The following is a 121,896-nucleotide window of genomic DNA, read 5'->3' as shown; positions in this document are numbered from 1 at the left end:
TGTCGCTTGGAACTTCCGGATCTCTGTCTCTCACCACTCCCATCCCTAAACCCCCAGGAGGGTCCCAGGACACAGCACGAATGCGTTGAGTGGACGGTTATCAGTCCTCACAACATGTAGGTGAGGGCGAAGAAGTGGAGATAGGGAGGACTGTCGTTTCTCCCCCTTTCAGGAGAAGGCAAATGAGGCACAGAGAAATAGAGGGACTTGCCCAAGGTCATCAAAGACAGAAAGAGCCAGAGACTAGGGACACAGGGCCTCCCAAGCCCAGCCGACACCGTCTCGGGGCCAGGGCCATCTCTGAGGGACTCCACTGGGATTTGAGACATCCCATAGGAAGCAGAAGTGTTCCCCCAGGTCCGGGGTGTTTGACCCCAGCCCCTGAGTGCCAGCCAGAGCACTTTGGCCAAGGCCAAGGGTCCACCACCAGCTGTACTAATATATCTTCATCATCCAGTGAATTTTTTGCATAGGGAGGCCGTGGCCAAATCGCCTCTTTGTGACAGGGCATACACACAGCCAAAAGGAAGAAGGTGGCATACCCAGGGACGTCCTGGCTCTGAGGAACACGGGGGCAACTCGAGCGGAAAGCTAGCTCCGCCCTAGTTCCACAGGGGACCGTGGGACCCGGGACATGGCTGGAACTAAGTGCATGTGCCCTGGGACTGGGGAGCCCTCCTTCAAGACAGAATTTCCCCTTTCACTGACCCAAACTCTGCCTTCCTCGCCCTGGCTGAGCCCCTCGGGTGCCCAGCGAAGCCGCCGTCTCCCCCTTTTCCTGCCCTCCCCTTCCCCAGACGCTCCCCTTCCACACTCCGTGCACTGTAAACATGAGAAAAACAAAAGCAAAGGAAAAAACAAAACCAAAACCAAAACAAGAACCACCCCCCTCCCGCCTCCCAACCCGGGTGAAAAAAAAAAAAAAAAATCATCCTTTTTCACCAGAAACAGGATTTGGCTTTTTTTTTTTTTTTTTCACCTTTGATTCCTTTTTCCTTTTTTCTCATAAAGATGGGAAGATTTGGGCTGTCGTTGGTTGGTTCAGTCAGGCACCAAAACAAGGAACTCAATGAGAAATATTTGGTGCGAATTCGTAATAGCGACATGTCCACCACAAGATGACTAGAGCACCACACACAACATTTTTCTTAAGCTAACATGCTCCGGCTGCCATCCACAGAAATAGCTAGAGACCCCTACATGGTTTCTACGTGGTCGAGAGGTATATACACAATCCTTCAAAGGACAGGATTGAGGGGCCTGTCTATCAGCTAGGACCTTCCAGTTCGCGTCCAGATTCTCAGCAGCGTGGGCCCCCCCTTCCCACCCCTGCTCCGGGCACGGCCAGCTCCCTCCCGCGCAGCGAGGTGGATGGGGGCAGTCACCGCTCTGGATGGGGGGGGGGGGTCGCCCCCCCACCCCTCCTTTCCCTCAGACACTGATACCGCCAACTCCTCTTTCCACAAAATGTGCTTGCAGGCTTTTCCTCTACATCAAATGGCTCAGAAGGCAAAGTTTGGCTGCAAGGGCTATGGCCGTGGGGGGGACCTGGTGAAGGAAAATGGGGTGTCCACTGGCTAATTCCTCCCTCAGCTGTCGGCTCCCAGTTGTGTCTCAATGTCCACTCGGCAGATGGGACATTTCTTGCTCATGGCGAGCCACTGGTCCACACACAGTTGGTGGAAGAGGTGCATACAGGGGAGGCGCCTGGAAGAGAAGGGAGGGTCAGAGGACCGGTGGAAAGAGAGGGGCCCGGGGCGGGGCCAGAGGCGGAGCAACACCGGCTCTCACTGGACTGGGGACCACACCAACACCACGGGGGATGGGCCAAAGAGGGTGTGGGGAGCCCTGTTCCAGAGCGAGGCTGTGGCTGGGATGGGAAGTCATGACAAGGCCCTCCTCCACGAAGCCCTTTCAGACCAGCTGAAAACAAAGCCATGACTTTGTCTTAGACCCATCCAGGCCAAATATCACCCTGCTCTCTCACACTCTGTGTCCACCAGTCCACACCATAGACATCGCACATCTCCGGTGTTCCACGCCCACCTGCCGGGAGCAACCACGCGGCACACTGTGGCACGCCCAGCACACACATGCACAAGTGAGCAAGCACCACGCCCCTGACATACAGCAGGTGACTGATCGCAAATGCCTGTGCGGGAAGGGAGGGGGAACAGAAGAGTCTGGCCTCCTACCTCACATCTTCTCCATCTTCCAGCATAGACAGGCAAATTGTGCATTTCTCATCTGTGTCTGACTCCTCCCCCTCTTCCTTCTTGCCCTTGCCATCCTGGGGTCTTCGCTGTGAGAAGAGGAGGGGCGTTAGTTACCTGGAGCAGACGTACCTGGTGCCTACTGTCTTTCATCCATAGCCTCCCCTCCCTTACATGTAAGTCAGTGTCTCTCTTAAGTTCTTAAGGAAGCCCAGGCTGGTGTGCCGTCGCTAGACCCTTCTCCTGGCCTCCTCTCCAACTCTTCCTCCTTGCCTCAGGATACAGGGGTGGTATGCTGGCCGAGGGCACATAGGGTTTGGACAGGAAGCGGGTGCCTAATGAATCGATCCTTCGCAAAACAATGGTTTGTGCATGAACGGTTTGCTCTATTCCCTTCATACTCTCCATCCTCCTTACATCCTTTCCAACATAGATCCCTGCCTCCAGGCTTTTCCCTCACATTCTGGTCCAGCAAGCTCCACCCATCCATCCACCCATTTAAACCTCCATCCATCCATCTATCCATCCATCGATCCATCCATCCTGTTTCCCTCCCTCCCTTCCTTCCTCCCTCCCTCCCTCCCTCCCTCCCTCCCTTCCTTCCTCCCTCCCTCCCTTCCTTCCTCTCTTCCACTCAACTAACGTCTACTCATTTATTCATCTATTACTAGATGAAGGCAAAACTCCTCAACCTGGCATTAACTCCTGTAATTTTATATTGTTGGATCTCTTCCTATCCAGAAAGTTCCTTTAGCATAGGCAACAGCTCCAGACACAAGTCTGGACATCAAACATTCTGTTTATACTTACTGACTTTAGTTGTCCTGTTTTAAATTCTATGCTAATTACTTGAAAATAGTTAACTAGTTTATAGAAGTTCCAAGCTCTTAGATGCTGTGGACCATGGTCCACCCTTCTTTAGGTACTGTTCCACACTTGGCCAAGTAGAAGGCACATCACTGGTGCTTAAAAACATATTCTGGAGGGGCGCCTGGGTGGCGCAGTCGGTTAAGCGTCCGACTTCAGCCAGGTCACGATCTCACGGTCCGTGAGTTCGAGCCCCGCGTCGGGCTCTGGGCTGATGGCTCGGAGCCTGGAGCCTGTTTCCGATTCTGTGTCTCCCTCTCTCTCTGCCCCACCCCCTTTCATGCTCTGTCTCTCTCTGTCCCAAAAATAAATAAATGTTGAAAAAAAATTTAAAAAAAAAAATAAAAAATAAAAAAATAAAAAAATAAAAACATATTCTGGAGAGCAAGGAATCTAATCAGTGAATGAAACCAGCCATGTTTCTTGTCCTCATCTCCATGCTGTGCAGTGAAACAGTCTGATAATATCCATGGGAAGAAAACTAGCCCTTCTGGCCCCTTTTCCAAAGAGAAGCAGGGGTAAAGGCCATTCTTGCCAAGAGAAAAATCTGAAGAGTCACAAGATAAGAACCATGCACAGAATGACTGTAAGCTTCATGCCAGGCTTGGGGGCCAGGTTTCCCCACTCTGGTCCCTGGTCCAAAGCCCTGGAGATCCCTAGTGTGATATGGCGTCCAGAGTACCGTAGCCTCCCTGGAACACTGAAGAAACTCTAAGCTTCTGCTCTCAGCCTCCCTGTGCCCTGCACACGCTAACTGCAAACCATGCGATGGCCACTGCATAAGTGTGCCCTTATCTAGAATCCAGAAAATCAAAATTACGCCCTTAGTCACATATAACCACCGTGGCTTTTGAGTCTGAACGGAGTCATGATAGTCGGCCTGCCTAACAGCCCAGCAGTGTTTCTGGTGGGGAGTGGCCTTCTTTTAGCTGGTCCTTTGAGAAAAGGGATATTCCATAAATGACACTAATAAGAGTCACTATTTGCCTATTTTCTATTGTTTCTCCCGACCATTATTCATGATTTCCTTTTTATAGCTAATGGTTTAAACCTAATTGTCTTACCTTGTTTTACCATGTCTAATCTATATTTAATGATTGTCTCTTTTCGAATCTTTTCCTATTTTCTCTTTTGTGTTTGTAATCTTTTAGGTCTTCTGGGTTTTTTCTTCTCTTCTCATCCATGTAACTTTTATTTTAACAGTAACTTTTCTCAGCATTTATTTCTTTCATATTTATTTTACTCCTTCTGTCTGTCCCTCTTTGTCCGCATGCACAATACCTTTTCATGTCAGTGTTATTGGTTTTAATTCTGTATGTTGCTTCCGTATCTTTTTTAAAAAGTGTTTATTTTATTTTTGAGAGAGAGTGTGCAAGTGGGGGGGGGGGCAGAAAGAGAGAGAGAGAGAGAGAGAGAGAGAGAGAGAGAGAGAATCTCAAGCAGGCTTTGCACTGTCAGTGGACAGCCTGAGTGGGGCTCAAACTCAGCAACCATGAGATCATGATCTGAGTCTAAATCAGGAGTCAGACCCTTAAACAATGAGCCACCCAGGCACCCCCTATTGCTTTCATATCTTTGCCTAATTCTTATTTTTTACATTTTTCTACATGAATAGATTTATTTTATATATTCTATTCTTATATCACCATTGTAAAATATTTTTCATTTTGTTTTGTATTACTTGACTCTCAGTTAAAATTTTTTTAAATGTATTTATTGATTTCTTTTGAGAGAGACAGCCATCAGCGCAGAGCCTGATGTGGGGCTCGAACCCACGAACCATGAGATCGTGACCTGAGCCAAGATACAGTTGGATGCTTAACCAACTGAGCCACCCAGGCACCCCTCTCAGTTCACATTTTCAAAGTTTTTTTCACAATTTATTTAGGTGGGTCCTAAAGTTTATCATTTCATATTTTTAATTCTTCTGGTTTCTTTTTTATAATATTCTATTCCCCTAATTGTCCCTTTAGTCTCATCATTTTTACCTCAATTCTTTATATCATTGGCTTGGTCCACATTCCCTTCTCATTCTCAATGTATGTTCTGTTCCTGTCTCCTCACGGCCTGTTGCCACGAGGGCAGGTGAGAGTGTGGCCCTGGCAGGAGTGAGGACACCCTAATCGGTGATGCGGAAGCTGCTCTGGGCTCCTGAACACATCACTCATTCCTTCCATGTTCTCCTCCAGTAGCCTAAAGCTCTCCCTGCACAGAATGATCGTTTTCCACTTGGAGATGACACCTTTAGTTACTGAAACACTGTCATTTCCTCTACGAACACACTACCCATACAGGACACATCGAGGTTAATAAATGTTGATTGAAATCACTTACGGGTGAATCCAATGCCTCTATCTTGGTCTGCAGAGACCAAGATTCATAGTCTGTGACACTGACTACATGGACACCTGGGCAAGCCTATAACAAGTGAGCCTTGTATCAAGGTGAGAGTGGTTCACCATTCCCGGTCACTCACCAGATACCAGGCACTGTACTAAGCTGTTCTATGCATTGTCCCATTGAATCCCTGGAGCACCCCTTATGGTCGCTACTAACACATCATTCCCATTTTACATTATAAAGGTCAGAGAAGGGGCCAGAAAAGCCAAGTAAGTTGTCCAGAGTACCTAGCTATCAGCAGTGGTTATGAACTGAATGTCTGTGCCTCCCATCCCCAAATTCACATATTGACGCCCTACCCTCCAGTGTGATGGTACCAGGAGATGGGGGCTCTGGGAACTAATTAGGTTTAGATGAGGCCATGAAGACAGAGCCCCTGGGATGGTATTAGTGTCCCTATAAAAAGAGGAAAAGACACCAGAGCTTCCTCTCTCTGCCATGTAAGGTTACAGCAGAAGGCGGCCGTCTGCAAGGCAGGAAGAGAGCCATCACCAAGAACTAAATCTGCCAGCACCTTGATCTTGGACTTCCCAGCCTCCAGAACTGCGAGAAATAAATGGCTGCCATTTAAGCCCTCCAGCTGGTAGTATTTTGTTATAGCAGCCCAAAGACAGTGGTAACACTGAAATTAAAAGCTGGCCCTGTCCGACTTCAACGCCGGGTGATCACAACCACTGCACCCTAGCACCTCATGAGGAAGTGAGGATGGGCTCTGGCCTGACCACCATGAGCATTTTCCCACTCCAAGTTTCTCAGCACAGCCAAGCTTTTAATTCTTAAATTTTAAAAAACTATTTAATACTTGTTTCCATAGAATTTATTTTGTAGGGCGGTTTTAGTTTACATTAAAACTGAGCAGAAAACACAGTGCATTCCCAAATCCCTCCCCCTCTCAACACCACACACACACACACACACACACACGCACACACACACACACACACACATTTTCCCTATTATTAACATTTTGCATTAATGTGGTATCTCTGTTACAACTGAAGGACCAATAGTGATACACAGTTATTAACTGAAGAACATTCGTTTACATTAGGGTTCATTCTTTGTGTTGTAGAATTCTATGGGTTTTGACAAATGCACAATGTCATGTGTCCACCATTACACTATGTATGATACTTTCACTAAAAATACCCAGTCACCCACGTGCTCATTTATTTTCCCTCCCCAAAGCCGTTGGCAACAGGGATCTTTTAACTGTTTAGTTTCACCTTTTCCAGAATGCTATATAGTTGGAATCATATAGTATGCCACCTTTTCGGGCTGGCTTCTTTCACTTAGTAATACGCATTTAAGGTGCCCACATGTCTTTCCATGGCTTAATAGCTCATTTTTAAAAATCATGGAATAATATTCCATTGTATGGATGTACCACAGTTTGTTTGTTTATTCATTCACTTATTGCAGGACATCTCGGTTGCTTCCAAAATTTTTTATTTATTTGAATGTTAAAATGTTTTAAAAACCAGGGGCGCCTGGGTGGCTCAGTCGGCTAAGCGCCCGACTTCAGCTCAGGTCATGATCTCGCAGCCAGTGAGTTCGGGCCCCGCGTCGGGCTCTGTGCTGACAGCTCAGAGCCTGGAGCCTGTTTCAGATTCTGTGTCTCCCTCTCTCTCTGACCCACCCCGTTCATGCTCTGTCTCTCTCTGTCTCAAAAATAAATAAACGTTAAAAATTTAAAAAAAAAATGTTTTAAAAACCAAATCCCTGGGTTCTAATCCTACTCCACATTCCTGAGCAATAACTCTGGAGAATCTACCTCTACAGGCTTAGGGTAGAGCCTGTAAACGTGTGGCTTTAAAAGCTCCCCAACTGATCCTGCTGGTCAGTGAGGATTGGAAACCCCTGCTCTGAAGGTTTACTTGCCTATTTGTCCACACAAGGGATTGGACTTGGAATTCTTTTCTAAGGCAAATCTCAGCCTTCACTGCAGGTGCTCCCTTGGCTCACCTCATTCAGATACAAACATTCACATACCTGTACCCCTACCTAATATACCTACTCACAAGTCCATGTGTACCACACACCCAGCCCTCCTCTTTTATGATGAGAGGCACCCCCATCTCCTCTCCTGGTCACACCTGACAGAGACAAGGGAGAAGACCCTGGGAAAGCATCACAGCTTCAGAGCATCTAACCACAGCACCTCAACTATGCAGGCTGACCTGCTTGCAGACGCACCTTCTTGTATTTGTGGGGGAAGGTGAACCTCTCGATGGTGTTCTGTACGGCTCCCCGAGTCACATTTCCCAACCTGTCCTCAAGCTGCAGCAGCTCCTGCAAAGAGAAAAATGTGGATATGTGCACTCTGCATGTACAAGCTTATACACACACACACACACACACACACACACACACACACACATAGAGGATAAGGAGGAAGGGCACTGAAAGATGTTAACAGGAACCATTCACATAGCCATCAGGAAGAACTTGCCTGGTACTGAAAGACCCCACATCTCTACTCACTCTCTCTTTTTCTCTCTCTTACTCTTAACCCTGAAGCTCCCTACAACCTCCCATGCCCTCCCCACCAGCAGGGGAAAGAGGGAGGGGACAATGAACAATAATGGTGTCTCCACCAACCCAGCTGGAGCCAGACAGAGGGGCAGGCATACCTCGTAGCTCTCCCGCACTGCAGAGGTGTGTCTGCTGGGGTTCAGTCCCTGGAGAGCAAGGAAGTGAAGCTGAGGGTAAGGGTAGTTTCGGATTTCATGGACCACCTGTTGGGGAGGAAATGCTCAGATGGGATTCCCGGCTGCATGAGCCCGGCATCCAACTCCTCACCACCCTCATAACCACCAATCTGCACACCCTCAAGTTTCTTCAGGCAGAAGTTCTATCTTTCCTGCTCCTCTGTCCTCCTCTCCTCATCAAGAACAAAGCCTGTACTAGACCAGCCCCAGAAAAAAAAAAACAAAATCAATGAAGTAAATATAAATTAGGGGCACCTGGGGGCGCCTCGGTGGCTCAGTCGGCTAAGCGTCTGACTTCAGCTCAGGTCATGATGTCGCACCGTGTGAGTTTGACCCCCGTGTCGGGTTCTGTGCTGGCAGCTCAGAGGTTGGAGCCTGCTTCGGATTCTGTGTCTCCCTCTCTCTGCCCCTCCCCTGCTCACACTCTGTCTCTCTCTTTCTCTCTCTCAAGAAATAAATAAACATTACAAAAATTTAAACTAGGGGCAGCTGGGTAGCTCAGTTGGTTAAGCATCTGATTCCTGATTTTGGCTCAGGTCATAATCTCGCAGTTTGTGGGTTCGAGCCGTGCATCAGGCTCTGCACGGACAGCAAGGAGCCTGCCTGGGATTCTCTCTATCCCTGTCTCCCTGTCCCTCCCCCGCTCACACACACGCATGCTCTCTCTCTCAAAAATAGATGGATAAACATCTAAAAATATATATAAATTAGTAAATATATATACCATATACTAATATAATTAGAAAAATAACTGAGCTGATTGGGCATGTATTTCGTGACAGGCACTGTCTAAGCACTTCACATGATTAAGTTAATGATCTCATCTGCTCTAGAATGTGGGTGCAATTACACATTTTCCTGATAGGACAAATAGGAAAATCCCCACTTTCCTGATGGTGCAAATGAGACACAAATAGATAAAGTAGGTGCCCAAGTTATGCAACCAAGTGGCAGAACCACAATTTCAAACCCAGGCAGTTGGGTGGCCATGGGCCACTTCCTTCCTCTCTACTCTGCACTGCCTTAGACGGGCAAGAGCTGGGGCCAGGGTCCTTACTGGGAAATGCAGTGAGAGCACAAAATTTAAACACAAAAGACTCAGTAATCAAGGTAAGTAATATCTTCACGCACTATCTTTTAAATGGAAATCAATGCGGAAGTCCACAGTGAACAAAATATCAAAAGCTTACATAAAGACAGAATCTGACCCTGTGCTGGCAGGGCTCTGCCTCCCTCACCTCGCTCTGGCATCAGCTTTGTGTCAGAGGGGCCAGATCTCCATCACAGCTCTTCGCTGCATGAACCCTGTTAGCTAACCCCCCTATACCTCAGTTTGCCAATCTGTGAAATAGGGACAATGCCCTTTTGGGTAAGGTTATGGCTAATTCACGCAAAGTGCTTAGAACAGGGCCTGCCATGCAGTAAGTGCTCGATAAACGTCAGCTTTTTTCCCCAGGAGATGGTGCTTCATGACACGAACCATCACGCCTCAGAGCTGACGAGGGCTCCAGGCCTCTTATTTGACAAATACGGAGACTGAGGAACTGAGTGGCTAATGACACAGGCAAGGGCTGGAAGGGTGGAACTGTGAAGCAGCTGGGAGGAGATAAGATTTTGCCATCTGTCTTTTGCCGCTTTGATGGAATATCCAACTTCGCTCCACTTAGCTCGCAACGCCAGGGACCGACCGAAGGCCCCCAAACCCAACCTGCCCCCTTCTGCCACCCTGATGCCTGCGGTGACAAAGACCAGCCCCCTGCAGAAAGCAGAACTGGATCAGCAGGCAGGGCCCAAGGGCCACCTGTGGGGTCTCCTCTGTCCCTCACAACAGCCCTGTGAGAAGGACGAGGCAGGCTTCCTCCTCCCATCCCACAGATAAGCAAAATCAAAGCCCAGGGAGGCACTGACTCCAAGAAATTAATTAAGTGAGGCCAGGGACCACCAGGACTGTTCCGTTCTCGGCCTCTTCCCCACAGACCACAGCCTGCCACGCACCCCCTTGGCTCCTCGAGCGCCCCACTCAGTCCTGCCGCAGTACCGACTTTGGCCGGGCAGGTGGGAACAGGAGTGGGGAGGGGAGGGCAGCGTGACAGCAGGACCCACGGGAGCCTCTGGCCTTGGCCCACCCTCGGCACCCGGCCGTCGGCACCCGCCGGCAGCGAGGGGGGGTCTGTTCCCAGCAGGGCCCTTCCACTCACCATCTGCGTGGAGGAGGAGTTTCTGGGAAAGTGGTGCATTCGAGGAGTCGCTAGGTAATGCTGATAGTGCTGAGGGATGGGCCGCACCTGGAACTGGGCAGGGCTCAAGCCGGCGTCCACGCTGAGATCCCTGCAGGGACGAGGCCACAGGGCGGTGTGACTCAGCCGTCTGAAGGGGGTCTGGAGGACGGACCTCAGACCTCAAGCCCAGGGACAAGAGTCAGAGTCACAAACCACCAAGGCTGCAAGGGGCTTGGCATCACCAGCCCCATCGCCTCTCTTTAAAAACGGAGACTCAGAGGAGGCAAGGGGTCTGCCAGGCCTGAAGGGGCAGGGATGGTCTATGCCTCACAAAGCTTCTTCAAATTAGTGCACCAAGACTCCCTCCCAAGATAAAGCCCGGCCCTGGCAGAAATGCTGAAAGAAGAATCCAAATAGAGCTGCTCAGGGAGGGATATGCAGCAAAGGGAAGACAAGGGAGGCAGAGACAGAGGTGGGAGCAGAGGCCGTGTTTGGAGAAAACCACAGAAGAGGGACGGACCTCTAGAGCGGTGAGGTTGGAAAATCTATCCTGGACCCCTGCCCCCCACTCCTGCAAGTACAGGAAAACTCATTTCCCTTAAAAATTAGCCAGTCAATGGGGTGCCTGGGTGGCTCAGTCAGTTAAGCGTCTGACTTCAGCTCAAGTCATGATCTCACAGTTTGTGAGTTCAAGCCCCGCGTCAGGCTCTGTGCTGACAACTCAGAGCTTGGAGCCTGCTTGGGATTCTGTGTCTCCCTCTCTCTCTCTGACCCTCCCAGCTTGTGCTCTTTCTCTCTCTCTCTCTCAGAAATAATAAGTGAACACACTTTTTAAAAAAAATTAAAAAAAAATTTAACCAGTCAATGTGACTGAAAAGGAACCAGGTCCTTGGGAAATGGCTAATTTCAGGTCTGGGGCAGAAAACGCACAAAATGTTTTGAAACGTCTTGTCATAACTGCGAGTAAGGAAGCTACCCCAGGTCAGAGGTGAAAAGGATTCAGGAACCATCCTGAAGAGGTTCCCCCTGGCCAGTCTGGACACCTGGCAAGTCAGTGAGCATAATTACGATGGATGGAAACCCATCGCATAGGTTATGTGACGCTAAGGAAAACAGGGCCCTTTGAAGCATGTCAGGGAACCCAGACTTCATTTTGAAAACTAGTAAAGAAAGGGAAAGAACACAACGTTTACCCTGCCTTTCCTCTATTAGCTGTACTTGAGGGTAACCAAATGGCTGAAGAAGGGAAATTTCTCATCATAAAAGCTTCCTAGGTAATAAATGAGGAAGCAAGGATTGAATTGTCGCCTTTTTGCAGCCCCTAAAGGAATAGAGGCTCCTGGCGAAGATCATTTGATGTTACCATCACAGAAGGAAAGGCAACCAGCTCTCTGCTGGAAGAACACACCCCCTGTGAAGGATTTTTGCCAAGAAATAGTAAGAGCTGAACCGGAATCTGCTCAAACCTTGATCTAAGCACCAGAGCACAGGGAACATAGAGAAACTGAGGGAGGTCTTAAGGGATACACCAGAGTACAAGTGCAACTAGCTGAATCCAGAAAAGGAGAAACTCCACAGAAGCAGCCAAATTCTTCAACAAATATGTCAAAAGAAACAAAACAAACAAGCAAACAAACAACCAATATGAGAGGCATTTGGCATTAAAGGGATTTCTGTTTCTAGCCATGATATACATATATATTACGATGTACATGTAGTGCTGTATTTCCTGAATATATTAGCCCAAATCCCTGGGATAACTTTTCATGAGTCTATCATTTGGGAAATGAGCTAAATTCTTGGATCCAGTTGGAAGCAAACTTAGAAACCCACTAATCCAGCCCCCGGGCTCCCCAGGTCCTTCTGAGGCCTGAAGAGTGGCCGTGCCTGACCCACGGTCCTAGGCGAGGCAGTTTGGGCCACCTGGGTTCTAAGCCTTGCCCGGGCCCATTCCATTGACCTGCCTCGGGGAAGGTGTTCCATGGCGCACCCTCATGTGGCCGAAGCTCTGGCTGTATTTACTTAGCAGCCTCGGGGGGGGGGGGGGGCACCAAATTCAAAGCAGCAAAGAGATATTCAGGGAATTCTACCAAGAGCAATGTCCAAAGGAACTTAGAACAGAGTCGACCCAATTGCAAGAATGCTAACTGGGGGACCAATGGCACCTTGACCCTCAGTGAGTGGGATAACCTGCCCAGGTTGGCCCTGGGTGGTCTCTGGGATACCCCTCTTATCATCTCACCAGAAAATTCCTTCCTAAACCCAGGATCCCTGAAAAGGGGACACTCATTGGGTGCAAAAGAAGCCTGGATTGGGACTTACCCTAGGACACATCAGCCCCTGGAAAAGCAGTGTCTCCCACCTTTCTGCTGTTGCCCCAGACTGTGAGAACCTGGCTGAGGGTTGAACAGGGTCACAGAAATACCTTACAGCCCTAGAGCCACAGGGTTAACCCAGAACGGTGTTCTGGAGATTTCCTGTGGGCATTGTCTCAATGCACAGTTTATGTCAGCTCTGTCTAAATATCAAGCTAAACTTGGAGTGCCTGGGTAGTTCAGTTGGTTGAGCGTCCGACTCTTGATTTTGGCTCAGGTCATGATCCCAGGGTCATGAGACTGAGTCCCATGTTGGGCTCACTGGGCGTGGAGCCTGTTTGGGATTCTCGCTCTCCCTCTGTCCTTCTCCCCTTCTCACACACGTTCTCTCTCTCTGTCTCTCAAAAAAATGTACATATATGTATATACATATATACATATACATATATATATACATATATATACATATATATATACATATATATATACACATACACACATATATATACATATAGCTAATATAGCTAATATATATATCGCTAATATAACTAATATATACATATAGCTAAACTTTATTTTCCACTATCAATGGCCTTGAAGCATGCCGTGGTCCGGTTGCTACACAGACCCTTACGTTCTTCCCTGGGGGAGCATCCGTGCTGGACCATCTCACAGGGGAACCTGGAGGCTTGGCAGAGGCACAGCTGCCTACAGGGGAAGGACAGCAGGAGGCTCTTGTTCGCTGCCCCGCCTCACAGGTCCCAGGTGCCCCTGGGGGGCTCCGCCTGGGCAGGGCTAGGGCTGGGGGTAGGTAGTCAGAACAGGGCATCAGAGTTGGAACTCTGAAACCGGGACTGAGTCAGAGAAGGAGCACCATGAGGACAGAGACATTGGAGCTCAAGTTCAGGGTCGCGTTATCAGGCATGGACCCAAAAGGGGGCATATCTGGGATTGATCCCCCAAGGCCTGCTGCTCCCACACACTCTGGGGCCAAGGTGCCCAGCTAAGAGAAGCTGCCTAGGTAGGGTTCACATATCCGAAAGTAAGGGTGACAGGCCAGGCAGAGAAAGCCCAGGGTGGACCCAGGTGTGCCTCGGGGCAGGGGCCTCCCCTCTTCCCCCGCTAAGGCCTCTCAGGGCCTCAGTCTTTATGTTTCTTAGGCAGACAGAGGTCAGGAGGGCAGCATGATTGAGCTGCAGGAGGACAGAAGGTCTGGCTACAGCAAGCAGCCTGGCAGGGCTCACACCCACACTGCACCTGACACCTCTCCAGGCCACCACTCTCCACTCACCCGTGTCACCTACCCGGTCCCAACCTGCTGCACTGGCCCCGACATGTTTGTTCAAATCACTCGGTGTGTGCTGAATTGAATTCAATCGGATGGGCTTGAGTGCCGAGGGACAGAATTCAATCCAAACTGCAATTAAATCTTCCTGATTTGAATCTGCTAATTAGAAAAAGCCTGGGCTGAAGTTGGCCGCCATGCAGCCTGTCTTTTAAGGAAGTGTTCAATTTAACAGTGTCCCCAAGAACCAGCAGAGGGCTGAGAGACATCGGAATGCGCCAGAACAACAATTTCCTGCCCCTGGAAGCGCCCTGCACATGTAACCAACCAGAACTTTCCAGTTTTTGCATCATTCATTCCTGGATGTCCAGTTCGCCCAATGACTGAAGAATGACACAGTGGATGTCTTTTTTTTTTTTTTTAAATAGTCCATCCCTGGGGCCCCCCGGGTGGCTCAGTCGGTTAAGCGTCCAACTCCGGCTCAGGTCGTGATCTCGCGGTTTGTGAATTCGAGCCCCGCGTCGGGCTCTGTGCTGACAGCTCGGAGCCTGGAGCCTGCTTCCGATTCTGTGTCTCCCTCTCTCTCTGCCCCTCCCCTGCTCATGCTCTGTTTCTCTATCTCTCAATAATAAATAAACATTAAAAAAAATTAAAAAAAAATAGTCCATCCCTTTCCATAGAAGTTTCTTGTTTGCTTTTGCATTCTTTCAAGAAACATTTTTGACCTCAAAGTTGCAAAACCAGCACAAAGAATTCCTGGATACCCTTCACCCAGATTCCCCATGTGTTGATGTTTTACTGTTTACTGCATTCTTATTTCTCTTTCTCTCTCTCTCTCTCTCTCCATGTATACATATATACATCTACACACACACTTCTCCAGGGTTTGTTTTTTTTTTTCTGAACTATTTAAAAATAAATTACAATCATGATGCCCTTTAAGCCTAAGTGCTTCAGTAAACTACACGTCTTTTTCATGTGTTTGGGTGTTTGGATCTGACTCTAGATTAGGTCAGCCAACTCTTGAGCTAGAACCAGAGAGTCAGGTAGGGCAGAGGACCCAAAGCCAAGCAACGCTGCAAAGACATCTGTCTCAAGTGCAAGAGATAGTGGAAGGCCTCGTAGGGACCTGGTGCCTAAAAGGCATCAGGCAAAGCTCTTAATCTCTCTCCCCAGCTTCTCTCCCCAGCCCTTACCTCCAACCCTGCTGGCTCTGCCTCTATGAGCTTGTGTTTGGTCTTGCTGACTGGCCCTGGCTCTTCTCTGTGGATCCCTCAAGGCCCACCCCCTCCAGGAAGCCTTCCCTGACTAGCTAGCTCTTGAGACTCTCCTTTCTGCCCGCCTCCCCAAAACCACTGGTTTCCAGCCCTCACTGACGTTGGGAAATGTTTTGTAACTCTGTCCCCTCCTCTCTTGCAGGACCGTGAGCACAGAGCCCCAAGCCGGGTGCATGATGATATCCAGCCACATAATGAGCTAATTGCTGAAACCAGGCCCACTGGGGGCCATTTGGCCTTGAGGGTGACTGGGGGCACAGGCAAAGGCAAGAGCTTGAGGACTAGGCCTCCTGCCCCATTCAAAGTGAAGGAAACAGGGTCTCCACGGACCAGCAAGACCTTCCTCCGACCCTCCTCCCTCCCTCGCTCAGGGGCCCCAAAGACTCACCAGTCAGTACCCTCAGCCAGATACCTGGGCTGAGGCGTCTGGAGTTGGTGGCCGAAGTCGAAGCTGGGGTGGAGGCGGTGGGGGTGGACAGACACACGCTCCTGACTCCGCCTGCACAGGAAGGGAAGGAGGGCCCGCGGTGTCACGGCTGCCCACGGCCAGCCCAGCTCCCAGGACCACCGAGCAGCCGTCGTCTGCCTGAGCCTGCAGCCTACAGAGCAGTGGGCTCTGCCTCCCTTCCCAAACTCCGAGGACATTCCCCAGCCTGGCAGCAGCCTGACCATTCCTGCTGCCCCGGCTCTGTCCACTTTTCTGAGGCCTCTCCCCGGGTGTGCCTGCAGCAGGCCACCCGTCCCACCCAAACTCTCTCGCCTCCTCTGTTCCTTCTACTTCTTCCTTCTGAATTTGGTAGGCTGTCCCCAGGACACACAGATACGCCTCCTGCAGGCTTCCGCACCCCTGTGCACCCCTCTCCTCCACCCTTCTCTACACTCTTCCCAGCTTTCTTGTGCCGGTCAAAGCCGCCGCCTGCAGGAAGGCCTCCCTGAACACTCCAAGCATCGTGACCTCTTGTCCCTCCGGCCTGCTACAACATTCATCTCTGCCCCTGCACCTGCACCCCTACAGTCATGGATGAGACTCCACTCAGAGCCTTAGAGACCATCAGGTCCAGCAGTCTTCAAAGTGTATTCCAAGCACCCCCTGGGGATTCCTGAGGCTCCGTCATGGGGTTTGTGAGGTCAAAACTATTTTCATAATAATACTGGGACATTATTTGCTTTTTTACTCTCATTCTCTCATAAGTGAATGGTGAGGTTTTCTAGAAACCAAATGTGATTCTGCAACAGACTGAATATGCAGAAGCAGACATGAGAACACAGCTGTCTTCTATTAAGCCAGGCATTAAAGAGATTTGCAAATATGTAAAAAAAAAAAAAAAAGCCCCTCTTCTCACTACATTTATATATAGCTCGTTCCCCAAAAAAGATATTATTAGTGTTAGCATGAGTTTGTTATTGTATTTTGAAGTGAATTAATAAATACTTTTAAAATTTCTTAGTTTTAACTTCCATCGTGGTAAGTATTAATAGTCATAACCCACACAAACAGAAGCTTGTGTAATACTTAATAATTGTGAAGGGTCCTGGGACCCCTGGATGGCTCAGTGGGTCAAGCGACCAACTTGGGCCCGGGTCACGATGTCACACGACTCATGAGTTTGAGCCCCGCGTCGGGCTCTGTGCTGACAGCTCAGAGCCTGGAGCCTGCTTCAGATTCTGTGTCTCCCTCTCTGACCCTCCCCTGCTCATGCCCTGTCTCTGTCTCCGTCTCTCTCAAAAATAAACATTCTTTTTTTTTTAAAGAGTGTAAAGGGTCCTAAGGCAAAAATATTTGGGAAGCACCAGTGTAATCTCTTTCTCTTGAGAGAGGTGAAGTGACTTCCCCAGGGTCCCACAGCCCTTCAGACCTATCTGATTAGTATTATCTAATTTTACTCTCCATTTGTTTCGGAGCTAGTCACCTCAACCAGACCTCGGGCCCCAGGGCGGAAGCAGCCACGTCCTTTGGTGTCCCTTGGAGAACCGAGGTGTTAGAATCAGGTGACCATGGAGCTCAAGGAGACATAAGGAACCCCATCTCCCCCACCGTGAGCATTAGAAACCACCAGTCCCTCAGTCCCCGTCCCTGCACCCGGGTGGTATGAGGACACACACTAGCTACTGACGGAACCCGTGTGGGGTCCAGGTGGTGTTCCCTGCCTGACACCAACGCCTCTAACGAGCAAAAGCCGTCCCCCCCCCCCCAAAGACGGGGAAGCCCACTCAGGACCGCCTGTCCAGCCCGCGGGGGGAAGCCAGGCATCCGGCGCTAGGCCCAGCCCCCGGCCGCCCCCGCACCCCCTCCCCCCTTCCCCCCTCCCCCCTCCTCCCCCCCCTCCGCTCCCCGCTGCAGCGCCCACCCCACCTCGGGTGCGAGACGAGCCTGCGGTGCTGGGCTTCCAGGAGCTGCTGCTGCAGGAGGTATTGCTGGTGCAGGGCCTGAGGTAGGAAGGAGGGACCTGTGACGTCCTGGAACTGCAGGGTGGGCAGCGGAGTCAGCGACTGGTGCAGGGTGCCGCTGTGCTGGTGGGCCGGGGCCATGTGGGCGCTGAGGCCCGGCTGCGACTGCACGGGGTGCGCCAGGGGGAAGTCGGGGGCCAGCTGCTGCGGCTGCGGGGGGCCCAGGTGGAAGTGGCGGCAGGAGGTAGCGTGAGGATGCTGAGACCTTTGAAAGGGGGCACCTGGAGAGGAAGGACAGAGAAGACTCGGTGAGGACCCGCCCTGCGCCCCTCCCCCACCGAGGGGCCGCCCCGGCAGCTGGTGAAACGCCCGCATTTCGCCGGAACGCACGCACGCGGCCGTCTGTAATGCCGCCAGGTAGAGGCTCTGTGCCGTGTGTGTTGGAGGAGAGAGGAGCGTTTCGTTTACTGACCCGATTCGCAAGCGTCCTTTTAAAAATCAACACACTTGTTGGAGGAGGTGTCAGGCCCCTCGCGGCAGTTTGGCCTTCTTGAATTCGACGCCTGCCGTGCACCCTCACTGACCCTCCTGCCCGTGTTCATAGATGCCACCTAGAACACAGGGAGTCCAGCCTAAGGACCCAACCCCGGGGGGAGCCCTAATTTCCAGAGATGAAACAACCAGATATTGTTTTCCATGCAGTTTCGGGAAAAAGACTAATCCACGAAAAGTCATTGTTTTGTTCCATAAAAGTTAAGTAACTTGTTACAGTGTTACAATGTATTTAAAAGCAACCGTCTCCAAGAACGAGCTGGGCTCAGGGTACGCTTAATCTAGTCTCCACGACTTTTCTAAATAACATTGACCTTGATGACAGGAAAGCCTTACAGATTCTCCATGAGGAAAGAGCCAGCTCTCAGCTTGGAGGCCCTTTATGAAGACAAGGGAGAGAACTTGGCACTTCACAAACGTTCACCGGGGCTTCCTGCTAAACGTGGCAGGTTCAGCACACGTCTGCTCCTTCCTTAACCCCACTGAAATGAGAGCAAAGTTGTAAAGAGAAGATAAACAGCTAGGGACAGAGAGAACAGTAGAAATGACACGAGCCGACAGCAGATGTCAACAGATTTTGGAAGATGGAAAGCAAATGGAGGAATTTGCACAGCTGAGAAACCGGAAATAAGTGCCCGTCCGAGGGGGCGGGCAACAGGAAGTGGACAGATTTTGCCGCCCCTCTGGGTCAGGAATTGGAGGTGGTGGCTACTTTGGAAGGCTGGGGAGAGGGACACCGATGACAAGGCTGTATGAGGACCAGTTCTGCCTGGGGCTTCTCCCCTTTCCCACGGAGGCACTGACGACCCCCTCCCTCATCCTGGCATTTTGCAGGGAAACTGGGCCAGAATGCAGCAGCGTGCTCAAACGGGGGCGCTTAAGTGAAAGTCTATGCACGAAACTTTGGAAGCCCCTGCCCCCTTCTGCCACTTGGCTCTGAAAGCACAGTCACCCAGCAGCGCACTGGAAACTGGTCCCAGAAAGACATCTGCAGATACTTCTGGTTGGGAGGGCCCAGTAAAATGGCTGGGTCCCCCACTAGCCGCTCTGTAATGAAACCTGTACATTTAAAAGTCCATACAGGCACACACAATCGCTCCCACTTTCTGGATAGCTTTAACTGACCCAGTCTTCACCATGAACAGATAGCCCAAGGGTAATCAGTCTCTGAGGAAGATTATTGAGTGAAGAGAGACAATGTATCAAATTTTTAAAAGAACAAAACAAAGGAACCCAAAGGAACAGAGGCCATGCAAAGGAAAAACCCTATAATTGACATCCTCCGAGAAATAAAATGTTGGATCTATGAAACAAGAAGTTCTTTTAAAAGGAGCTAAGAGAAAACCAGAGCTCTTGGACATTAAAAACAGAAGGGTCAGAAGACCAAGCTGGGGAAATTTCCCAGGAAGCAGAACGAGAAAACCGAGAGACAGGAAATAGGAGAAAACAGATGTAAACATAGACAGATGGGTCGGAAGGTTACATACGTGACTCGTGAGAGAGAAAAGACAGAGAAAACAAGGGGGAGGAGAATATGAAAAACATTGTAAAAGATAGTTTCGGTTTGAGTTTCTAGATAGAAAAGGTCCTCTGAGTGCCCAGCAAAATGGATAGGAGAACCCACACTGAGGCATCTGACTGTAAAATATCCAAATTGTAGGAGCCAAGATGATTCTAACACTTTCCAGAGAGAAAGCAAACAGGGGCCACACAAGGGGTCAGGAAGCAAAATAGCATGAGATTTTTCAAAAGCAACATTGTTAGCATAAAAACAGTAGAGCAATTGCCTTCAGGATACTGAGGGGGAAAAAGATTTCAATCTAGAGCTCTATGCCCAGCCCAACTGTTGATTGATCAAGCATGAGAATAGAATATAGACATTTTCGAACATGCTGGGTCTCAAAAACATCAACCTTCTCCGCACGTTTCTCAGAGACGGACTGACACAAACCAAGAAAGAGGAGCAGACACTAGGGGGTGCGGCCTGAAAGAGATGGGGTTTCCCAAGCCGTGCAGTGGCTCCAGCACTGCACAGGAAAGCAGCTGGAAGGGAGGCGCTCTGAGAGGGTGTCGTGGGGGTGGAGATGGAAACGACAGGACTACCAAGAGATTTAGCCACATAAAAACAGTATTTGAAGGGGGTGCCTGAGTGACTCAGTCGGTTAAACATTAGGCTCTTGACGCTGGCTCAGGTCATGATCTCCCGGTTTGTGAGTTGGAGCCCCACGACGAACTCTGTGCTGACAGCTCAGAGGCTGCTTGGAATTCTCTCTCTCTCCCTCTCTCTCTCTTCTCCTACCCCACTCACACATGTACGCTTTCTCTCTCTCAAAATAAATAAATAATTTAAAAAATTTTATAGTATTTGACAGAATTTTGCAGTTTGACAGAATTTGGTAAGAATTTGTGCAAATGTCATAAAAAGCAAGGCAACCACAAAAAATAATGCTAAGCTACAAAAAGAGGCAGTTATTACCTCCCAGGAAAGAAAAAGTTATGCAAGAAAGTGTAATTACTATGTACTACTTGGTTCAGCAGTAAAAAATATTTATATTATATATTATATTATATTATATTATATTATATTATATTAATTATATGTATAATAAAGCAAACATTAATAAGCTATATTAGAACAGAAAAAGACATTTCTCTCTTAATAAGAAACTATAAGGGTGCCTGGGTGGCTCAGTCGGTTAGATCTCGGTTCAGGTCATGATCTCATGGTTCGTGAGACAGAGCCCCGCGTCACCAGCTCTGTGCTGACAGCACAGAGCCTGCTTGGGATTCTCTCTCTCCCTGTCTCTCTGCCCCTCCCCTGCTCACGCTCTCTCTCTCTCTCTCTCAAAGATAAATAAACATTTTTAAATTAATTAAATAAAAAGAAAATGTGTAATGTCAAAATTGAAAAATCAACAAATAACATTATAAGAATTTATTTGGAAATTTACTTAGTAATTTATGTGTTTCAGGAAGTGAACAGCTAAAGACCAGTGGCATGAGTTGGGCTTTGGGCTGTAGGAGAGGGGAAGAGGCGGATACATTGCTACATGTATCTTACATACTGGTGCCTTTTGACTCTGTAAATGATGGGCATGCCGTTGATAGACGTTTTTAATCTTTTAAAAATAACTCTTTGCAAATCCAAATGAAAACCAAAAGAGTTTCTGACTGCCCTCAAATGAGCCAGGAAAGAATTATCTAGAAGGTTTATTTCTACAAACATTCTGGATAAGTAGGACTTCTCTGCCTGTTGAATTCTGGCTTTGCTGAGTCCAGGGGCGGTGGCCTGAGCAAGTAGGTCCTGGATTCCCCCTTCTCCCTCACTCACGCCTGACCATCAAAAGAGAAGAAAAAGGCCAAGGTGACAGAGGACAGGGGCAAGAAGAAGGAAGGAGGGCTGTTGAGAGATCACGGAAAGAAGTGAAAGGCGGCGTGACTGCCGGGAAAGGGAATTGCGTAAAAAATACAGACTCTAATCCAGCCCTGTCCAAAAGAATTATGACGTGACCCACGTGTGTAACTTAAAATTTTCTGGTAGCCACCCTTAAAAGAAGTAAAAAGACATGGGTGAAATTAATTTTAATAATATATCTAGGGGCACCTGTGTGGATCGGTCGGTTCAGCTTCCCGACTCTCGATTTCGGTTCAGGTAGTGATCTTGCGGTTGGCGAGATAGAGCCCCGCGTCGGGCTCTGTGCTGACAGCGTGGAGCCTGCTTGGGATTCTGTGTCTCTCTCTTTTGCTGCCCCTCCCCCCTCTCCAAATAGATAAATAAACATTAAAAATTAAAATAAATAAATAATATATGCTACATAAGCCAATATATCCAAAGTGTTATTATTTCAACAGGTACTCCAGGAAAAAAATGAGATATAGTACATTGCTTTTTTAAAAAAATTTTTTTAATGTTTATTATTGAGAGACTGAGAGACAGAGAGACAGAGCATGAGTGGGGGAGAGGCAGAGAGAGGGGGAGACACAGAATCAGAAGCAGGCTCCAGGCTCCGAGCTGTCAGCACAGAGCCCAAGGCGGGGCTCGAACCCATCAACTGCGAGATCATGACCCGAGCCAAAGTCGGACGCTCAACCGACTGAGCCACCCAAGCGCCCCTAGTACGTTGTTTTTTTTTATTGTGCACTAAGTCTTCAGAACCAAGTGTGCATTTTGCACTTATAAAGCATCTGAGTTCCGACTAGCCCCCTCCCAAGCTGCCCCTTGGGGTTAGTGCCTCCCCTATTGGACAGTGAGCTGTGAAGGAAGAAAGCCAACTCCATGCACGGAGCAATGCATTTGAGCCAAGTTTCCTAACTGGTCTGCCTTCAAATGGGGAGCTCCCCATTGCTTACAGGTGAGATGCACACCCCTTTGCCAGAAAGTAAGCCCCATCCTCCTGATCCCTGCTAACTCCACTAAGCTCCCCCCCCCCCCAGCCGTCTGCACTGGTCAACTCAAAATTCAGACATGCCACACATATGCCCACTGAGGGGCCTTGGCTCACACCTCACCGGCCGCCTTCCTCATCTTTAAAGGTCGCCTCTCAGCTCTTCCCAAAACGTCTCCCCTGCCCACCAGCCTCCCCTGGGTTCGTGGAGAACGCCCCGTCTCTATCACTCATTTGGCACCTGGCAGGGGCTACCTTGAGCTGTTTCTTCACACTCGCCACCCCCAGCTGGCTGAGCTTCGTGTCTTACTGTTTCTGGATCCCCACGCACGTCTCTGGGAGCTGCATTCAGTGGAGACCTACTGGCTGATTGTTGGAGGGTCTGAGGCAGAAACAGTAGCTCAGGAAACTGGTGCACTGAGACTGGTTGGTGGCAAGCTGGTTTCAAATTGAGAGGGAGAGAGAATGGCAAGAAGGGCCTGGGTGAGCTTCCGGGTTTTAACGCGGCAGCTGGGCGGGGACAGGTCAGGCAGGGCTGGCCAGAGGCCTGCCGCCAGGGTGCCCACCCTGCCAGGGGAGCCTTCAGGGTTCCTTCTTCTTAGAAAGAGGGCCGAGCGACTGTCCTAGCCTAGAGAGGCTTTGCTCCCTGCGGCCTGGACCCTCACACTGATGCACTGGGAAGTGAGGACAGGTGCCTTCCCTCCGGGAGGGGCGGCAAGAGAAAGGTGAACCAAAGTGTCTATTTGTCCCATATTTGAGGCAGTTTTTACCTGCAAAAACCCTTTGACTCCCGCTCTGGGACTTTGGGTCCCTCTCCCCATCGCCTCCATGCCCGGGAGATCTTAGTCTCAACACCCCTGCTCAGGAGGGAATTGAAACCAGGAGACAGCCATTCAGGGACCCCCGGCTCTCCTCAACCCTATGTCATGTGGGGTCTGTGAAAGGAGCACGTAATAGCGATTCTGTCTGGCCTCTAAGACCAGAGGAGTGAAGTTCTCAGGGTAGAATATCTGGGCCCATGACAAGCCAATGATCAATGACGTCTGAACAGCACTTACATCCCCAAATGGCCCCATCAATAGACAACCCACAATTTTTCCCATTAGAGCCACTCCCTTGGGTTACAACATAATCTCCAGATGTCCCTGATTACACTATCCATTTATCATACTTCCTCGGGGCTGATACGCCATCAATTGCAAGATCCGCCATGAGCTAAATGACATTTTTAGGGAGTGAAGAGAACGAAGGAGCTCCCCGAAACAAAGCACCCCACTAAAGAAACACATCAAGCATAAGACACAAATTAGTTTGGGAAATGGAAGAGAAGCATGTGCATCTCTGAATTCAGAAAATCAGTGTTCATAGCAACCCTCCACCCCACCCCTCCGAGAGCTGGCAGGGAGCCATACCTTCAAGCGGGGGCCTGGCACATGCACAAGGTAGGGCAGGGCTGGGGAGGGAGGCCCCGGGCTGGCCCTGCACATCTGGGGCAGGGGAAGCACATGGTGTGGGGGTCTCCTGATGCCCACCTGACACACGGGACACAACAGGTACTCCACACAAGCCCGGGGATTAGTGACTGATTTGTGCCTCGTGGGCAGGGAGCCTGAACAGGCTGGCAGCTGGGGAGTGGGTGGACCAGGGGACAGAAGAAACCATACAACCCCACAGCGGAGGGAAAGGTAAGGAGAAGCCGAGGACTGTGGGGCTAAGGATGGTGGGTGAGGTGAGTGGAGACAACGGTGACAGAGGTCCCGAGTCTCTGAAAGGCTCATGGACACTCATCTGATAAATAACAGAGCAGAGACTTGAACCGAGGTCTTTCCTGAAAGCAAATCCTCAATGGGAAGGAGGGCCCAGAGCCCAGGGAACTAGGAGGCTTGATAAATAAAGCAGAGGTAGCAGCGAGGGGACCTACCAAGGAGGAAGGTGGTATAGAAGTGGGGCCAGGACACCCAGAGGACACACTGGGCCTGTCTGCGGTTTCTGGCCTGGGGACAGAATCAAGGGGGTTGGGGGAACCTCAGGGCTGGGCCTAGGTGGGAGCACAGAGGAACCAGGCCCACATGTCAGAACGCCAGGGATGGTGACTGAGACAGCAGAGCCCTGAGGCCTGACGGAGGCTTCTTCAGCGCAGGCAGCCCCCTGAGATGTTGGAAGATTCTAGCTGTATTCGAACCTGATCAACATGGTCACCCAGAGGCAAAGGGGCTTTAATCCCCAAGACTCCAGGGCCCAGGGGCACCGCCTTCAAGCCTTCAAAGAGGCAAGGGGGAAGAACAGACGTGCAGTAGGACAACTGACATCTCCTCAGTCTGGGCTGCTGCCCGCAGCCTGGTGATAGTCCCCTTGTGCTCGTGGGTGCACAGAGTCTACCAGCTGGCCGAGTCTCGCCTGCTCCCCCAGGGGATCCGGGACCCTGGGAGAGGAGGGTGGGAACCAAACCCTCCAGGTCCCCAGGGAAGCCAGCCTGGCGTGTCCCATCCTCCCCAGGCCTGTTCCCAGGGTGTCAGGTTCCTGCTGTCCCTCAGCTCACTGACCCAGCGTCACCCTCCCTCAAAGCTGGGGGCAGAACCGGCAGGGGGAGGGGCACTAGGCAGGCCCATGGCAGAGTCAGGAGGGAAGGGGCACCACGGAGACTCCTTGCCCTGGGGCCGAGGATGGCTGGGGAGAAAGGGGACAGGAGCAGCTGGAAACCTTCTCCCTGCTGAGCCTTTCCCTAGAAGCTAGGGCTGGAGGCAGCATTTACTCCTTTCTGAGAAGCTGGCTCTCAAGCAGCAGAGAAAACCAGTCCTTTGAAAAGCAGATTGCTGGGGTGTCTGGGTGGCTTTGTCCTCGATCAAGCAGCTGATTTCAGCTCAGGTGGTGGTCTCGTGGTCCATGGGTTCGAGCCCCGCATCGGGCTCTGTGCTGACAGCTCAGAGCCTGGAGCCTGCTGCAGATTCTGTGTCTCCCTCTCTCGCTGCCCCTCCCTCTCTCACTGCCCCTCCCTCCCTCACTCACACTCTGTTTCTGTCTCTCAAAAAATGAATAAACGTTAAAAGAAAATCAAGTAAAAAAAGAGAAGAAAAGAAAAGCAGATTGCCGTCCACAAGAGGCCAGTGAGGAAGGCCTCTGCTACCAAAGAGGCTTTCAAAGCCAGGCAGAGTGATCCAGTGGAAGCCTCTGTCCTAGAGGCCAGGGTGCCTCCCCTTAGCAGTCAGACCTGGCCAGGACGTTGGGCTTCTCCAGGCCTTAGTTTCCTAGACTTGTGACCCACGATGATGACACCTGATCCTACACACCTGCTAAAAGGTCTGGGCTGCCTGGGGCCATGAACATTCTCCTGCCAGGCCTCTCATTTCGCTCACTGGGAAGCCAAGTAGAAAGCCCTGGAAGATGTTTGTGAACTGACATCTGTGCTCCCCCAGGGGCCCACAGCTGGAAGCCCAGACCCGGCTCTGCTGCCCTGGCCCCTGTTGCGATCTGTGTGATGTCCAGCATCTCAAGTGGGCTAAAAGCAGTGAGGAGCAGAGCAGACCAGCACTGACCTTTGAAACCCACCTTCCGAATGGCTACGACATTATCCTAAAGCCTACCCCTGAGCATTCTATTCCCTGCCCAAATTCCCCTCCTGCCCCCACCCCTCACTGCCCTGTGTGACCTTCCCTCTCACCTCTCCCAGGCCCCCAGGGGCCTTGCCTGCCTCCAGCCCTTGGCCGCCATTCTCTGCCCCCGCACTACTGCCCTGTCTAACCAGACTGTCATATGTCCTGTGAAGCCCGGACTCTAGGGCAGATGCCAGTCCCCCTCGGAGCACTCCAGCGCCTTCCCGGCCACATGAGGTGCCCTCTCCGCTTCACTTGTGGCCTTTGCCTCATACACTGGCATTTCATTTGTGGGCAAATTTTATCTCCAAAAATAAGCTGTGAAGTGAGTGGTTTCGAAGCAAATACGATGCAGTAGATGTCTTTTGTTCTCAAGAGGGGCTTAGCAGGGCGCCTGGGTGGCTCAATTGGTTGAGTGGCCGAATCTTGATTTTGGCTCAGGTCATGGGATCAGCATGGAGCCTGCTTAAGATTCTCTCTCTCTCTCTCTCTCTCTCTCTCTCTCTCTCTCCCTCAGTCCCTCCCCTGTTTGTGCGCCTGCTCTCTCTCTCTCTCTCAAAATAAAATAAATAAACATTAAAAATAAAGGGGGGAGGGGATTGGAATCTTCCAAGAGGGACGGAGAGGGAAATGAGAGAATGGAGGAGAGAGGGTAAGAAAAATCTAGGAGGAGGAGAGGGAAGAAAAAAGGAAAAGAAAGACCTTCATTACCTCAGAAAGTTAAAGATTACGTTATTAGCTAGTAAGGAAATAGGGTTCTTCATTGAATATTCAAGCTAAATGATCCTCAGTGAGTGGACAGGTGAAAACCCCAAAGGGGGAAATGCGGGGTGGCCTGTCCAAGGGCTCTCGGGTAGTGACGGCCGAGCTGGGGGCTAAGGCTCTGGGCCTTGAGAGTGTGCTCTCCCTCAGCTCTGCTATTTCAGTCCCCCTGCCAGCCCTCAGGCCCCCGCATGTCCCCCCATGACCACACATGGTACCCCCAGAGAGGAACCCACCTGTCCCGGTGGGCCGCTGGATGAGAATGACGCACACGACCCTGCTGGAACCACCTCCGCTATCTCACCCTCATCTGTCTCCCCAGCTGCCCCCAGGAGAACCTGCCTACAGAGGTAACCATGAAATGACAAGGGACCAGCTGTTCCTGCCTACAGAGGTAACCATGAAATGACAAGGGACCAGCTACCACTGTCCCTGAAGAGTGGTGTCCCGCCGATGAAAAGCCATGCTGATTGAGGTTGCTTAGGCACAGTCCAATCCACTTTGGCCAGGGGCCCCAGGACCCCCCCGCCTCCCGCCCCGGCCTAAGAAAATGCCAAGGGCTTATTCAATGTTGCCAGCCCATCGGATGCTTCTGTAACAGGGCAAATCTACGGAGCCCTGACAAATCCTCTGCAGAAGGCTTTCAGCCCTATACTTCACGGGGTTTAGCTAATAAAAAGGATGGTGGAAACCCCTGGGTCTGAGCACCAACACCGGAAGCCTTACAAGAACATGCACGTAGGTAAACCAGGACGAGAGCAGGATGGTCAGGGGACTTGGGTTGTGTGGTACAAGGACTAGCTGAAGAATCTGAGTGTGAACCAGGAAGCGGAGACTCTGGGGCAGATAATAGCTGCAGGCAAAGAGATTAAGCTCTTTCTGGTAGATTTGGGTCAACATAAGGAGGATGTCTTTTAGAATGTCACTATGTCCCCCAAAGCTCCTCATCATGGGGGATGCCCACGCAGAGGCCTACTACCTGCCCAGCAGAGGTGTGTGGATTCTGGAGATGGCCTGGAGCACCTCCAGGACCCCTTCTAGGCCCACCAGGACATGATGCACACTCACTGCAACACCTCCCAGTGCTTGATCGTAGTGATGCCGAACCGTTGTGGGAAGGCACAGAAAGGCTGGCCTGGGTGATAGGGAAGGGTGTATGGAGCACAGCAGCGAGGAGAGACCAAGCCTGGGTACTCGGGGCCCGAGCTTGGAGGCCGGAGCCCAGGGAACAGGGAGTCGAGGACGTGAGCCACAAGTCAGACTCCCTGTACTACTCCACCTGGCCCTCCAGGGGCTTCCTCTTCCCTCTGCTGATATCAGAAGAATCCCATCTCCTGCGGCTGCTGAGCCTCCTGATGGCCCACACTGACTTCTCACCTCTGAGATCCAGGTGACAAGAAATGCATCCTTTGCGATCCATTCAGATGCAGAACACTTGGGGGTGGGGGGGACACGGGGAAGAAGAAGGGAGGGCTAAGTTGTGGGGAATCTTGAATCCCAAGACCAGGAGTCTGGGATATACTTCCTGAGCTGAGTACTTGATGACAGACCAGATAAAATCAGAGATAAAGAACGGGAACGGAACGTGAGCCATCTGCCCAGAGCCCACCTTCTTGGCTGCTCTTCCCGCCTCCTTACCTCCTCCAGGTAAATCGGCTTAACCCCTTTTGCTCCAGTCCGATCAACCCCCAGAGGCCTTATCCCCTGGCTCAGCCCCTTGGGCTGCCAGAGGTCTCCTTTCCTCCCACTCCGTGGTTGTGGTTTGGTTCCCTTACCAACAGAGCCAGGAAAGGAAGTGATATGCCCAGAGGGGTCCTTTGGAGCCCAGAGCAGCTTTCTGAATGGTTCCCCAGGGCCAATCTTTGATCTCTAATGAAAAGCTCAGCTTCTTCCAAGGAACTGAATTCTGGCTCTGAAACCACTGATGGGAGGGAAATTTCCATCCTAAGGAAGCCTACTTGCCCTTGGACAGGAAGCAATTAAACTGCATGCTTCCAACAAGCAGCAAAGGGCAAGCGTTTAGCTCTAGTTGCCGACTGGGCCAGGAGTAGGAGACTGGAGCCTAGGAGGGAGTGGCCAGCTAGCAGTAGGCTGCTACTGCAGAAGAAAATGCCTACGGGGATAAGGTAATCTTCCAGGCGTCCTCTAGCCCCGAAGATACCTCTTCTCCATCCAATGCCAAAGATGGCTGTAAAAATATTCCCAGTGGGCACCCGGGTGGCTCAGTCGGTTAAGTGTCCGACTTCAGCTCAGGTCATGATTTCGTGGTTCGTGGGTTCGAGCCCCGGGTCGGGTTCTGGGCTGACAGCTCAGAGCCTGGAGCCTCTTTCAGATCCTGCCTCTCTCTCTCTCTCTCTCTCTCTCTCTCTCTCTCTCTCTCCCCTTCCCTGCTCGCGCTCTCTGTCTCACAAACATGAATAAATGTGAAAAAACCAGACAAACATTCCCAGTGCACTCATAAAAAGGGCTTTTGGTGGAGGGCGTCTATGGTCAGGAGACCTCGCTACCTGAGGGAGGAACCTGGGTCTATCTCATTTACCTATGTTCCTGGTGCCTGGCACAGATCCTAATACCCAGGAAGAACTTGCTGAATGAAAGAATGAATGAGTGAGTGAATGAAAATGAACAGTTGAATATGTAGGAAGGGGCATCTTGCTAAAAGCCTTGGTAGTGTGCAAACCAGCTGCCCCCAGTGCGTCAGCACCCGCGGGCTTGCATGGCAGCAAAGGGGCTGACGGAGTTCAAGTGTGGGGCAGGAGGACTAACCCGGTGAGCACCACAGAAAGACTGAGGATTCTTTCCGTGAATCCCAGGGCCCAGATGCAAGTACCAGGACTGGGGTGGCCCAGCATGTGAGGCGGTCACCATGAATCACAAGCAAATACCTCAGAAGAAGAAGCCGTTTCAGACCCAGAACAGGAGCCCTCCACCTGCCGCTCCTGGCCGCGGGAGGAGGGGTCCACACTGTTGGTGGCATTGGTTAGCTTCCATAAACCGCGCGCAGCGAATCCCAGGTCATGAGTTCAGATACTCTCCTCATGGCCTTAATGCTCCAGTACATTTTTTAAAAACAGGGGTGCCTGAGTGGCTCAGTCGGTTAAGCGTCCGACTTCAGCTCAGGTCACGATCTCACGGTCCGTGAGTTTGAGCCCTGCGTCGGGCTCTGTGCTGAAGGCTCAGAGCCTGGAGCCTGCTTCCAATTCTGTGTCTCCCTCTCTCTCTGCCCCTCCCCCATTCATGCTCTGTCTCTCTCTGTCTCAAAAATAAATAAACGTTAAAAAATAAATAAATAAATAAATAAATAAATAAATAAATAAATAACAGAAACCAAACCCCAACAACTTTCGAGAAGTGCCAGGATGCTCCCGGGACCTGGTCACATTAGCACCGCCTGGTGCCCATCAGGCAGACCAAGTTCAGCCAGCTGCTTCCATGGACTTTTCCTACCCAGGTGTGCAGGACATACGTGCCTCTGGCACAGAGGCCCGGCCCTATGAACACCCGGGCCAGGGCCGCAGGGAGCACCGTGCCTCTGCCTCCCGTTTCCCACCGGGACGACTCCATCTGCTCTGACCACACGTTCTCCTGCGCGCTCCTCCTGAGAAGAGTGTAGAAGAGCTTAGACGGAGGCCTCTCTCCGAAGCGGCTACGTTTGGGCGGGATCACGCTGCAAAGCGCTAATGGTGGGGTTTCAGGGGGAAGCCTGCGGGTCCGCCCGCTGGGGGAGTCCTTGGCCTCCCTGCGCCCCTGAAAGCAAACCACATGCGTGGGTGGGCATCCGTTTGCTTTCAGAGGGAGCCAGGGGCACTGAAATTAGATCCCCGTCCATTACTGCTCATGAGGACCTCGGGCCGGCTCCCTGGGCTGTGAGGTGTGAGAGGGACAGAGACAGAGAGAGAGACAGAGACAGGAGGGAGGGAGGGAAGACCTTGGTTGAAATGCTTGAGGGAGCACAAAGGGGGGCAAGAGAGAGGGAAGGCTGGGAGAACAGAAAGGAGATGAGAAGACAGAAGGGGCAGAAGGAAGAGGGAGAGGACTTGGGAAGAGCAGAGCTACGGGGGTCTCACAACCCGCAGATCCCAGCTGCTTGATGGGCGACCAAGGCCCATCTCAAGTCACCTCCAGTGACTCTGTCAGTCCCTTGGCTGCCACTGGCTTGGCCTGTGACAGCACCTGCCTCCCCAGGCAGGCCGGGGCCAGCCGTGCCACCGGGCACCCAGCTCACCACGTGGTATCCTGCATACTCATTTCAGGCCAGTGTCCCTCCGACCGGGTCACCCCAGCAGGCCTAAGAGCCCAGCGGCCCCCGGACTCCGCCCGCTCGGAGGAGGGCCCCACACAAGCCCTCAGGAGACCGGCTGAGCCACCTCACTTCCCAGCTCTGGGCTGCAGCCTTCTGTCTGCAAAATGAGCGAGTAGTGCCTCTGGCCACCTGGCAGGGTGGACACCATGAGACATTACCGCGGAAGGTGCCTCACGGAGGACAAACACCGCTCACCCCTCTCGGGGAGGGGACGGGCCGGCCGCAGGGAACACCCACTCCTCCCAGGTCCCCTCTCTCCCCACCAAGCCCCAAGCATGGTCTACGATGAGATGTCAGGCAGGGGAGCGCGGCCAGGGCACCCCGCACCGGGGCTCCCTGCCCGCAGAGCCACCACGGCTGGCCTCCCCTCCTGGGGTGAACGCGGGGACAAGGAAGAGATTCATAGCCCAGCAACGGCACCGGAGCCAAAAATTCCCAGGAGAGAGGCACTGCCTTGGGTTAAGCATTGCTCTCTCACACTCCTGCTTTTAAGATGCAAATGTCCCCAAGAGGGCGACACTTTAAGTCCTTAAGGCGGAAGGCCATGCGGGGCTTTCTGTCGTCCACAGAGAATGGAAAGCCGGGGAGGTACAGAATGAGCTGCAGGGCTCAGGGAGAAAGACTACCTTCATGGCCTTTGCAGCTCTCTGCCTGGCCGCCCTGAGGATGAGAACAGCCAGACAGTACTTCTTCGCTGGGTCTGAAACTATCTGGCCACAGACTTGTATCTGATTCCAAACCCGACTTACTCATTCACCAAATATTTACTGCGTGCCTATTACGGGCGAGGCACAGTTCTAGATGCTAGGGATGCACCCATAAGCAAAACAGTCAACAACCCTTGCCCTCATGGGACTGTGGTCTCGTTCTGTATGACAGCAGTGTGGTCACCACATGTGACTGTCAGCATGTGAAACGTGGCTAGTCTGAATTGGTATAAGCTGCCAGTGTGAAATGTGCACCAGACCTCCAAGACTTAGTAAAAACCAAAAGCTAACTTTCAAATGAAGTATACATTGAAATGAGTAATGTTGGATATATTGGATTAAATAATATATATTGTTAAAACAAATCTCACCTCTTTCATTTTACTTTTTTAATGTGGCTGCTAGAAAAAAATTAAGTGATATATGTGTCCTACATTATATTTCTATTGGGCAATGTTGGTCTAGACCCTAAGGGGCTATGTAAGAAAATATATCATTCATTGATGATGTTGCCAAGAGCTGTAGAGAAAACTGAAGCAGGGAAGGAGGAGGGGTGGGGAGAATGTGCCAATTTTAGATAGGATGGCCAGGAGGGCCTTCAGTGAGAGGGTGAGGTTTTTGTAAAGAGCTGAAGGAGGCCAAGGATTGGTGGTGAAGATATCCAGGAGAAGAGCTTTCCACGCAGACGGGTCTGCATTGCAAAGGCCCTGTGGTGAGAGAAGCCTGGCATGGTGAGGACCATCTGGAGGCCAGTGTGGGTGGGGCAGAGTGAGGTAGGGGACAGTGGCAGGAGTTTAGGTGAGATGGATATTGGGAGTTCAGGGAACACATTGTGCAGGCCCCCATTGGACATTATAGGATGTTGGCTTTCACCCCAAGTGAGATTAGGAGCCAAAGGGGTGTCTGAGCAGAAAGTAATATGAGTTGGCTTGCTCCGGCTGCCATGTTGAGAATAGGCTATACGGACAAAAGGGAAGAAGCAGGTACCAAGAAAGAGGTGACAGTTTCTTGGACACTGGAGGGAATGGGGCAGAGGGAGGAAGGGAAAATATATGTCAAGGGTGGAGGTAACCAGATTTGCTAATAGATTGGATGTGGAATGTGAGACAGAGTGCAAGGCTGACTCCAGAGCCTCTGTGAGCAACGAAAGTTGTGTGGTTGACTGTTCAAAACAGTGGCCCCAATTCCTCCGCTCTGGATAGACACGATTTTTGCAAGGCGATTTGTACCCGCCCCATCAAGAGGCAGAATCCATTTCTCCACCCCTTGAATACGGGGTTGGCCATGTGACCGACTTTGGCCACTAGAATGTAGAGAAAGTGACATCATGCCAGTTCTTAGCCTGGGTTTTAAGAGACCTTGCCTGTTCGCACTTTCTTGGACTCCTGCTTCTCCCTTATAAACAAGCTTAGGCTGTCCCACTGGAGAGTGAGAGACCTGCAAAGCTGGGAAAAACTCTCCTGGTGGAGGTCCTCCTGCCCTAGTCGGTCCCAGCTCGCTGTGGATGTATGACTGAGCCCAGATAAGACCAAAGGTCCTGGCTGAGCTCAACCCAAATTATCAACTCACTGACTTGTGAGCTGAATAAATGGTTGTTGTTTTATTTTTTTATTTTTTATTTTATTTGAGAGAGAGAGAGAGAGATAACATGAGTGGGGGAGAGGGGGAGAAGGAGAGAGAAAATCTTAAGCAGGTTCCATGCTCAGCATGGAGCCCAATGTGGGGCTCAATCCCACAACCCTGGGATCATGACCTGAACCGAAATCGAGAGTCAGCCACTCAACTGACTGAGCCACCCAGGTGCCCAGTGGTTGTTGTTTTAAAGCCAAGCTTTAGAGTGGTTGTGATATAGGAAAAGCTAGCTGGTATAATTGATTTATTGATGCGGGGACCCAGTTTTGAGTTATGCTCTGTTTTGAATATGAGTCTGGATGTTTAGAGAGCAAAAGCCTCTCCTTCCCTCATCTCTTCCAGAGCACCTCAGAGGGGGCTAGATGGAATCTAGGTGCACACTGAACACTTACTGGATGGGCGGATAGATGGATGGATGCATGCATGCGTGCATGCATGGATGACTTATTATTTGGTCCCTAAGCACCAGCCAGGTCCCTGAATCACCCTTCCCCTGACAAAGCCAAAAGGGCTTTCAATGCCTCTTCTCTCTACCCCGAGGGTCTGCAGTTGAACCTTGATTTCATAGCGCTTTCACCGGCAATAGCAGTGGAGAACTGAAACCTGCAGAGCCGTGAGCTTCCTTGAGAATGTGAAGCACTGATTTTTAGCCTGCTTTTTGACCTCCCACACCCAGCCTTTTCCCAGATGTGCTGGCAAAGAGACAAATCAATTGTTTTGTGTTTTTCCTGCTCTCCACCCCCATGACATGCTAATTAGCAGGGAAAATGCCAACAGCAAAGTCAAAAGGCTGAGGACAGTTCCCAACCCTGGGTAGACAGCTGGTGCAGCACTGGGCGTCCTGACTCTTCCATCCAAGGCTGGTGCCCATTTCCAGGGCCTTAGACACTGTTTTCTGCCTCTCTGCTTGTCTTTCCTCCACCCCAGGTGCTCTGAATCCCTCAGGAACTCCGCTTCGGTACCTCTGTGATGCTGACAGTAATCTCAGTGCACCATGTCACCTCCCACAAAGCCTTTCCCAAATTCAGCCCCACAACCATCCAGCACAGTGCATTGTAGACATTACTTCCATTTTAGAGATGAAGAAACTGAGGCTCAAAGGGTTAGAAAGACTTACCAACATCCTTTGACCCAGGGCTGGAAACGTAGAGCCTAGTTTTCTCATTCCAAGCCTGTCTTTCTTTCATTATCTGCACCATCAAAATATGGGGCCAAGAACACTGAGGCGGGGGGCTCCATAAGCAATTCACTGCTAAGGTTACCATCTCAGGTCTCACGTGGGCATTTAGCTGATGTCAGTTAAACTCTGGCCAGTCTTCCAGGCCCAGGGAAGGGGACACTCTGAAGAGACGCAGGCTCTCCCAGGCCCTGAAACTGTCCCTGCCCCCATCTCCTGGGCTGTAGCTGTCACCTGAAGCTCAGGGTGTCCATGAGCCAAGAATAAAGACCCATCTTACCAGGTTCTTCCGAGGTGCTTAAACCAAGTCCTGATGCCACACATACTCTCATGAAGCCCTGGTGCAGGCTCCCCATCTCTAGTGCTCCCCATCTGCAATTCTGTGCACGTTCCCCATCTGTAGTGCTCCCCATATGCATATGGGTGCTCCCCATCTGCAATTCTGTGCACGTTCCCCATCTGTAGTGCTCCCCACCTGCAATTCTGTGCATGTTCCCCATCTTTAGTGCTCCCCATCTGCAATTCTGTGCATGTTCCCCATCTGCAGTGCTCCCCATCTGCAATGCTATGACGGCACAGAGTAAAGATGTTTACCGGGTACAAAGTGAGCCCCGAAGAACCTAATATGGCCTCTCACATGACCCTTCCCAGTTACCATTGCACCCTTCCCTCTCCACTAAGGCAAGAGAAGCCAAGAGGAGCAAGAGATTCCACATGCTGCATTTGCCCTTCTGGAGTCTGAGGGGTGTCGGGGGGAGGGGCAGCGTGCGCACAAGTGTGTGTGTGCATGTGCACGCGTGCGTGCACACATGGGGGCAGCTGTGCCCTTGCATCCATCGCCTGCTCCGTGGCCTGCTGGAATTAGGCCTACTTGTTGGCAGTGGCTTCGCATAGTCCTGCTTTGTCAGGTCAATCACGCCGCTGGACAGGAGAAGGGGGAGTAGACTGTCCCTCTAGGAAGCAGTAGGGTACATCTGCCCTGGGACTCAGGAGAGTCGCACTGAAGTCCAGTCTCACTCGCTCACTCTCAGTGTGGCCTTAGGCAAGTAGCCTGGCCTCTCTGAATTCCAGCTTCCCAACCTACAAAACGGCACAAGGATATTGCCGTCTGTTCATCCAGGATGGTCACGGGTTCAGAGGAGACGTGCTGGGGTCAAGGGCTTTGAAAAGTATACAACGGCTCACAGCAGGGAGGCCTGGGTAGGAAGGGCGTTACAACAGACGTTTACAGGAGCCTGAGGGTCCCGCAGTAACTTCAAGTCAAGTCTGCCACTAGGTTATAGTGTACACGCAGCAGATGATTTCTGGAAGATGACACGAGCTCTGATGGCAGTGGTTCCCATGAGGAGAGAGCACGGGTGGCTGATGGCAGGGGAGGGGAGGGGATGTGGTTTTCTCGGTCTATATACACCCTCTCTACCATGTGGCTTTGTGCCCTACACTGTGTGGTTTTTAAAATACACAAAGTAGCTTTTAAAAATAATAAATGTTAAGCATGGCAAAATGGGCAAGTCGGTTGGTCTTCAGCACTGTTCTACCCCCCTTTCTATTCACTTTCTCACCCCAGGCTCCCAGGGTGCCCCACACTGTCTCCCCCATATCCCCCAGTTTCAGCTTTCCCCCTCTCCCCAATTTAAAGATAAGCAAACTGAGGCACTAAGAAAGTCAACAACGGCCCATCACATTACCCCAGAGTGAACACAAGGTGTATTGGGGTTCAGTTCCACAGCCAGGGGGGCCCTCCGACCCCACGTAGCACCTCCAACTCAGAACTGCTCTAGAAAGTCAATGGAAGCTCCTACAGTGGTGTGAGTTCAGACCCCATGGGACAGGCTGCAACAGACATACTTTGGGGTGGAGAGGGTCCTCCCAGGGCCCCTTGGATGTCACCACATGGTCTGCTTCTAGAGAAGGCTGGGCTTGAGTGAGGCTGCTTTATCGAAGGTGCTGCTTTGGTTGTGAACTTGAGAATCAGTGCCCTTGGAAAGGGTCGAGGCAACCCATCTTATTCTAATTCCACTCTAGACAGAAGAGGTCCTGACAGGATTCCCGGCTTGCAGTGTTTGAACCAAACAATTTTGAAAACTGAGTTCAAGACCTGACACCCAAAGCCACAAGCCTTTACAGAGTGCCACAGAGCATGGCCACACTTCCCACCCACCGCCCCCCCACTCCTCCCCCTCAGCAAAGGCAGGAAGGTATCTGGAACACCTCCACCTTCTCAGAGAGCTGTGCTGTTTGAAGCTGAAGCCTCACTAATTCCTGAACATCAGGAATTCTGGCAAGGTTGAGAGCAGTGGGTTGAGGATCCTTGTCAGGGAGAGACGAAGGATCTTCCAGTGACCTTGGCCAGGGGGGCTCCCCTTTGGGCCTCTGTGTCCTCACCTGTAACAGGGCACAGTGATACTTGGCCCACAGGTGTGATATCTAGAGCATGGAAGGCATTCACCCCATGATGGCTGGTAACGGCAACTCCATATCCGCCACAGCTCCTGCCTAAGGTGGCCTTGTCCTTCTCCGAGAGTGAGGGGTCATCAGGACCACCAGCAAGGCCCTTCCTGTCTTCCCTGCATCCCCTGCAAGGGGAGCATTTCACTGCCAGCCCATGGCTGAAGCTGCTGGGGGCTGGGGGGCGGGGGGGCGGGAAGTGGGCAAGTGGAAAGAACCAGACAAACGAGGGTGCCTCCGCGGTGGTGCCACTCAGAGAGGCTGGCCTCCCTGGAGCCCTCTCCCCACCCAGGGCTGCACGCAGTATGCGGCTCAGCTCCCAGAGGGACGCTGGACAGGTGGATGCCTGCTCTCTGCTCTGACTCCCGCTGTCTTCAAAGCCCGACAGGCAGCTGTGAGCCGCTACCAAGAGTCAAAGACAGTGGCAGATGGCAGACAGGCAGGGACATGTTTGCCTGCTGGCCTAGTGGTGAGCCTCTGGGGCTGCCAGGCAACCAAGAGACCAGGGCTGCTGGGCTGCCTCCGGCCAGCTGGGCAGCTGGCCCAATAACCGAGATGCGTCCCTTCTACCCCACGGCCCGTGGAGTCCACACTTCCCCAATCCAGGACATGTGGTGGTCATGGCCAGATTCACAGGCGGCTGCCCAGTCGATGTGATTTTGAAGGACGAGGGTGGGGAGACTTAAACTTTGGTTAAACTTGGGGTGGGGGAAGTTGTTCTTTGATTCCCAAGGCTCCGAGATGAGCCATTCTCTCCCGCTGAGCTTGAGATCTGCACTCGGGGAAGAGAGGGCGTTTAAAAATAGCACGGCTGACTTGAATACCTCTGCTCCCTGCCTGCTGCAAGTCAGATCCAATTACTCTGCTGACAAGAGGCTTTTAGCCCAGGGAGCTTGGCATCTTTGATGCCACTCCAGGGGGCCAGATGCCATGGTTCCCTCCGGTCCCTCCTCCTCCAAGTGGGCCTCCAAGAGTCCAGGAGAAAGGGACCAAGGGGATGTGAAGATCACAAACGCACGTGGCTCAGCCCCAGGCCATAACTTAGGCACGTCCGGCTACTTGGCTGTATCTGGTTTCCCCGAACGACACCCCTTGTAATTAAAGTGTATGTCACATGCGATATTCTTATTAGTTTCAGGTGCACAACGTACACATTATGAAATGATGGCCACGTTAAGGGTACTTGCCATCTGTCACCATACAAAGTCATTGAAATATCGTTACCTGCATTCCCTGTGCTGTACTTTTCATCCCTGTGACTTACTGACTTTTTCACGGTAAGTTTATACCTCTTCAACCCCTTGGTGTATTTCACCCAACGCCTCAGGCCCCTCCGCCCCTCTGCCACCACCAGTTGTTCTCTGTGTTTATAAGTCTGCTTCTTTTTCATTTTGCTGTTTGCCTTTTCAGATTCCACCTCTTTCTCTGTCTGACTTATTTCACTTAGCATAATACCCTCAAAGTCTGGGGTGCTTGAGTGGCTCAGTTGGTTAAGCTGCACACTCTTGATTGCAGCTCAGGTCATGACCTCGGTTTGTGAGATGGAGCCCCACATAGGGCTCCATGCTGACAGTGCACGGAGCCTGGTTGTGATTCTCTCTCTGCTCCACCCTCATTCACGCTTACCCTCTCCCGAAATAAATAAACTTAAAAAAAAAATCTAAAAAAAAAAAAATCCCAAGGTCTATCCGTGTTGTCACATACCGTCAAGATTTCATTCTTTTTTTTTAAATTTTTTTGTTTACATTTATTTATTTTTGGGAGACAGAGAGAGACAGCGCATGAGTGGGGGAGGGGCAGAGAGAGAAGGAGACACAGGATCTGAAGCAGGCTCCAGGCTCCGAGTCGTCAGCACAGAGCCCGACACGGGGCTCGAACCCACAAACCGCGAGATCATGACCCGAGCCGAAGTCGAACGCTCAACCGACTGAGCCACCCAGGCGCCCCAGGATTTCATTCTTGAACACACCCCGTCTTGTTCACACTGGGTGAACAGCCCAAATATAGGACCCATGCCTGAATTTCCACCAGTATAGGTTCAGCCCTTCAGAATGTGAAGACCTTTTCAAGACTCCCCCACTAAGATCCAAGTGAGCCTCTCTGGGGTGGGTGGCTTATCACAGTCGAGGACACATATAGAGTGTCAACTCCATGAGGCAGGACCTCCATTGTCCGGCTCACTGCTGGTACTCAGTAGGTACTTCACAAATGTATGTTGAAATGGTCAGTAATAAACTCCCTCTCAACTGCAAGTGTGAGAAACGATCTACTGATCCAGAAGCAGGGCTCCTATTAATGATAGTCATATGGCATTACGTCACCAACAAAGGCCAAGTGCAGAGGCCCCTAGGAAATCTTGTCTCTTTTCCTTCTCCAGCCAACGCCACTATAGTTTCATCTTTCGGCAAACTGGCCCCACCTGAAGCAGCTTGCCAGTGACCCTGTTAACCAGCAAATGCTAGACCTGAAACTGTCGCCTGCAAGCCTCTCTCCACCTGCCCGTGGAGCCGTCCTCTCCTATGTACTCTGCTTCTCTCCCTTGAAATCACTGGATGCCCAGGAAATGGAAACTAAGAGAGCTGTCACTGAGAGAGAAGGGGGGATCTGTAGGGCACGACTTGCCCATCTTGTCTATGACACTTGTCACCTTCTATCCTGTGCTCTGTCACAAGAGGTCTTGTCTGAGCAGTTTCCCCTGGGGGGAGGCAGGGATTTGGTCATCTGCCACCCATGCACAGCCAGCATCTGGCTTACAGTGGTGCCCAGGAGATGTCTGATTAAAGAATACGTGTGTGTGTGTGTGTGTGTGTGTGTGTGAGAGAGAGAGAGAGAGAGAGAGAGAGAGAGAGAGAAGGGCCCTGTAAACATTACACAAGCACATGTTGCAGGATCCAGGGACTCCTTGCTGACCACTTTCATCAGCCTGGACAACTGAGGAAATGATGCATAAAAGTAGGCTCACCGTGTGCTATGCCCATGACAAGAGTGGAAGGGACAAGAGGCATTTCCTTTCCTTGGTCATTTTACACTTCCTTTGTGACGGATTTCCATTTGTGTGTCAGAGAGGCCCTCCCCCTTAGCTAAGCCCTTGGAGGGTTATTGGTGACAGCTTTGAGTGTTTCTGGGCATGGCTCCAGGTCACCACCAAGATCTAGGCCCCACCAGCATCTTCCTGGGGTGAAATTACCATAAGTATCAGAGCTTCGTTAAGCTAAGGACGAGGATCCTTCACCGAAGGCCTGGACAGTGAGTTTGCCCCTCAGTCTCACAGCCTGAGGGACTCTGACCTTCCCAGTGACACACACAGCTGGCTATTCTCCTTTTTCTCCTCCTCCACCCTGACCGTGGGAGGCAAGGCATGTGTTCACAGATGTTGGAATGATGTCAGTTGCCGGCATATCACTGGTAAGACACTGAACACCAGAGACTCTCTCATCCTCGCTATCTCTCTCTCTCTCCTTTCTGAAATTGGGGTGGGAAGCATCCCAGGAACGGAGCCTGATAAGAAGCCCAGCCCAGCTAAACATTCGGTACCTTAAGAAATGGGAGCAGCAGCACAGCAAGACTCTAATGTCACGTAGCCTTAGAGGTGGCAGGTGGCAGGTAGATTGGAGGGCTCGTCAAGGAATCCCACCCACCGCCCCACCACGTGAGTAAGGTAGCAGGGCCCACGACTTGGCAGTAGGATTATAACCGGTGCAGCCACTGTGGAGAGACATCTGGAAATGGACATGAGAATCACAAACGCACAACCCCTGGCAATGGCCGCTCCGCTCGGCACCCTACAGCTCAGCGCGTACAAGTCCAGAGAGATACATGCACAAAATGTGCACGGTAGCTTGTGAGACTGTGAACAACCGGGTGTCCGTGGATAGGGAACGTGTATTCAGAGAACACGGTGCTGTCATGAGGAAGAATGACCATGATCTCCAGGACGCCTTGAAGCGAAGAAAGCAAGGAGTCTGAAAGACCTCCGGATCCTTCGTCTCGTAAATGGGGAGGTTAAGACCAGGAGAGGACAATGAGTGGCAGAAAGCCACCACCCTGCCACCACCCGTGGCCCCTTAGCCTCCCCACCCAGTACTTAACAACACAGAGTCAGACAATTCTTTCCTTATCGAAATCAAACCTCAGTGTCACTGCTTTAGTGCCTTTCCTCCTGCACTGTCCTTAGCTACAGTAAGGAAGTGTGTGTCACCCCCCTTCACTTGCACATAGACGTGCCCCAAACCTCAAAGCCTCCTTCCATCCCCTTCCTTCACTGCTCAGAAGATCACACCAGTCAAACAGGATTTGCTTGTTCTAGATTATGGTGGCTTCCACACTGTCTTGTTGTGGTCGGGGTATCTCAGATCACGGTACCTCTTTTCTCCCCCTTAAGTGGAAAACAAATTTGCGGACCATCCTTTGTTTAGGGGCAGTAAGGATATCGATGTTCTTTTTTCTCGATCTTGAAGGTTTGTAGTGATAATGATGGCCGGCATGTATATTGCACCCAGTGTGTGCCAGGCACGGTTAGATGCTGCTAACATATTAACTCGTGTCATCCTCAGGATTCCACGGTGTGGCTGCCGCTATTATTCCCACTTGCCCAGTGAGAAAACCAAGGCACAGTGGGGGCAAGTAACTAGCCCAAGGGCAAACACGAGGGAGGACATGGCCCTGCGGGCAGATAGGCAGTGTCTAGGGAACTGCGACTTGAAACAGAAACCACCAATTGCAAAGAGGCCCGTGTGATGATTCATAAAACAGAAAAACGGCACAGCGCAGACTAGCTAAGCTCAAATGCTTTGACACCAGCTCATCCACACCCATCTGTTCCAAGAGAAGCCCACAGACAAACTGATCTGACGGCAAATCCGAGCAGGCTTGCGTGTTCTAAAGATGTGACTTCTGACTGTTCAGCAACCCACTAGTTTACCGACTCTGATCAAGACCGTGCTGGGATTCTTTCCAGCCCCCAAACTCTGGGTGCACCCCTTCTTTTTTTTTGATATAATTTACTGTCAGATTGGTTTCCATACCACACGCAGCGCTCATTCCAACGAGTAGGGTGCGCCCCTTCTTTAGCGCCCTGTTTGGAGGTGCCCCGCCGTTGCCCAGGATGCGTGCCCTCACTTGCTGCCGCAGGCTAATACCCCTGACTGGGTTGGGATACAGGTGTGTTCCCGCTGGTCTCGGCCGGTGGGTTTTGACGCGATAGACGTGGAATTTGAATCTCGGAAATCAGGTTCTCCGTGCTGAGTGTTTCACCTCTAGAGACCCTCTCCTGCCTCCAGGCTGTCATTATAGATGCCGTGGGCCAAGCTGATGCCAGTCGGATCAGCCCGAGACCAGCTCTGGCTGAGCAGAGAGGAGGTAGGACTTGGCAGATTTCCCTCCTGGCCTCTTTACTATATCTTGAGGCAGACCTGAGATTCCTCCCGCTCACCTTTCCCTGAATCAGCAGCCTCCATCACAGCACCTCATTCGGCTACCTTCATGGTTCCCTGCTCAGCCCAGGACAGGTGCCACCCATCACGCCTGACTCCAGCTCACCGCTCCCACCCACTGAGCCACTTCCGGGCCTCCATACATATTGGAGCTTTCCTGTCTCCAAATATCCCCCCAGGGTATCCCCCCCCAAACTGAAATGCAGCCCCCTTCTCCGACGTCCATCTTCCAAGACTTCAGTGTTCAGCCACCATCCCACCTCCCCCGGGAAGCCTTCTCTGACTCCCTCACCGGATCTTTGCCCCCCTGGATTGCTGAAGGCGCGATCAATCTCTGTGTTTCTCAAAAGACAAGGTCCCCCGAAGCAGCATCACATTTGTGATGACATAATGCCTGTGATATCACCCAACTTTTACCTGAGTGGATCTTGTCACCTTACCTAGAATATATGCTCCTTCCAAGCAGGAGTTCCCTGACATGCCTCAAGACATCGAGCCCAGGCCCAGCAAGTGCTTCCCTGCCCTTAATTTTTAAAATCCAGCTATGCATAGCAGCTGTGATTCATTTTTTTCCCCACGCAAGCCACTGCTGGAGCCATGGGTCTGGAAACAGCCTCTGCATTCGAGGAGATTAACCTTCAACTTCAAAACAAAAACAAACAACAACAACAACATCAACAAAATCAACAAACTAACCAAGACCTCATCTGCCTAAGGAGAAAATCTACGAGGCAATACACAGACAGGTTAACATGGTCTTGTTGGGTGATAGAGTCAGGAATGATATTTTCCAAATTTCTTGTTACATGATTTTATAACAGGAGAAGAAGTAAAGGCACAGGCTGATAATAAAGATAGCACGCACCAAAGAGAGAAAGCCCACGGGAGCAAGCCAGACAGAGCTAATTCCCAGGCCAGGCCAGCCCGAGTGGCCACACTCGGGTGGGGTGTCAAGAGACTGGCTCAGAGGGGACACCTGCTTCCTCCAAAGGCCTGGGGGGTCTGAAGCAGAGGCCCAGGCCAGAGGTGGTGTGCCGCCCTGTGGGGTGAAGGCCACACACGCCCTGGGAAGGGAGGCGGTAGCCCCCGTTCACTGAGCCCAGTATTTCAAATAGATCTCAAACGCTGGGGAATTCAAGGCAGATCAAAGGATGCCCAACTCTATGCGGTAGGATGCAATTTATATATAGTCCTCATTTCCCCCAAGAGCTGGGAGAGGCAGGGGCAAAAGTCAGGTTTGAGAAGGTTTTAGATAACTCTTAAATAAGAGCTCCATAAATAACCATTTTTAAAGGGAAACTAGGCTGTTCAGGGACAGAAGGAGGGTGATATCAGCAAAGACACGCACGTTTGGCCTCCCGGTCCGCCTCAGGGTTCTGGGCTGGATGGGTTGGTGCCAGGGCCTGCATGCCGCGTGCCCTCACTGCCCACTCCCAGGCACCAGCCAGGCCCCGCCCCAAGGACGGCAGCTCCTCAGGACAGGACCAAAAGAGGCCCCCCCCGCCCAACATCTGGCCTCGCCGCTGTTGGTAGGCCCTGTGCCCAGGCTTCAGCTCAGGCCCACCTCTGATCCCACTGTGATCAAACGTGTCAGCCTGGGCACTGAGCACCACCCCCTGACCCAGATCCTGGTGTTCTAGCTCCTAACCTGCCACCACCTGGCAGGGTGACCCTGGGCAGGGCAGGCCTCTGTAAATGAGCCAGATGAGAGGCTCTCTATGAATTCTTCGAGTTCTAATGCTTCGTCCCACTGCAAGGACACCCTGGTTTCCCAGAGGCCTGGGACTGAGGACCGAAGGGCTGCACATCCTGGAGAGGCTCTGCTCCAGCTGGCCGGCCCCAGCCAGCACCCACGAGGTCAGTGGCGACTAGAGGTGGGGAGCCAGCCCAGGTGGGGGCCACCTGACAGTGGAGCCGCTCCCCTGCCCAGGACGCCCAGTCCCCAGATGGTGGCCGCTCTCTGAGGAGGCTGTAAAGGGCTGGCTGTGCAGAAGGAGCAGTTTCTGAGCAGGAGGGAGATAAGAAAGGGGACACGTGTGTGTGAAGCTGTGTGTTTAAATGAGTGTATGAGTGTGCACAGGTGTGTGAGCGGGAGTGTGTGTGTGTGGATGAGGGGAGCGTGTGAGTGGGTTGCATGAGTGTGTGGGTGGGTGAGGGTGTACACAATGTGTGTGTGTGTGTGTACTAGTGTGTGGATATGTATATGAGGGGAGTGTGTGCACACACAAGCACGTGAGGGTAGTGAGGGTATGTGTATGTCAGTGTGCAAATATGTAGAGGTGCGTGAGTGTGTATGGAGGGAGTGTGCATGTGCGTGGAAGGGGCCTGTGAATGTGTTTATGGATGTGTGTCGAAGGGATACATAATGTGTGTGTAAATGTGTTCCAGTATGTGAGTGTGTCCGATAGGAGTGTGTAAAGATGTACACGTGGGTGTGGGTACGTACATGAGTGTGTGGTTATGTACAAGTGTGAGTGTGTGGATAAGTGTGTGAAGGTGCACGCGCGTGTGGGTGTAGGTGTGACTGTGTACACGTGTGTGAGTGTGGACACGTGAGGGGACCGCGTGGTGTGTGTGGATGAGTGTGTGAGGGCATGCGCATGTGCACAAATCCCAGGGGAATCTTACTGGGTGGGAGAAAGGGAGAGTCGTTTCAGGGAAGGTCTTACATACAAATAACTCTAGAAAACAGCTCTCCTCCCGGAAGTAACCCCGAATCTCTGCAGCCAGCCCCAAACACTAAGACGTCAGCCAGCGTGTCCCATGACACATCTGAAGCCACCCATCCAAATCAAATTTATTTCCCCTCCCACCTGTTCCTCCACCTGTCTTACCCCTTGGGGTACACAGAACCCATCTGGACCCATGGCCAGGGCAGGGGCCTGGGAACCTTCCCAGGGTCACCCCTTGTTCCCTCTCTCTCTCTCTCTCTAGCACCCTTTCAGTCCAATCCTCCACCCACTTCTCTTGTTTCTGCCACCTCCCACCGACACCCCAGCCCCCTGTCTCAGCTGTGCCTGCGGCCCTCACGGTCCCTCCCTGGGCCACCACCGTACCCCTCACCCACCCCACCACCTGCCTGGTGGGCCCCACCCTGCGCTCTCTGGGTGTCAGCCCTCCGGCTCACAGAACTCCGCGGCTCCCACCAGCTGCCTGCCTGCCTCCCTGGCCGTAGGCACCTCCCTCGGCCACTGCTATTCCTGGGGAGCCCTCCGAGCTGAAAAACCTGGCCTCTCAGCTGCCCCCACGGCTAAAAATTCTCTGGGATACTGAACAATCACTCGACCTCCCTGTGTCCCAGAGAGAGACAACCCAGGCTGCCACACTGCCCACAATAGATGTGTTTGAAATAGTCAACTCGTTTCATGAATCAGATCCTATGTAAAAAAAGAATTGCATGATGAACTTCATCTCTCTGAACATTTGAGTTTGGCCATATTATACGCGCTGTAAGTTAAGTGCATCCTGGAGCACAGTGGAAAGAGCACAGACTTTGAGGCTGAATGGAGCTGGATGTGGAGTCTGCAGATATCACACAGACATTCCAGCCGTGTGACGTAACTTCTCTGAACTTCTCAGTTTCCCCAACTCAGAAACGGGGCTGAAAATCTCCCCTTCATCGAGTTGGAGGAAGGTGGAATCATATAATGAATGCTGAATGCATTGCATATCTGACACAAAACAAGTGCTTACTATTAGCTTCCTTCTGTCGCCCTTTCTCCTGTCCTTGACCTACATCCACCAAATTACTTAGAATTCATTAGGGTTAGAAGTTAAGAAGAGTAAGGCTGCCAGTCGTTCAGCACATTCACTGGACACATGTCTCTCAGCTCTGTTAAATTGTAGTGCGGCATGGGGAAAGGACTTGCAGACGAGACCACAGACCTGCTGAGCAATTTTGGAGGAATCACGCACAGCAGCAGAGGGCCAGACATTTCTGACCATGAATTGTGTTTAAATTTTCCCACAAGGAAAAAAGATGAAGTCTAGAAACTTTAAATTGGAATCTCAAACACCTTGACAAATTTTTAATGGGTTTTGAAATGGTTTGTGATCCCTTAAAAAGGGAAGGGGGAGCAAGAGGAGACTGACAATCACTAGGGGCCAGTAGAGTTCCCTAAAGAACGAGCCTTTCTGATGGGGTTACCTCGGTTGGGAGATGTAATGGATCTGATTTTCACCAGGCATCTGGCACATGGCACAAGGAGGCGTTCTAAAAATATTCCCTGCAATGAATGAATCAGAAAATGGAAGAAGACTGTTATAAAATGTTTGTAGATGAAATGAGAAATGTAGTCTGGGTAATAGATACTACACTCAGGTAAGCTGGCCCAGTGAGTGTTGGTTAATGTCAGCCTACAGGAAGTGGGGAAGGGAAGGCTGTCATCAGGGGCACACCAAAGATGTCAGTGCTTAGCCTTGGCCAGGTCCCCGTTTTCACCAACTACTTGACTGTAGATCTAAGATAAGTCAGGCTTATCACGTCTGAATATACTCTAACCTGGGAGGGATAGACTTTTTTGCTGGGCTACACACTCTGGATTCTAATGACCCAGAAGCATGGACAAATCAACAAGGTGAAAGAACACGGGCAGAGATGAAGGGGCCAAGGCAGTTCAAAAACGCCTGAAGGCTGGAGGGGAGGACTGCCTGATGGTACCCAAGTAAATGAGGTCAACAGAGGCCATGAACGTGACTCGAAAAGGCTAGCACGATCTTAACATCAGTAATTAAATTCATGACAGGGAGACCAGAGGAGGTGCTGTGCAGCACCCTAAAACCCCAGGAAGGTTCAGAACATCAGGGAACGCTGAGATTTGTCTTCAAACACCAGAAGGGCTGCTCCTTAGCAGAGGGAACACACGAATTCTATACAACACAAGAGGCTAGAGCTCGGGGTGAGCAAATAAAAATACAGGATGCCCAGTTAAATTAGAATTTCAGGTAAGCAACAAATGGTTTTTAGTATAAATACGTCATGTGCAGTATTTGTAGAAGTATGTCACATGCAATACTTGGGACATATTTATACAAAAAAAAAAAAAAAGCCCTATTCATCGTCTATTTGTGATTCGAATTTAACTGAGCATCCTGTGTTTTATCTGGCCACCTAATGAAACTGGGGTTGGAGAGTAGAATGTAGAGGGAATATAAGTTTGCAAAAGCCCATGGCACGGAGGGTGTTCTCAAGGAGCAGCTGATCTAATAAATGAATTAGTCGAGAAGAACCAACCAGCAGGGAACAGATGCTTTCACAGGTATATACACGTGGCAAAACTCATCAGACTTTACACTTTAAATATATGCAGTTTATGGAGCATCACCCATACCTCGATAAGTCTTTCTGTAATAGAGGAGGAGACCTCCTGCAGAGAAAGCTAAGTCCAAAGCCTCCCGCTGGGAATCGAGGAAGGGTTTTGTGAATCTGCATCAGATCTGCGGTTTCCAATTCTTCTCTGGGTAAATAGATCTCGCTGAGAGTCCTCCCTCCCCCCAACCCGCCCCACAAAGAGCAGACGAAGGCAGGCGGCCCCTCCCACAGTGCAAAACCCCCACTGTGGCGGGAGATGCGTGCTGTCAGCTAGACTCCGGGACCTGGATGTGCGTCCTGCCCCCCCATCCCCCCCACCCCCGCCTATTTGAGGAGCAGGAGGAGACACTTCCAAAACCTCCTCAACTCAAAGGCCCATGGCACCGGGAAGCCCCCTGGAGGGGCTTGAGCCTCGAAGGCTGATGCTGGTGGTTTGCAAGGGCAGCCCAGAAGGTGGTGGACGTCTCTTAAGGCTGGTTTAGTGGGAAGATGGCTGGAGAGAGGGAGAGCCAGCTGCCTTCGTGTGTCCCTTTGCTCCATCCTCTGACCCTGGCATGGCCCAGGAGGAAGGCCCTGAGTAGCTGGGTGACCATGGGCAAGTCACTTGGCCTGTCCAAAAGAGGATAAGGGTTTTGCTAAGTTCCTTTCATGCCTTCATGCTCTTGGATCCATTACAGAATGTAAATACATGGCATCTTCATTCTTAATTGAATGACACGGAGAGGTCAGAAAAATTCCGTAATAAGGAAACGGTGTCCTTGTGTGATGGCGGTGGCTGCAGAAATGGAGGTGGGGTGCAATGCTGCGTGCCGCCCTGACTTCGGCTGGGATGTGGGCCGCTGACCTGCTGAGTTTGGTGTGGCCTGTCCAGCCGGCCGGCTGCTGGGAGACCCTGGGCCACACCGGGGCCAGCATGGCAGGTAAAGTGGCTCCCCAGGTAACGGACCCACTGGCCCAGGACCTCTCCCTCAGACAGAGCCCGGAGGAGCACTGGGTGAGCCTTTGTCCTCACCTCTGCGCAGGGCTGAGTAGGGAGGGCCCTGGGGACCCGGGCCTGGGCTTCCCGTGCCCTCACCTGCCACGTCACATGGCCCTGAGGCTCTCGGCCTACATGCAAAGTCCCTCCATCCTTGCGGGAGGGCCAGTCCTCCCAGCATTTCCAGTACAAGACTTAGCTTTGATGGTGGCAATCTCTGCCTCTGGCAGCTTTGGCCTCGCTGTATCCCATCCCCATCCCCTTTCCTTCCACCTGCCCATCTAGAACCTGCTCTCCCCAGTAGACCCAGGAGGGCTGAGTTGTAAATGCCTCCATGAGCCCTGATCCCGAGCCCTCACCAGCACATTTCATTCTAGCAGAAGACCAAGGAGGGAAAAATGCAAACAGAGAAAACAGGATTTGGCCCTCAGGAGCACGGTGACAGGGCTGCTGAAAGCTGGCACAATTTAGGCTGTGTTCAGACCTAGGAAGACGACAGAGCATCCCCGACAGACTGTCTGACTCGGCCCACCACACTAAGAGGCACATTGACGCGTCAGGGAATGTTCTGAACAGCTGGGGACTTGTGAGAACAGGGAGGCGTTCTGACTGCAGAGAAACGACAGTGCATAGGCAAGGTTCTTCCCCCATTTCTGCAGGTCACACAATCTTACAAACTGCCCATTAACAGACTGAGGGTCCCCGTTCGATCTGAGCCTGTCGGAGAGGGGACGAAGGCCATAACAGCACTCTTTTAACAGGCCAGGAAGAAGCCATTGAAGTCCCTAATGAAGCCACATCTATTCACCGGGAACCTGCTGGGTGCCCAGCCCCTCTCCCAGGGAACACAGAGAAGTGAGCAGTCAGGGCCCTACCCTCGATGTACTGGCCAAGCCCAAGTACAAAGAAGGCACCCAGAGACTGCCCATATGGTCCAAGCAAGAGGCTCAGAAGAGAGGAGCCGACGAGAGGGGTGATCAAGGAGGGTCAGAAAGGCCCAGCCCATTTTTAGAAGTCTGAGCTAGAGAGGGACACCAGGACATCCAAGCTCCGGGAAATGAAACCAGGGGAAGGCTAGGAGGTGGGGTGAGGGTCCAGACGTGAGCATGGGGTGCTCTCTCTGAGAGTCAGAGTGTCCAACACCGAGGGCCTGAAGATCAGAACAGCCAGGGTCTGGTCCCATATCTGCATTCCACTAACCCGGTGGCTCAGTTTACTCATCTGTAAAGTGGGTTGCTTGCCCCGATCACCTTTCAGGGTGGTGTACACAAAAGTGCTTTGGAAAAGCCAATCACAATGTAGAATACAAGGGCTCAGCATCAGGGAATTGGAGAGAAAACCAGAGAAACAGTCCAAGATGAGACAGAAGAACAAGAGTAGATCCTGGACAAGAAAGGAGGTGAGTTGATGAGTGCCTGTTGAATCTGGAACAATCTAAGCGTGTGCGCTTGTCTGCTGTTAATGAGGGCGTCACCCTAGTCCACTATGATTAGTTATTGCGTGAGCCATTTCCGGTCTCTGCATCTCAGTTTCCTCACCTGTAAAATGAGATGCCTTCTGTTTTATAACAGTCCATGATTCTGGAGCTCTCCAGGAGTCCTCCAACGGCGAGAATGGGAAGAGCCAATATTTGCCTCTAGGACTGGCTAGGACTGGTCTGAAGCAGCATGGGACACTGTCATTGCCAGCTGACCCTTCCTTTCGTTGCCTCCCCTTCTCTGCCTGTCAAAGCCTGTCCATCCTGTGTCCCCGTGCCCCCCGGACTCTGTTCTCTGCCACTAGTCAGCAACCACAGCACATTAGGTAACCAGATAAAACAGGCTTTTCCTGGGGAGTCACATGTCTTTGCCCAGTTCAAGTGCACACATTCCCAGGAGGCCTCGCTGCCTGGCCCAGTCTAGCGAGGAGTATTTGATGGAAAAGGGCATCCCAGTTCTACCATCCATTCCCGCATGCCCCTGGGCAAATGCTTCTTTTCAGGAGTTCCTTTGTCCCCATCCGGGAAATGGGTGCAGCTATCCCTGCTCAGCCAATATAATAGGGCAAAAGGGAGTTGTGGGGAAAACCCTGTAGTTGAAGGTATTTCACAATCATAATACATGGAAGCATAGTAAGCACCCACCCCACCCAAGAGCATCAAGCAGAGGAGCGGGGTCACTGCTTCTGGGGTATTTGGCCTCTCCTGCCATGGGCACCGGAGACCGCGATGGCAGGTATCAGGCTACTGGTCTCCACGGAGCTCCAGCGCTGGACTGTGTGCTCTGGGTCACACAGATCACACAACGATCCGTGTCCAACGATCACAGTGGACCCCCACCACTCCAGACCTGCCAGCCCACTGTGCCACCACAGCTCACGCTCTTCTCCAAGATTTCCCCACCTGCCCTCGCTGTCCCCCAGCCCCAGTGTCCCGGCCGCACGATCTGACTGTCCATCCCTGCTGGCTAGCAGTCTCACCTGTGCCAGGTTCTTGTCCCCACTCACAAGGGGACCTTGGAGGCGAAGGGCTGCCTTTCTTCTCCCGGGGCATCCACAGCTGCTGGCAAAGGCTCAGGCCACCACATGCACCTCAACATATAACACCTGGTCTCCTGGTATTTGTTCTTCCTTCTACCTGTCCCCTCTCTCCCACCCTGTCACCTCCCCGTGACCTCACACACACTCTCACACACACACACACACACACACACACACACACCCCTGCCACTTCTCCATAACCACACATACACACCTGCCTCCTCCCTGTGACCACACACACACACACACACATTCCACACAGCCTGACCTAAGTGACTGATATGGCAATCTCCACTCTCAGTCACCACCAAGAAACCACACACACCGGCCTGATTTACTTCCCAATCTGGAAGGAATCCCACTTTACCTCCTGCCCTAGGCCCTACTCCTGAGATGTGGGTGGAGATGAGAGGGAGGACTGATATCTCATTAAGACCCCTTCCTTCCTCCTCCAAGCTGGAGAGCAGGAAGAGGGGACGCCTCAGGCACAGGCCCGCTCGGCCAAACGAAGCAGGACTCCGGGCCTGCCCGGGGGAGGCTAACCTCGTTGACTCCTGGCAGAAGGCAGCTTCCTGTTTCTAAGAATCTGGGGCTTTGAAAGTCTGTCCCATCCCGGCTGCCCTTACACAGACAGCATTGTGGTAAATCTCGTGCACAGTCTCAGATTTCCCTTCCAAAGCTCTGAGGCTTTCAAAGGAAAAGGGAAGCCAGCAGGCTGCCGAGACACCCGCTGGATTTGGCTAAACTGAACCACTTGGAAAAATCAGCAGAAAATCCACCCAACCCACATGGTGCTGAGAACTTGGGAAGAGTTTCCAGAGACCCGGGCCTCTGCATGCCCTTCCTTGGGTGGCCCAGGCTGTCGCGACATGGGTGTGGTTTGTAAGGCCAGCACTTCCGAGGCTGGATGGATGCCTTCTCAGTCACGTCCCCCATGAGTCACGTCCAGCCCTCGGTCTGTGGTGGAGACCTGGGCAGATCTGACTCTCAGAGTAAGTAGGGCTAAGCTCAATAGACAGCAGGGACAGAACAAAGACCACTGAAATCAGGTTATGTGATTTCAGTGAGGTGAATTCGTTGAATTAATCTCACGCTCAACAACTGAGAACCTACTGTGTGTCAGGCACATGCTAGATGCTCAGAACTCAGGGGTGAACAGAGGCCGTATCCTCAAGGAGCTCGCCATCCGGAGGGGTGACAGGAGATCTGCTCTGCCTCCAGGCAGCCACAATTTCTCTGCAGAAGCCTGAACCCGCTGACATTTCCCCTTCCTCTCTCACTAGCAGGGCCTGGGCTTCCCGTGGCCTTCCAGAAAGCCAGATGAACCCTCTGAGAGAAAGAACACAAAAAAGGCCTCAGCTGTCCCCTCTCTTACACTGTGACTCTGCAGTCACTCCATTAGAGGCAGAGTCTATGTCTGCACCCTAGAATCTGGGCTGGCTCTGTGACTTGGGGCCGATAGAATGAGGCAGAAGTGACTGTTCGAGTTGCAAGCCTAGGCCTCACAGGGCCCTGCACATTTCCTTTTCCGTTTCCCTCTCTCGGATTCCTGCCCCACCACGTGAGCAAGTTAAAACTAACCTCCCGCACAATGAGACCAAACGGAACAGAGCCAGGACAGCCCTGGTGGCCAGGCAGGAGCACAGACATGGGACAGAGCCCAGCCAAGGGCAGCAAACCACACGCGCACACGTGGGCCTCCCTGAGACTTCATGAGGCCGGGTGCACTGCGGGGGAATCGCGAGCTCCAGCAAATGATTCCGGTGCGCGGCTACTGGTGTTGGGCGACTTAGTACGCAGCGTGATTGCGGCACTCGAGATCGATACAAGGTCCGAAGCTAGCCAGCCCCACTGCAGAAGGAAAGTAGGTTTATCACTCGGCTACTTCTTCCCATTCCTGCCGGGCCCCAGAAAGCCTCTGAAGGAAGAGAATTCAGGGCTGGGACCCTTGCAGTGAACCTGTTAGCTCACTTTTCTCACACCCAAAACTTGAGCATTTTCCCAGGCGACCCCTGGCTCCTTGGAGCTTCAGAGAGTGAACAAGATCTCATCTCACCCCCTGCAGCAGGAATCATGGCTAGAATCACGGTTAAAGTCATTGACTTTGGGGCGCCTGGGTGGCTCAGTCAGTTAATCGCCTGACTCTTGATTTCGGCTCAGGTCATGATCTCACGGTTCATCAGTTAGAGCTCTGCATCGGGCTTTGCGCTGACAGTGCGGAGCCAGCTTGGGATTCTCTCTCTCCTTCTCTCTCTGCCCCTCCCCTGCTCGGTCTCTCTTTCTCTCTCTCTCTCTCTCTCTCTCTCTCTCTCTGTCTCTCAAAAACTAAACTGAAAAAAATTAGAAAGCAATAAAATAGACTTTGGTGTCAGCAGACTCAGGTTTGGGTCCTGGCTTTGCCATTGACCAGCTGCAGAAATGTTGCTTAACTCAGCCTCAGTGAATTCATCTGTAAAGTGGAGGTGATCATCCAAGTTGGTCCCTCAAGGGGCTACGTGTGATGATATGTAAAGCCACAAGTTCTCAAGTGGAGGCGATCTAGCCCCTCAGGGGACACTTGGCAATATCTGGAGACATTTTTAGTTGTCACAAAGTTGGGGGGACAGGTTCTGCTTACTGGCATCCAGTAGGAGAGGCCAAGGATGTTGGAAAACATCTTAATGATGCCCCGGGGTAGCCCCCACTATAAGGAATTATGCAGCCCCAAATGTCAACAGTGAAACCCCAAGGTGTCCAGCCCCAGTCCCTGCACACACCAAACAGCAGTGGAGATGGTCACCCAGCCCCTGGGGAAGCGGGGCCCAAGGTCCCCTGTATTCCTGGGACGTTCCTGGCAAAGCGGCAGGAGCAAATTGGGTGCGGATGATAGTTATCCCACCTTCCATCTTTGAGTTCATCTACCCCGTGTGTCTGTAACATGGGATCCCAGCCAGTCTGGATGGAGTTTAGGTTTCAGCTTGAGTTCCAACAGGGGGAGGACATTTCTGAGTTTCTGGCCGTCTGTGACCAAAAGGTAGCTGTCTTCACAAACTGAGAGGTTGTGCATGGGATTTATAGCACTCTTGAGCAAAGTCCCACATGAAAGTTAATGCTAACTGAATGTTGCGGGTTCCCAGAGATACCTTGCACGCTCTGCTAGAGCATCTGTTTTTAAAGAACTAGTCTGTAATGAAATACACTGGAATCTTCCTTTGCTGATTAAGAAGGCCTTTGGCTTCTGCAGGAATAATCATGGGACCACTTATTAGGATCCACAGTTGTCCTTGCACAGGGTCAGGGACGTGAAGGGAAAACTTTGCCTCCGGGGACTCCTGCTTTTTGGATTTGGGTGGGCTACGGAGGGTCCATTAAACCCCAAATAGAAGTAAGTAGGAAAACGCCCCCAGGATAGTTAGTTGTGGATACACGTCGAGCCACCTGAGAGACTGCATTCTATCTGATCAATCTGAAGCCTCCCCCACTGTAACCATGTGAGGAGATGAGCTGGGAGCCGAATGGGGAAGTGGATGGGGTGGAGTGGGGTGCAGGGAAGGATGGGGACTCAGGACCCCCCACGGAAGTGAAAGTCCAGAAGAGTCATTAGGGTGTCAGCCAGTAGACAGAGGGAGGGGGAGAGCCCTTCCCAGCAGAGACCAATCCAATGTCAGGGACACCGGGCAGGCCAGAAGGAAGGAGCCCTCTCGGTGTGGGGCAGTGAGCTGGTGTGGGGGGCTGGGACACACGAAGGATTCCAGGTCAGGGCCCGGAAAGATGACCTCCTGTGGTGAAATCAGGACATGCACTTGATCACCTGAGGTTCATATTCTCACCCCATTTAGAGTCTGTCTTTCTGCAGGAGGCCCTTCATCATGTCAACATCCCTAGTCATTTGCACCTAAGTGAGAAGAAGGTTCTGGAGGAAGGAAATGAGTGTGAGTCTGGTTTGCAGCAGGGTGTGCCCTCCCCATGCCCTGGGGATGCTTCTAGGCAGCAGAAAGCTACAGGGAAAGGTGGGGGCACCTAAGGCCACTCTCCCCGCCTCCCATAATGCCTGGAGCCAGCGCCTGGAGACGCCTACAACCCCACCAGGCGGCAGGCACCGTATCTTTTCTAAGCCTTGCACCAACCAAGATTCAGAGGCTTAACTAACAGCACAGCTAGCGTGTGGCAGAGACAGGCTTTGAACCCAGGTCTGTCAGACTCCAGAGCCCTTCCAGTTTCCAAACTGCAAGTCTACCCTGTTTTCTACTTACTGGGCCATCGCCCTATAGACCTCTGCAGACTAGCTGACACTCCCAGGAATTGGGAAATGGTTTCACTGGGTGGGAGGTTTTAGAACCTGCAGGTCACATCAGGGTTGGACAATCACTTGGAGTGGGGTGACAGCAGGTCTGAGACCTCACACTTGGGCGAATTCAACAGCACACGGGCCAGCTCCAGTCCTACCCGATGGGTAGAGGAGGGGCCCGTGGCGGGCAGGGCATGAGGCCACCACGGAAGGAGGAAGCCTCCCAGCTCTGAGGACTGTGTTTCTAAAACCCTGGGGAGAAGGGAGAACAGGGCGCCCTGGGGGCTGCCCTCTGGAAGGCTCTGGTTAGGCATCCTACCTCCTAGAGAGAGCTGTCGGCAAGGAGGAAGGTCACCTGGTCAGGTGCTGCCTGGCCAATGGCCCAGGGCCCCGGGGCAGCCCTGTCACCGGCGAAAGGCCCGCCACAGCCCAGAACTGTCTGAGAAGATTCATACCATGAAGCGCTCCTCAAATTTAACTGGATGTTGTCAGAATGAAACCAGTGGGCGTATCCTCTTGACAAATATGAGAATTCATAACACGGTGCCCTCTTGTGCTTCTGCTTTTAAATTCAGAGGCACAATTTAAGCAAACCTGACCCATGAAAAATCTGAATCTGTGAGGCCGACAGAGAGGACGTAGCTCCCCGCGTTGGAAAGGGCTCATCCTGCGCCCTTGCTGTGCGGCGGGGGGGGGTGAGTTTGGGGGCCCCTGGGTCTCTGTGCCAGTGATGTGAGGAAGCTGCTTCGGGGATTCCATTTTCCCTCGAGCTCTCAGGGAGCTCGAACATGGCGGTTCTCAGTTCCTGGGGCTGGACCCAGATGGAAACAGGACCAGGAGTCACCACCTAAAGGCCAGGGCCATGCATCTCGCTGCACTTCAGCTCCACGGAGGCTCCCTGCTCTCCTGCTCACGGCGTGATGATGCTGGGGGCTGTTCCTCACATAGGCCCCATCCCAAGCTGGGTGCCCGGCAGGGGCATAACAGAGTATTGAATCGAGGGCCCTGGCGCTCAGAAGGGAGAGAACGAAGTGGCCAGGGACAGTGTCTCCATCAGCCCTGAGGCTGTCCCGGCACCTGCCCGCTCATCCTGTGGGTCCTCCCCTGTGAACTGACCCAGCCCCCCACGCACGGGTTCTCTCGGGCAGCTTCTGCCAAGTCTGTGTTCACGGGCCCAGCAGGACAGAGCTACGGCCACAGACGGCTTCACACGTGCCAAGGGTGGCTTTCAGGACCCAGCAAACAATACCATACTGAGTATTGTCCCCTCCCAGCAAGTATGGTCAACAAGGGACAGCAGGAGGGCACTGAGGGCCTTATTGTGGGGTGGACACGTAGGGCCATTCCCGGCAGCAAGGAGTCCCTGGCTGAACCCAGTCAGATGCCCCACTGAGCGATCAGGAAGGAGAGACGTGAGCGTGGGCCCGTGTGAGCCCAGCCTCTTTAGGGAGGAGGCAGGCTGAAGGTGAAGTCCATTGAGGGGAGAGACTGAGAGGGCAATGGCGTGGAGGCAGGAACGAAAGGAGGGATGTGTGTATGTGTGGGTGTGGGTGTGGGTGTGGTGTACGTGGGTGGGGGGCAGGTGTGTGTTGGGGGCCAGGCTGGCGGAGGGAAGCGAGCAGCGGACACTGTTGGAGATGGACGCGGCCGGGCCCGCAGCCGGGTGGCCCCAGTCGGTGCTGTGCAAACTTATTTTAAACTCCAACAGACCAGACGGGGCCGCTTAGGTCACAGGGCAGGTGGGAGAGTCCGGCTGCGCCAGCCACCTCTGCCCCCCTGCGGGGTCTGCCCAGGAGGCTCCCGGGAGCCCCGTGTCTCCCCAGGGCACAGGTGAGGACGCACGGAGTAGGTTCAATACACATCGCACGTGAAGACACCGGGGCTGGAGTAACGGCGGCAACGTGAGCACCGTCGTTTCTGAGAGCATGAGCCCGCGGTGAGCCTCGTCTCTACCTCTCACGACCCGCGGGCACGGCCGTGTCATTCCCCAACAGAGACACAGCCCGCAGCGCGGAGCAGGGACCTGACTTGCTCCAGGATCCATGGCGCTACAAAGGCGCGAAGTCTAGAACCCCAGTCTCCCGCCTCCAGACTAAAGAATGTAACTCACGTGAAACACACCTCACGAGGAAGTGCTAGTGAGCAGCGAGCTGGAAATGACCAAGGAGCATCGGTCCCCCCACTGAGGGAGCCACGACCGGCCTGTGTTTTGTCCTCGGCCCTGTGAGGCAGCAGCTCTCGTCCGCAGCCCCCCAGCCGGCAAAAGCAGATTCAAAGCCAGCCCGTCACGCTTGGAGACCGTTATGAAACGTGAAGTGTGCACATTGTGCTCACTGCTTTCAAGAATTCCAGCGACGGCTCTCATAAATGGCAAGTCAGTCAAAATCAGTCAAAATCCCCCTGCAAGCAATAATCTGCCATTCACCGTGGGCTCCCTAAGTGATTCATAGCCATCACCGCTATGAGGCATCATATGCCCATTCCACAGATGAGGCAAACGAGCTACCGAGACCGAGGGCTCCCGGCTCAGCAGTGATGCAACAGGAACCTGAGCCCAGGCTAGCCTGGAATTCTGAATCCCGTTCTCCCGCCTTTCCTTCGTCTCTCCTTAAGTGCTTAAGTCCACACCAGAAGTGCTCGTGAATGGGGGCGGATGGATTCATCGTCCTATAGTGAAAAAAATAGAAGAAACTGGCCTATTTCCATCCCTCAGAGAAGGGTTAGTGTTCCGTTTCACAGGAAGCCAGAAGTCCACAAGCTTTAAAATCAAGCTCCACTGAAAATAGAATCTATATGCCAGAGCCTTGTGAAACCAGCCCCACCACCTGAGGACACAGATGCAGTGACCCGGCTCCAACCTCTGTCACTTGCCGTCAGACCAGTGATGGCGAATGCAGTTGGTTTCCTAAGAGACCCCCAGCCGGGCTGAATCTCCCCCTATGCCCCATTCCTATGCCAAGTCCACCCTAAGGGGCGTGGGGGGGCAGGAAGAAGAAAGAATCATAGGGTCTGGCGATGTTAGGGAAGGCTAGGGGGCTTAATCCCAGGGGAGAAAGACAGGGGACAGTTACACTATCCCTCCCTCCACCAGCTGTGGGCGTCTAACTGGGTGGCTCCTGTCCACCCCACCTCCCTTTCTGTGCCTCCAGAATGAAGGGCTTGAACCAGATGACTCTGACATGCTCTGCTTCCTATACATAGTATGTGTCTGTCCCAGGGGAAATGTATCTAGAGCATTTAGAATTTACAGTGACGTTTCATTTATCAGCCTTGTTGAGAAAGATTCACATAAGTGAATTTTCCCCATGACACAAACTTACCCATTGAATCCCCATCATTTAGTATGGAAATCTTTCCTAAATGCTCACTTAGTTTCCTAGTTCCTTCTAGTGGCTAAATATAACGTATCCTCCCCTATTTCCTAGTGGTCAGAATTACCCAGTGGTGAGTTGTGATAAGGATGAGGGTGTACACAGTTGTCCCCGTGATAGGTTCTGCCGTCCCCAAGCCTGTCCTTCCCCTTCCAACTGGTTGCTTTCGATCTATTGTTGACTGGGCACCAAGACTGGTAGAACTCTTTGTAAACTAAGAGTCAATAAACTATGAGAGAAATCTAAGACCCTATGCCCCAGAGTTAAGCACGTGAGCTCCATGAATGCTATTTCAGTGTTTTGTGCCTTTTTTTTTCTTTTTTTTATCTCTGTGTTCTTAGATCTGTTTTTGACTGCCCCTAAGGGGGGTGTTAAATTTTCACACCCACCTCCTCCACACAAACATGTCTCTGGGTTCTCCAGGTTTACCCCTCACTCTGGGGAAATGACATTTTCTTTGATTCATCCTAAAACCACCTTCCAAAAGAGCCACTTTTTCATGACTCGGGTTTGGTGAGCAGGCTGTTGCCCACCCCACCACCCACGCCAACCTGAGGAGCCGACACCCCCGGAGCAAAACGAAGCCAAGAAGTCAATGACCTCCGCAGACCCCAACTGAGGGCAACGCCAATTAGTGCCAACCCGTGTCCTCCTGTGTCCTTGTTCATGGCTGAGGCAGACCCTGAAACCAGAGTGCAGGCATCTTGCCCACCCCCACCCCCCGTGTCTTTCTGCTCATCTCGCAGGTCCCAAAGTGTGTTTCAGGAACACATTGTGCGGCAGGACTCAGCGGCTTGTATGTCGCTGAAAGGGTCCTAAGACCAAATGCGTCCAGGAAACAGGGGTAAAAGAAAAGTTCCCGGATATTCAAGCCTGTAACGTAACAGGTGAGTGGTGAATCTTCCAGGTAGAGGGGACATTGCATACAGGATATGTCAAGCTTACCCAGCCGGGACCCAAGCGTCCCTTGACAAGGCCACCTTATCATGCAGCTACCCTCCTTCACCTCCCCGCCATAATTCCAAATAACCATTGAGCAAGCCTCTCTCAGCCTCCTGGTCCTCATGGGGCAAATGGGGGAGTTCATCTAGATTGGGAATGGCAAGGAGGCATGCGTGGGACGCTAAGTGGTGCATACGTGGCAGGTGCCAACAAGAATCTGGGAACATCCCGGGCTGCCGTGCGGTCGGAAGAATTCTAAAGCTGTCTCCAGGCTCAGGAGGAATACCCACCTGGCCACCGAGGATGCCTGCCCCCACCCCAGGAGCTGGGCTGGCAGCCGGCGTGCTCCCTATTGGCTGTCCCTGTAACTAGAACCTAAGGACACCTAAGAGTCTGTTTTGGGGGGACCTGAACTTGGGATTTCAGAAGCCCTCAATGGCAGAGACTGGAAGCCTCTCCAGTCACGGAGGCCGCCTGGGGTTTCTGTCTGTTCCCATTTGGTGGGTCCTTGCACCCCTCACTCAACCTGCTTGCTCAGCTCCAGACCTCCTCCCGTTCTGATGTCCTTCCTTCCCACCTTCCGGACCTGCCTCCACTCGGGTGGAGTTGGAAGCACACAGTTTCCACGTTTTACACAATCTCAAGAGGACCTAACACAAGTCTCTCCGCTAGAAGCCCTGAATACTGCAAGTCCTATACAAATGCCCCGTCCGCAGAGGTAAGCGCTATTTTCATGCCAGACTCACTCCCAAAGCCTCCACTGTCTTGAGGAGAGCTGCTTCCCCAACTTCAGGGTAGCCCCCGGGGCACTGGAATCATGGCATTGAAGTCAGAGGGAGCAACTTGGTTTAATGCAGGAGCTTATTTTAATTTCCCACACCCACTGTGGAACTCTCCAGAGGTGGGTTCTGGTAATCTTTTTCACATGTGCCCTGTCTGGACACTGAAGTTGAGAACCACAGTCATCAAGAAACTTGTCTGCTGAGCTGGCCAGACCAGAGCCCTGCGCTAAAAAGGCACATCAGGGGGCGCCTGGGTGGCTCAGTCGGTTGAGCGTCCGACTTTGGCTCAGGTCATGATCTCGTGGTTGTGAGTTTGAGCCCCCGTGTCAACAGAGCCTGGAGCCTGCTTCAGATACCGTGTCTCCCTCTCTCTGCCTCTCCCGACCTCACACTCTGTCTTTCTCTCAAAAATAAATAAACATAAAAAAAAATTTTTTTTAAGGCACATCAGGACCTCACTGCAGTGAGACCACCAGAAATCACTGTTTCTCTGACCTGACCCACTCTTCCTCGGGGACTTTGCGAGAAATGAATTAGATGAGATGTGTTTGCAAAATGCCTGGTCAACACCAGCACCCAACAGTACCCATAAACATCAGTGTCCTTGCTCCCCTCGGCTAGTGCTTAGCTGCTCTGTTGTTTCTCAAGCCCTGCTCACCATGCCAAAGGTTCTAGAAATTGGAAGGTGGAGGGCTCCCAAAAACCGGTCTGCTGGGGGTAGAAGGCAGGAGGAAGTGGTAGGAAGGGAAAACAAAATCTTCCTCTGAGAGCTTCATGCCCAGGCTTTCACTCTACACCCTGGATCTTTCTATCTACAGAAAAGACAATCTCCACTTAACTGACGGCAGCTAGGGACAAGGAACAGGTTTGTTTTTGTCCACCGCTACCTACATGCTTGGCTCTTAGTAATTATCTATTGGATGGATGGATGGAAGGATGGATGGAAGGATAGATGGAGGGATGGATGGATGCATCTGGGGTCAAGTCATAAGATGCCACAGAAAGAGAGTTGGATTCTTGTTCTGGCCCCAACACTTGCTGGCCTTGGAAGAAAATTGATATTAACCCCGCTGAGCCACTGCTTCTTGTCAAATAACGATGGTTATATCTGTCCTGACCTCATCATAGCAGGATGACTACATATATGGTGGCTATTTGGTAAAACACCAGATCATACAAATGCCAGAGGTGATGATGATGACAGTGACAGTGTGGTTGATTCAAGAGGTGTCAGAGTCCACAGGCCCTGGTATGTGGACAGGGGGACTCATTCAGCTTTTGCCTCTCCAGCGTGGGCACCGAGGCAGCCAGGAGAAGGAGGACAACCTGTGGGAGCCCATTTCCTTCTCACCCATGAGAACATTCCCCCCCGAACTGATGGGCCAAGGCATTTGCTGCCAAGGCCCATGAGGCTGTGGGTGGAGCCCAATACCTCCTTTTGGCAAACCAACCAAGAGGAAGGCCCAGATGGCCTGGAAGCTTCCTCCGTAGACACGGGGTCTATGTCACCAGAGCCCCAGAGCTGGCAGACACCATCATGATGTCATCCAGCCCTCTCCTCTCAGTTTATGGAGATGCTATGACAGTCTTCTTGGCACGTATTCATAAAAACAACTCCTCCAGCCCCAGGCCCTTCGCTGGGCTCAGCTGAGCCCAGCTTAAACATCTGTCACTTACAGGGACGGGGAGAAATCACTTTTGCAGGTCAAAGGCAAACACTGATTTATTCATTAATTACCTCCAGGGGGTCCTGCCAAAACCATAAGAAAGGAGCAAGAGGCTGGGTTGGGGGAGTAGCAGCGAACCTCTGGAAGGAGGTAGTGGGCTCCCAGTTCACACTCCAGAGGGTCAAAGGTGACATGTTCAGATGAAGGGCTGTGGGGCTTGTATTTAGGTTTTCTCTCTGTGCCTTTCCTTGTTCCTCCTTTCACCCATCAGCAGAGAGGAGAAAATCTGGGAATTTAGAAGCTCCAGGCATGGTTCTCTGTCCAGTAGGGTCATCAGAGCCAACATGGAAAGCTCCCAGTCTTGGGCTCAACATCCTTGTACATCACCTTGCTCTTTAGAACCCCTTTCTGTGTTCGTGAGCATGCACACAAGTTCCTAGTTCCCAGAGCACCTCCAGACAAGACGATCTGTCATCAGTCACTTACGCCCAGCTGTGAAGATGCACCCCCCCCCCACTCCCATCTCCCCAAAGAATGTAAAACATCTTGGCCTGGCCCTCTGTAAGTCTCATTTCTGTGCAATTTGATTTTGGGCCCAGGAAGAAGCCCTGTAACTCATGAGGTAGAATGGGCTTCTCCTGGCCCCTGACATCACATCACCTGGGCAACCATAGTCTCCAACTCAAGAGACAAGAGCTGCACCAGTATGGGGAGTAGGATCTCAGAGGACATATGCCAGTGGTGGTTGGACTATCTCCCATCGAGACTTCAAAAGGTTTGCCAACCAAGAGGTTGAAGGGGCTCTGGAGACTACTCTGGAAATCTCCGAGGGGGAGGGAATGGGGCCGTTACATGTAGATGTGCTGTCTGTGCCAAGCACAAAGATGTCCCGCAAAGGGGGGGAGTAGGACCGAAGCAGCAGTGGGTGCACCCTGGCTCTGACCACATCTGCCCGCGGGGAGGGGAGCCATTTTCTAATTCACGCAAAGGTGCAGAACGGGCTAGCCTTGGCCCCAAGTGGAAAGACGTGAAAGGTAGAGACGGACCCCTTTTCTATCAGAAAGCCGTGCTCCTTCAGAGCTCCTGAGTGAGTGGGCTCGCTTTCATGGGAGGTGCTGCACGTGGGCCTGTGTGGTGGGGCAGGAATAGGCGAATATATGTCCGTGGGAAAAACTCAAGGAAAGAGCAATGCATTTGGGAGAGTAGAAAATAAGGGCAGAGTTCTTTGAAGAAAGAAGAGGCTTTCAAGGCCCAGTTCTTGGCAGATCCCTAAAGGAGAGGGTCCCTGTGGTAAGTGAGTGGAACCCCACACACGCACACCAGCCTGCAGGAAGGTCCCCAGGAAGACTGGGTGCCCACAGGGCGTCCCCATGAGCTCTTGGGCGTCTCCAGAGCCTCTTGGATTCATGTCCATCATAAAGTGTCCAGTCCAGGTTGTTCTAATAACCAGAATGGAATGTTCTAGATGAAGGGAGGGGTCAACCAAGTAGGTGGAATGGGACCAGCAGAGGGGGACAGTGACCTTAGATGGTTAAAAAAAAAATCCTCTGTGCTGTCTCTGTCTTGGGCTCTCTCTGGCTGGAATCCTTAGTTTTACCTCCTGCTTATTTCTGCCTGCTATTAAGGAAAATACCCAAAACTTTGAAATAAGGCAAAAAAGAGACTACATCCTTTCAAAGTCATACTAGAACACTAACGGCCCTGCCTGAGAGTCATCTGGCTTTCTGGAACAAGGTAACTTTACCTGACTTACTGGTTACTACTGAGAGAACCCAGTCTCCGTAAAGTTAGATTATCCAAGGTAAGGTGCAAATGATTTTGGGTCAATGGAGAATACCAGTTTTGTATCTAATTTAGCAATCTTATTCCGGCATTCTTTTTTTTGCCTCCCCATTAATATGTGTGTGTGTGTGTATGTGTGTGTGTGTGTATGTGTGTGTGTGTGTGTATCCTGCTGATTCCCTCATTAACAACTTAAATATATCTCTGACTTGTGCTCACCATATATTTGTAGGAGAATTATACTGTTCACCATTTTAAAAATCTGACTTTGACGCTGTCTCGCCCTGACCCTCTGTCTTCAGCCCCAACACCAACCGCTTCCCACAGCTCCCGGGTGCTGACCGTGGCCCGCTCTAAGCACAGCCATCCGCCGGAGTCTGTCTCACGCAGCTGGCTCCTGTGCCAGCCTGTGCGGGGCCCTGGGCTTGACCTCGGCCTAGCAGGGGAGAGGACACAGGGCACGATGGCGGGCCACGATCAGGCCGTGCTGGTCAGGCAGCCTGGAGTGTGCGTGAGGTTCCAGCCCCGGGGGGGCCATGAGGGGCAGACAGCTCAGCTCTGCCCAGTTCTGCTGCCTCTTCACCGGGAGGGAAGCCTCGGGCCGGCCCTGGCACTCTGTGAGCCCCTCTCCCTGCACACAGAGGAAACACGGCTCCGGGGGCTGTGGCAGCCTAGGCCATAGACGAGCACGGTTAGAAGAACTGGAAACTCAGGATACAAAAGTGTTAGCATAACCTGCAGGATTCTAGGCATGAGCAGGGTTTCACCTTCAGTGGGTAGGTAATACAAACGACAGGATGATAAGAGACTGACCCTAGATGAATGCATTACTATTAAAACATTAACTGACACACAAGGGAAGGGATTCCTCTTTGTAAAAATAAAAACTCACATCTCTGAATGCCACAGGCTTGCAGAAACCCAGATGCTGTGGAGGCCGGGCCGGCGGCTCTGTGCTTTGCAGTACGTCTGAGGCCGAGAGCCAGGGAGAAGCACATCTCTCCATAAAGACCTTCTCTCTGGGGGTCCCTGAAATTCCATCACTAACGTTTTGCTCCTAAGAGTCTTAAAAGATGTGCTTTTTCCCTTCAGGAGGGCTCTGTGGAAATAGGAGGACGTTGAGAGGGGCCAAACGTTGATGCAGCTGAGAGCCCTGGGAGCCCCGACGAGGGACAGGCTGCACCCGGTGACTGCGGGGACAGAAGGCCCTGGCAGGAGGGAGGGGGCGGAAAAGAAGAGCACTGCCCTGGCGCGGGCCACTGCTTCCTGTGGCTGGGTCTGCCGCTGTGGCCCGAGCTGGGGGAGCCTAGCTCATCAGAGACCAGAGCCGGAGCAGCAAATCTGGACGGACCCTGGCTTTGGCTGCAGACAACAGAGAATGTGCTAGGCCTTATCTCCGAGCCAGGCTGGAAGTAACAACAACCCCTCTTCCTTCAGGACGACTCTGCTTCCCTTCTCTCATTCCATGGGGGATGGCAGAGTGAGGGCAAAGCCCCATTTTACAGATGGGGAGACTGAGACCTAGTAAAGTGTTGAGCCCGGGCTTTGCCACACTCCCACACATGGCCAGAGGAGCCCGAGGATCGAGGATGTTCTCTACGAAGGATTTGTTTCTGAGAGAGAAAGAAACCCAAGCCAGGCTACGGTTGCGTTCTGGGGAAGTCTCCCTCGAGCTCTTTCCTTCCTTCTCCACCATGGGGCTGGCTCTGGGGCTGCCCTAAGACTCGGGGGAGCAGGGCTGGGAAGAGTGTGATGATGTGAACCTGACCCAGGAGGGCCCCCCTCGCCTTCCGGTCTCTCTTTCCCCCAGCTAGCGAGGGGCCACACCACAGGGGCCGCCAGCCCAGGGTGCGCAGGCTGCGTTCAGAACTCCAGGACCCCGGAGAGTGTGGGTCGGGGGACCTCAGAAGCCACCGGCTCCCAGCCCCCACCCGCCTGAGCTTCTCCAGGACCCAGTGGTGAGCCCAGCATCTCCCTAAGGCCGCCGGTTCAGAAGTTTGGGGATCTGAGGAAAGACAAGCCGTGAGCCAGAGTTCGTGTAGGTGGCCTGTGGAAGCCGCACCCAAGAGCTGCTTGTTACTATTACCCCTGCCGTTGCTCTTGACATTGTGCTTGTCGTCATCATGATTACTACACCTTCCTCTCAGTGAAGCAAGTTCCTCGGGCCTCCTTCAGGCCAGCGGATGCCTCTGCACTCCAGGGTCCACCTCCCGGCCCCCAGCCCCGGCAGGGCCAGACTGGCCACTTGATACAGCAGCCCCCCCTACCAAAGCCACATGCACAGGTGGTGGCTCAGCTCCCTTCGTGGCCATACTTCCTGTCAGCCGCCTCTCCCTTCTTCCTTTCCTTGGGGGTCACTGAGTCAGAGACTGGCAGAGACCCTCAGCCCCACTCTCCTGCTTGATGGAGGAAAGCAAGGCCTGGAGGCGGGGGGGGGTGGGGGGGTGGGGGGGTGGGGGGGGTGGAGAGGGAGACAACCTGTCAAGGCTCTTCCCCTCTGCCCCCTGCCGGAAGGGTGGGGGTGGGGCGAGCTGTTTTTAAAAAGCTGTACAGCACAGCTCCTTGATAGAATTTGAGAACCAGGGCAAGAGGCGTTTCAGGGAAGGGGGTGTCTCTTGCCTTTGGACACTCATCTTTTGTTCTCTCACATTCCAATTCCATTTGAGATGAGGTCAGCAAGCAGGTCACCCGTTCCTAGTGGCAGGAACTTCCCAGGGGACCAAGGACCCCGGGGGGGCAGGACAGGCCCTTCTGCAGTTAGCTCAGTGACAGGTACTGCCGGGGCAACCTCTCTTAAAGCGACCCTGGAATAGACCCTCTGGATCCAGTGCCTCGGCCCCTGTGTGTGTCCTGAAATCACACCCTTTAGGTTTGGAAATCTGATTGGTTCCCCAGGGCGTCTGGCTAAACCCTGGCCTTTCCAGAGAGGCCACACCCTTGCCTCTCTGGAGAGGAAGGAGGGGAATGGGCAGGAAGAAAAATCCAGAAGGTGACCCAAAGGAGGAATCTTGCCCAGGGGGGCCTGGTGGAGCTAGAAGGGGTCAGGAGAAAGAGCTGAGGACCAGGGCAGCTGTCCCAGGCCAAAGCACTGTGTGACCTCAGGCAGTTCACTCAACCTCTCTGGGCTTATTCCCGCATCTGTAAACTGGATAGAGGTGGGAGGGGTAGTGAGTAGGGAGGGACCTCTAAGAATCTGGAGGGATGCATAAGCCCTGAAAGGAAACCAGCACTTTGCCCTATGAGATCGGTTTGTTCTCTTAAATTTCAAGCTAAATGTAAAGGAGAAGATGTTGTGTTTGTCAAGGTGGAGACCAGTGGGGACAACAAGCTTAAAATCTTCTGTACTAGAAGCCCCCCCAAAAGACAGGGAAGTTGAGTGGTTGAGTGACTCACCGGGACGGTAGCATTTCTACCTCCTCTTATCATGGGGTTGAACGGGGGACGGGCGCAGGCCCGGGAACTTCCAGCAGGGACGTGAGGTCCCAAAGCCATCCCTTTCTTTTCTGCATCCTGGGGACCACACTCCAGCTGCTGTCCTTTGGTGCCGCCCTGTCCTCCCCACCCCAGGCCTAACTAGGAGCAGGTGAGCCCCTCTCAGGGCGCTGGGGTCCCTCCCCTTGACAGATGGTTACTTTCAGCCGCTTACTCATCTGAGCCATGCTGGGGAAGGAGGAGGCTTGACATCAGACAGTGAAGACCCCTCAGGGCTTCCCCTCAAGCTCCCTGAAGCCTTTCCATCCTTCGTGGTAAGTTATAGAGAGAGGGGTGCAAAAGGCTCCCACTTCTCACCCTGTCCCTCCCCCACACTATGCTCAGAGGGATGAGTGTTCTAGAGGACATGCCCTGGGTACCTGGCCTCTAGCCCTGCCACTGACCCTGACTGCTCTGTGCCTTCAGAAGCCACACAACAGCCTCAGTTTTCTCCTCCGTGGCAGGGGCAAAGGGAGGATCAGAGCTCGGCCGCCCCAGGGAATGTGTGGGGCCCTTAGCTTGCTTCTGAACCGAACCCTCAAGCTCGCTCCCCCAGCACAAGTTGATAAATGGCTGGGGGTCCCTTGGAGCATTGATGAAGTCCACATGAGGATCTGGCAGAGTAGTCTGCTCAAGACACAAAGCCCAGGGCCATCTTCCACGGGCCTCACCTCAACTGTGACTCGTCAGCTGCCCAGACCTGCCGCCCTCTTCCCAAACGCCTCTCTGTTCCTGCACCACCTCCCTCATGTAGCCCACCATCACTTACTAGCAGTCCTACTCCCCAGATCTTTCTCTGAGATGCCTGATCATGGCAAGTCCCACCTTTTTGTACTCTTCTCCTAGACACGATGGCCTGAGGATCACACTCTAAATATAGCGTGCATTTATCGGCACATGACTCTCCCTGGGCTCAGAGTGCTCTCAAACTTGGCTCATCAAACTCCTACTCATCCCACAATGCCCCAAACACCAGCCCCTCCCTGAAGTCTTTGTCTACCTCCCGTGCCTCTGCCGTCAAGCAAATTTAATGACATCCTCCCTTGACTTCCCATATATTTGGTTCTTAGAGCCTCCATACTTGCTTTTCTCTCTACCTGACACCTTCTCCCCACCTCCCACTTCATCCTCCCCTCCTTCACTGGACAAAATGGCGCTGTCCTTCTGGTCACCTTTTCCTCATCCGGGCGCCGCCTGCCCCAGAATGAAGTGAAGTACCCCCCGAAGGCTCTTGCAGCCCCTGCATGCAGGGCCATTCTGGAGCGATGTTGATATTGCCCTTTCTTTTTTTTTTCAAGTAGACATTTCCAGAGCAGTTTTAGGTTCGCTATTGCCTTTTCTGTGTCTGCCTCCCTCCCCTCACCATAGCTCCCATAGCTAGAATAAGCCGGTGTGTTTAGCATGTAGCAGGTTCCAACGAATACCTGTTGAAGAGTCGGGAGGGAGGGGAAGAGAAAAGAAAGGAGGGAGGAAGGGGCAGAAAGAGGGAGGAATGACATCATGTCTCAAATACACAACCTCGGCCTTATGAAACATTATTCTTTTCGTTAAAGGCCATTTACTAAAGATATAACAAAAGGTGATACAATTTACGCCTTCCTAAGTCCTTTCCTATACGTATGTTCACAGCTGAAGACACCCCATTGTGCTGCGTGCTAACTTGGAGTTCAGGCGGGGTCCCCATATCTAAACCTCTCTCCCAGTGCTCCCAGTGCGGCCGCCTCCTCCCAGGGGCCAGGGCGCGTCCTGGGGCAGGGGCTGGGTGTTGCTGTCTTTGAGCTTCTGCCATCCCCTGCACATAAAACATTCTCACCCGGTGTTTGCTGAATTAACTTCAAATGAACTGAATTGAGGCCCCGAAGGAAATTCTTTTCGAAGTCCCTGGCCCATGACTTTGCAACATCCCACAAAGGCTGGCCTAATACTCCGGTGCACCGGTGGGGTCTGGGGTCCCATCCAGGAGGCTTCAAAAGACCCCTGACAAAATGATCGCCCCACAGAGCTGCACCTTCTGTTTCCTCTACGCCTCTGCCCTCCCCTGACGGGAACAAAAGGGAATGCTGGACGGGCCAGGGCCACACTGTGTCCTCTGCCATGTCCTGACCATATTGTCCTCGTCACGTTCCTTCACCACCCTGCACCTCAGTTTCCTTATCTTCAAAGCGGGCATACTGACCCTTACCTCGCAGAGATTCCTGGCACAGAGAAGGCAGCCAATCAGTGTCAGGTCCCTCCCTGTCGCGCCCTGATGTTAGTCAGGACAGGTGACAGCTTTGCTGCCTAAAAGCCAGGGCTGCAGACAGGAAGCTCGGAGCACACAGCAGGTACAGAGAGGTGTCCGTTGGCCCCCGGCCACAGGCGAGGGTGCCACTCGGAGTGGCCAGCGCCTGGTGGCCCTGACCGTGCCGGCCCGGGGCCAAGCACTCGACAGGCTCTATCTTCTCACCTCATCCCTGGACAGCCCTGGCAGACGTCATCATCCCATTTTACAGAGAAGGAAAGGGAAGCAAAAGGAGGTGAAGTGACTTGCCTAGACTCACTGTCTCACGGAGGGCAGGGTCTCCGATGCACTTTCCCTGGCACGGGAGGGGTGATCAATCCACAGCAGTGTGACGGAGGCAGGGATTTACGGGACACCCAAAGTGGATCCAGGCGGTGTGCTGCTCCCGTCCCCAACTGTCACCCCCCCCCTTGCCCGCCTGCCTGCCGTGGGGTCTGAAAGTCCCTGTGCACCTGGCTGAGGAAGGAAATTCTGCCACGTGGTAAAACACGGACGAACCTGGAAGACCTCGTTGTGGGTGAAATGAGCCGGTCACAAAAGGACAAATACTGTATTTTTCCACTTACGTGAGGTTCCGAGAGTAGTCAAACCCATAGAGACAGGAAGTAAAATGGAGCTTGCCAGAGGCTGAAGGGAGGTGGAATGGGGTGTCAGTGTCTTTCGGGAACAGTGTCAATTGGGGAAGATAGAAATGCTCTGGAGACGGATGGTAGTGATGTTTGCACAACGTGAATGTACTTCATGCCACTGTGCGCTTCAAATGGTTAAAATTTTATGCTATGTTTATTTGGCCATCATAAAAAATAACCAATTAAAAAAAAACAATTTTTTTTCTTTTCTTTTTTTTTTTTTTTTTTAGTAAGCTCTATGCCCAATGTGGGGCTTGAACTCAGGACCTCGAGATCAAGAGTTGCACGCCCTACAGACTGACCCAGTCCGGCACCCCTAACACAGCAATTTTAAAAGAAAACACAAGCTACCTGGCCGGTGCACAAGTGCCTGGGCCCCAGTTGGTCTGTCTGTGGGAAGGGCTCCAGCCGCGACACTTGTCAGGGAGGGGACCAGGATGACGAGAACGCCCCAGCCTGGCCTCGCTCACACCCAGGGAAAAAAGGAACATCAGGGGTAATTAGAAGCACGAGGGGCCTGAGTTTGCCACGGGAACCGCGGCACGGGCACCACACACCCTCTTTGTGGGAGCAAATGCCCATCTGCTGGGAGAAAGCGGGCAGCACAGGGCTGGGTCAAGGCACGGAGCCACCTGGAGCCCAGCTTCCCTGCGCTCTCGATGCAGATAACAACTCCTTCCTCCCGCTTGGATCCTGGGAAGCATCCTGTCTTGGGAAGAACCACACAGGGCCGTTCAAATGTGTCTGCTCTAGCGGATACGGGCAGGCTGTCCTGGGGCCCGCGGAGCTTCTACTGGGGAGCAGCAGCAGCAGGGGTTTATTAAGCCCCCTGTGTCCCTGGCACTGGGCTCTCTCTTGTCCTGAATCACTTTGAATTGGGTCATCAATGGCAAGAGGCACCACCACATTGACACATTCTCTGGGATGCGTCCAATTAGGCCAGTCATCCCAGCCGAGACACTATGGGCTGCCGGGGAATCAGGCGGCCTGGATAGAGTCCACCCCTCCCTGGGCCACCCAACTCAGACCCTCAGCACCCCTGGGCCTCACTTTCTTGTCTTTCTGGACGGGCCAGCCGCTTTCACAGGTGATTGGCAGGAAGAAAGACAAACGCAACCCTAGAAAGCCTCCACGCAGCTCTGTGGAAATGTGCACCGTTATTATCCGTAGCCTTTGACTGGCATCCCCATTCCCCCAGGCCGAGCATTAGCCAGGCTACCCCATGAGCCACAACATCAAGTTCACGGCCCTGGAGGTCCTGGAAGAGAATGTACCCTCGGAGGAGGCTTGGCCTGAGTAACGAGAAGATGGGAGAGCCCACTGTGCACTTGCTACCTTCGGAGCTGTAAGCCCACCCATTTCACAACCTCCACACATGCCCACACGCATGCACACACACGCATGCACGCACACATGTGCTTCTGGTTCCAAAGCAGGGTTGGCGGTGCCCCCGAAAGGCTGCGGGGCGAGAAGAGAGAGTGCGGGCTGCAGAGGTGAGGAATCTTATTTTCCCTGTGCCCCCAGGAGGCCTCCTGGACGCCACGCAGCCCTTACATAACAGCACTGCAGTGTGGTTAGAATAAAGGAAACACGGATTTTGTCCTTCGCAAATGTACAGGATGGGACACGTGGATAAAACAGCCTGGCCAGAGGCAACAGACCCTTTCGTTCCTGGGGCCAGAGCAAGAGCGGGCGTAGCTGGGGAGCCCAGCCTCTCCTCCACTGTTCCCTGACAGGAGAACCCCTGATCCCTCAGGTCAGCCAGCCCCCAAGACCCACTCCTGACTGTTGTCACGGAAACGTGGCCCTCGCTTCCAGGACTGAAGCAAGCTGGAATGTGCCGTGAGCTGGGAGTGAGCATAGGTGCCCCACACAGAGACAGTGGAAGGGACAATGATGCCCTGACACCGCAGAGCACTGTTCGCAGACTGCCCTGTGCACTCTTTTACTGAGTCCTCACAGGACCTCTGGGAGGGACGTTGGCAGGTTTATGGCTCCCAGCACCCACGCAGAAAGCAACCAAGTGCACTGCCTAAGGATGCACAAGGGCGGCGCTACAACGGAGCCCCTTCGTTCTTCAACCAGCCTCTCTCTCTCTAGAAAACTCTGCTTCCGCCCTGATCAGCAGCACCCTCCAAAGGACTCCATGCAGGACCTGGATTCTCTAGTGCCCGTGAACTTGGCATCGCTAAGACACAGCAGACACTGCAACAACCTTCAAGGACCTGCAGCCAACTCACAGCCCAGCGACACTGCCTTCATGGAGCACTCCTATGTAGACATCAGTCCCTTTGTCCCACCCTACAGGAAATCTGCCTCATCCCCAGGATGCCTCCTGACATGGTCTGGCCAGGACACTGTACCCAGTTTCCCAGAAATGACGTGGTCAAGTCCAGCTCCCTCAATAAATCGCTATTGGTTGAACGGGTATGAGTCAACAAACGTGAGGACGTTGAGGTTCAAGGAGGTTAAGTGACCTACCCAGAGTCCCACAGCTAGTGAAGGGCAGAGCGGGTTTGCCCCCAAGCACCATGCAGACTCTCGGGGCAGGCTGACCCGCATCTTTATTCACAGCCAGACCTTGGTGCACGGTAAGCGCTCCACGACCCTCCGTGCAACAGAAAAGACCCAGCTCCATAGCATTGTCCCGAAGAGAACAGAACTACAGAGCTAATCACCACAGGGGAAGGCCCAGCTGCCTCCTCCTAGACAGCTGGTGAGGCCGGGGACAAAGCCCATGACATCTTGACCAAGATGACTCGGGTCCCTTTGGCCCACAAGAAAGCCAGGGGCATTCACGGGCTTCCTCCTGTTCCTCTATCCCATGACTAGGGCTGTTCTGGAGTTCTGGCTTCCCATGCAATGTCCCTGGGGGGTTAGGGTGGTGATGTAAGCAGGAGGTTGGGGTCAGGAAAGGAAGCAGACGGGGGAAGAGCAAACGATTTAACCAACATATTTTATTCTCTGTTCAGGACCCCACACCCCAACCCAATCTCTAGGGTGAACATCAGCCAGACCCAATCTCCATCTCTAGGGGTGAACCCGCTTAGTGAACTTCCAACAAGCTTCACCTAGGAAGGGTTTCTTCATACGAGCACCAGGGCCTACCAAAGCCCATACGAGACCCAGGGAAGCAGACAAGGCCCGACACACCAGAGTTACCATGGAGGATCTCATTTAGTAGCTCTGGGGAGGGGCCCAGGACACTGCATGTTTAACAAGCTCCCAGGTGAGGGTGCTGCCCCACTTGGGAGACTCACTGACCTCAAGTAGTGGTTCTCAACCTTAGCTCAGCCATCAAAACTGTGTAGGAAGGTGGTTACATGTATAGATACCTGCTCCCAACCCGGAGAAGCTGCCATGAATACAAAGAAGTAGAACCCAGCAGTCGGAACTGTTGAAAGCATTGAAGAGATTCTGACATTCAAGAACTCAGGGGAGCTGGGGTCTGGTCTCCACTAAAGCACGAGTCACAGGCTGCCGGTGGGGGAAAAGCCAAGGCCAGTTTGGTGGCATATGTTGCCAGAGTTTATTCAAACACAACTCACTCCATTCTGGGAGTTTTAGACAATGTGGGTTTTAAGGCCCAGGTTGAGGCCAGATTTCATCATGAAGACACTGCCTAACTAGGAAGATACCAGGCAACAGGTCCAACAGACCGGTCTGTCGTTCAAGAACCAATTCAACCCTGCTTCAGAGAGGGTCAGCACAAGGGTTTGGCACAAATGCATGGAACAGAGAGCCACTTTTCTTCCAAGCAAAATCCCACTCACTTTCCAGGTCATTGCTATGGACAAATTGTTCCCCATCACGTATGCTGAATATTAATACATCTTCTAGTATGAGTTTAGATCCTGAAAATCCCTGAGCTGTTGAATTTTAGAGCACATGGAGACCTCAGAGGTCATCTGGTCTATCCCACATCTGGAGAGGGTTGAACCAGTTGAATACAAAGCTGATCCCAAAAGGTCCTTGGAAAACCCCCAAAACTCTGCATCTGTAAGAAGAGATCCCACATCTCCCAGCAGACGGGCAGCCTGGGAGGAGTCTTTCACCCACCTGATCCCAGTGTCTTCCTGTTGTGTTTGCTTTACAAGGCCCACAGTGTTGTTTTGCTTGGCGATTTATTTCCTTTTTCTTAGAAATTAAGTATATGATGAGTTTCCTTTTGGTGTGAATCCCAGAAGCCCAACAGGAGGACCGGGCCCTAAGCCAGTTTCAGAAAATCCATTCTTTCCAGCAGGACACAGAAGGCTTTTTGCTAGACTTGCATTTCACTCTCCAGGACTATTTTGTTTGCTCTCATTTCCCTAGCCTCTAGCACAGCACCTGACATATAGTGGATGGTCCACATGTGTGTGTTGAGTAAATGAATGAATGAATGAATGAATGAATGAATTCAACCTAATTCCAGGACTATGAAGTGTAGAGAAAAATCTCAAGGCACAGCTATATTTCCCTCTATAATCTCAAGGCACAGTCTAGAATTTTTTCAGAAATCCTACTATTCCTCTGTCCTGACTCCTGCATTTACTGACCACTGTGCTTTCGAGAAGTTCTCCTGGAATCCCTGCCAAGGGATTGCCCCGCCTTGGCAGCCAAGGCATTGCTGGGCACTCGCATTTACTAAGAGCATAGAGGAAGCTGGTAACAAGTCTCCATGACCCCTCATCAAGTTCTCAGGGGCCCATCATAAAATGACTCACAGCATCTGAGGGGACATTTGAGAAGAACAGATTTGGGGCTGGGCTGGGCTTGGGGAGGAGAGGAGACAACACTGTCAGTTGTTCCCAGCTCATCCCCCACTAATCTTCCAGAGGACTAAAGACCCCAAATTGTATGGCTCACAAGGTATGACATTTCCTTTGCAAATGACTGTAACTTCCCTTGAGGCAACCTTGCTGTATACCTTCCCTGTAATCATTCCTATTCCCCGCTCACACCCTGCACTTTCTGGAAATTCTAGCCAAAAGCTAGAGCTCCCCATTACTGAAGGAGGATGTGGAAGCCCAGAAGTGAAGTGAGACGTCCAAGGTCACAAGATAAGAAGGTACCTGGCCAGATTTCAATGTCAGGACCTTGGATATCAAGAGCCAGCATCTTTGTGAAGAAATAACTATATGTGTTTACTTAACGTAGAAAAGTCTCCTCTAGAAATTTCTGGAGACAGACACTGACACTCCAAGAACAGAACCCCTGAACCCTTGACCTTACGTGGCCCTGAGTCAGGAGTATGGAGTGGGTAATGCAGACAGGGGACTTGCATTTCTTTTTTTTTTTTTTTTAATTTTTTAATGTTTACTCAATTTTTTGAGAGAGAGAGAGAGAGAGAGAGAGAGAGACAGAGCGTGAGTGAGGGAGAGGCGGAGAGAGAGGGAGACACAGAATCCAAAGCAAGTTCTGGGCTCTGAGCTGTCAGCCCAGAGCCTGACTCAGGGCTTGAACCCATGAACTGCAAAATCATGACCTGAGACAAAGTTGGACACTTAACCGACTGAACCACCCAGATGCCCCAGGGACTTGAGTTTCTGAAGAGCCCACCTGGGAGCCTCAAGGCCAGGGTTCGGGCCACCTATCATCTAGGCCCCTGTTGTCCAAGCCCCTCCCCTCCCACCCAAGTCTGGTTACAAAGAGCAACTCCCCTTCCTGTCCTCTAACAAGAAGGCAGGAAGCTTCCTGGAGAGGACATGGCAGGAGAAGCAAGGGAAGGTGATAAAGTAGGACTATCTGGGAGAACCAGACTCAGAATGTTAGAACCAAGGGGAGTCCCAGAGACCCCCAACTCACTCGCCCTTCTCTTGCCACAGAGAGAGAAACAGATACCTGGGAGCCCAGGAGGGCCCTCCTCTCCCGAATCTGGGCCAGGGTTCTTTTCCACCACCTAAGCCACCCTGAAGTTCCAGGAAACCTGGCCAACCCGTCAGCTGCTTCCCGGGGCCTCCAGCCCGCAGCCCAGACAGGAGGAATTCAGAGGAATCCACTGAACCTGGTTCTCCTGGTTTCTGTTCCAGGGCTGTGTGGTCCTCAGCAAAGGCCACCCCCAACCAGCACTCAAGGACGGGTGTCAGAGGGAGCCCCAGGGCAACCTCGTAAAACCACCGAAGGAGATTCCACGCTGCCTCCTCTGTTCTGGTCACTTCGGAAGAAAACAAAATTCAGCTGCGAACCAGTCCTAAAATCTAGGCATGGAGCAGCAGCCGGAGGAAGGCTTCTTGCAGTGAGGGTTGGAAGGTGACCTGAAATCACACGCCCAGGTGCCCACCTCACCTTTGTGTGAGGCAGGCATCACCAAGGGTCCTCGAGCGCTCCAGAGTGAGGCACTCCGCGGTCACTTTAGAGTGTGTGCTCTGTGTCCTTGGAGCTTGCACCCTGATGCTTTGTTAGAACACACCAAGATACCTTCGGGGTAACTCTTGAGGACTTTTGACCCAAGCAAACGTCTGGTTGGGGAGGAAGTGCCTGGATAGGGGGTGGGGAGTGCAAAAAGATCCCAGAAGATCTTTTTTCTGTGGGAAAGGGGTTCCAGGGAGCAGAGACTGGACCACAGGCCCTCTGAGAGGTGAGTCCGGAGGTCACGCACTCACTGGTGGCCCTCACTGTTCTGTGTGAACTTTTCAATTCTACCCAGAAAGTCCAAGGAAACCCAAGACCAAGGGGCAGGTTCCCCGTCCCCAGAGAGCATGCAGCCAGGCTGGGGAGACACGGCCAGCTCACTATGACAACGAGGGCCCTCCACTTGCCCATAACCCCCCTGTCACCACTACCACAGGCTGGGCTGTGGCTTGACCACCTGCTCTCCCCCACGTGCCCTCCCCTGGGCCCACCACAGGGCCGCACTCAGAGTATGTATCAACTGGCACATGGCGGGGTAGGGCGGGGTGTAGGGGTGAATCGGGGACCCAGACACCAAGGGGTGTATCCTGACTTATGTGTGCCTCAGGCTGAGAAGCGGAGCCAGCCTCCACTCCCAGGCCGGCGTAGCTCCCCTGAGCTTTGCAAACCGGGGCTGATGGGCTGGGGGCACTGCGGCGTGTTCCTTTCTGTCTTCTTCACACCTGGAAGAGAGCGGTCTGTTCTGCCAGGTGGAAGACGGCCTCTGCCTCCTCTGCAGCTGAAGGAGGTGGAAGAATTCAGCACGCTCATCTCCAGAGCCATATTCGGAGCCCAAAGACCGAGGGATTTTCTCGACTGACAGCACAGCAAAGCCACATTTATTCAGACCCCGCTGACTGAGAATGTGTTGCAATTCCCATTCACTTGCTCAACTAATATTTATCGAGCATTTCCTATGTGTCAGTCCTGGGCCAGGCGCTGGGGATACAGTGGTGATCAAATGGGGCAAAACCCATGCCCTCATGAGCTTCCGCGTGAGCAGAAGAGAGGCCAGCCTGGGCTTCACTCTACACGCTTTCTGCACACGTGGAAAGATCTCTGTGAACTCCACACACGAGCCCTGGGCACTGGCTGGCTCTTTGCCAGTATCTCATCCTCTGATTTTCCCCTCTGAGACAGCCTCCACCTGTGCAAAATGGAGGGCTGGGTGAACACATCTCTGAAGACCTTTCAGCACTAGGGTGCTGTGCTTCTGTCATTTAAAGAAAGGGGTCCAAAGGGGACCGTCAGAAAGAAAACCTCGTCAAGCACTTTGAACACACCTACTTCAAACACAGCTGAACTCGGTATGGTTATCAGAGATTCCTCTTGTTGGTTCACCAAAGCACGTTCCCAAACTTTTGTTGGCCGAGGTGGAGTTGCCCGGAGTCTGTAAGTAACAGAGCTTTGAGGCTCTCACTAGTTCAGATGAGTGGGGTGTAGCTGTGTCACCATCTGTTTGGGTGGCTTCTATGATGCTCTTCAGAGTTTTCAAGAATAGAACATGAGTCACAAGGAGGATACCCACGATGGGATTGCAGGCATTGCTAAGGAGTGGGCCTAAGTCCTGGGGCCAGTGGGACCTCTACACACACACACACACACACACATACACACACACACACACACACACTCCCCTCCTGTAAGGCAGGCATCTTGTCAGATGTCTGTTATTCCTTTTAGAAGTGCTCTCAGGGACTCTCCCAGCTGGCTCTCAGACAGTAAACCCAGGTCTAAGGAATCTTGGGTGGAAACCAACTTTCTTGATAAACCTTGAAGGGAAACATGGTGTCTTCAAGGATCCATCCCATGGGCCTACTGGGGCCCACTTTATGGCCTGGTGGAGAAAAGACTGGCCTCAGAAGGGAAGCCACTGCATCCAGCCCCTTGTCACCTGGGACCTGTTCCCAAGCCCAGAGCCTGGAGCCTCCCCGCTACACCACCCATCTATGAGTGGAGATGGGGCAGGTAGTGGTGACTTTGGCAGGCCAACCACAGCTGAATTTGAGCTCCATTTTGCTTGTACTCTGTAAATGCTTTGAAATCCTTCAGGGACATAAGTGAGCTATTATCTTCAATGCTGCCCTATTTCTTAATGCCTTTAAGTGGGGAAATGGGGCATGAAGCAGATAAGAGACTCAGGGAAATTTGAGCTGAAAGGCGTCTTGGAGATCTGGCTCCTGGCTTGCTAGTACAGTAGACTAAGGTCCAAGGAGCATCCGAGGGTCATTCTCTCAGGAGCCAGCAGAGGAGGGGCTGGAGGCCCCCAGGGTTGGCTAGCTCACGAGTGGGTAGGGGGCAGGACTTCACACCTGGGCCTCCACACCCTGTCCTGAGTGGGGCAGGTCCCTTCCTGGACAGTTGGCCAGCTGCCCCTCTCCTTCCATAACCATATATACTTAGTAACAACACTGAAACATAACATTAACAGGGGTCAAGAAGGCCAACCAGAATGAGCATGACAGTCCTTGACAGAGTCCACAGGAATCTCTGGAGGGCCACTGGGGGGCTGGACACAGTGAAGGGAGCCCTGCTCTCACTGTGTGCCCCCTCTGCCTTTTGGATATTCTGTCATGTGCCTATGATGCCCAACCAAATATCAATAAACATACATGTGTATATCTATTATGTGTGTGTGTATATATATGTATATGTGTATATGGGGCGCCTGGGTGGCGCAGTCGGTTAAGCGTCCGACTTCAGCCAGGTCATGATCTCGCGGTCCGTGAGTTCGAGCCCCGCGTCGGGCTCTGGGCTGATGGCTCAGAGCCTGGAGCCTGTTTCCGATTCTGTGTCTCCCTCTCTCTCTCTGCCCCTCCCCCGTTCATGCTCTGTCTCTCTCTGTCCCAAAAATAAAATAAAATAAACGTAAAAAAATATATATATATATATGTATATGTGTATATACACACACACATACATATATATGTTTATGTATATATATACACACACACATATATATGCATGCATATATAATGATTTCCATATCATAATCTATAAATACTATTTTTTCTGTTTTTTACAAGAGCGAGTTTACAGGGATTGGGCTAAAATTTCGCTTTAGAACTCTGTTGTACACCTGAAACTAAAGTAACATTGTTGTCAACTACACTTCAATTAAATATAGATATATCAAAAAATAATAACAATCACAAAATTTCACCTCAGAGAACAAGGATGAGTGTTCAGTTCACCTTTTTGTTTTCCCAGCTGGAGCCGGAGGGAAGCCCCGCTCAAGGTCAAGAAGCTAGTACCCAATCCAACTCGACTGCAGGCAATATGGCGAGCATCGGGAACGGGTGCCCACACCCCAGCTTTGCCGGCCAGCAGCGTGGGTCTCTGGCAAGTCACTGTGCCCTGCCCAGCCCATCTCCCGTCAGCTGCTCATTGGGGGACTGGCTGGAGTCCAACTTTTTCTATTTGCAGAGACTTCCTTCAAATGCAATGCCGTGAAAGCCCCCCTGTGAAAGCCAGTGGGAGTCTCCCGCTGTGACGGTGAGCCCTGCCCATGGGTTCCTCCCTCTTCCGCAGGGCTGCAGTCCTCATGGTTCCCCAAGCGCAACTTGGACACCCCCAGGCTGGACGGCATTCACCTCCCTCCCAGCCTAGTGCCCTGGGACCAGCCTGACCCCTCAGTGCCTGACCTCTGGCAGAACCCCAGACAGAATTCCACAACCCACCTCACATGCCTGTGACAGGCAGTCCTGGGGGCAGGGAAGGGTTCTCCCATAGCACCCCACCTCCTGGCCCCCAGGGAAGCTCCGATAACTCCCTACCTCTGGGGTCCTTTGTCTGATGCTGCCTGGTGCTTTGGCCTCAAAAGAGAGCAGGGCAAGGCTGGAAAGCAGGGACTTGCCATGGAAATGTCTTCGAGAACAGGGCACAAGGAGCCTGGGTCTCCGGGTCTGTTTGTGAACGAGGTGAGGGAAATTCCAACTGCATTCTCCTTGGGAGCCCTGGGTTCCCAGGTTAGCCCATGGAAGCAGCAGGACTGCATTCTAGTTGAGCCTGACTACCAGTTTTAGTCCACTCTCTGTAGAATTCGCCCTCTGTTCCTCCATGGCTGGCCACAAATACATCATCCCTCCTCCGAATCTACGCGTCAGAGGGAAGACCTCCAACGCTCTCAACACCCTTGTCAGAGAGTGAGGGTTCCACGGGGGAGAGGAGGATGGCCTTTGAATGGACCACATCAGTGGGATGAGGATCGCCCTGTTTGGGGGAGTGACATGGAAGGCACTCAGTGAAGCCAGTGCATGGACCCATGATGCATCTCCTCATTTCCTGGATCCAGGGTGTCCTCATCAACTGAAATACTACGCATAGTGACTATGGAGCAGGTCGTGAGTTATCTCTAAATATCCATCTTGCTCTTTCCACATTAATAGGAGCCCCCTTCCCCATTTTTAGCTGGCCCGTGGCAATCTGGAATAAAGGCTGTTTCCCAACTTGCCCTGAAGCTAAATGCGATTCTGCGTCTACAATCCGCCCAATAGGATTTTACGTGGAAATGGTACATGTAATTTCTAGGAAATGCCTCAGTTTGAGAAGGCATCCTCACCTCTTCCTCCTCTGTATTTGCTGGAATGAAAACCCCAGGGCTGGAGCTTTAGCAGCCATTTTGGGCCACGAGTGACTTCAGGAATGGAAGTCACGAATGACAGAGCAATTAGCAGAAAGAGTCTGATTCTCTGACACCATGCAGAGCATCATACCTGCCTTGGATTGCTACCTCCAGACTTCCAACCAGGTGAGAGAAACAACCTAGATTTTGAACCCAAGCAAATACTAACTAATACAATGGCCTTTCACATGGGGTCCACCTGGGCCCTGGACTCAGTTCTTATACCCCCTTTGCTCTCTACACTCCCACCATACCAGGCTGCTCTCTATTTCTACGACAAGCCATGAACTGCAGTCTCCCAGATACTATTCCCTTTGCTGAGAACTCTTCTCCAGCTCTTTGCCTGACTGGCCCCTCCTCATTAGTCCACCCCCCTCTTATGTATCACTTGCTTGGGAGGGCTTTACCTGACCCCTGCACCAGCTGAAATCCTGGTTACACCTCCTCCTCCTCCTCCTTATACCGTTCCTCATTTCTGTAAACCCTTTACGCAAGATACGGTTTTCCCAGCAGACAGCCCATAACCTCTGTGGGCAGGGCACAGCCTGCCTTGTCTACCCCGAAGCCCCTGGGCCTGGCATAGGGCTTGGGAGTGCAGAGCAGGAGCCCAGGGTGTCGGGCCGAATCGAAGCGCACAATTCTAGCTCCTGGACAGCTGTGCACATCTCCTCACGTAAGCCCCGTGAAGGGGCTACTACCACCTACTACTTTACAGGGAGGGCAACTGAGTCCCAGGACGGGGAGGCACCTCACCCAAGCTTCACGTCAGCCCAGCAGCAGTGGCAGGACGTGAGCCTCCTGACACAGCGGTTGCATGAAGGGCTGGGGGAATCTCGGTCTCTGCAGGGACAAGGTCTGAGGACATCGCTGTCAGGAGCCTCTCGTGTCTCTGTGGTCGTTGTTTAAGTCAAAAGAATATTTCTTCTTTTTTTTAATGTTTATTTTTGAGAGAGAGAGAGAGAGAGAGAGAGAGAGAGAGAGAGAGAGGCAGAGAGAGAGGGAGACACAGAATCTGAAGCGGGCTCCGGGAGGTCAGCACAGAGCCTGACGCGGGGCTCGAACTCATGAACTGTGAGATCATGACCCGAGACAAAGCTGGACATTTAACCAACTGAGCCACCCAGGTGCCCCCAAAAGAATATTTCTTATGTGCCTCCTCCAAGCAAGCCCTTCTCTAGGCAGTGGGGATACAATGTCATACCCCACCTGCAGGTTTCTCCTGAGAGTGGGAGAAGGGAAAAGATGGGAAAAGGAGCTAGTTGTGTGGGCATATGGTAACGAAGGGATGGTTTGGAGCCTATCATCAAGGGCTGGAGGCTCTGGGCTCTGGGGACACATGCTGGCTCATCTCAGGAGCCCAAGTGACAGTGACTTCTCCCCTGTCTGCAGCCACCGTATCTGAAGGCCAGAGCTAGCAGCTGGAAAAGGTCACAGAGGACACCCCAGAGCCCGCCCCCCGCCCCGGAGCCTCCTTCAGGGGAGGAGTGAACAGTGACATGTGGGATACTCTGCAGGCTTCGTAACTGCCATGGCCTCACTGTACTGGATCACACTTCTAGAAGGCAGCTCTGCAGAGGTCCTTGGAGCCCCTTTCCTTTGGCTGTGTGTGCTCTGTGCCTCCCTGACTCTGCCATCTTTCATTCATTTGCTTGCTCATGCTCCACCCTCCTCCCCATGTACCTGGACCCTCCCAGACCACCCAGACCTTCCCCTTCCTGAGGCCTGCCCTGGACTGCCCACCCCAGCCTGCAGGGACCCAGGCCCCCTTCCTTGACCCATCTGGGTCACTCTGGGGCCTGCATGTTTTATCCTCGTTGTGGGTCAAATTGAGTCCTGCCAAAAAGACATATCGACGTCATAACCCCCTGTACCTATGGATGTGATCTTATTTGGAAATAGGGTCTTTGCAGAAATGATCGAGTTAAGATGAAGTCACAGTGAAATAGAGTGGTCCCTAATCCAGAAACTGGGTGTGCTTAGAAGAAGACCGTGTGTGGGCACAGAGACACAGAAGGAGAAGCCCACATGATGACAGAGGCACAGATTGGGGGGATGTGTCTACAAGCCAAGGACTGCGGCCACCATCAGAAGATAGAAGAAGGAAGAAGGATCCTTCCCTAGAGCCTTCAGAGGGAGCATGGTCCTGTCGACATCTTACTTTCAGACCCCTAGCCTCCAGAACTGTGACAAAGTAAATCTCTATTGTTTTACGCCACTCATTTATTTGTTATGGCAGCCTTAGGACAATCCTAAGGCAGCCAGTACAATCCTTATCAAAACCTCTGTCCTGTCTCCCTAACTGGAAGGTGACTCTGAAACATCAGGAGGCATCTTGCTCCCCTCTGTACCCTAGACTTAGAGTAAGAAGTGAGTGGAAACTGGGGCACCTGGGTGGCTCAGGCAGTTAAGCGTCCGACTTTGGCTCAGGTCATGATCTCACAGTTTGCGGGTTCAAGCCCCACGTCTGGCTCCGTGCTGACAGCAGGAAGCCTGCTCCGGATTCTGTCTCCATCTCTCTCTGTCCCTCCCCAACTCGTGCTCTGTCTCTGTCTCTCAATAATAAATAAACATCCAAAAAATTAACAGAAGAAGAAGGAGAAGGAGGAGAAGGAGGAGAAGGAGGAGGAGAAGGAAGAGGAAGAGGAGGAGGAGGAGGAGGAGGAGGAGGAGGAGGAGGAGGAGGAAGAGGAGAAGGAGGAGGAGGAGGAGGAGGAGGAGGAGGAGGAGGAGGGAGTGGAAACTGAGGGTTCCACGAAAACCACCTGGCATCCTGGACAGGAAACCAGGGAACCCTCACCCATACACCACCACCTCCTCCAGCTCAGCCTCCCAAAGTGAGGTCATCCCTGCCGTTCTCCCTCCCGACACCCTGTTCTGTTCCTCCGGACCCTTGTCAGGTCTCACGATAACGTGAACAGTTGTGGGCCATTTGTTTCTCCCAGTCACCTCAACTAGACTATGCACTCCAGGAGGGCAGGGACCCAAGGGTTCTGTTCAACACAGGATGTGCCACGTCAGGTGCAGCACTTGCTACTTAATCAAGAATGAGTATTAACAGGGGCGCCTGGGTGGCACAGTCGGGTAAGTGTCTGATTTGGTTCAGGTCATGATCTCATGGTTCATGAGTTCAAGCCCCCACGTTGGGCTCTGTGCTGACAGCTCACGGTTCTGAGCTTGCTTTGGATTCTCAGTCTCCCTCTCTCTGCCCCTCCCCCACTCACATTTGTCTCTCTCTCAAAAATAAAAATAAACGTTAAAAATTGTTTTAAAAAGGGGAGGCTCAGTTGGTTAAGCCTCTGACTCTGGCTTGGGTCACGATCTCACAGTTCATGAGTTCAAGCTCCGCGTCGGGCTCTGTGCTGACAGCTCGGAGCCTGGAGCCTGCTTTGGACTCTGTGTCTCCCTCTCTCTCTGCCCCTCCCCTGCTCACACTCTGTCTCTCTCTGTCTCAAAAATAAATAAACATTAAAAAATGTTTTTAAAAAAGAATGAGTAATAGCAATTGTCAGCTCTGGGGAGAGGTCTGTGGGGCAGGAAAGAAACCTGCTGTTCAGCAACGAGTCTTCCATACTGCTTACGTTTTTTTGCACATTTTTCACTTACATTTTTTGGCTTTCATTTTTCACTTACATTTCACTCACATTTTTTGCACTTTCTTCTTCTTTTTTTAAAGTTTCTTTCTTTCAATTAATTTATTTATCTTGAGAGAGACAGAGACAGTGCAAGTGGGGTAAGGGCAGAGAGAGAGAGAGAGAGAGAGAGAAAATCCCAAGCAAGCTCCAAGCTGCCAGCACAGAGCCCAATGCAGGACTCAAACCCATGAAACAGATCATGAGCCCAACTGAGCCACCCAGGTGTCCCTTGAACTTTTTTCTTTATTGACAAAACAACTCATTTGCATTTGAAATTCACATATACATGGGGCACCTGGGTGGCTCAGTTGGTTAACCGTCTGACTTTGGCTTAGGTCATGATTTCACGGTTTGTGGGTTCGAGCCTCACCTCCGGCTCTGTGCTGACGGCTCTGTGCTGACAGCTCAGAGCCTGGAGCCTGCTTTGGATTCTGTCTCCCTCTCTCTCTCTGTCCCTCCCCTGCTTGTGCTCTCTCACTCTCAAACATAAATAAACATTTAAAATAAATAAAATCTAAAAAATAAAATTCACATATACATAAAAATACAGATTCCCCCCTCAGAAAGGTAGCTCTGCTGCGGGGCCTGGGAATATGGATTTTGGCAAGCTCCCCAGGTAACCCTAATGACATGTATGAGAACTGGACAAAGCCAGTTGTCCCCACCTGAAGTCAGCGCCGCAGCTCAAAGGCACAGAATTCTGTCTTCCCAGCCAGGGCTCCATCTGGCTCTGGAGGAAGCCTCCCCGTCTTTAGGGTCTCAGTTTCCCCTGAGTATAAAACCTATGCTCACCAGATTTGACCATGATCTCAACTGGAGGCAGTGAGCTAGGGGACAAGAGGTGGCACCATGAAAGGAACAGCCGATACCGCCATCGAGAAGGGCCTGGGGAGGCAGGGCCCTGGAAGGGGTGTTTGAGACTCCGGGCACCACTCAGTTTTCAACGGCCTATGTCTGGGCTTGATTCATGGGGGTCCTTAGTGGGACTTTGGTGGGCTTCCATGTGCACATGCATACAGGCACACACACTCGTGTGCACACATGCACGCACACACCTGCCTTGTGCTCAGAGATGGTCCTGAGAAGACAGATGGACCCACTGTGCTCCTGCCTCCTCCCAGACTCCCCCTTCCATGGCCCTGCACTAGCCCTGAAGCTCCCGGAAAGAAATCCGGCAAAGAGGAGGACGGAGAGGAGACTCTCTGAACTTGTTTGGTCATTAATTAGAAGGTGGCTCCAAGCAAGTCACTTTGCCTCTCTGGGCCTCAGTTTCCTCACATGTAAGAGGGGACAGGGAGCCACGCACTGAGAGATTCTGAATGCCGTGTTGGGTGCTACACCAACCAGTCGGCACTCCTGCCCTGAGTGGGGAGGATGGCAGAGCCAGCTGTCTGTCTGGCTCCGGAGCTCAGAGAACCCACGGGATCCAGGGGTACGGCAGAGACATTCAAGAGTGGTGTAGCAGAGTGGTGACCACTCAGACTCTGGGGTCCCCTGCCTGCATCTGAAGCCCGGCTCAGCCTCTACAAGCTGTGTGCACTCTGGCCACCTCTCTGTGCCTCAGCTTCCCCATCTGTAAACCAGGGATAATGACGGTCTCTAACCACCCCCCCTCGCAGAGTTAGTATGAAGACTGAGCGAGGCAGTGCTCAGAGCGCCTGGGAAGGAGGATGCTCCAGCCCACCGGGGAGGCAGGAAGCAGCCATACTCAGCCGCACTCACAAGGGAGGTGAGATCGAACCCCTCAGAGCCGCTGGGCCCCTCTCGCACGACCCTCAAGTCAGGCCTCTGGTAGCACCGCACTGACCACAGAGCTTTTCCTGAGCAAGCGTGGACAGAAAGCACCCCGGCCCCAGCATCACTGTCCCCGTGACCCGAGCTACTCCACCACCTAGCTCCTGCCACCTTCCATCTGCTTTCTCTGCCACCTAGCCCCTGTCACCTCCCACCTGCTTTTACCTGCTTACTTAGTTGCTGTCTGCCAGCCCCCACTAGAGCGTAAGCTCCGTGAAGTCAGGGGGGAAGGTTCTGACTCACCACTGCATCCTCAGTGCCTAGAACACAACCGGAACGGGGCTGGCCGCCCAATCAACATTTGGGAACGAGTGAATGATTGAATGGAAAGAAGGAGGGAAGGAAGGAAGGAAGGAAGGAAGGAAGGAAGGAAGGAAGGAAGGAAAGACAAGGCAATATCTTTTCCAGTTTCCACAAGTTCCTGGCACAGAGTAGGGACTTCATAAATATTTCACAAATAAATCAAGGGGGGAATGAGGGAGGAATGGTGGCAGTTTGGACCTGTCCTGAGTCAACCTCATACTGGCCTTGGGCTGAGTGCCATGGGAACTCTGCCAACGAGTGGCCCCATGGCCTTGAACCAGCAGCCCCGTCATATGGCCGTGCCTCCTCCTGCCACAGAGCCTCTTCATCATCCTCGTCTTCATCATCTTCAACATCACCATCCTTATCATCACCATCATCCATGCCCATCAGATCCCCCACATGCTGGGGCCATACTGGGTCTCTCGGTGCTGGGGCCCTGCAAGCATAGTGGGGCCGTGCAAGGCTTTGGCTCACGTGTGCGCAGCTGGGTTTAGGGAAGGTCCTGAGGGGGCAGCTGAGTTCGCAAGGGGTGGAGAGAAGGGAGCTGCCAGAAAGCCAGGCAGGCACTGAATTCAGGGATGGCAGAGGCTCGGAAAGGGACATCACAGGGCACTGGGAGACAGTGACTGGGGGAGGAATGGGAAAAGGAGGGGTCAGCACCCCAGAAGGGTCATCTGACCATCTAGGAGATTGGCGGTTCTCTGACAGGCACAGGAAGGGGGCTTAGACAGCTGGTTTGGGGAAAGAGGGAAAGTCAAGGAAGTTCGCATTTTTCCTAGCTCTGGGGCACGTCTGTCCTTTGCAAAGCTATTTAGACAGCAAGTATGCCCTGTGGGTCCTCAGCAGCCCCTGAAGAGTAAGGCAGAAAGAGGATGCTCCTCCCTTTGGACGAGCAAAGAGCCCAAGGCCCCCCCAAAATGGTAACAAAGCTGGTCCCCATCAGAGGGGTCCCAGGAATTTTGTCTCCCGATTCGCCCACTTCTGGCCCTCCCCAATGTGTTCATCGTCCTGAGTCCTTGGGTTCTCGTGAAATGTTAAAAACAAGATGAAGGAGGATAGTCCCTATTGCAAAAGAAACCTAGATATTATGAATCACAAACTTGGCACTGATGTTTGTCTCTGAGGGTTTTACAGACTTATTTGTGGCCCCCAAAGCTTTGTGCATGGGGAGCATAAAAAAGCTGCCGAGTTTTATCAGTTCTAAGAGGCCATCGATTGCACAGTGAACCATCCTTTATCAACCACTAAAAGATTTTTTAAGGGCAATTAAACTAGAACGCACGGGCACTTCACAGGTGCCCTCCAGTTTCGGAGATGTGAACTGCGGAAATGTGTGCAGCTCGGAAGCTTACTGATGGCTGAACAGTGGAATGTTCTGTGAAAACCCGGAAGTGTCAGGCAGAGACCCTGCAAGCATTCTGACCAACTACGGACACTCTTGTAAAAACTTCTCTCGTTTCCCCAGCTTACCAATAGCACAGTTAGATCTCGGTGCCCACGCATCCTTACCATGCTTCTTCCCTTCCTGGGCCCTGTGCCCGAGGAACCTCATCTTTACAGCCTAAATGGACAGAAGCCCTCGAATCTGAATGGCCCCTCACGGTTTACAAACCTGTGTCGATGAATCTCCACCCCGACCCCAACGGGCAAGTCCGACGGTGCCCGCTCTTGCCCTTTGGCACACACAGGTGAGCCTCGGAGCTGGCGGCCAGGCCCCGGCCCCCAGCCCCTGACGCTGCAATGCCCCCTCCCCATCACAGCTGCTTCCCCAAGAGATTGTCCCCTGCCCCCCTCCCTGCAGTGCCTCTGCTAATGTGCTTGCCCCTCCCTGGGACTTCCCCAGACAGGGGACTGCACCATGGGAAGAAACGGACTAATTCCTAACTGCGGGCAGAAGGCAGAGGAGAGGAAAGAGGAGTGGGGGAGGGGGCACAGAGGCTTGTGGCTCCGGCCCTCCCAGGTCAGGAGCAAGAATGGAGACTGAGAGGTGGGTCTGGGTCTTCACCGTGGCTGAGGGTCCTTGGCCAAGCCCTTTCCTCTCTCTGGGCTCTGTTTCCTGTAAAATGAGGGGTGGGGGTAATGAGCTGGCTACCTCTGAGTCCCCTCCTGCCCTGCTATTCCAGGCTTCCAGTAAGAACCCAGAGATCTGAGTCTTGGTGGACAGGAAGACAGAATCTTCTGTCACAGCCAGGCCACCACCAGGAGCCCGGGGAACCACATGCCCCCAGCCCTCAACATGGGAAGTCTGTGTCTAGTTACTGTTCCTGGAGGCACATCTCATTTCCCCCAGCAGAGGATCTGAGGCAGAAACGGGGGACCGTGGGCATGACACTGGTCTAAGGCGCCACAACCCCAGTCTTCTCCTCACCAGCAGCTCCTTGGCCCCATCACTTCTGCTCTGATTCTCAGAGACCCGCCCCGCCCCCCTTCTTGTCTCCACGGAGTGTCTACCGGGGGAGGGGGAGGGATCCAGGGATTGGCATCCAGGCTCCCCCACCAGTGGCAGTGAGGTAGGCATAGGGGGCAAACTAGGATTCATTGAACACCCACTGCTTACCAGGCACCTGTACTGAAATCTCACTGGATCCCATTTCACTCACACAACTTCTCGGGAGGTTAGAGCCTCACTCTCACCCGGCAGCCTGACCCAGAGCCTGCTCTCCGGACCCCCAGGCCAGCCTGCCTCTGTGGCAGCTTCCACTCCCTGCGCCAGCCACTGCATGGTGCTCCCTGTGGACTCTCACTGAATCCCCCCAGCCACCCAGGGGCCGGCCATGATTATATCCCCATTTCTCAGATGAGTAAACAGAAGCCCCGAGAGGTTAAGTGCCTTGCCCAAGGATGCACAGCGTTTATTGAGGGTCTGCTGTACACACGCCCCGGGCCGGGCACTCCACGACCATCATCTCAGTCTCCACTCCAACATCTTACTGTATTCTCGGGGACAAGATGCCAAACGAGAGCTAGTCACCAGGACAACAAGGAGAATCTGCAACTAGACGAATGAGCACATCCCATCAATACAGCGCAGGGTTTGATACCAGCTTGGAGGGTGGCTTCCCCCTTTCCACCTTGGGGCTTTGTCCTTGCCTAGTGGGGAAGCCATGGAGGGCATGCTAGCCCACCCACCATAACACTAAATGGAAAAGTGCACACACAGGACGTCAGTGTAAGGCCCGGTGTACGGGTCGGAGAACCAACGGAGGCGGAGCTGACTTCTCTGCCAATATCCATTCTCTCCTTCTGTGGTAACAGAACTCCCGGATTTCACTAGCACGTGGCCTTCCAGAATGAAGATCACATTTCCCAGCCTCCTTTGCAGCCACACGAGGTCATGTGGGCCAGTTCTGCCCAACGGGATATGAGTGGGTGACGGCAGCCTGTGTCATGCTCCTTCTACCCTTTCTTTCCTTCCTCCATCCCACTGCTTGGAAAGTGGACACGGGGGTGAAACCACTCTGGGCCACGCAGAAAGGGGCCACGCCCTAGGGAGGGGTGCAGCAGCAAGAGAGGAGGTATCCGATGCCTGACATCGAGTACCCACCTACCAGGCCTGGCCAGGAACACTAACTCCAGGCTGTGCCAGAGAGCTGGTAGCCCCTTTGAGCCACCTTTACTTTGTGTCTCTGTCACCAGAGCCAAACTTACACCCTACCAAATAAACCAGTTCAAATAAGCTAAGGCAGAAGAGCCTCCGTAGCAGGTGTTGGCAGTTTGAGGGTTCTGGTCCACCTGAATTAAGCTCAATACAAGGGTGCTGTGTGCTCAGAACATCTGGTGCAAAATCAGGCTGCATTAACAGAAGCGTGGATTCTCGACTAGGGGAAGGCATCTGCTGGAGTCCATACTGGCTGCCTTCCCATTTTATGGGCTTTAACCAGCTGGGGCTCATCAAGGCAAGCGTCCTGGATGGAACCAGAGGCACCCAAGGAGAAGGAAACGGGGGTGTTTGGCCTGAAGAACCGTCAGAAGTCTCCAGCAGAGCCCCGCAAAAGCTGCCAAGAGCCAGTGGCAGGGCAGGAAAGGCCAAGGCCTGGGAGGCAGGGGACACGAAGCAGCCATCCCGGGGACAGGCCCAGGAAATGCAAGGGGAAACGCCAGGAGCAAGCTCACCACCCACGGGCCACTGCCGTCCAAGAGGACACGATGGAGTTCCGTGCGTGAGTCAGGTAGGCCCTCCTCCTCCGCAACCCATCTCTCCCACTGACCTGTAGTAGTGTCTGCCGGGCCACCCGTGGAGAAAGATCCATTGCATTCTGTTCCAGAGGCCCCCAGGAAAACAGACGCAGCTCTTGGAGGAAGGCTACGTAGGTCCATGAGCCATGAGGACTCCTCGAATAGCTCGAGTTCCTACAGACCCCTACCCCAACACACGCAGCTGTCTTACTCCCTGCTGAGCGCTGCGGTGTCAGTGTGTGTGCACTGATTCAGGGCTGGGCCCTGCCTCCAGGCTGGGGATACTGCCTCCGGTCCTGGAAAGGACATCAACGTCCAAGTTGCCTTTAAACCCAGGCCTCAGTTTCTAGGCCATGACATTCAAAACCACTGCTTGCAACACCTCAGTTTTTCTTATTGTTCAGTTGGCTTTAGTAAAAGCTAACCCAAGAGCAACATGGGATGATCGGCAGGGGGTGCCTATAAAGCCCCCAGTGGGACAACATTCCGGGACTAATGCTTCTCTCCCACCAGGCCGGAGGCTCCCACAGCCAGCTGAGGGTCCGCAGTGATGGGAGCCTCCAAAGATGCAAGGAGACAGCCTCTGCAAACTTGACCATTTTGCTCAAGACACAACCTCATTCTTGGCCAGCCCTTCTCCTGTCCTTTTCTTCTTCAGAAATCCAGGGAAGGGAAGCCACTGTTTGGAGCAGGGGGACTAGCGTGGCCTGTCCACAGGCAACAATGCACCAGGCAGGCCTCCTCCGAGAACACCCCAGACACCTTTCCAGACTGGGCAAGTCCCAAACCCTGCCCCTAGGCTAGGGCAATCTGCATTCTAATAAGCTTCCAGATGATTCTTACTTGGTGTAGACTTGAGTTTGAAGCTCCTTGGCTGGGCGATCCCCAGTGTCTCTCTCCCACACAGGTGGTTGGGCTTCCCCACCCAGCTTGCTGGGCCTGCGGACCTGCACACCCGCCAGGACATCCCTTTCCCTCCCGCACTCCGCCGGCTCGGGGAGCTCCCCGGCCTCCAGTCTCAGCGCTGCTGTTCCCTTCCATGATTTATGACTGTGACTCCCACACACACTCCGGAGCAGGAAAACCCAGCGCACTGTTCACAAATTAAATCCAGCCCTCCTCTCCTCCCAGGTAATGGGCCCATCTGATGATAGAAGAGCTTATAAATGGCTATCATCAAATTAATCTCCATGTCAGAGAAATAATAGCAGCTGTAAATAAGACTGAGTGTGCCTGGCTTACCGGCTTGTTAGGACACTTTATAAAACAAGGCAGCAACATTAATACTGCATGGTCTCTTTAATTCCCCCAACCACCTGGGTGCAGAAGCTGAGCACTGAATGAGGAGTCTCCTGGGCAGCAGGAGAAAACCCCAGCAGAGCAGGGCTACTGACTGCTTCCTGGCCCCACTGCTTCTTCTCCCGTCTCTGCTCAAGCTGTCCCCACAATCATCACTGGGGCTCTCTGGGTTAGGGGGCCACCAGCCATGCTCACTGCTCCCCATGCCCTTCGTGTGACTTCCCCGCCTCCACGTCCTCCCCTCTCTCACCTCCTGCTGACATGGTCCTCATCCTTCACCCCAGCTCGAGACCCACCTCTTCCATGAAGCCCTCCAGGCCACTTGACATCCAAAAGGGGCTGTCGATGTTTGTTTTATCCATCACCAGGTGGCTATAGTGGATACCATAGCAAATCAGCTGTGCCTTCCACATTAGCCCACATAGCCACTGCCCTCCTGGGCTTCAGCAAGGCCCCGTGGAGAAAGCAGAGTCCTGAGGATGGGAACAACGGGATGCCACAGGCCCCGGCTCTGAGGCAGGTGTGGGCCCCTTACCTTGGCCAGCCTGACCAGGGGATATGGAGACGCTCAGGCCTCGTGGCTTTAGCCTGGCTGAAGGTCTCCATCTGTTTGTTGGAATTTTAACTGTGTGACTTCAGTGATGGTGGGATGGGGGCCTCATCGGGCACAGGTGGCATGTCAGTGACAAGAAGGAGAAGGAGGTCCCCATCTGGAGACATTGAAGCTTGTATGTTGCAAGGTGAGGAGGTGTCACCGGTATACCTGTGTGCACGCGTGTGCGTGGCTGCAAGTGCATAGGTGTGCATTTATTTGCATCTGTGAATGTGTGTACCACACATTCCGATCCCGTACAGGTGTTAACGAGTGTGAATGAGTGTATGTGCTGACATTCTGACTGCGTGTGGATCGTGTACGAATGTGTATTACACGGGGACCATGTGGGGTTGAGTGCGTGCGTGCGTGCTGGGGTTGAGCACCTGGGTGCATTATTAGGTGAATATCAAGAGCTGCGTGGACCGTGTGCAGTGTGTCAAATATAGCTATGGGCACAGGGGCATGGGGGCTCCCAGCTGGGTAGGGAGAAAGCCCACCCCGTGGCATCTGGACAAGGTCATAAATATAAAAGGTGGGAGGAACGTCTTAAGCAGAGCAGGGCTTTGTACAAGGCCCGTCCCTCCAGGGGCCGAGAGCTCCCTCCAGGGTCTCCTCCGCTCCCTGGCTGGAGCTCCCCCAGGCTGGCCAGCAAGGGTGTCGCTGGGAGGGGGTGACCCGCTCACCACTGACCTCCTGATCTTAGAGTCTTCTCTTCAGCAGGTAAAGATGGCCCTCCTGGGAGGAAGACTGGGCTGGAGGGGTGAGGGGGGGAACTTCGAGACAGGCAGTCACCAACCGATGGGCCACCTTTCATGGCCTTTCTTAGCCTCTACTTCCCCTCACATAAGGAGCTGCTTTGGCCCAGCCTTGAGGTAGATGACCCAGCTCCCAGGCTGCCATTCCCCAAACGGTCTCCGTGCGCCAAGTTCAAGGGATGTTTTAGGACTCACCATACACACACACAGTTCTGTGGTCAGAGAGTATGGGGAAGTGCTACTGAAGCAGAACCAAAGGGCATTCAGTACTGTGCGAGCTACCAGAACCTTCAGTGTGCTCACATGCATGGGGACCTCCATGACAGGGGTGTCGCGTGCAGCATTTTCCCAAATGGCGGAACGTGTAACTTTTCTGCAGAAACAACATTTAACAGCTCAAGGGGTCCTAGTGTTTGGGTGAAAAATGCTGCCCCGGGGCCCTAGTTCAAGGGTCAGTCAGCTCAAGGCCCATGTCCTCCAAGACTCCTGGACACCACGTCCCCCTCATCTTGCCCTCGTCTGGCCTCCTCCCCCTCCTCCCAGCAGTCAGCCATGATAACCCTTGGAAGGTGGGGGGAGGGTATCCCGTCCCCTCATTGCTTCCTGGGCTGGGGGGGGAGGGGGTCTGTCGAGATGTCAACCTTGTTTCCTAGGCCTTCGAGGGCAGTGCCCTGGTCCCGCCCTCAGCCCGAGGCTCAGAACATGCCATCTCTGGGTAGGGCGTGTGCACTTCGTTCTTGACACAAGCCAGTCAACCAGCAGACATGCTGATGGACGGGCAACACTGCTGTGCTGACAACTAGGAGTGACAAAGCCCCGGCTGCCCCGCAGGACATCAGCCTCACCTCCAGGCCCCACGGGCAGCATTCTGCTTCTCAGCCCGCCCGGTGCCCCTGCAGCCCCTCTGCCTGCGAGACGTTGCCCCGGCCCAATCCCCTGGTCAAGCCCACGCACGCTCCAAGACTCAGCTCCGCACCAGCTCCCCTGGGCACTGCCTTCCCCGGGACGTCCCCGCGCAGGCTGACAGAGCACCCGGTACGTACCTGGGCCCTCACTTCTGACTGCTCACGCACCTGTTTCCCACCACACGGAGTCTGTTTAGGGTAAGTCGCTTAGGAAAGCGGCTGGCACGGACAAGTGCCCCGTGAGCATATGCTATAGTGCTCCTGTTGTCGTTGTTACCCTTGCGTCTCCGGTGCCCGGGACAACGCCTGGGCCAGGGCTGCTCAGTGCACACCTGTCAGATGAGCTGCACAAAACCACCATCAGATCTGAGCCTCATGATAAGGGGGGCCAGTGGGGGTGGGGCATGGGTTTACCAGGATTGTTCCCATTTTACCGATGAGGGCACTTTGGCTCCAAGAAGTCTTGGCTCCTCGCCTTTGTTCCCCTTACCAAATTCAAAGTGCCTCCTAGAAGCAGGCAGGGGATTCTGTGTGTGGCACGTCCCTAGTGGACAGCCACATGGAACAAAAATAGCCCCATACTCTGTGCCGGGCATCACGGGGGGCCCATTTAAACCTCACGCAGCCTGGCACGTCAGGATGAGGACCCCATGCTGCAGAGAACTGAACCAATGCCCCGAGAGGGGTACCTGCTCCAGAGGGAGGTCACGAAAGCCCCAGCTCCCCTTAGGGCAGCCTTGCCCTCCACAGGCTCTCCCGAGGGACGGCACGCTGACCCACTGGAGTGCTCAGGCAGGGGGTGGGAGAGGAAGCAGAGAGTTATAGGGAAGATGGCTGGGGGTGGGGCAGGGGAGAGAGCAGGGAGAGCGGGGCTGGAATGGGTGGGATGACAATGAAATGAGAGGGCCCAATGCTCCAGAAAAGAAAAAGAAAACTCAGACAAGGATGACAGCCACAGGACTCTGAACATTCACCTCTTGGATCGGATGTGGGCCTAGTGGGAGGGGGCGTGGGAGGCAGGCTGACCTCACAGCTCCCCCAGGCAGCAAAGGGCAGATCTCTCTCCCTCCTGGGGAACAGCTCCAGCTCTGCCTCTTCCGGGAGGCCCTCCTGACTTCTCCAGGCCTCAGCGACCTCTCCCCATCCCGTGTGCCAACCCTGACAAGTTGCCTCCAGGCTCCATTTCTAGCCAGCATCACCATCGGCTTCGCCCTCTGTGTCGCCCAGTCTGGGTTTTCCACCCACTTCCGGGGTGCTCGGGGGTCTCCCCAGCACCCTAGGTTCTCATGAACTGCCAATGCAATGACACGGGAACGTGTCCAGCCCCTTCTGGTCTGCCCCTAGACTGTCCCAGGGTTCCAGGCCCAAACAAACAGGATGCGTGTTCAGAGGAGGCAGCGGGAGCTGGGAATGACCATCTTTTGCTAAGCACCTCCAAGGTGCCTTGTACCTGATATGTAATTCCTTCATCCTCGCTGCCCCCTGACGCTGGTACCAATAACAATTACCTCCATTTTTTGTTATGAAGAGAGAAGGCTCAGAGGGACCCAAAGTCACCTGGCTAGTAGGTGCCAAAGCCAAGAATTGAACCCGAGATTTCCCGACGCCAAAATCTGTGCACTTCCTGCTACCACTTAGTCTCCCCCAGTGGTCCTCAAGGAGACCCAGCAGGCACGGCCGTGCCCTGCCTAGGAGCAGGCCTCAAGGTCAAGGGGGCCCTTAGCTTCTGTTTGGGGCCATCCACAAGTTTTAAAAATAGAAAGTGGTGATGGTGGCACAGCACTGTGAATATACTCCATGCCCATGAACTGCACACCTTAAAGTGGTGAAAACAGCAAATTTTATGCTATCCGGCAGCTCCCCCTTATCCATAGGAAATATGTTCCAAGACCCACAGTGGATGCCTGACACCAGAGACAGCACCAAACCCCCGTATATACTATGTTTTTTTCCTATACACACCTACCTGCAATAAATATAATTTATAAATAAAGCACAGGAAGAGATTACCAATAACTAATAATAAATTGCAACAATTGTACCAATATGCTGTACGATACACCGTACAAATAAAAGTTACGTGGACGTGGTCTTCCTCTCAGAACATCTCACTGTCCTGTACTCAGCCTGCCCATGATGACGCGTGGTGACAAAATGCGTCCATGATTGTGGGGGGGACGACCAGGCACTGTGACGTAGGTTAGGCTGCTACTGACCTTCTGATGATGCGTCAGAAAGAGGATCATCTGTTTCTGGACTATAGCTGGCGGTGGGTAACTGACACCGTGGAAATCAAAACTGCAGAGGTAAGGGGGAGCCACTGTATGTATTTTACTACAGTAAAAATGAGAGTCCTGGGGGAAGCCCTGCTAGACACCCCCCACAGGAAAGCCTCCCTCCCTTGCTTCTTCCTGGGATTCGTCTCCACCTCCCGGCCTCCCCCACTCAGACCCTCGCTCCCAGTCCTCGCCCTGGCTCTCCAGACTTCGGAGGCAATACGGCAGATGAGGCACCATATTGAAATACCATCCTTCTCTCTCTCTGCCTAAACCCCACACTGTCTTCAGCCTCACCCAGTTGTGCCCCTGACAGAGCTTCACTCGACCAGCCCTGTGAGGGCTCCTGGAGCTCAGGCCGCTTCCAACTGGCCTTGAATCAAGACCAGGAAGAACACTGGCCCCTCAGAATCAGGACACCCGGGTCCCGATCCTGACTGGAGCGCTCGGGAGCTGGCTTTGCAACTCCAGCCACCGGGCAGGCTTGGGATTCCGGTTCTGTGATGAGAACTTGCTTCACCCAGCACCCTTCATACTCTTCCCCGGGAGCACCCCAATGTCAATGTAAAACAACGAGCTCCCCAGCCATGGGGGTACAGTCTGACCTGCCCACATGAAATGTGTCATCCCAGTCTTCTATTTTCACTCAAAAGTTCACGCAACCTTTGCAATTGATGACTTAAGAGCTCCTTGTCTAGTTTAATATAAAAACCTCTTTTTCCCCAGATTTGGTAGTAAAACTGGAAACCACGCTATGTTTCCCTGGCATGGGGCATGGAAGGGCCGTTTTTGGCCCGGAGTCACGGGTTCTGCTGTCTGTCCCTTGCACACCTCTCCCAACTCCCCGCTAGTCTGGATGCTCCTAGAGGGCAGGTCTGGACCACCCGGCCATGGTGAGCACAAGAGGGACTCTGAAAAGACTTAGTGAGTATTGTGGGAGACGGTGAGTGCCACCTGCTGAAGAGCAGGGGGGACTGTGACAACATGTCTCTAACTTCCTCCTTCCCATCCTTCATGTCGTGCTCCTTCTTTCCTCCACCTGTCTCCTGGGGGGAGCTCAGACTGGTCAAGGACCCTTCAGGATGAAGTGGGGCTAGAATGCAAAAATGCAGCCCAGGTTCCTGTCTGGGGTCCTTCTCCACCTTCTCTGTCACTCTCCCAGTTCACCTGCCCAGGTGAGGGCTGGTTGGCTGTTGTTCCCTTCGCCACCTGCGACCTCTCTTCCCCTCCCCCCTCCCCACGGCTGCCTCTTACTGTCCTTCCCCTCTGCCCTTCCCCTCTGGCTCGGCTCCAGCCCTGCCTCCCGGGCACCCCTGCCTGCGGCAGCCTCAGTATCTATCCCCTCAGCAGAAAGGAGTCCAGGAGGCACTGCCTCCCAAGCCCAGCTTCCACCCAGACCAGCCGCTGAGCTCCCGGCTCAGGCCGGACTTGCACCTGTGCCACGGTCTACCCAACCTGGTGTCCAAGAGCAGCTCCAGCGAGTTCCAACTAAATCAAGGCCGAGGCTCTGTCCAGCTACCTCTTTTGTCTCCCTCACCTGGACACACAGGCTCCCAAGCCAGGGATGACCGGTAGTGCAGGGAGCCCTGTAGAAGGGGACATCCCTGTGGACCCAAGCCTTCCCCTCATCATGTCTCACCTTCCCCAGGGTTGGATTTCTCAACTCTGGTCACGAGGACCATGTCTCCGAGGTGGAGGTGGAGGCCTGGACAGGCCAGCCGCTCTTTCTCGGCCTGTCCATTCCAGCTGGCCTGCAGGGAATGCCCCCCTCCCCCCGCCACCAGTCCGGGGAGCTCCACCCTCCGGCTTAAGGAACGCTACCAGGATCTCCAGTCCTGGGGGGAGGCATTCATCCATTCCTGCCCACAGAGTTGGGGGACGGGAGCAACTGCTCCAGGAGGCGGGTGCCTGGGGAACACGGGGAGGGGGTGGCACGGAGGCCCCGGCAGCTAGGGGAGCAGAGCCGCGGCGACACTGGCTGTGGGGGAGGGGCAGACTCGAGCGCGCCTCCGCCCCCTTCCCTCCCACTCTCAGCCCCAGACTGCGAGCAGCAGCTGTTCCAGAGCTTCCTGCCCTTCCTCGAGACAGGTGTTGGCCCAGTGCTCACTTCCTCCCAGCCTCTCCTCCACCCCCTCTCCACGTGGCAGGCTGGTGCTGAGTCAGCAGCCGCCACTTCCTGTCCCCGCCGCACCGCGGCTACCTGGGGGAGCGCTGAGCCCCGACGGGCCAGGCCACCCACAGGGTGACTTCCCGAGCGCTGTCTCCCCTGCCCGCGCTGGCTCGCCTGGGGGCGGGGGGGGGGGGGTTTCAAGGAAAGGATGCCTTAGGAAAGCACGGGAACTTCCCGCTCTGAGGCCGAACCAGGGCAGCTGCGCCGGCAAGCCGCCCCACCCTGAGCTCGGCCCGCGTCGGGTCGGCGTTCAGGGCCTCGGCGGGCCCCTGGCTGCCGTCCCGCGGCGCGGAGAGCCGGCCAGCGGAAGTGGCCTAGGAAGGTGGCACTAAGGAAAGGCAAAGAGTGAGGCAAGTGATTCTCATCTGGGGGAAATCCCAGTTTTTGAAGGCAGGAAGGGGCCATTCGGCCAATCATCTCCAGTAGCAGACAGCAAAGAGGGCACCGAGCAGTCGGACGTGACCCACAGGTCACACCCTCGCTAATTGGCGGAGCAGGACCCCGCGTCCGGGCTGTCCCCACTGCACTGTCCCTCCTGTCTGAGGACCACCACTAGGGAATGCCAGTCAGTGCCGCTACCCTGGCCTTTGGCTGACTTCTCGTTTTGTTTCATTTGCGTCACTTTCTGTGGCAAGTCCTTCCCCGTGAGACAGACACGATGGACCTATCATCCCCATTTGACTGACCGGCCAACTGAGGCCCAGTGGGGGAAGCTGACCTGCTCATGATCACAGGAGTTTGTGGCAGAAAAAAAAGACCAGCACCCAGATCTCAGAAGTTTATGCAAACCTTCCTGCTTCCAAGCCCTCTCTTACCCGCCCTCCTCTCCACCTATTTGGACCTGTTGATGGAAGAGGCCGATGGTGAGCAGAGAGGCTTTGGAGCTGTTAGACCCATCTGCTGACCTCTCCTCCCATGTGGCTCACAGCAGCCCTCAACCCAGTGCCCTGTGAGTGCGTTGGACTCCACCAGCCCAAGGGCAGAGCCACCATTCGAGGGGAATATTGCGCGGCCATTAAAAGTGATGCTCATGGGGACAACATAGGAGAGCATGAAAAGGCTTGTGACATGTGACGTAAAAAAATGGAGAATGCAGGAGTGTATGTTACTGTGTTTACAGCTCTCCGCAATATATACATGTATGTGTGCACGAACACGTGGAAGGAATTTCACTAACATGATCGGAGGGGGTGGACATCCAAAAGATTTCTTTTCCCTTTGGTCTATTTTCTAAACCTTCCAAAATGTCATTCCACTACTTCCACGATAGAATACAGATAGAAGTTGTTGAAACACCAAGCTCTTCCTCCTCACGTGGGTAAAGTCAACCTTTCCGCAAACGTGTGGAGGCAAGAATCCTGGCACTTGCCTGCCTTGGAGTCTCTCTTCTCAAAAACGGTGAAGTTTGATGAAAACCATTCAAACTGAGACATCAGGGCACAGCGGGGCACAGCTCCCCAGGGGTCTGTGTCGTAAGGGAGGCTATGGAGAGAATGGCCTACTGACTAAAGATGCATGCATATAACCGAAGAAGGGGATTTCAAGACTGCAGAGAGAGGGTTTTGAGGAGTTGCCATGTAAACATGAGGAATTTTTATTGAAGTGAATTTCCTAACCGCGCTGGGTACAGAAGTCTTAAACCATAGGACACTGTCACAGTCCCCTTTCCTCTGTCACTCTTGGCATCTCAAACTCACTGAACTCAGCTCTCCCTGAAACTGACTACTGCTCCCATCTCCCAGTTTGTCTTCATGGCCGTACACACTCCCAGGCACTTCACCCAGGCTCAGTTCTGCTCACTTCCTCTTATGGTAAGGCCCCTTGTGGGAACTGTCCTTCCCATCCCCCAGACCTTTGGTTTAGGCTTCCATCACCCCTGGAAGCCTGCCATGGCCTCCTCCCCGGCCTCGGCCCCTTGGCTCACCCCTCTGTCATCAGCTGCCAGAATGAGTTGTCGAAATACCACTCTCCCCAAAGAGCTCCCAATGGCTAAAGGAGCAAGTTCAAACTCTGCTGAAGCTTCCCGAGGCCTTCAAAAACTGGCTTCAAAATATCTTCCAGACTTTCCTCCCACATTCTCCAGACCACGTGCTGCTTAACCCCTGGAGCTGTGCACTAGGGAGAAGCAGTGACAATGACCCCAGGGCCTCCTATGGCCATGCAAGGCGACAGACCTGCACACACACCCTTATACACATGCACACACGCATACACGTGCATACACACACACCCTTCCTCATAGGCACATCCTGGTCTTGCCAAATCAGCGGAGCCTCTTGGCCTTAGCCAAAGTCTCACTTCTACCCTACCTCAACCTGCAGCCTTTCTTCCTCTTCCTCCCTCCTGTATTTATACGACCCTTTGAGGCACATCTTAACTCCACTTCCTCAGCAAGGTCAGCTCTGAGACTTTATTTGATCCCTCACAAATAAATGCCTCCAGTTATGGGGGATGGAGGGTCAACCATCTAGCGGACCCCAGGCACCTGCTGCGTGCCAGGTGCCTTTGAATAGTCTAGACACACCCTATCGGGTATGATGGTGGTCACTGTTTAGAGGATGCTCAGAGCAGCGGTCTAAGTTCACCCTTCCAGGTCAAGACTGAGCTAGGACTCAACCCCGGGACTGCTCCAGGCTCTTCCCACTTCGCCCAGTCAGGATGTTCTGCCATCACAGAACATCTGAGACAGCATCTCGTTTCCTAAGCATTCATCTCCCAGCCTCAGCATAAGCCTCAGGAGGGCAGACACCCAGGTCCTACATTGCTTTAGTATCCCCCTGAGCTTGGTCCCAAGTAGGTATTCAATAAATGCTCACTAACTAAATGAACAAACAGGTGAGTGGATGAATGAATGACTGAGTACATGAAGGCACAGGCATTGCAAGCGGCTGTGCTTCAGGGTTATGAACATTTGCTTTTAGTTCTCAAAGCATCCAGAAAATCTGATTCTCTCCAAAGCAAGCTCTCCCCATTACTCTCCCCCCAACTCTCTTGGAAATATATTGGCTCATCCGTGGCCAAGCCGTACCGGAAACTAATAAAAACTCATTCACATTCATACAGTGTTAAGCCAGGAATTTTTAAAGAGCTATTTAGATCCATAGGAAAACAAAGGCACAAATGTCTGGCACATTTGTGCAAACAGTAGTCAGGTAGGATTGAGAGATCCAGAGTCATACTCTGAATTGGAGTCAAGGGCGTGTTTCTCCTGGCCAGGAAAGGGGTTTCACACTGCACTTGGGTCTAGCTCAGAGCTGCTGCTTCCCTCACTCAGCAAACCAGGAAACGAGTAAGTTTTCCAATGGGACACTTTAGGCTGCTTATTTAAAGATGGGAGGGATGTGGGGGGAAAGGATGGGACAGGAGGAGAGCAAACTGTAAAGTGAAGAAAAGAGGACCCAGGTCTCTGTCACCTGCATCTTAGAGCATCGAGACTCTTGATGGTTTTCCCCTAGTCTTGAGTGATGAATTGTATTTGCTGGTTTATAGGTAACTATTATTTAAGAAAACTCATCAATTAAGTGGTCCTTATCTGATGCTAGTTTCAAAAGAGTTCTTTTGTTTGAAAAGAAGACTGGTAAACAAGATCTGTGTTTCATCTCATTACAAAGTCTGTGCTGTAGGATCTAAGTAACAGATGGCTTTTCCAAAATCCTGGAGTCAAAAGTTATTAAAACGGATATGTGTCAGATGGTTGAGAGAGTAGATGTAAAGTACAATGGCTTTGTAATGATTGGATCATCCAGTCAGGGGAAAAGGCTTCTCTTCATCTGAATGTGTTTCTTCTGACAATCTGGGTGAAAATAGAGTATGCATTTGATCAATTGCTAAAGCATGACTTCCCACTAACCCCACTAGCTTTCTATATTATTACTAGGTTATGAGACCATCCTTGCAATGTATTGTTCAACGAATTCTGACACACATAATCTAGAGAAATAGAATCTTAGGGTTGGTTAACATCAATCTAATAAAAGCCACTGCTCTCTAGGACAAAAACGAGGGTCATCACCTGATTTAGGGTACTTTTACCATTGTTGAGGATGGGTTGGGGAATGGTTGATTTTGCTTTCTCAAACTAGGAACAAAATTAAAAGTTTCATGTAAGCCAAAATAAAAGAAGAAAAGGAAGGAGGAGAAGCAAAAAAAGAAAAAAAAATCCTTGAAGGCCTGCATACTCTTCTTGTACCAACTACAGCATGAGCCTCTGCTGGGAACTTCCATGTGTGTCCATGTGTCACAGTAAATCAGCTCAGCTTTCCCACCCAGGCTGGGGAGAGCATGAGAACAAAGGCCCAGAGCAGAAAGGGCAGTAATGGGAGGAGAGGAGAGTCCTACCAAGCCACAAAGAAGGCAAGGAAGCACTGTGGTCAGGCAGGGTGCACCTCCACGGGGAAGGAATGCCAGCAGAGGGGCAGAGGGACCCCAGGAGACAGCCCAGAGAAGGAAGGAGGAGGTACAGCCCAAGGAAGAGCGGCTCCAAAATGATGACCCTTTGTAGAAACCGTGAATTTCGTTAATGAACTGATTTCCTGGGTGTCTAAAATGCTTCATTTACCAAGACTTCTTCTGGGCTGAAATTGAATAGGTGTAATTGACAAATGCTTGAATTTGGGTTCCACTCTGGGGGAAAAATACCTCTCCACTGGCTTCTCAAACGTAATTATGGAAAAAAGATACACGTTAAGGGCTTTTCTTCCAATTCAATTTGGGGGAAGTTTCCCTCCTGATCCGCACCCCACCTCCTACACACATGCGCGCGCCCACACACACACACACACACACAGAGCAACAATGGCAAAAGATCGGGCTTTCTTTCTCAAGAGAGGCAGTAGGGCCACAGATGAGGCAGCTGTCAGGGAACCAGGCTATAATCAGCTTTAACTGGCTTACAGCCTACAGAGGACACAGACCCTCTTATTTCTACGGTAACAGGTCAGGCTGCTGACCCTGGGATAAATGTGGGGGTGGTCTGGGTTGGTTTCTGTTGCCAACATCTTCCTTATGCAGGATCTCAATGCAAAACTTACACTGCAGGTCCCAAGAATTTAAAGATGCACATAGAAGAGGGTACTTTAAAATTCTAGACCATGGTTTCAACTGCATGTAACATGTTACCCCCCAGCATGATTTATAAGGACAGTAAATCAATGAGACAGTAAAAGGAAAAGTTCAAACACAACCAAAAATGGGTTTTTTCAGGCGAGTCTGAAATGCTACAAGATTGCTAGTTAAGAACAGTATCCCTTTTCTCAACCTAAGTGTTATACCCCTCCCTCTTCCCCAGCATCACAAACTGAGTGCCATGTAACTTAGAAACTATGATGAAATGTGCAGGCTATTAGGTACACAGGTGGCCAAAGACAGGGTCCCTACGCAGTTGAGCGTTTTGGTGTGGTAGGGCAGCTGACCCTTCCCATGGCCCCAGGTGTCTACTGTAAAAAGATACGGACTAGATCTGTACCACAAAAATAAATAAATAAATAAGAAAGAAAAAAAGAAAGGAAAGGAAAAAAACAAGGCATTCACTCGAATCTTACAATGGGAGGTGGGAGTGGTGGGTGGGTGAGGGTGGGGATAGAAAAGCAAGGGAAAAAATCTAAACAGCAGGATACGACAATAAATGGGAAAACAGCAATAGAAAAAGCACACTAGGTTAATATAGGAAAACTAGTTCTTTATTGAGAGATTGTATATTAGTATTAGTGGATTCTGTGTGTAACAATGTCATCATGCACACGATACAAAAAAAAAAAAGGCTGGGCCCACCATGCTTCGGAAGGGCAACAGAACAAAAGCAGCGTACAATGAGCAGATGGCCGGGGCTACACGACCACAGTACGTTTCAGCAGGGTGACATCTCTAACCGAGCGCTGTACATTGTCAACTGGGGGATGTAAAAAAATACAGATCATGCTTTAGTTTTAGTACAAGAAAAGGTGAAAAAGATACACAACCAAAAGGATATTTGATACAGAAAAAATTACCCACAAAATAAGAACAAGAAGTAATTCAGCACAGCAGAACACGCTATCCCTGTTTAATGGAAAACCATTTTGCTGGGGATTCTTTTTTCTTCTTCATTTTGTTTTGTGGTTTGTTTTTTTTGTTTTTTTTTTTTTTCTCTTTCTTTTCAGATTGCCAAATGGCAATCTGGGGCAGCCACTTGGGACTTTATTTTGGAAGGGCCCTCGAAGTAGGGGCCTTATTCTTTCATTATTGCCGCTGTTTTGTTTCAGTTTTCAAGCAGGTCTGGCTGGTGAGGCAGCAGAAGGGAGCCGGCTGTTAAAGGGGCAGCTCTGAGGGCCAGGGCGGATGTCCAAAGATGCTCTTGACATTGTACAATTAAACAATTAAGACACCACGGCCCCGGCTCCCCCTTAAGCCAGGGACCTTGCTGCACCAAATTTTCAGAGGCTATGGAGTGGAAGCAACTGCCATTTCATCAAAGATTTTCAGAGATGTATAGATACACTCATTATTTTTGGCCTCCGACTAAATGTAATCTCTTCACTTATTCCTGGGTGTTGCCAAGAAGCTAGCTGATGGCCACCCAGATAAGCGGGAAATGGGGTGCTACAGCCTCCAAGCCAAGGCAAAAGGAATCCACTTAACAGGGATTTACAGTGCAATGTACTCAGCTAAACAAGATGAAGATACAAAAATGGTTATTTCTCTACATCTATTCTGAAATGGCCTACATCCTACACTACTACAATGGAAACTAAAAAGAACAGACTTAAGCTGGCAAGCTATCTAATAGTTTTACAAGAAGATTGTGGTGTAGGACCTTGTTGGGTTAAGCATTAGTATCCTCTATCAAAAGGTCATGAATTCTTATCTCATGGTGCTAAATTTTACCCACAGCCCCACTCACCCTCAGCCCTTGAATTTCCTGTGGGCGTGTTTGCCATGAAAGTAAACTTTGACTGATGGGCAGAATTTGTTTTGTTGGGGTTTTTTTTGGGGGGGGGTGTATTAAAAATAAAATTTAAAGGCAGCTGAGCAATTTGAATTTCAAAACGTAAAATCGGCATCCTGCAATGGTATTTAGAGATCCGTGGTATTAATGAGGATGATAATGATTTAATCAGGATAATTATACTTTCAGGCTCAACATCCTTCTTAATCATTTTTGAATTTCTGCCTAGTGTAATGTTCCACACCCGCTTTAAGAGGAAATGCCAAGTAATAAGACATAATTGTGTGTTGGGGGAGGGGGTTGGCATTTCAAGGGAGATCTCGCCCAGCCCCCGCCCCACTCCTGTTCCTCACACACCCACCCCACACCCCCTCCACCGGCCTGAGATAGGGATACTGCCGCTTAAATAGCAATGCCTTCCTCAGATGGAGACAGGAGATGGTTAAGAGGGGTGTCACAATACAGCTAAATGCGGAGGCAGAAGGGTCACAGCGCACACAGCAGCGAGTTGACCATTCACTGAGCTACACAATGAAGAAAAAAAAAGATTTGATAAATGCAGAATGTCATCATTCTATCATCACACAAAAAAACTGCGGTTCAAACAGGCCTAAGGGGGCCAACCTTGCCTTTTAGGTTCTGGGGAGAGGCGTGGGGCTGGGGACAGCTGGGCTGGAAGAAAGAGGGCTGGGCTTTCATTTTCTTGCCCAATCGGGCCCCTGGGGCGCACTAAAGCGCTGGCCCCGCGACCCCACCCCCTGCTCTGACTCGGTGGAGCGGCCCTGGTCGCAAAGGGAAGACATCATTCTGTGCGTGAGGAAGGGGGGAGGAGGGAGGGCCTCAGCCAGCAGGGATTTAAGCAGACTTGGAGTGGGAGAGGGTAGCAGAAACATTTCCAAGAAGAGAAATGTGAGTCCAGAGGCAGAATACAAAAAGAAAAAAAAAAAAAAATGAATCTAAATGCATCCCGGATTTGCTTTGGGAGGTGGGAATTTTTGATTAAAAGAAAATGGAAGAAATGTAGGGGGGGGGGGAGAAGAGGGGGAAACCAAGCTATTGTTGGAGCAGAATGTAAGGGAAAGGGGATGTGGGGAAGGGGACCGTGCAAACACACCCCATATATCACAGTTAAAAACAAAGCCGGCGCCGGCCTGCTGCTTTGTCAACGCCCGCCCGGGGCAAAGGCCTGGCGTGGAGGCAGCTTTCCACCTCATCCTCACACACAGCGCGACACCCAAGGGCCGGGCACCCCGCTCCGGCCGGGACCAGGGGTGCACGGCAGGGCACGTCTGACTCCTAAGCGCGCACACACTTACACACACGCTCACATACACACACACACCCAAGCATACTGAACCCATAAATGCAACTGTCATACAAAGACAATGGTGGGGGTTGGGGGGGATAGCACAAGGGAGATGCAAAAAAGGGTTACAGGGGAGAAAAGGATGGGACGGGACGGGAAATCATGCAAGTGCCCACCAGAGGGTGGGGGCTGGGGCACGGGATAGGGCAGATGCCAGATCCCAGCTAACCAGCCTTCGGTATCAATGACCAAAGAGATAAAGAAATACAAACACAACACAAAAACATATATGCCTCAACACACACACACACACACACACACACACACACACACACCAGAAAACCAAGTATGCTTGCACACACACACACACACGCACACAGTCATGTACCTCTCGCCTTCTTTCGATCATACAGGGCTAGGTATTAGGGAAGGGGCTGTGATTTGGGGGAACCGCGTCCGCCGCAAAGAATAAAAAATGGGGCTGGGGAGGGAGGGACCCAAATTCGCCAAACCCTAACTTCACTACAAAAGCTCCCACGAGGGCGGCCACCCCCACACTGGGGGTCCCCCAAAAGGGAGAGGGGAGAAGCCACCGCTCGCCCTGCGTCCCCGCGGGTGTGCCCTGAGCCCCCGGCCGCCCGCGGCGCCCGCCCCCGCCCCCGCCCCGCTGCCTGCGGCGATCCACGCTCCGAAGCGGACCCCGAAAGGAAAAAGCGATACCTCTGTTTCGCACAGAGCCAAACACTGGAAGCACGAGATAGCCGACGTGGACCAGGACCATCCTGGCTCCTCGCGCGGCGGCGGCGGCGGCGGCGGCGGCGGCGGCTGCGCGCGGGCCCTTTGTGGCGCGGCTCCGGGGCGCGGGCGCGGGCGGCGGCGGGGCTGCGGGAGCCGCCGGGGCGGGAGGCGGAGCGCGGGGCGCGGGCGGCGGTGGGGCGGCGGCTGGCGGGGAGACAGATGGCCCATGGAAAGGCTCCCTTCCCGGCCCCTCTCGACATTCAAAGGCGCTGGGGCCGCAGCTGCCGCCACACAAAGGCGCGCGCAGCCAATGGGAGCGGAGCGCAGCGCGGCGCGGCCTCGCCGGAACCGCGGGGGACAGCGGGGACCGCGGGCGCGCGGGTGGCGGGGGGAGGGAGGGGTGACGGCTGCGAGGGCGCGGGCGGCCAATCGCGGAGGCCCGCGGCCGGGCGCGGGGAGGGGTGGGGGGGAGGTCAGCCCCGCGGGGCGCGTGGAGCCTGGCGCGGGTCCCTGACCGCCCGCAGGCCCGAGCGCGCGCGTGAAGCGCCCTGCACACAGACACGGGCGGCGTGCACACCGAACGTGCACACACCGAGGGGGACGTGCACCCAGACATGTGGAAGTGCGTTCGTGCGTGCGGAGAGAAAGGCACGAGCGCACCAAGTGCACACGACCCGGAGGTCCTTGCACACCGCGCACAGGTCACTCGGGGACGTGCGCATGGGGGCTGGCGCACGTGCAGAGCCTGACTGCGGGCACAAGTGAAGGTGGAAAGCGAGCAAGCAGCAGCACACAGGACCCAGGCACCGACACACAGACATGCACACACCGAAAGCCTTGTTAAGGCAGGACACGTGCCAAGAGCACATTCCCAAAGACACACAGAGGGGACACACAATGCAGACATGTACACTCCCAGGCTCCCTGCCCGTGGCAACGCTTTGTTGCTTTGGCAGAGCACAAAGCTCACAATAATTATTTGCTGAATTGAAATCCACTCATAACACTGAAGTATGTGCACGCCGAAAACCCAGAGCCACCTGGCCACCATTCACCCTGCTCTGACACAGGCACAAGCAGCCATGTGCACAGACACGCCCACTTCCTCAGCCGGCGGGGAGGGGGGTGGGGGATGGCACACATGACATCAAGGCTAGGAGGCTCCTCAGATTTACACGTGGAGGCACAGCTGGGGTGTCACGTGTGGCCTGTGGCCAGCCTGCCAGGTACAAGCAAGACAGAAGTGAAGAGCCTTCACCCCACAGCCCTGATGTCAGGTGCACTGCTAAGACTGTGTCCATGAACGCTCAGCCCGCGGGCTGTGAAAGTTCCCCGCACAACCCTCAGACCAAGCTCTTAGCCCACACCAGGGCCAGAGTGTGCCCAGAGCCCATCCACAGGCACCAAGGTGGAAGACGTTTCCTACATTGGGACTTCTCTTCAAATCCCAATGGCTCCTTTATTTAACGAGTCTGGTAAAAAAAAAAAAAAAAAAAAAAAAAAAAAATTTACATGGTAAAATCATAGTGTAGGGAGCTGAAAGGAATCTAATACAACCCAACCTTCCCCCATTTTAGAGAAAAGGCAAAAGAAGATCATTCATTGAACACATGATAAGCTTGTGTCCGGGCATAGGGAGGCCATGCAGGATCCCTTGACATTCCAACCCTTGCGGGCAGAGGGGCCTCAGGCAAGTAAAGGCAGTCACCCAAAAGTCTGCTAGGGGCTGAGATGGAACTTAGCATAGAATGCTGGGTAAGGGGACACCTAGGGGGCGCACCTAGCCCAGTGGGCGAGAAGCAGGGTGGGGGCAATTGGCTTGACTCCAGGAAAGTGACTTCTGAGATAAAGCATGAAGAGTGGCAGGGGTGAGGCGAGGCAAAAAAGGAGACAGTAAAGGGAAAACCATGGCCTGGCTTTGCCAAGACAACTACCATGTTCCCGGTGGCAGCAGTAGGGCGGGATCCCAGGGCACACCGTTCTCTCCCTCCCAAGCACATATATCCCTCCGACTTCTTCCCCACCAAACACCTGTGGCTGCCCCACAGGGGCGAACTGGGGGAGGACATCTCCCGCCAGGCCCAAGCCCCGCTCTGGAGGGTCATTTCAACAAGCTTCTGCCACCAGCTCTTTCCTGTTTTCATAATCTGTCAAATAAACACAATGCCACCACTAATAAAAATTCTTGAAAAAATGAGAAGACCTGGGACACCTGGGTGGCTCAGTTGGTTAAGCAACTGACTTTGGCTCAGGTCATGATCTCACCGTTGGTGGGTTCAAGCCCCGTGTCAGGCTCTGTGCTGACAGCTCAGAGCCTGGAGCCTGTTTGGGATTCTGTGTCTCCCTCGCTCTCTGCCCCTCCCCCACTCTTGCTCTGTCTCTGTCTCTGTCTCTGTCTCTCTCAAAAATAAATAAAACATTTTTAAAAACATTTTTTTAGGGGCGCCTGGGTGGCGCAGTCGGTTAAGCGGCCGACTTCAGCCAGGTCACGATCTCGCGGTCCGGGAGTTCGAGCCCCGCGTCGGGCTCTGGGCTGACGGCTCGGAGCCTGGAGCCTGTTTCCGATTCTGTGTCTCCCTCTCTCTCTGCCCCTCCCCCGTTCATGCTCTGTCTCTCTCTGTCCCAAAAATAAATAAACGTTGAAAAAAAAAAATTAAAAAAAAAAAAAACATTTTTTTAAATGAGAAGACCTTAACAAACACTTAACTACTAGAATTTTTCTCCTGTTCCATTTCAGGCTTTGCCAATATGCATATAGACCAGATTTGTCATCATAATCTACATATTTTTTATTCTGCGTTTTAATCTTAACATTTTTATCAGAGACATTTCCCCATCCTTCGACATAATTATCTTCATAATTTTCATTTTAAATGTTTTCATAGTATCCAACAAGTGAAGGTACTGTGAAATTACTCAATCATACTCTATTCTTGGGCATGTAATTCACTCCCACTTTTCCCTTACTGGAGATCACACGATAAACTTCATGCCTATAGCTTGTTGCTTTTGTTAAACTGTAAGCTTAGAGCAAACTTCTAGGGTTGGCATTCTTGAGTTGACAAATATGGAAAAACTTTATGGCTCTTGCCATACATGGCTTATGAAAAGATTAAACTCACAGTCAGTACTCCCAGCAGTATATAGCGTCCCAATTTCTCTACAACCTTCCTCACTTGAGCAGCTCTTCTTTTTTTTTTTTAATCCTACTTTATACCAGAGCAGCTCACAAAGGCTGATGACTACCCGACCTGCCCTCGACAGCGGGGTGGTTGGGCTACAAACTCTGAAACCGGATTGCCTGGCTTCACATGCTGGCTCTTGGACAAGTTCCTTAACTTCTCTAGGCCTTGGTTTCAGTATCTGTAAAATGGGTGTGATTATAGTTCCTCATGGGGTTAATGTGAAGATCAAGAGAACTCTGCACTCGTGCAGTACATACAATAGTGCTGGCAATTCAGCTCTTCGTTCTTGCCCCTTTACTTCTCCGTCTCCCCTTGCCCACTACCCTTTGTCCTCCTGTCACTATTTATTTTTGCCTAAAGCATTTAGCATAAATTATACTGTAACATGGAACATTCGTCAGACAAAAGCAAACATCCAGGAATAGACCAAGAATGATACCATGACATGGAATATCCATCAGACAAAGCAGAAATCATGAGTCCAATTACTAGCTGCACCCTTCTTACTCAAACATCAGAGAAACATGACAGACAGATGCCCACATTCACCAATATGCCCACATGCACACAGACGTGAGCCTCCTGCTAAGAAGGAAGTATTTCGCATTACGAGAAGGGGTTTCATTTTGAATGAAACCTTGGGTGTTTACCATTCCGCAGCCTCAATGCAACCATCTGTCCAATGGGAATAATAATAACTCCTGTCAGACTACCTTAAAGGTTTACTGTGAGGATCAAATGAGCAGAGAGCCGTGGAGCCACGGCTAAATTCTAGAAGCATAGAACACGGAAAATTCTAGAAGCATAAAATAGTGGTATCTCCAAGAATGAAATTTGATTATTGTTTTGCCCATCTCCTTGTCTCATGGATAAGGAAACTGAGGCTCAGAAATGGGGTTATGAACGAGGGCACCACCATTCCTGGATGAGTCAGAACGAGGATCCTTGTTTCCTGGCACATAGCCTAGTATTGCTGCCACTTCCCACTGGTTCTCCATCACGCCAGGATGGCTGTCTTCCACTCTTCCTCGCATTAGTTAATGTCCACAGGATACAATAAAGCAGATTCCTGAGAAGAGGAATATTTGCGGAAACATTTCGTTCATCGGGGTTTATCTTTATGTGTGCTTCCTGCCCCCTGCCAAGGTCAATACCTAGAGCATGTTTGCAGGCTTAGCATGTAACATTCAGGAAGAAATATTTAAAAACTGAAAGGTGAAGAAATATTTTAAAAATGAAATCTGTAATTCCTGATCCAAACCAGAGAAACATCACCCTATAAGGTAGAAATAGCACTGTCACCTTGAACCTTGGCTCATGCTTTGATTCCTCACTCTCTTTTGTCTTCACCTTGGCTACCTGCAGAAGGGGTTCTACAGAGCTTCTTGATTCTGGGGCCCAGACGCATCTGTTTTGAGAATTACTCCTTTGGAGCCCAACATTAGATCTGGGTTATGACCTCCACTGCCCTTTAGTCAACAAACGGAAACAAACCTAGCACATCAGCCACGTAGACATCCACAGTTTTCCAAAACAGACGACAGAATTCCTGTTCATCTCCAGATTGGGTTGGCATCAGGTAGACACAGCTTTCAAAATCTGTGCGAAACAGCTGGACTTCAGTAGACGCCCCCTCCACGACTGGCGTCACAACAGCCTCTGTGCTGAACGTGGCGGGGTTCTAGATGCAGCCTGCCACAGGAAGAGGCACGGCCCGGGGCGCTGACGGTCACTGGGGAGTCAGGGCATAACCGCAAGAAAATAAAGAGGGATCCAAGAGAAGCTGCCCCAAACCAGGGATGATGGTGAGTCAGGCGGAAGTCAAGATGGGCTTGAGCACTCAAGAAATCCTTCAGGACAGAGCAGGGTAGGAGAGGACCCTCAAGGGTGGGGTCATTTGCAACAAGCTAAGAAAAAGGAGGGAGGTAAAACATGAACCAAGGCCCAGAAGCAAACAGAGGAGAAGAGAAGGAGCTGGAGGGGTGGAAGAGAGAGAAGGAAGGGGAAGAAAGGGAGGAGGAGAGTGGAGAGAGGGAAGAAGAAGGGGGAGGAGAGGGAGGAGAAGGAAAGGCAGCAGCAGCAGCATCTTGGGAAAAGTGAGGCTACAGGAGAGAGCTCTGTGCTCTGCACTGACCTGGGACATGGGGTGGATGGAGCAGACAGGAGGGGACTGCTGACCCATGTATGCCACGCACATGCACTGACCAGGGCTCCAGGTGCCAGGAGTTGGCCGAAGTCCTCAACCAGAGATGGACCAAAAGGAAACGAAGCAGAACCCGGGGTCCATGATCCCCATCTCCATTGTAATAGGGAAATTATCTGAGCCCCTGCCTGTCCAGGCTGGCAGTGAGGTGGGGTCCTGTGGCTACATCCTGGGGAAAGGCATGGAAGCAGGAACTTTATAGGATGGCTTTCTTAGAAAATAGAGCTGTTTTGGAGGATGCCAAGAAGTCGTTTAAAACAAACAAACAAACAAACAACTGGTAAATAGAATCAACCATGTATCCTGCCTTTCCTCTATGAACTCTATATCAGGTTAATGAAATATTTGATGAGGGGAAGTTTCTCTTTATAGAAGTATTGGCTAATAAATGAAGAAGAAATGAGATGATGAGAATATCATCGTAATGAAATAATAGTTCTAGGCAATGGCCATTAATAGCTGTTAGTGTCTCCAAAAGAGAGACAGTGCGAGGTGACATGTGTCCTAATAGAACAGCTGGCCACCTCTGAAGTGGTCTTTCCAGAAAAATGGAACCTGAACCTAATGAAACTTCTTGATCTTAATTCCCAATTGATTGGAAGCACAGGAAATAGAAACATATTAAAAGATACCATGGGATACAACGAGCAGAGTCTAAATTGTGGAAATGCTACAGGACAAACCAGCCGTGTTTCTCACAAATGAATGGATTATAAGGGGGAGAAAAAGAGACAGAGGGGCAACCTATAGAGACAGAAGGGATATATCAATCAAATGCAACATTTAGACTTTTGTGAAACAGGATTAGAACAAAAAATAATTGGGGACAATGGATATTAGGATATTAATTTTTTCAGATGAGATCATGGTGTTGTGGTTATGTTTACACAAAGTGTCCTTGTATTTCCAAATGCTTTGCAGATGATATTAACTGATGTCTGGGGGCTCAGTCGGTAGAACATGCCAGTCTTGATCTTGGGGTTATAAGTTTAAGCTCCACGTTGGGTGTAGAGATTACTTTTAATTAATTAATTTATTTATGGAAGGAAGGAAGGAAGGAAGGAAGGAAGGAAGGAAGGAAGGAAGGAAGGTAGAGAGGAAGAAAGGAAGAGTGGAAGGTTCTTACCTCTTGATGGGGGAGGAGTATAGGTGAAACCAGAATGGCACTGAGTTGATAATTGTTGAAACTGAATGATAGATATGTGGGGATTCATTCTATTATTCTCTCTACTTTTCTTTATGTGATGGTTAATTTTGTGTGTCAACCTCACTGATCTAAGGGATGCCCAGAGAGCTGGGGAGACAGGATTTCTGGGTGTGCCTGTGAGGATGACTCTGGAAGAGATAAGCATTTGAATTGGTGAACTGAGTAAAGGACTTTCTGTTACCAGTGTGGCTGGGCCTCACCCAAGGCACTGAGGGCCTCCATAGAACAAGAGGGTGGAGAAAGGGTGGGATTTGCTGTCTTTAACTGGAATGTCCAACTTCTCTTGCTCTCAGACATAAATGCTCCTCATTCCTGGGCCTTCAGACTTCCACTGGGACCTGTACCATTGGCTCCCCTGGTTGTCGGGCCTTGGGTTTGGACTGGAAATTTCACCACCGGATTTCCTTGCTCTGCAGCTTGCAGACAGCAGATCGTGGGACATCTCAATCTCAATAACCATGGAAGCCAAACTCTTATAATAAATCTCCTTCTATGTATCTATATATATCCTATTGGTTCCATGTCTCTGGAGAACCCTGACTAATACAGTTTATATTTAAAATTTTTCAAAAGTAAAAATAAAAACTAAAACACACAGAAAATAGCCAGCACACATCCTCGTACTCTGCAAGCACACGAAAAGATGTTTCCTCAGGTTGGGCAAGTTAGGAAACAGTGCCTGTTTCTCACATTGGTCACAGGCCTAGGCTGGGAGCTAAGGCTGATTGTTAGTTCCTGCTCACTGCCTTGGACTGTCCCTGCTCTGCTGTGTGACACGCTCAGCAAAGCGGACGGCTGGCTCACCGTTCAGTTCACCACGACGGCTTACCTGCTTCACAGCCTTCATATGAGAGAGAAATAAACTCCAATCTTATTTTCACCACTGTTTCTTTGGGTGTCTGTGTTCATATCCAAACCCAATCGCAACTGAAGGTAGAAGGGACTCATACTCTAAAAGACACACAGAAAATACTGCAGGGGTCCAGATACGGAAGAGCGTATGTAGTCAGGTAGATCAGTTAGCAATTGCTGCAAAGATATTACATAATAAATAGCTGTAAAATCACAGTGACACACAACAATAAGCATTTATTCTCACAGATCCCAGGGCTGGCCAGCTCCAGCTCTGCCCTGAGGCATCTGGAGTGGCTCCGCTTCTCACAACCAGCTGTGGGTTGTGGGATGGTCCTGCTCCACCTGCCTCTCATCCTCCGTCAGCTAGCCCGGACATGTTCTTCTCTGGCAGGAGCCAGTGGAACCAGGCAAAGCCTCATAGGGAAGGCCAGTGGTGACCAAATTCAGAGCTCCAAAGAAGCCAAGGCAGATGGTGAATTAGGGAGACAGCCAGTGTTTTCATTTGATAGGAATAGAGTGTGTGTGTGTGTGTGTGTGTGTGTGTGTGTGCCTGGTGAAGAAAATAAGAATATATTTGGTAATCTATGGGCAACCCTGGAGGTTTCTGAGCAGAGGGGTGAACTGATCACGAAAAGAAATCTATTTATGCACAAAATGAATGGGGATGGGGGTAGGTTCTAGGGACCGGGAAAGCATGGAGATAAAAGGGTGAGGTTGAAAGTCAGACGTAGGAACTGCCCATCAATCCTGAGCGCAGGAGTATAAAGGAAGAACAGAAGACACCCCTGACATTTTTAACCAGGGAAAGAATGTTTTATGAGCACTCCTCCCCTTATGAGGATGTAAGACTCCAACGGTGGTTCCCAAGTCCCATTGCTCCCAAATCCAAAGTGATTACATATACTTGTCTCTGAAAAGTTATGCTTTACTTTCATTCCCTTTGTAATTATCTGATTCTCTTACTATCTTTTCCACATTGTCTCTGATTTTATTCTTATTGGACATGAGGCAGTTTTTTACCTTCACAAATCAACTCAAATGTAAGGATCACCATAGAAAACATGCCTCAGATCGAGGAAGACTACAGGGGTGGGCAGAGTGCTGGCAGGCAGTCCCTGTTATACATTCCCCCCCTTTTTCCTTGATGATATGTGTGACTTTTAATCAGACAGCTGCCCACCCAGAATAATGACTACGTTTCCCAGGTTCCTTTGCAGCCGGGTGTGACTGTGTAACTAAGTTCTGACTGCTGGGCTGAAAGCAGAAGTTCATGTATTCCTCCCAGAAAGTGTTCTTAAAGGCAAAAAGATGAGTCTTTCTTCTCCTCTTTATCAATTGTGCTAACTGGAAGATGGATGTAAGGGCTGGAGCTAGAGCAGCCGTCTAGGACCATAAAATGGAAAGTGAATCTCATGCAGCTGGTGGAGAAGCAAGTTTGAAAGAGTGTGGACACTGGATGATTTCATAAAGCAAATCTGTAAGCCCCAGATGCCCTCTCGTGACTTCTTCCTTTTTTTTTTTTTTTCTCTCCTAGGAATCCCTGACTTGTTTAAAATAGAAAAGAATTACATGTCTATTTCATTGAAGCCATTGTTACTTGGTAACCTTTTCTCACTGTCTCCCACTTGTAGGCAGGTGGAAAATCACCACAGGAACACTGACCCCTGTGTATGTGTCTGTGTGAGTACTGGATAGAGGCGACATGCAAGGCTTTGTTCAAACTTATGGACACGTATAAGTTCTAAGTTCCTAAACAGAGGCACTACTTTCATGCACATCAAGAGGCAATGAGGAAGAGAAAAGCAGGGAGAATGTGGCCAAATGTAATCAGCAAATGTTAAGGGCCGCTGGAACAAATTGGGTGTGACAAGATGAATGGCTTAGCCTGTCTTGGCGGGCAATGGGGGCATTATGACTTTATCTTATTCCTTAGTTCCCTCATTCTTTTTTCTTGGTTGGTGGGGCTGAGTGAGGGGTGGAAATCCATGTTGGGGGCAGAAGGCAGTCCTTAGATCCACTATCCTTGGGGGCTGGTTCTCATACCTCAGTGTGCAAAAGACTCTAATGGAGAACTTGGCTTCAGAGGTCCCAGCCCCTGAGAGTCTGACCAGGAGGGCCCAGAGCAGGACCTGGGAGTCTGCATTTTAGTGAGCCCTGCCTCCTCCCTGGTGAATCTCATGCAGAGGGTGAAGGGCTATCTGGAAGCAACCCAGCTGTGAGGTCTAGATTGTCAGCCCCAAGGACAGCTTCTGCTGTGTCTGCTTTGCACAGCACGTTGCGGCTCGGGCGACCATTCAATGCCTACCTATTGGCAATGGGGAGCCACAGTGCCGTCTCGAGCAAGAGAGTGACTTTAAAAACACTTCCACTTCTGGCCCTGCTGCTCTGGGCCTGCTGAGGGAGAACAAAAGAGTTTCTAATCCAACAGGAGCAGAGGATTTTCTTTTTTAAAAAAATCAGACTCTCAGGCCAACATTTGGATCCTCAACCCACTTTCTGACTGGGCGGCCAGTGTCTAACCGGCCCCTGGCGAGCTCTGTGTTAGTATTGGGCGGTCCGTCCCTTTGGAGATGGGGCCTGGGAGGGCGCTGAGGGAAGAGACGGGGTGTGGAGATGAGACGGTTTGGGGCCCGAGGCCTCACATTTGCAGAGCCTCCCGAGGCCATCCTCATTCCTTCCCCACGGTGCCCCTCACCCTTCCCTGCAGTGGGCATGGGGAGGAAACTGAGGCTCCGAGAAGTTAGGTCCCTTTGTCCAAGTCCAGGGCACCAAATTTACACTTGGGCTTGCCCCCTAGGCCTGGTCACTCCAACTACAGGACACTGCATGTTGCTGGCATGGGCATCCTGTCACTCTAGGTCCCAACGCCCAGAACCCTGGGTGGCCCCTCACCACGTTGGAGGCGTTGGCCTCACGTTACAGTGGAACTTGAGGGGCCTAGGCTTCTTGGCCCATCTCCTCCACATTTGTCCCCAGATCAGCCACAACACCATCAAACACCACTACCCCTCACTCAGTGGCTTAAAAATGAGGCCTTAGGAGAAAGCAGTGAGTGCTCAAGTAAATTTATCCAAGTGCCCCTCTCTGACCTGTCGGCCCTTGACGCTGAATCTTCCCACAGCTCAGGAAGTACACGCTCAGCCCTTCTTAGTGTGTTCACCACATCTGCCAGACTGACCTGCAGAGGCTCTGTCTCTCTCTTTCCCCTCTCCTGGGCCTCCTGTCCCTGCTTCGCTGGCTATGTGTGCCCTGGGTCAAGCTCCAAAGATAGGAGTTTCAGGTTTGGGCCTGGCAGGGGGGTGGATTTGAGAGGCCTCCAGAGGCTGGTCCTCAAGACAGGGAGGGGCTTAGGGCAGAGGCCCAGCCTCTACCCCCTAAAGGGCCCAGAGGGAGGTAAGAAGAAGTCCGAGGCCAGCTAGACCTGGGGATGTCCCCTGCGAGGCAGCTGGGGTCCAGGCTTGACACCCCACAATGCGTTCAGGTTACATCATTAGGGCTGAATTGATGTTGATGACAAATAATAACTGCTCCAAAGCAAAGCCAGATGGGGAGTGTTCAAATTGAATGAAGAAGGAAATGAGCTGCCATCCACAGGGAGAAGGGCTTCGTGGGGGGCCTTGGATCAGGGACTCTCAGACACGGAAGGGAAAGTTTACAAAATCCAGTCCATCCCCCAACTCAGGGAGGGAATTTTCGCTGTACCATCACCCGTGAGTGGTCACTCAGCAGGAATGCTTCCCGCGACAAGGGGCTCCTTCCTCATGTGTCTGTCCTTCTGGGTCCCATCCACCCATCTGTATATCGAGGGGCTCACCTGGATGTTCTTCAGAGCCCCTGCCTGTGCTGACACTCCTCCCTGACCCTTGGACTCCTAAACCCTTTTGGGCTTCTGACTTGGCCTTACGTGAGGTTACAGTGGTAACGGCTGATGGGAGTCTGAAGCGTACAGCCAGGGGTCCGTGGCTCGTTCATCCTAGATGCTTCTATCCAAGGCTGAGAGAGTGAGTCCCAGGTCCCTGCACAGCCCAGGGGGTCGGGGGACCGTGAGACACCTGGAAACCCGCTGAGGTGAGAGTACAGGGCACCACAGCATTTCTCGGCCGGCCAGGACGAGCCAGCCCAGGACATATGGGGCAGCAGAGGTGGGGGCTTTGCGGGTATGACTGCTTAGCCAGCAGAACGCTGGGTGTGTTTGATTTTTATTTCAAAGCTTCTCATTCCGCTACATAACCCCTCTCCCTGTGATGTACTCCCTATACCGGCTAGTGCATCTTATAGCATTACCTGCCTGTCCCCGAAGCATTTAAATTTGCCATTCCTGGGTCACCCCTCTGCCAGGACGCCCTCCCAGATGAACACCTCTGACCCCTGCTCACCCTGGCCGTGCCCTCTCCTCGGCCCCAGCACGGGCCTGAACCAGCCCTGCGTTATTTTGCCTGTGTTCTCGAATCCCCTCATCTGCCCTGCTTCCTCCAGGCACCGACGATGTCTGAGTCATTTTTGTTTCTCCACGTTGCCTAATGGGAGGTGCAAACAGTCTCAACGTGGGCAAAATCTGAGCCTCACTTTTTGGTTTGGTTTTGTTTTATTATGGTAAAATACACGTAACATAAAATTCACCACTTCGACCGTTTTAGTGTAAATTTATATCAAGTGCATTTGTGTTAGCACTAAGTGCCTTCAGATATAATGCTGTACAATCATCACCACTATTTCCAGAACTTTCCCATCACCCCAAACAGAAACTCTGTACCCATTAAGCACCCCATTCCCCCTCCCCCTGGCCCCTGGGTGCCCCTAACCTGCTTTCTGTCTCTATGCATTTGCCTCTTCTAGATACCTCATATAAGTGGAATCATGCAACATTTGTCCTGTTGTGACTGGCTTATCTCACCATTGTCAAGGCTTCTCCGTGTCGTAGCCTGTGTCAGAACTTCATTCCTTTTCAGGGCGGACTATTTTTCCAGTGTATAGATAGACCACATTTTGTTTTTCCAGTCATCTGTGAATGGACTCTTGGGACGTTTCCACCTTTTGGCTATTGTGGCTATTGCTACGATGAATGCTGGTGTACCAGCATCTTCTGAGTCCCTGTTTTCAGTGCTTTGGGGTGTAAGCCTAGGAGTGGAATTGCTAGGTCATATGGTCATTCTACGCTTACCCTGGTGAGCTTTTTTCCTGAGCCTTGCTTTGAAATCCACACCATGCTGTTTTCCTGAGCCTTGCTTTGAAATCCACGAATGGTGCCCTCCACTGGGACCCTTCTGTCTCCAGCTCTCTGCCCATGTCCTAAACCAAGATCAACCGTGAGGCACCTGTGCATGACAAACGCAACCCTTGTCTCGTTGGCCTCGGCCTCTCCCCATCGGTCTGCTGGCGCCTAGGCTGTAAGTGCCCCGAGGGCAGGGGCAGGGTCTTCCCTGCTCTCACGCCCCCCCCCCGGAAATCATGTGCTCTGGGCTCAGGGTGAGCCAGTCAAGACATGAACCCATGTTTGCTTGATTGACAGGGTGATCAGTTGTTCACCCACCACTGACCAGCCGTCTGTTGACTGACTGAACAACATAGCACTCTCCCTACTCTCTCTGCCAAATTACAACCTTTGGCTGGAAAACAGACACTCATTTCCTGTCCCACCTATGAAGTGATTAAGTGTGGGCTCAGGGATCCGAGGCTGACTAGTTATGTTACCATGGACAAATTTTGAAGCTCTCTGAGCCTCAGTTCCCTCATCCATGTAATGGGGGCACTACCACTACCTACCATGGGTGTCGGCACGCAGATGAACATACAATGCTGTGCACAGGGTGGGCCACAGCAAAGCCCTGTATGTGCCCTGATATACACTGAGGCATCCTGTTTTTTCTCTTTCTGGCTGATGCTCCTACATAGTCCTGGTTCTGTTTTGGATTTCAAA

General features: G+C 52.2%; 1 protein-coding gene across 1 annotated transcript; it reads right to left on the bottom strand.

Moving 5' to 3' along the window:
* Positions 1 to 1,079: 1,079 nt before the first annotated feature.
* RNF165 (ring finger protein 165) lies at positions 1,080 to 108,617 on the bottom strand. Its single transcript, XM_043558728.1, has 8 exons — positions 108,512 to 108,617; positions 17,641 to 17,956; positions 15,676 to 15,786; positions 10,390 to 10,519; positions 8,114 to 8,218; positions 7,677 to 7,772; positions 2,196 to 2,302; positions 1,080 to 1,707 (listed from the first exon to the last, which is right to left on the bottom strand). Exons 1-8 carry the CDS (start codon positions 108,570 to 108,572, stop codon positions 1,590 to 1,592), a joined length of 1,044 nt encoding a protein of 347 aa, XP_043414663.1. The 5' UTR covers positions 108,573 to 108,617; the 3' UTR covers positions 1,080 to 1,589.
* Positions 108,618 to 121,896: the final 13,279 nt, after the last annotated feature.

The sequence above is a fragment of the Prionailurus bengalensis genome, chromosome D3 (assembly GCF_016509475.1).
Source record: "Prionailurus bengalensis isolate Pbe53 chromosome D3, Fcat_Pben_1.1_paternal_pri, whole genome shotgun sequence".
NCBI classification, from domain to species: domain Eukaryota; kingdom Metazoa; phylum Chordata; class Mammalia; order Carnivora; family Felidae; genus Prionailurus; species Prionailurus bengalensis.
This window is presented reverse-complemented; position numbering and strand designations above follow the sequence as displayed.

What these genes read in the sequence shown, in the direction of transcription:
- RNF165 (XM_043558728.1), bottom strand. Translation starts at nt 108,572, where the DNA reads ATGGTCCTGGTCCACGTCGGCTATCTCGTGCTTCCAGTGTTTGGCTCT. An exon ending in ACTCCTCCTCCACGCAGATG is followed by an intron (nt 8,219 to 10,389) that starts GTGAGTGGAAGG and finishes CCTCCCCAACAG; the next exon opens with GTGGTCCATGAAATCCGAAA. An exon ending in CAGTGCGGGAGAGCTACGAG is followed by an intron (nt 7,773 to 8,113) that starts GTATGCCTGCCC and finishes TTCTCTTTGCAG; the next exon opens with GAGCTGCTGCAGCTTGAGGA.